Source organism: Vipera berus, assembly GCF_964194415.1.
Source record: "Vipera berus genome assembly, chromosome: 2".
Taxonomy (NCBI): domain Eukaryota; kingdom Metazoa; phylum Chordata; class Lepidosauria; order Squamata; family Viperidae; genus Vipera; species Vipera berus.
The window spans coordinates 183,517,286-183,661,464 of NC_138203.1; the positions used below are offsets into that span (position 1 = coordinate 183,517,286).

Sequence of the window (144,179 nt, forward strand, 5' to 3'; positions counted from 1 at the left end):
GCTAGGCATGAAACCATAACATGGCTGGACATGTGACAATCACCTTGGTTACATTGATAAGATTACTATGCAGCTGGCAGAGAAACAGAGTGAGACGTGCGGAGCTGACAAACACTTAAAAAAACGCAGTGACATCCCCTTCTTTTGTTAGTAACGCAGATCTCAGATAAGGCACATCTTGTTGCGCAGATACTCGTGCTGAGCGGTAGGAAGTGGTTTGTTCAGCATATCAGCAATCTGATCATGTGTAGGCACATACTGCAATTTAACAAAACTCTGTTTAACAGCTTGTCTTATATTTTGGTGACGGATGTCAATGTGTCTAGACCTTGAACCTGTAAAGCGATTCTCAGATATATAAACCACAGATTTGTTGTCTTCCAACACAGTGATCGGTCGAATCGGGTGTGTCCAGATATCTGTGACTAAAGCATCAAACCACATTAGAGAATTACATGTATCTGAAACACAAGCATATTCAGCTTCAGTAGAAGAACAAGAAACAAAATTCTGTTTACGCACATGCCAGTAAACAGGACATCCATTTAAAAACATCATGTAACCTGAAGTGCTTTTATGTGATTTCTTATCACTCGCCCAATCAGAATCTGCATAACAACATAACTCTGCATAGTCAGTATGTGTGGGTTCAGCTTCCTACTGCTACTACACCTGTGTCAAGATCGCTGTTTGATTGGCAACTCTGCCTGCTGAGGGAAAGGCTCAGATGGGAGGGAAAGAAGGTAGCACAGGTGCCTGCAATTGTGCCAAGCACCTGCTCTTCCACATTTCCCCTTCCTTTTCCATCCTGCCTTCTCACTTCATTTTATGTCTCTTTCTGGTAATGTCTTCATTCATTTTCTTTTTCTGTTTTTCCCCTATTTTATGCTTTCCTTCTTTTTTAGAACTGGAAAACAGTTGGACGTGCAGAGGTTGAGTACTTTCTTGTGTGGATGGAAAAAAAACTTAGAATCAATTGTGCCGTTCAAAACTTCTTTCTGTTCTGGTGGTCTAGATGCCTTTTCTGTTTTGAAATACTTTGTAAATAGAGGGAGTGAAAGGGAATGAGCGGGAAAACAACTTTCATATGCCATTTCTGAAGAATACTGGCTGATGTACCAAGGGCGGTTTCTGTCTCTTAGAGCTATCCCTTAAATCTACCACCAGGGCTGCAAAATAGGAAAGATCAGTACAGGGGATTCAAACTGCCAGCCCGCAGGCCAGATGCATCATGCTGAAACCTTGCCCACCCCCATTGCTGGCAATGGGAAAAAAGTCGCGATACATTGCGAGTTTGACACCCCTGGATCAGTAGATGGCAGCAAAGAAATATCAAGAATTCCAATTATTTGCTGCCATCTAGTGATCACCTGGAGTGTTGTCTGCTGCTTTAAATTCAACATTGCCCTAATGTTCTTTGTCTGGCTGTCTCAAATATGGATCAGCTACCATTCTCAATCTGAAGGTATTGAACATACATGCCCAAATATATCCTATATCCTATATATCCTAATAAGCAGGGGTCTCCAACCACCAGGATTGGGCTGCACAGTTGTAGGTGAGTGGTGGGTGAGACAGCGAAACTGAAATCATTCCTTCCCAGTTTGTGGAAAAATGGTCTTCCACAAAACTGGTCCCTAGTGCCAAAAAGGTTGGGAACCGCTGCTGTAAAGCAGAATATATTCCACAATCAGTTTTGGAATAGATATTGTAGGACAAACTATTGGCCATGTAATCCAGGCAGGTCTTAGCATGAATTCTCATATGTAAATCCAAAAGGGAAAAGTTAGATTGATATTTAATGTCCCACCATTTTTCCCTGGAGTAAAAAAGAGATTTTTAAAATTATATGCTGTTGTTTGTAATTTAATAGAAAGTAGGTTTAATTATAATATGTAATGCTGGTTGGCTTTATAGCCCACCAGATGGTAGTGTCAGTTGTTTAAAGCATAAGATTCCCACCCACTGCTTTTAATGTTCTCATAGGTCTCATAACCTGGTCTGGCATTACTTAAGACTGGTTTTTTTTAGTCCCCAGATGTTCAGCAGTATATAAAATACTTAAGACCAAATCTTGCTGATGAGACAACAGGTGGCAGAGCTGGGAATATGTAACCTGTGGTTTTTAAACATAGCTGCACTACAATTACCAGCATCTTTCCCATTGACCATAATAAATAGCATTGCTGCAAAATGGTATATCAACAATCATCTGGAGAGTCACAAGTTTCTAATCCAAATCTTGCCCTACATTAAGAAGATTTTCCAGGGTTGTAACATCCAGTTCCTTTAATAAATTTAATATTTATTTCATATTGATGAAGAAAATAGACAGTATTAAAGACTAGTCATGCCAAATGGGTTTTACAATAAAAGACTGGTTTTATGTTACAGGATGAAATGTTAGATTTAAACTGGTGGCAGAGATCAGTGCTTTGGCTGATCTCAGAAAAAACTAGACACAGTCAGACCTGATTAGTACCTTGATGGGAGACTTCAAGAAAATCATAGTACCATGGACTAGACTGGGAAGTCAAAGCATTCCAAGAGACGACAGTGGCACATCTTGCCACAACATTACACAAACATGTCCATATAGTCATCAGGAATCAAGCTTGACTGAAAAGGAAATCTTTCAAAGGAAGCACTTCCCTGTCCTTTGCTGTAGACCAGACCATTAAATAGACACCATGTCTGCCTAAAACTACTTTTATAGAGATAGCCTATAGTAACAGGATCTTACAAAGCCATTAGGGGGAATCCTTGCTCATTTTCATCACCCTCCTCCATTATCTGGGCTTCTGCCATGTTTGCTAAGTCAATGCCTTTCCTCTTTCTGTCCCCATCAAGATAATGTTCTTTATTCTCTGTAACAATGATCTCAAGAAAAATTCAGCAGAGTCATGTCGGATTAGTATTGGATGGCTTAGTAATATAGGCTAGTCTGGGAAAGAAAGAAAAAGTGCAAACATCCTAATTTACAGGAATCCACCTCAGCATTGTTGCAAGAAAAGTCCATGGATCTGCCTATGAAGTCACCAGGAGTTGAATCCAATTTGAGAGTTTTAACTTTTTGGATTATTGTTAAATGTTATCATGGAAATAAGACCCCCAAAACTTGTGGAACTTCTTGTCAAAGGCAAGTGTAGAAGCTATTATGTTATTGTATAAGCATTATGGGTTATACTAATAACTGTTTCTTATTTTTCTGTGGTTATAACCCATTAATCTCCCATTTCTTTGACACTATTACTTCTTTTTCACTAGATTCAATATTTGTCATTCTTTCTTTGATATTCATTAGCATGAGAGTAAATTCACCTGAGATGCATGATTGGCTGTAATTTAATATTATGCTTAATCTTTCTTAATGTGATAATCCCTTTTTCTAAAAAAAAAGATAAGTAGATTCCTTTTGGTTTATTCTTAAGCCATGGTAGTTAGCAGATATACACTTACATAATTTTCATATGGAGAGAAAAGAAAGAAAAGCAATATGGAATATGCACCAATTATTTATTTGTATTTTGTGATGTGACATTTAATTTGGAAATCTGATTTTATATGGAGCTCAGACACTTTTGCCAATCCTTGCGCATGTTATTTGTTTCCTATCCTAGTTTATTTTTCCATATGATTAAATTTCAAATGATAAATAATTCTGGGCTTCTATTCAAGTTGACATTACTCTGTGTCACATGTTAGGACTCTGGGAACCAGACAAAAATCCAATTTTGATTTAATTGTGAATCAAACTTATTTCAAAATGATCCAGTTTAGATTTCATATCAGGAAAGAAAGTGATAGGCCAGAGTTTGATGTTTTTCTTATGAGGAAATCCATCCAATTTTCCTTACATTAGAGTCAGTCACCTTGTGTACCTACCTACAGTTCTGTGAAAAAGTATTTATTCTTTTTGAATTTTCTGGATTTCTGCATATCTGTGCCACCAAGCTACAAATGATGAATAAGGGAAGTCCCACCAGAGTTTGATGCTTGTTTCATTTATTTCATAAACAAAGGTATCCAACAGGTAATATGCCAATGTGAAAAAAAAAACTAATGGTTTTTCATATCAGATTCTTTCCGTGGTTGTTCTATTTTCATTCTAATTTCTTTCACTTCTTTCTGCTCCATGTCCATTCCCTTCCCTCCAAGATCCACTATTAAAAAAACATATGGCTCATATTCAAAAACTTTCATCATCCTTCTTTTCTACACGGATTGTGTCTTTCTTCATATGGAACCAAATCAATCATACTTTTAGATTTATATTCATCCCTTTAGCATATGCATTTATGAATACACATGTTTGAGTACATATTTAAAACAGATCTTTGTGTAAGCACATACCATCACCAGTCTCATTTACTCCAGGGTTTCCAAATGGCCCAGTTCTTACGTTTATATTCACTCATCTCATTCCTTTCCACCTCTTCGTCTTGCAGAATATTTTTTCCATGGGTCACATTCATTCAAAATGTGCATTTTTCTCAAAAATAATTTCTATTTTTTCCATTATCATTCTGGCAGTAACCTATGGAATTCTGCTTTCATACTCACCCATATGTCATGGTCATCATGATCTCATGGCCATAGAGACATTTATCTGCTCCTCCTCATGGCTTTGGTCAGTTAAGGTTTTCACATAACACTTTTTATAACACAGAGAAGATACACAGCAAGTTACCACTTTTAGTCATGCCACATGCAGCAGTCCTTACTCATGATAAGGACTATCAATCAGTTTGGGTACATTTGCACCACTTTGCCATAAGGGCAGCCAAAATCTTTTCAAGCATGCCTACACAATTCTACACAAACCAGACTCTCTCCTGTTATCCTTAAATGTATATGCATGGGTAAAATCTTCATGAAAGCTGCATTGCATGACATTGCATATACAGAAGAGAATTGACAAATGTACTATTTTGGCCTTTTACTTGTGTGGGAAAAAAAATAAAAAAAGCAAGTTCTTCCCCCCCAAAAACAGACCCAACCCTCCACTTTCGATTTTGCAGCAATAGAGTGATTTTTCCCCCCTAGCCGTCATGTAAAGATTATATCTTATAAATATAAATAATAATAAAAATAAATAGATTCTTTTATATTTCCTTTATTTATATTTTTTTAGTTTAAGAATTACACACTAGCCAACATTATTATATATTTACATGCTGAAACTGGCTGTAGTAAGTTTAGTTTCAAGAAAATATCTCTTATGTGCTATTCAATTTACAATAATCATTTGACTACCTCTATTATTCCAGAGGTTAGCAGTCCTTCTGAGAAAAACATGAAAATCTGATGCAATGTTATCCACTAATATTTTGCATTTTCTAGCCATTGGAAAATGTGCATTATGTGCATATTAGAAAGGCTATAAGGTCATTAGTAAGTCTCATGGTTACTACATTATGGAGTAAATAGTACTAGGTTAAAAAAAAGAGGAGGAGAAGGATGCAAAGACAGTACTAACAGAATCATTTAAACACCCATGCAAATTAAAATTGTGAAATCTCAAAACATGGTAAACTATGATAGAGTTCTTAGATGTCTTAAATGCTTGCATGAACTAAAACTATATGGTGGATCTTAAATGTATTCCCTGGTGAATGTTTCAATGGCACTATCAATGCAAACATATATAAGGCTGCTAAATTTGAATTAGAGAACTTTGGTGATGAGCAAAACATTTAGAAGAAATTGAATTTAACTGTAGGTAAATTGGAGTTAAGACTTAAAATAATAACCTTAATATAGATTCATTAGCAAAATACTTAAATAATTTGACACATAAAATGTGTTGCATATAACCTGCAAAGTTAATCTACTCCACTTTATCATGAATTAATTAACTTGGATTATAAATACCATTGGTAAAAGCTATAACATGGTAAGTACTTACTAACATTTTATTCATTTCTCAAAGATTCTCTTGAACATTTCCTAGTGCATTTTTGTTAAACTTTACCTTTGGTGTTAAGCAATATCTTGATAGAGTTCCCTTTAAATATATTTCTTAAGTAATGATTCTTTGGCACTGGGTGGATTGGGTTGGGCTGGAAAGGAACAGAATGCTAAACAATGACAGACAAATCTCTTTGTACCAGACAGTCTCTAAAAGACAAGGAATGTGCATGATGTCTTTCTGAGAATAATATTACACTTATGAGAAAACCATAGTTCCTTTAACTCCTTAAATCTATATTATTATCCCTTTCACTTCCTGGAAGAGGAAATCATCAGTATTATTACTGTGTCTGGATAAAAGGCTGCCACTGTGGCCCAAACTATAGAAAATTTCTTTGTTTCTCAACCTAAACAACTTTTAAGATGGGGGCTTTCAGCTTCCAGAATTTCCCAGCCAGCATGGGTGGCTGAGGAATTCTGGAAGTTAAAGTCACGTATCTTAAAAGGTGCTGAGGCTAAGTAGCAATATTTTATTAAGGACTCATGGTACACAAGACAGACTACTCTCTAATTAGAAGTATGGTCTCTTTAAGTCACTTGATAACTTTCTCCAGGAGTTCCTTTAGGTCACATTCCCTAGTTAATGGCAATTCTGAAGTCGTTTCAGAATTGCAGATTTAGTATTAATGGAAATCAAAATAGGCTCATGAAAAACCAGGCCCACAATTCTGAAGCTGCATGTAGCTCCAATTTTCCCAAGAAGCTCTGCAGAATTAGCAATTGCTTTATTCATTTCAATATCAGACACCCTCCCCAACAAAAACATGGAGTTGACTCCCTCTAACTTGCAGTGCTTCAGAGATGCTAGTGTAAAAAGCACACCTGCACATCTATTCTGAAGTATCCACATGTTCCTGAATCTCCATGTGCACCAGAGCCAATGAATAATGGCACTCATTAAGGATTTTTTATTGATTCTTTCTCCTCCCCACTTAGAGATGAAATGGTTACATTGATACTGATTGAATAATATGCCAATCTTATTAAGTATTTGTATATTTTGATATTGTCCTCTGAAATCCAAGTCTTATGCAAAAGGGTGTTTAAATTGTTCTGCTAGAAAACTGCAATTACTGTACTTAGTTTTTAAAAAAAATCACTGAACAATTACTCTTTCTATTGACATTTCATTTACAGCTTATTTAAATATTTACATTTTAGGACACTAACCTAAACCATAAATAGAATCAACTTTTTGCCTTACATTAAAGTACAAATTAGAAGTTAAAAATGTTAAGAAATCTGATAATATTTACAGTTTTGTTTTTTTTTAAATTACGATTGCTCACATTGTATATGACCTGTGTACAGATAGCAAAATGTTATGATCACTATTTTTAATCTATTGTACCTGAACCCTCTTGTCTTTTTTCTCCCCAGAGAAATATGTCATAGTTTTGCTTTTTCTATCTAGGTGTTAGGACTTTTTAAAAAATTAGTAGAGATGTTTTCATTGAAAAATAAAAGAAACAGACAAACAATGTGAGAGTTAGTCTCTGCTGAGATGGTAGAAGATACAGTACTATCGCAATATCCAGTGTGAAATGCTTCATAAGAATTATATGCATTGATCTGCTGATATAGAAATGCCCAGTTACCCTGTATAGTAAGATTTTAAGTACATTAATAGTTTGTTCTCAAAAAATATTCACATATTGGTTGACTATAGAAACAAATCTGTTATTAGCTTATTCCTTTTGAAATACCAATTGAAGATTCTAGCTCAAACCCAAACAATTATGAGCAGTGCAGAGGCTGCAGGTCTGCAATGCTAATTAAAAAGGAAGTTGGACTGGACAGGATGGCAATGTCTCTAGCTCAGCCCTGATCTTTCACTCAGGAGGATAAAATAGAGGCCATTTCTCTAACAACCCAGTCCTTATGTCTTTTCCTTTCCTTTCATCTGCTGGTGGCATCTGAAATTACCTCTCATCTTTCAAGTGTGGTCATCCTGTTAAGAATGGGCAAGGGGGACCTTCAGTCATATACTGCTTCTTTAAAATCCCTCCATAGCACCAAAAAGATGTAACAGAAAATGTGAATGTGGTCCTGTAGTTTTATTGTGACTGCAAACACTTGCAGGAAATTAGAATTTGAAATGTCCCATCAACATAAAAGAGACACCAGTGTCAGAAGCTGCAAATATTGGGACAATCTTCTCCCCCATCTTACTCAGCAACCTGCCCACCTGGTTTACAATGTGCTCATATCCATTTCTATGCACAAACTGGTTTCATTAGATTAAGACTGTAAAAATGCATATATATGTGTGTGCATGTCTATGCATGTGTAGTTACACACGCATAAGATATAAACACATATGTGTACATATTCAAGAATATATATAAACATGTGGAAATATGTCTTTATTTGTATCATATATGTAGATAATGGTCTGAGTTTGGCTTACTTAAATTAATTTCACTAAGTGGGAAATTGAAATCTAAGCTTAATTTTTTTTAAAAAGAAAATGAATATTTTACCTAGCAGGATCATTTTCCTAGATATATTTAGCTGGCTAGCAATATGTATTTGCTTTCATGTTATCTATGCATTGTGCTTTTGTCTGGCTAATTTTATATATTAGAATGTAAAATTTCCCAGGTGTGTCTTTCAATACTATTATTCAAACTTTGCTGAAAGTATTCAGAATGAAATTACTTGGTTCTTTCTTTCTAGTCATTTAAACTACCATGTCTATAAAAACATAGCTTTCCTTAGACAAACATAAATATGGCACATGAGTTTTAGTTGGAAAATGCATATTAAACTTAGTAGCAGTCATATACAGAACATATTTACAGAGCATTAATCTGAAAGATATGGTTAAAACTGTGCCATATTATATTGTTGTAATTTTGCGGTGAACTTAATATATGAAGAAAAAACACCTTAATTGCTGGCTAGTATGCATCCAAAACCTGAAAAAAAGTAATAATTAAAGGAATAATTATTAGGCAAAACATGGCTCTAAACAAAACAAAATCAGAGTATATTTCAGATAAATACAATGGTAATAGCTTATTTCAGTGTCCTTTGTGAAGTAAACTGTATAATGTTTTTTTTGTCTCTACCACATGTTGGTATTGAAGGAGATAAATCTTTTTTGTGTTATCTTAGATCTCCATTTGCCAACCTCACTTTAAACCTCATTTTAATAAGTTCCTCATATGTCTGAGTTAATTTATTCAGAAATGTGATTTCTCATTTACTCCTGAAAGCATCTTCTACTTAATAACATAAATGACCTCATGGAGGTGAATATGCACTTTCTTTGTTAGCCCCCAGGGTAAAATTCACCCTCTCCTTGGAAAGGTTAGAAAATATTATGGCTTGTACTATAAACTTCCAGCTATGGTAAAGTGCAGTTTTAGGAGCTGATTCAGTAGTTTTTCTAAGGCTGGCCTGTTGAACCAATCTGAGAAGGAAAAAAAAGGATAGAAGGGATTCTCTTTTTTAATGTCTAAAAATCCCCAGGTTGATAGTTTTTTACATTTTGGTTTTTATAAAATTAATGGGCAATTTCAGCAAAAGAAAAAAAAATAACATAACATATGAATGTAGCAAAACCCATCTTATTTGTTCCAAAAGATGCTTTAGAAGGGGTCTTCTGAAACATTGTCCATCTGATGGGGAAAAAAAACATGACAAAAATAAGTGTGCTCAGTGCTGTTGTGCCTGAGTCACAAGACCAGCCTTTTCACAAACTGTGAAGTTCATAATTCAACCAAGTATGCTTGCAGAGAGCCTAGGAAGCTTGATTTTAAAGTATATTACAGAGAAATGAAGAGTCCTTTGTGCTACTGAAACCATTAGCTGGAGGAAATATAAACATACATACAAAAAAGAAACATGATAAAAAGAATATGGAACATCTCTAGTTCCAAAGGATACTCATCCCCAACTATGATAATGCATTTATTTCCTGAAACAGGTGGATCTTCTGTTCCAGGAGGACACAGCTACCTATATGAATTTCATGTAAATTCTACTGAATTGATTGGACAATATACATGAACAAAGAGAGCCATATAATTGTAAAATAATTATATGAGGGGAAAAAAGGTGGAGAAGTATTTCTTGAACTGATGATGAAAATCATTCAGTCCCTTCAGCTGGAAAATACATGAGTAGCTCTCTCCCATTCATTGTCTTCTCTTTAAAAAAATTCTAAAACTGAATGGAAAGTATTGAGTGAAGAAGATAATCCAGTTCCTTACAATAAGCTTACTCTTTTGAGGTCTCTGTGTGCATATCTAAATAAATATCTGAACTATAAAATGTATGTTCTACTCAATTGCTTTCAAATAAGAAATACAACCCAAAATTATAACTTAGGAAATATTTTGTTGATCAAGATTTGTAATTTGCATGATATTTGATCTTGTGTTTGACAACATTTGGCACGGCTTTCTCTGTTCCAGAAGAAAGTACAAAGCACTGAGAAAAAAACTACCTATTAAGTAATTGCCAGCCCACTCTCATTTGGCATTTATACATAGAAGGCTCCTAGATATTATATTTAATGGTGTACTGTTGGACATATTGGCCATCTCCAAAATAGCTCTATGGTTCACACAATGGTAATCAATATGGTGACTTTACAATATCTCAGTTAAACACTTCCCAATTATGTGTAATTTGCTTTCATATTTTCCAAAAAGAATTCTTAATTCAGTCAACAGCTTGATACATGACTTCATAGTATGATGACAGGCATTATGACTCACTGTAGCTTCAAATTAAAATAAAAAGGTAAAATATGAACATGATGTTGATTTTGATATAATATGACCGTACTCTTTTCATTCAAATAATGCTCTTTAACTCAGATGAGCCTAGAAGAAGAAGTTCAAATCTAACTTTTTAGCTTCCCCTTTCAGTATCATCCAAAAATGAAGAGACCACATTTCAGGTCTGCCTCCAAACATCAAATGCAATTATATCTTTAAAAGCCAGATTGTATACACTTGTACTGTAACTTGATAGGCTTCACAGTTGTGCAAAATAAATCCAAATATTACTGAACAGGTTATAGAGTGGGCCAGCAAATAAGGTGTTTTAAAATAACTTGTCCTGAATAGATTTTGTTCTCCCGAAGTCCCACATTTGGCTGTACAATCAATTTTGAAGAGAAATCCAGTTCTTGATATTTGTGTGAATTTCTTTGTTTTTAGTTCACATAGTAAAGCCAATAGACAATATTGAAGAAAGAAAAAACAACTGGGAAGAATATGCGTGACCATCGATCTATGGCATTTACATCAGTCAAGTCAGGGATAGTAATTTTCAACTGAGAAGCACGTCTCCTTAACCGGCTTTTCTTTTGGGCCACGTGCCGTTCCAGAGCATTACGGCCAAAGCTGTGTCTTGGTAAGCCAGCCTTCCGATACTGGATACTTGAGGTATCATAGGCCAACATCGTGCTTCTAGGGTCCCCGAGCCCTATAACAGCTTCAGAGGCAGCCATCTCATTTTTAATTTCAAGTGTGCTCAACAAAATGTTCTCATGTGGGTCCATCTGGAAAACAGAAAAAATTGTCTTAATGTGTGAAATCAGCTACCAAACTCCACCAATTAATAAAAGACTGGATCTAAGCCATCAAACAGTGCTGATTAAAAAGAGAAGCATATATAGCAGGGCTATGCGGTGCTTCAGATTTGAAGTCCACTAATGGACTTCGAGCTCTCTGGCCCAGGCTGAGAATTTTAATTTTAGTTGGGGTTTTACTTATGCAGGGACGAATATAATTTTTTAAATCTGTTTTTAACTTTTTGTATCTTTGTTTTTTAATCACCCTGTAAACCGCCCTGAGTCCTTCGGGAAAGGGCAGTATATAAATGTAATAAATAATAATAATAATAATGCTTTGGCGCATAAAACATTCACTTTCTATTTTCTTAAAATAGCTACATCCTTTCTTGAGACAGCAGAATTGCCATGCAATTCCAGGAAAAGATGTGCTCCATTTAAGAGGTTTTAGAGAAGACAAAATGTGTGTCTCATAGTTTCCAAAGTCCCTTTTGCTTTCAAATCAGAAGCACTGCATAGTCCAAATGCGAACACAGGCTGGTAAATTATTATTTTTTGATAGCTCAGGCAAATAGATTATATGACACATTTCAGTACCTTTATCTGGTTACTGAATCTCAGAAATTTATAGTTTTGCTACTTTTAGCTAAATTTAGTTCTGAACATCTTAACAGTATTTTTAATGAGCTAAGGAATAATGTAGCATGACATAGTGCAGGTATTCACCTAATTTCCTCAAGACATTTGTTATATTTATTCTGTTGTTTGGATGCAGGGCTAACTCTATTGAAAATAATTTTGAAACATGCATTTGGGTGGATGTGGGCTTACAATGCTCACTTTGGTATAAAAGACCATTAATTTTTCATTGTCAGAGAAACTCTTTTTTTGTTTAGACTGGTACCATCAAGTTATATTACTGTGGATATCATCTGGAAAACAGAAAAAATTGTCTTAATGTGTGAAATCAGCTACCAAACTCCACCAATTAATAAAAGACTGGATCTAAGCCATCAAACAGTGCTGATTAAAAAGAGAAGCATATATAGCAGGGCTATGCGGTGCTTCAGATTTGAAGTCCACTAATGGACTTCGAGCTCTCTGGCCCAGGCTGAGAATTTTAATTTTAGTTGGGGTTTTACTTATGCAGGGACGAATATAATTTTTTAAATCTGTTTTTAACTTTTTGTATCTTTGTTTTTTAATCACCCTGTAAACCGCCCTGAGTCCTTCGGGAAAGGGCAGTATATAAATGTAATAAATAATAATAATAATAATGCTTTGGCGCATAAAACATTCACTTTCTATTTTCTTAAAATAGCTACATCCTTTCTTGAGACAGCAGAATTGCCATGCAATTCCAGGAAAAGATGTGCTCCATTTAAGAGGTTTTAGAGAAGACAAAATGTGTGTCTCATAGTTTCCAAAGTCCCTTTTGCTTTCAAATCAGAAGCACTGCATAGTCCAAATGCGAACACAGGCTGGTAAATTATTATTTTTTGATAGCTCAGGCAAATAGATTATATGACACATTTCAGTACCTTTATCTGGTTACTGAATCTCAGAAATTTATAGTTTTGCTACTTTTAGCTAAATTTAGTTCTGAACATCTTAACAGTATTTTTAATGAGCTAAGGAATAATGTAGCATGACATAGTGCAGGTATTCACCTAATTTCCTCAAGACATTTGTTATATTTATTCTGTTGTTTGGATGCAGGGCTAACTCTATTGAAAATAATTTTGAAACATGCATTTGGGTGGATGTGGGCTTACAATGCTCACTTTGGTATAAAAGACCATTAATTTTTCATTGTCAGAGAAACTCTTTTTTTGTTTAGACTGGTACCATCAAGTTATATTACTGTGGATATCATTGGGAAGAAAATAGAAAAAATCAATCCTGGATCATCTTATCTGACCAGGCATAGCATTTAGCTGTAATTCAAAAACCAAAATAACCAGGCATTTATTTTATAGTAAAATCATATTAAAATTTAATATTGCTTTTTTAAGTATTTTTAATTAAGAGACAAGCTAATCTGATGTAATGGTTAAGGCATCAGGCTAGAAATTAGGAGATCATGAGTTCTGGTCCTGGCTTACACAAATGCCAGCTGGGTGACCAGTCACTTTCCTTCAGCCCTAGGATAGAGGCAATGGCAAACCACTTCTGAAAAACCTTACCAAGAAAACTGCAGAGACTTGTCCAGGCAGTCTCTGAGAATCAGATACGATTAATGGGGGGGGGGGAGAGTGAGGACAGGATTATCAATGTTTCAAATGTCATGTTTCTTGCAAATGCTACTCTCAGCTATTCAGAACAAAATACAGGTTATGCAGGTTATACTCTCACTGTCTGTGAGTTATTGCTTAAAATAGCATTAATCTTTATCCATGTTAGGAAAAATTGTATTCTTAGCATATAATCATTTGATTTCCAGTTATCTGAGCTTTACATGTATTTTTTGAGTTAGGTTTATATTAAATTTAATGTTGATATGCTGTGTATCAGTTTAGGATATTATTTATGTTGTATTTGAAAAAAAAGAACTTTAGAAAGATTTTTATAATATTTGCAAGTCAACTTAACAGCTATCAAGCTGACTTATGTGGTATGCAACATTCTGGTTAGAGTGGAACAGTTCAATGCAATTTTCTCAAAACTACTGAATTTATTGCCTTTTAATAGGCTTGCTTTTTTTAAATACCCCAAGATTTAGAAAGAAAATGAAAATAGTTAAATTTTTTGAAGTACTGCCTTTTTCCAATGATTTTTTGCCAATAAAATCAACTCAGGCAGAAGTGGTACGCTCCAAGTCCTGTCTTTCAGCTAATGTCATTTTGTGGGACTCTGGAAACATGCCTTTTCTGTCATTTGATTTGCCCCTGGAAGATGCATATCCCCCCTCCCCCCCATACCCTTTGGCAACTCTCACTGTTGACCTTTCAGGAAAAACGTAAGGTTGTTTTCCCATGCATGGGGGAGGAGGGAGATCAGGAGATTTGACAAATCCATGATGTGCTGATTGACTGGTTTCCTTGTTTGTCATTTTAAGTTTTCAGTATTTATTTGTTATCTTGATATTATTTTGTATTATTTTAAGTTGTAAAAAAAACAACAGGCCCAGAGTTACATTCATGAGATGGGAAGTCATATAAATCAATTAAAATCAATAATCACATAAATTGTAGACAAAACACTGCTACTCTAGTAATTGGCTCTAGCAGCCCTGGTGACCCAACTGTGCTGAGTGGATCCACATATCTAAAAACAGTCACACACATCTCAATCAGTTATGCATCACAATGACAATGCTGTGCATCACCAGTGCTTTGTTTTTTAAAAGGAAGTACGTTGGGAAGACACATGGATGAAGGGACGTATGCTTGAAAAAAATATATATTCTGATCCATATTCCTGGCAAATTTGTAAACCATTTTTCAGAGTGCAACCTGAAAACTTGAGATCTGCAGTCGGTTTGGTAATAGATGAGTGTGTCAACCTGCCTACTGCCGTAGGAGACAGTGGCATAATTGCTTTATATCAGGGTCCACAAAACACATAAACATTGCACCAGTCTCTCAGAAATATTCAAACAAACAGTACTATGTATTGTGAATTTTACAGACATTGTTTCATGCATTTGCAGAGAATGTGTACATTGTTATTGCATTAAATATGACATAGTCAATCATAGTCAACCCTGACTGCTCTTTAGAAGGCCAGATCCTGAAGCTAAAACTCAAATACTTTGGCCACCTAATGAGAAGGAAGGACTCACTGGAGAAGAGCCTAATGCTGGGAAAGATTGAGGGCAATAGAAGAAGGGGACGACAGAGAATGAGGTGGCTGGATGGAGTCACTGAAGCAGTAGGTGTGAGCTTAAATGGACTCCAGAAGATGGTAGAGGACAGGAAGGCCTGGAGGAACATTGTCCATAGGGTCGCGATGGGTCGAACACGACTTCGCAACTAACAACAACAAGTCAATTATTAAATTGAATTTGATAGTTCTGGTCAGAATGTCTGGGGCTGTTCCTTTATCATTTCCTATGAAACAAACATATTGATAACCAAGCATATCATGTCTGCATTCCCTTGAGAAATGTATATGGATAAGCATAGCCAAGTCATTTTTCAAGATATTACCACTTCATCCTTGAAACCAAAAGTCAGCTAGCCACTCCCCAAAAGAGGTAAATGGGTAGGGATGATAATATTTTCACAGTACAGACAAATGTGCCCAGTATTTCCATGTGCATTTCATGGAACTAAACACTGAAGAATTCACCATTTGCCAAATGGTAAATTATTTAAAGTTTAAGTCATTATATTGAAACAGTTTAAAAGGAAGAAAGTTAACTCTGGGATACAGTTGTGAAACAAAAAACATATTCATTGATATCATAAATCATAAAAGAGGAGCATTGGTTAATTCGGGGAAGAGTGGTTAGGTTGTATGGAGTGAATCATACAAGCAGGGTGGGCAAGCTTTCTAAAAGTTTATTTTTTATTTTTTAATTTCCAGTCAGCGTCCAAACCCTTTAACCAATCTTCAGCCTTCTTTAAATCTCATAGTTAATACAGTATGAATAATAAGCTGACATATATATTTAAATAATTTAGAAGACAAAGAAAATTGTTTTCAGAATATGTCATTTTGTATGATTCATATTTTATTCTTGTAATCAATTTTTTTTTGGTAATCAGACATTTGTCAGAAGACACTATTATTTGAGAAGGCTGGAGGTATCTGCTTCTTTTCTAAAAACACACTGGAAATCATTTACTAGCAGAAAATTAGTAATGGATGAGCCTCCACAGGGAGATAGAGATTTTGTATTTCTCTTTATAAACATTAAACAGATATCAGTTTTCTAAAATAAGAAGTAAATTCAGTTGATGAAAAGCAAATTGAACTAATTTTTGAAGTTGATCTGTGTTTTTGATTAGGAAAGAAATGCTGAGTTTCGGAACAACAGAATAGGTTCACCCATTTCTAATGAAAATATATGCTTGTAACAAAAGAAAAGCTTACAATACAACAGTGAAACACATTTATTCTGCAGGCGCTTTTCATCCAGAAGGATCCCAAAGCGTTTTACAGACTTTAGAAAGCAACATCACTTCACCAAGTGCAGTCATCTGAGGCAAAAATGTGGGAGCTATATAACATTGCCAAACAATACAGTGTAGTTCAATATAGGAAATGAAGAATGCATTGTCAGTTAGAACTAGGTAGTGATTGGGTAAATGATGTGGAGATGATTCAAAAGAATGAACACCCTTTGCTATTCAACCAAAGTTGGACAAGATTTTGGTATGAAGATGCCAGGTCACAAACAATGTGCCATTGGTCTGCAATGAGTTCAAGCCCTCAGTTTTACATCCCTAAGGATAAAACCATTAAGAAAGCAATAAAATATACCTTTGTTGAATACATTTCTGGACAATGATATGTGCCAATTATTCTTCTGTCCTGTAAGTTAATAAAATCAAAACCAGTTTCCTTAGAAAAAAATCAGCTGTTAGTTTTCATTAAAAATTAATGCACTATAGGCTATTATTGTAAACTATGCACACTAATTAAAAGCACAGGGCAGTGTGAGCCAACAAGCAGCAGAAGTACTGTAGGTCCTTATTTTAGAAATGCTGTTGTTGTCTTAGCCCTGACACTGTGGACAACATGTATTTGTAATGGAAATAAATATAAGTGAGCATATATATGCATGTATACACATGCACACATATATATCCAAACTGGTAGGCATCGAAACTACCCCAGCCCTCTCCCGTCAACATATGAATTGAAATGATGTGAAAATAACATTAAGAAGGGGCTTAAGGATTATACAGCAATAAGACACAGACTTTAGATGTAGCATAGGATAATTCCATAGGAAGAAAGCTGAAAAGATAAACATGGATGAATGGGAAAAACAAAATATAAAATGAATACTGCATTAATACTCAAATTAGTAATCATGGAAGCACCTTATAATTACCTTAAATCATTATATGGCAAATAGCACAATGGAATTTGTGGATAGACCAAAAATCAACTTGTAAAATTGTACAATACCCTGAGATACTGCTGATATTTTTCTTTAAATACTTACTTGGAAAGGCAATTCCAATGAGTTCCTAGAAACTCCAAAATGATGGCTATCTAAAGGAGTTGCATGTAACATTTTAATATATCAATGAGATGAGATCTAATATCCGAAACTATGTTCATTGATAACAAAGGGAAGTAATTACTTTTCTCTGGGAGTAATTTTACATAGACTATTATTTCCTGCCTGGCTGAAATTTCTGCACTGTTCACTTTCTTCTTTAATATCAAATATGCATTATATAACTAGCATGCTAAGATATGTGAGTTGTGCATTTTTGTTGCTTGCAAAGCATAGGCTGAAAAGTCAAACCATTCACAAAAGTTCATCCTGATTTTTATATTAAACGGAACAATAAAACATTTGTGTGGGAGATGGATGTAATATTTAAATTGTCTATCCTCTAATTCTGAGGTCCCCAACCTTTTGGGCACCAGTTACGTGGAGAGAGATTTTTTCTGCAAACCGGAGAGGGCATGGTTTTGTATGTTCCCTGCATCCCACAGATGGGGCTTTGTTTGTTTGTGCGGCCCGGTTGCTGGCATGCCGCAGCCTGGTACCAGGCCATAGACTGGGCATTGGGGGACCTCTGCTCTAATTCAAAGTAATAGAGGCCTTAACTCCCAAGTTGTTATAGAGTATAACTGAAGGTGCTAGTTAGTTGTAAAGTACTATGTAGCTCAAGGTGTCAGTATCTATAATGTTATCTATTACAGGGAATGCAAGCTAAGGATCTCTAGTCACTGAAAAATATAGCCAAAGGACCCCTACATTCTCTGTAGGAGTTCTCCTTCTGTGTAATATCTTGCCCTTCTAGCCTTGCAGAAGCTGTCTGCTCTAGAAGGCCTGGGGACCTGAATTACTATCACTAAATGTGGTAATAAGTTTTAGCATAATCTTATATAATACAAAAATTTTAATTATTATATTTACCGGTATATGTATTCTATCATTTGAATTATTTCTTGCTGTTGCCTTTCTACCTTAAAAAACCCCCAAACCTTCCTGCATGCTTTCTTTTCTTTCCTTTTTTTAAAGATTCTAAACTCATTTACTAAAGACTATTTTGTTTCTCCTGGTTTTCTGAACAATTCTAGAACTGGCAGCTAGAGACCATTAGAATCAAAACAATTTTTGTATTCCTTTTTTTTTTTACATCAGCTCAGCCATTACTGTCACATAATTTATTGCAATATCCTTTTATGCATTACTTTACAGATTTTTGCCCTATCTTTTACATAATGTAAGTACATTTTGAAATAAAACTTAAACATTTAAAGTCCAATTGTATCCCCAAATTTGCATTCATAGATGTATTATCTAATTACCCTTTATTATTTGTAAAAAGATAGCTGAAAAATAAAGCTAGTTTTGATAAATAAGGCAGAGTGAATTAGCCCTGTCTGAATGTCTATCTTTTCCTTTTGATTGTTGAGCAGATGCAGATATAATGAATCATGTCAAAACCTCTATTTTGTTGGATTTCAGAACTATTTTACAATATCTTCCCTTTCCTTTTTGTCTTCTTCTCCCCTTTCCTTACCTTTCTTTCCTTATTATCAAAAATGTAGCAATCTATTTATCACAGGAGATAGAAGGATTGTGATAAACACAATAGGCATCTACTTTAAACCAAAATAATGAAACAAAATGTATCCCATCAGCATAATGCAAGCCCTGGCTGTTTGTACTTGTGTCCTCACTTCAGAAACAAGTATAAAAGTCACAGGGCGTGTGTTGAAATGTATTGCCACCTCTTTCCCACATGTCTTATGCACTACTTACTAACATCATACACAACGCTGCCTCTTTCATAGTATCCTTTCTACTTATATAATATTCTGTTAGGGTAGCTCTTTATTTGATTTATTAAAACTGCTCAACTCAAAAACAATTTGGGCAGCTTACAATGTGTCCAATATGTATGCTAAAACTCTATTAAAAACACATGACTGTTGAAACTAAAATAGCACTCCCTAACATGTAAAAAAGGACTTGACAGGGATTCTAGAGATCCTAAGCCTAGGTCTGGGAACTGAATCAAGTCTCAAGAGACTTGTGGAGAGTGGGATCTGTGTATATCTCCAGACAGATGCTATTCCAGAGGGTAGGACAATTTTTAGAATCATTCCCATTGGAAATATATTTATGTTCTTTCTAAAAGGCATAATCAAAACAGCTTGGAGTGCAGCCAAGCAAACCGAATGACTATTCTATTCTCCTAACATTTGAATTGCTGTTCATGTATAATTGTATATGACTTGGCTTTGCAATAACAACTAAATTGATCACAGTTTCATAAGAGAAGGAGCTACACACACACACACACACACACACACACACACAAATGTGCATGCATGAACATACAGACACTGAAAGGTTTGTGCAAAAAACATTCTGGATGACACTGGATAAATTGGGTCCTATAGGCTGTCTTTCAGAAAGGCAATTGTATCTTATGATTCATTTCAAAGATCCTTCTGTAGATCACTTATGCCACAATTCTACTAGAACAAATGCTAGAGGTGATCAAGTGCAGAAAGAGTTAAACAGGTACTTAGATATGGGTCCTGAAATTTGACCTTAGCCAAGAGATAGAAGATATTATTGACCTTATTTCCAAAGAGCCTGAAGCTCTAAATAGAACTTTACTATGTTTCCTGAACTTTTGAATTAGGAATACTTTTAAAATCAAATTATTTTGAATTTGAAACATGTTTTCAGCATGCACCCCTCTCTTACTTTAAGTATTTGGAGGGTGTAAAATTCTCAGAATAGCAACATTTTACACTTGAAGCAGCTGTTTCCCACTCAAAACAGGCTGTTTTGAACTCAATGTTTTGATCCAAAACATTTGTATTTTGTACGTAAATGTAGGCTCCAAAAAAAATAAAATCCTCAGAGATAAAATATGTTGCCTGAGAAGAGTGCTGCCATGGCAAGAAGTATTTTATTTTTCAAATGTACTGGAAGATAAACTTTTTGATTATGTAAAAGGACTGTTATAACCTTAGATACTGTATGTGAATATCCTAGAACAGTGTTTCTCAACCTTAGCAACTTTAAGAGAAGTGAACTTCAGCTCCCAGAATTTCCCAGCCAGCCATACAGGCTGAGGAATTCTGGGAGTTGAAGTTCACCCCTCTTAACAGTTTCTGAGGTTGAGAAACAATGTCTTAGGATGAAGTGAAAATGGAATTCTGGGATCATTCTGATTCATAAAGAGTCTTGCACAGCTAATTTGACTTTTTGGGTGATGTCACCAGGATTACTGTTGCAGAAATACAGTGAAATTACCATCTACATTTTCTGGAACAGTCTACAGGTTGCTACTGTATCCATCACCCTATATATAGTTTTACCACATTCTTACATAAGGCTAAGGGGGAAAAAGCAAACAATGCTATTCAGGAAACTGATGCTTCAGAGCAAATTCTTACATAACAGTGATATGTAATGATCAATAATATTTTTAGGTTGATTTTTTGCATTATTAAGATTGCAAATTCAGTGTCAGTAGCATGGAATAAATAAAATTCACTTATTGAATAATATTTTTACTTCTACAACCAATCTTAACTTCTGTGTTATTGTTTTGAACCACGTAGATCTGGGGTCTTCAAACTTGGCCCTTTTATGACTTGTGGACTTCAACTCCCAGAATTCCTCAGCCAGCATGAAGTTGAAGTCCCCAAGTCATAAAAGGGCCAAGTTTGAAGACCCATGACCTAGATCAATTTCTACCTGATGAAAAATTAAATTTTTTCTTGGGAATTTATCTTTTTTTTTGGAGAATTGTTAAAAACAGAAGGAATTCTGTTCTGGATAAGAAACAAATGCCATTTGGTTTTAGACTCAGTTGAATGTGTGTTATTCTGATGCTGTATGAGAGAACCAATGAAATGCAGTTCAACACAATGCAAGTATTGGATTAGAACTCCATAATATCATGGTTTATTTCCACCCTAAGCTAGATAAAGTACTGAACTATTGGGGATAATTGATATTTTTTAGTCTAACCTACCTCATATTTTTTATGAAGAAAAGTGTGAGGAAGGTGTGCTGTGTACATTCTCTTAAGTTGCCACAGGTAAGATAGACCAGAAACAATCTACTGTTTTTATCAATTGAAATAATAGCTAAGTAACAGATTGCCCAAGAAAAAAAAATATTAATAAGGCTTTTGTGTATATTGCTCTGTGAAGTCTGCTCCTTTTCCTGCATTAAAATTCTCAATTGTTGAGGAGCTTCTCTTCTTTAAAATGCTCAGAACAAGCAGTTGCAATTGAAATCACAGGAGGAAAAAGCATTTCCTTAATGGGATTTCCCCTTTGTATACTTTCTAATCCAAAGGAATTTTGGACAAAAAAAGAAGAAGAAAAATAGTCTTCAGACACTGTCAATTTTTCTGAAAGCTGGATAAGTCTTCCAAACCAGAATAAGATGAGGCTAAATTCGGTGTAGTAGTGGAAGCAAACAAAAGGAAAACTTGAATTGGAAAGTGGGCTGAATTTAGCTGCAGAGGAAAAAAAAACACCATATTTTTCATAATACAGTACAACATTATTGGAAATACAATTTCACAGCAGCTCAGAATTCAGTTGACTATTCCATTCTTAAATCCAGTTGCCTCCTAAAAAAGCACCCTTGGGACAACCATGACCTGGATGACTGAGAATCTCCATTGACATTTAGCTATGCACTTTGGGATGAACACCCTTCGAATGGTGCGGGATTATGAATGGACTTTCAGACAACATTATAGAGTACAAGAACAGGGCAGAAAACATCCTGCAGCCAGAAGGCTCCACATACATTTGCACTACTCAGAAGAAGAAACCTCTGAATGGCCCCAACAACTCTTTTGTTGTCTGCAAGGAGTATATAAATCCTTCCATTCCCCACCATCTGGTCAGAGTTGAAGAAGCTTCTTGGATAAGAAGCGAAATGCCTTCAAAGATAAACAAGAAAGTCCAGTTGCCTCCTAAAAAAAGCACTTTGGAACAACCATGACCTGGATGACTGAGAATCTCCACAGTCATTCCTGTTGTGATTCAGCGTCAGCCTGTGGTTTCGGCAGCTGAGTCGGACAATTCTGAAGAGGAGGAGGAGGAGGGGTTTGGAGAGCCTTTGGTTGCAGAGGAAAGTTCTAATGCACCGCAGAGCTCTCAGCCAGGCCCCTCCCATCTTGTTCCTCCTCAGACCCAGCTGTGTGAGCCTGAAAGATTGGAAGAAGACGATCCACAGCTGGCTCTGTTAAGGGACGCTTGAAGCAGGAGGCAGACTAGCAGAAGTGAACAAAGAAAAACAATGAGGCATCTCGGGAGAAGGCAAAGAGAAGCCACGCCTTGAGACTGCTGTTTAAAAGGGGAATGTGTGGGAGGTGCTGGTTGCTGAAGGCAACCATTTGAAGAGCTTCTGATATAGTCTCGGTCTGTATTTGTTTAACTCTGTTTTGAACTGTTTCGTTTAGTTTTTGCAAATAAATTTGGTTGGCTTAATTCCAGCCTATTGAATATAAAAAAGGGGTTGTCCCTGACATTCCAACAGGGCTGGTCATAGGCTGGAACAGAACAATTCCATTCTTAACCACTCTGCCCTCCCTTCCTGGAAGTATTAACTTCTATTAAGGCTTTTCCTTCCTTATTATCCTTTCCGAATTGATGAAATACTGAAAAGAAATTATGTAAAGGCAACTAAGATACTATCTGTCGGTATGTCCACCAGCATAATAATCCTCTAAAAATGAAGAGAACTGGACCAAATTTGGCATATAGGAAAAACAAGATCAAGCTTTAAAATGGTCCTACTCTGGTGGGGGACTATCACCCTTGTGAGGGAGTCCAAACAATAAACACGCCCAGAAGAATTAGCTCTACTTTTATTGTAAGGTTACATTAAAATAATTTTGCAAGTATATTTCTCCCTCATTGTCTTTATAGCCAAGGGAGAAAGGAAAGTCCCTTCTGTGATATTTGCCATGTCTACATTCCTGTTGTGGGCTAAGCTATTGTTTATCTGACCATGGTCCTGATGTGGATCTTCCCCTTGTCTCCCAAGGTCATTTCCACAAACTGTTACATTGGGTGTGGGAATTTTTTTTAAAGAAATATATTTTCATTTTCATTTTATTAAATTTATATGCTGCCCTTCTCCCTGAGGACTATTCCCCACTGCATCCCTAAGGTAGAGGCTGTTGGGCATTGACTCAGAATATTGCTGATTCCTCTGTTTGAAGTCCCATGCCTTCTTTCTTGCTGGTCACATAATCCTGGCCTGTTCTTAAGAAGTGGGAAAGAATCCCATGATTCTTTTTATGAAAGATGTTCATAAAATGCTTTCCTTATTTTATTTATTTATACACATCTTTGTGTTCTAAACATAAACAGTAAAACAAGATTAAACATATTATTTGGCCTCCTATCTAAAAGTAATCCTTCCCAGGTACTATGGTTTTTAATTATGTTGCACCCCTTGTCCCAAAAGTTTGGAAAAGTCAGTCTTACTGTTTTTTAAAATGATTACAGGAACATGGCTGTCCTAATGTTAGTTGAGAGAGCAGGCTATTCCAAGTAATTTTCATCCATACCTCTATTCTGAGTGGCCATTGGTCTTATTTTATAAAGAGGAGTCCCCTAATTTGAATTCCAATTAAATGTAATATTTAAGCTTATGACAAAATAAGGAAAGAACAAAATACTTGAATTTGCCCATCAATATAATACCTAAACAGCACACTCAGCAGAACATGAGTCTATGGTCATACTCTCTATAACATGGGTGTCAAACTTGATCATTTCACGTGAAATATTGTGATTTATCATGACGTTTTTTGCCTTTAAGGAGCTGGGGTGGGCATGGCCTGTGCGTGATGCATCTGTCCCATGGGCTGCCAGTTTGACACCCCTGCTCTATAATGAGTTACATTGCATGCTTATTTCACTCAGAGATTGTTTGTTTCTATATCTGCACAAATGTTATGGGGATCTTTGCATCCCACCTTATCTTTCTATTTCTTGATAGAGTTACCCAAAATCATGTCTTCTTACTCTACTTTCTCTAAATCTTTTGGTGAATCTATTTGTTTCCCAGTGCATTCACAAAATCAAAATGGGCAGTTATGTATTATATCTAAAATAATTGTAAAATGATTTAGATAAAATGTCTTTATCTCTAAACCAGGGCTTTTCAACCTTTTTACTCATTGTACCACTTTTAGGATATGGCAATATCCAAGTACCACCAGTCGCCTAGCAGGTGTCAAAAACTTGATGACCAAAAAACAAAAAAGGAAGAAAGTGATGAAGTACAGGTAGTCTTCAACTTACAACAGTTCACTTAGTGACTGTTCAAAGTTACAATGGCACTGAAAAAAGTGCCCCCCAAGCGACAGCCGAGCAGACACCTGCCTGCCCGCCCGGTGGCACTGTTCCTCCTGTCCGAGGTTTTCACTGTTGTGAGCATTTCTGTTGAGGATTGGCAGCAGGTGGGGTGGGTGTGGGTGTTTGGTTTTTATCCCCCCCCCCGTCTGCTGGGTGGTTGCAGCAGGTTTTGGTCACTTCACATGACCCTGGGACACTGTGACCATCATAAATATGAATCAGTTGCCAAGCATCTGAATGTAAATCACAAGACCCTGGAGATGCTGCAACATTCCAGCTGATCGGCACTTCTTCTAGGCTTAGCAGAAGTACCAGGATCAGTGCTGCTTTCCAGCTGACTGGTGCTTCTTCGGGGCTCAGCAGAAGCACCAGGATCAGTGCCGAGCTCCAGCTGGAGTCTGGTGCTGATCTTGGCGCTTCCACTGAGCCCTGACAGCCCCGAAGTGCCGATCAGCTGGAAAGCGGCACTGATCCTGGTGCTTCCGCTGAGCCCTGACAGCCCTGCAGCTCCAGCCATCTCTCGCTTGGGTTTGTGCAGTGCTGCCACCGTTTCAGCTCATTCCCCTCCCCTGCTACCACTTTTCTAGGATGGTTGCGTACCAACTGCCAGGTGCCAATGTACCACAGGTGGTACCTGCACCACTGGTTGAAAAGCCCTGCTCTAAACTATATAGCAGATAATAGATAAAAGAGAGGGGAGTTATAAATGAGTCTGGCTCACAAGTGAACCAATTTAAAATTGTTTCAGGTAACAAGTTAAACAATGTTTGCTTTCATATGATGAAATTTTGCAGCTCCTATGTATATCTGATAATCAAATCTAGTAGAAAAAATGAACACTATCTGGCCACAGATTTCTATAGTGTTTTCATCTATTATTGCTTAATAAATTCTTTCATTAGCATATGTGTATTGTTTTTTCCTAGTCTATTACATATTTGATCATTATGACTGCAAATATGCTAGTAGCAGATTATGGCAGATTTACTAAATTATTTAGAGCAATATTAAGGAAAAATTGTTGGTGCTCCCAAAACAGAAAATGAGGTGAATTTGTGCATGTCTCAGAGGCCACAAAGAAACTATCCATGAAAAAAGCAAAGCTAAGACATTATTGTTATAGAATTATACACCCTATATGGAGAATGAAGAGAAAAAAGTTCACTGAAGACAGCAGAGTTAAATGTAATCTGAAGCAAAGCAAATCTAAGATGGGAGGTATAAGAATATGAATTAAGATTACATGAACATTTTAAGTATAAATACATTAAAAGTGTAAAAAAACTCACAGTATCAGTAGGAATGGGTGAACAAAGCTAAAACTTAGTATGGTGGGAAATAGGTTATACTAAACAATTACTTTAAAAACACACATACATAAACACACACAAAAAATATGACTTAAATTTAAGACAAACATAAATACACCTCTAAAAGGGACTTTTCAATCATCTATACTTGATGACAAAAACAGAGTTTAAATGAAGACATTTTTCCTGAAAGATTGAAATAAGATCATTCTGACTCTATTCTACAACCTTAGTTAACTCTTCTGTAATTATTAAACAAAAGAAGGCTATAGTTGATATAGAAAAATAGCACAAAAGGCTAAATCAACATGGCTTTAAAATGTATTCGGCTGAATCAGTTAATAAACTTTGGCATAGCAATATGTAATTTGTTAATTATTCTTTGGTTGTAAAAGTTACAATATAATACATAATGAAAATGTAATGGATACTTTATCTGGGTTTTAGTAAAGCATGCCATAGAGTACTATACAATATCTTATGGTTAGAAGGCCAACATAAGATGTCTTGGACAGTTAATACAATCAAATGGATCAAAAACTGGCTATCTAACCGTTTTAAGAGGGTAATCGTAAGTGGCAGTCCATCTAGTTGGGGAGAGATTTCCAGTGGGATCCAGGGATCGCAATTCGGTCCCATTTTGTTTTATATCTTTATAAAAGATCTGGAAGACAAAGTAGAGAATACGCTAAATAAATTTTTTAGATTTGACTACTTAGGGAATGGTGAGCAAAACTAGAACTAACAGTAGTGTAAATCATTTAATTCTATATGTCTCTGAAATTGGATGATAGATTTTACATTCCATTATTTCTAAACATAGAGACAGAAGAAGGTAACAGAACATAAGAAGCTTAACAGAAGGAAAAAGAAGGCGACTTTGCTACATAGATATGTTCCCTCCATCAAATATCTTTATGCTAATAGTACAGATCACATGACAAAATAGAAGAGGCTACACAATCTCACATGAAGCTTGATTATAGGTACTAAATATATAAATAACTTGGGAAAAATGAAAACAAAGAACAGGAGAGTCAAGCACAGGAGATTCAAAGCCAAATGTGGAGGAATAAGTTCCATTAAAGCCAATGGTAAAACATGCTGAAATATTGAAGTGGCAATTCTTAACATAAAAAACCCTCTCTGAGAAATACTCAGTATAATAGTCTTCAGACTATGTTTCCAAGTTATTTCAGTGCAGGGTTAGCGAAGAAAAATGGCATACTTAGAACAAAACAAAATGGAAATTCATAAAAAAAATGGAAGGAGATTTTCCACATGAAGACACTGAAAATTCAAAGTGTAAATTATAATTTAATTCAGCAGATCAATGCATGCATTTATTTGGTAAATTTATCTTGTTTTCAGAACTGAATTAAGAGGAGAGTTTTAATTGAAACAAACACAAAAACTGCATACTATTACACTGAAATTGTACAACATATAAGAGCAGAATGTGAGGTAAAATAAAACTCTGCTGTACTTGCCATCATTTACTATGTTGTATTATTGATTTTATAGTAATTTATTTGATTGTTGTGAGACATCCAGAATTATTTTAATTTTATTTGGCATTCTTGGACTGTTTCCCAGTATTTCCCTTTTCTCGATATAGTTCTTTTAATATCAACAGATTTGATATCACTAATTTTAAAAGAGAATTTCTTGTTAGAAATCCATCATGTGTTCAAGACTCCAAGATTACTTTGCCATTCTTACATTTTAGGACTGAAAACAAAGTTTGTTAAATTGTGTGATTCTGCTCCTTAAATGTCATGAATTAACAAATGTTCCCTTTGTGCAAGTCAATGCTTAATATGCTTAGGGACCACCAAGAATTTCACAATTCAACCCTGAGCTACAGATATTGCCTTCTATTGAAAGATCTGCTAGTTTTAGGAGTTCCTGATAGGTGCTAGATGTATGCCCATGCACACTGCGAAACACTTTTTCCGCTGTAAAACTGAAATACTACATAGCCCTTCTACTAATCTTCAACCACTAGGCTACTTCAGTTTATTAGATCTTTGCTTATGTCATACATCTTAGCAGACACTTCAGTAACATATATGCTGTTTTTAATGGTTTTCCTTTCATTCAAATGGTAGCATTCTCCCAACTGTCCAATCAAAAGAAAATAAAACAAAGGAAACTGTATTCTATACAGAGCACCACCATGTTGATGGAATGGAGACCAGCTCTCGAGATTAAGTTTGAAAATATCTTTCCTTTGGTAAAAGTCTGCTGCAATCACCATATAGTGTTGATGTTCTCAGTGTTTGCACATTCAGCTGAAAATTCTGGTTTGGATGTTTAAACTTGGGGTATTGTAGATACCAGATATGGCCAATGTATGAATACCAAGTCAATTAGGTTGCCTTAGAAGACTTTTGTGGCTTGCTGAGATGAGATTTTCCTCCAAAGTAATTTTAAAGAAGTTTAAATTATTGTAAGACTGAGACTTTCAGAACTACTGAGCAGTTTGGAAAAGCATGGATCTTCTGAAAGCTTTTCCTTTGTTGAGATTTTGTTACACCACTGCATACCTGGATGGGGTGATGAGATTGGGGGCAGTAATGGAATGACTAAAATTTAGGGCTGTGCATGATCTGGAAATGCATCAGATCTCATGTGAGATCAGATACTAAATCCCCCAAAATGCTACTTTTTAAGAGTCTCATTAATCTCTACAAAGGAAGATTTTGGAAGATATTTGCAAATCAAAATATTTACCATTTACCATTTACCACTGTTAAACATCCCTAGAACACATATTTACTTATCAAGTAAAACTTCTGAATCTACCTTTGTGAAATTTGACATGACATGATAGGTAATGTGAAGGATAACAATAGCCACCTCAACAACAGAGGCATCTCAGTCTCCAGTGCCATGGGAGTCCCAGGCCTGATAACATAACCTGTCTTTGAGGGCCTTTTGGACTGTCAAAATGTATGAACATAATCTAATTTTGAGATGACGGATATTTCTTAAGGCAGGTGCCATTTAGAGAAGGCACATTTTCTAGGAACCACCAAAGGTAGGTTCCAAGTTGATGGGACCCACAACGTGCCCTCTCCCCTAGATATAATGGGGATGAGCTAATAAGAGTGGGGAGAGGCGGTCCCTCAGATATATACTTTCTTTTGATACTTCTTTTAATAGAAGTATTACTAGTTGTGATATTGAATAATAATTGTACAGCCTCAGTAATTATCTTTTTATTCATAAATCATTTTTCTAAAAAATATAACTTTGTTTTAGGTAAAATAAAAAGATTATAAGAAAACTAAATAATAATAATAAAATAAGCACAGACTACTGCTTATATATTTTTTAAAACAAGAAAATGAATATCTATCTACATTTGTAGACCTCTATATGCTGTATCATTGTTAAACAAAATTAAAATTGTATTTTAGCTAATTTAGAAAATGTTCTACAAGTAGTCCTCAACTTATGATCAAACATAGTTACAATGGCCTCAGAAAGGATGCTTTATGGACTTTAAAGCACTTTTAAAGCACTGCTGTAAAATGTCACACTGCCCCTCTGTAGTCATGTGACTACATTTCAAGTGCTTAACAGTTGGCTTGCATTTATGACCAGTTGCAGCATCCTACGGTTACATGACTGTGATTTGCGATCACAGGTGGAGAGAATTAAACGATCTGTTTAATGCCATGTGATTTGCATAACGACTGCCATGAAAATGGTTGAAAAATCAAGTCTAATCACATGAGTTACTGATGAGCAACTTATGGCTGAAATTTTGGTGTCAGTTATGATTGTAAGTCGAGGACTGACTGTATTCCATAAAATCCCAAGCATAAATCTAATAGAAATAAGACCTGATGTAAATGGAACACTGCAATTAATTTTTTAAAAGATGCATTCATTTTTAAGTTTGTAAAGGAGCCAAGTTCCCAAATAAAAGAATGTTATTCTTTTAAAGTTAGGCAGTTTTCATTCCGTTCTTTTTATACTTCCTTCTTCATTGTTTTATTTCAGAATTTACATACTATTTTTCCACCCTGAGACCCTCACATTATATTGTTTTGTAAGAATGTTGTATAGAAGGCATCTCTGGGTAATTTCTCAACTTAGTGGCTTACATATTGCAGAACACTATTTTTGCCCTTTCTGCTGCATAACTCCTCTTTTCCAACTTCCACTGAGAAAAATAATGACCAAGCCAGCCACAATTTTAAAATGTTAATTAGGGCAGAAGACTATTGTCTCTCCAGCAATTGCCCCCCCCACTTGCTGTAAAACACTAGACAAAAAAACACACAACTATAACTCAAACTCATTTGCGAGAACATATGGCACTCTGAACATCCATAGTAATAAAAAATTAGATGTGAACTGTAATTAGGATTTTAATTTTTATGTGTATTTTTGGGAGTCTGACTCACTGGAAGAAATAGAATTTTCCTCAGAGTTAATATTTGTAGCATATGCTGAATATTGTGGAAAATATTTTTCAGTAGGTTCAGTATTGTTACTGAAATACATGAAATGAGCTAGATATCCAAAGAGATACAGATATAGATCTATCCATAAGTTATTTAAAGTTGCATTAATTTCAGTTTAATTCAATTTAAGGGTACCAACTTAAATCAGATCAACAGATCATCCCAAACTCCATGAAACTTAGCTTTTTAAGTAAACATGATTATGTTGTGTAGTATATCTTAATTAATGTAATTTATCAATGTTTTCTATTTTCTTTTCTTGTGAAATGCCACTAATGAAAGCAATATATCACCTATACTGAAAATTGATGAATAGCAGCATATCTTTCTCTTCCCTGCCTCTCTATACTGCATAATTTATTTTAATAAAACTATAGAAGCTAGATAAGGCTAGCCAGCTATTATGCAGATTACCTTGGTCTGCTTGCAACTTATAAATAAAATGATCACAGCACTACTATTATAATACTGGGGCTGGGGAAAAAAGGAATTTAAAAATATCTGGAATTATACAATCTTCAGTTATATTTCTGATCTCCTTTCCTTAATTTTCATGCAAATATACTGATAAACAGTTTGGATTTAAAACATTGTTTATAAATTCTAGTTTTATATACACACAATTTTACAAAAATGTATATTATCTGGATTTATTCTTTACTTCAGTGGAACTAGATTTTCACTGATATCTTTGTTGTAAAAATATATTGTTAACATGCTAGCCTGTAAAATAAATAAATGAAAACACACACACACACACACACGCATGCAAACATTGTTTGTTTTTCTCATAAGATTTCATGCAGCTCTTTAGCAGTTTTAGCCATCATTTTGGATTGTAAAAGTCCTTAAACATCACCCTGAAATATGATAAAAAATTGAATGTGCAATGTATATAGATCTTGCAAATCAACCTTGAGAAAAAAAGTTCCATTAAAATGACAATGTAGGCTCCTAATGCATTAAAAGATGATTTTTCGAGATGATTACTTATTTTGTCATCAGAATAAAGACACTTTCTTACAATACTACTTTTTTGCCTAACATAATGGAACTCTTGAACATTTCTGATTCAGAGTACTAACTAGAATCTTGTGAATTGAATGGTTCCATTAAGAAGCAAAACTATCAGGAGCACTTCCAAGAAATAAATTTATTCTTATTATAAATTGCTTATGTGTGTATGTGTGTGTGTGTATCTTATTTACCTACTGCAAATGGTTTTTTATGTTACTTTTGCTATTGGTTATTATCTGTACTGTGTCTCTATCTTGTAAACCACCTAAAGAACAATGTAATTAGATAACATAAAAACGGTAAACAATTTAAAATCTATATATATTCATATGCAAAAGTTGAGCACATCAGAAGTGTGAAAAAAGGGAAAAAAACAATTCTAACTAAATTGTTTGCCTTGCTTTAAAAAAAAAGAATAAACTTCAGCATGTCTTATTCATTTTAATGCTTTGAAATGGGCTTATTTGACCTCTCTGTAATGAAAAGCTGTAGATCAGTTTTCATTTATATTTTCATTAGACTAGATAATTCTCCAGCTGTAAATAAGGGTAAATTTTCATTGCATTGGAGCTTCTGATCATCTGGAAAACCCTATCTTAAAAGCCAAGCCGTTACTCTCTTATTCCTATGTGACTTGTTTGGCAGAGGGTATCGTTTCTGAAAGGCCTGTTAGGAAGAAATGAATTATCTAATACTGCAACTGGGAGAGGGTACTCTATAAACTTCCCATTTCAATTTACCTTATTGACATCCATTCGTAATTTCTCATTGTTAGCACTGGCAGCTTTCTCTGCTGCTTTCTTCTGGCGCTGTGGTCCCCGGCCAAAAAAGATGTAGTTCACCAAGGCATATTCCAGGAGAGCCATGAACACAAAGACAAAGCAGCCCATCAGATACATGTCGATGGCTTTCACATAGGGAATTTTGGGTAGTGTTTCTCGTAGATGGGTATTAATGGTTGTCATCGTCAGCACCGTGGTAATCCCTGTAAAAATCACAAAACTCCAATTTAGTATGCATTTATGTTTCCTCTGTTTTTCTGTGTGTATGCATGCATGTGTGTGTGTGTTCTTCTTGTCAATGCGCAAAGGTCATTGTGGTATAGGGTGCAATATGGGGTACATCTAGAAAATGAGAGAGGGGTAAAAAGAAAGTACATCCCTACATTTTATTACTGCTTTCCTTGCTGTTGGTTTTATTCTGGCGGTGCTGAGAAAATTTTGAGTATTATTAATTATGCAAACCAACATCAAGGAAATGCAGTAAAAATTTTGGTTTAGTGGTTCAGTTACAATGAATGAATTTACTGCCATTTAATAGACTAATGGTTGGTAAACTTAGGGTGTGTCAATTAAATTGAAGTTTTACTGCAAATGACAGCATTTATATCAATTATGCACACAAATGATGCAAATTTGGGTTTAATTGACTTCTGTTAAAGTGCAAGGAAATTTTCCTCTCCTGATGATTTGTTAAACAGAGATGTTACCACAAGCAGGATGGAAGCGGATGTTTTTCTACTCCATGTTCTTTATAGTTAAGATGTTTTTATGTGTTGCTTTCTGATTTGAAACATTTGGTTTGGTTGTCAGAAAAAAATATCTTGCTTAGAGTTCAGGAGCTTGAAATGGAGCTCATGGATTCTTACATTGAGGGAACAGTCAACAGTACATTTAACACATATTACATTATAATAATATTTCTTCTTATAAGCTATTTAAACATACACAATTGGTGGATTTGTATCTTTGATGCACTGGAAAATGCATAACAAAAGCCAATTCTAATTAAAATTAAAGGGTTCATTACAAAATAAACTGACAAATTTACATATAGTACTTTCTAACTACAAAACTGCAACATATATTAAAGCTGTGTAAGAAATCAGAACTTTCTTTAAAAAGTTTTGTTGGAAAGAGTTCACTCTAATGTCTGATTTGTGTGCAGAGATATGACTGCAATGGTTAGATTAGGATCTGGGAAATACAACTCAGGACAAAGCACAGTGTTGATTTCAGGAAGTTTGCTATCTCTTAAAATATTATGAACTGAAATTGAAGGATGAGTACTGTGTGCACCATCTCATGATCTTGAAATAGAAATGGAATCAATAAATAACAAATATTTTTATTTATTTTTTAATTTTTAAATGGTACCTTAACCCCAAAGAACCTCAAGGTTACATATTAAGTATAGTAAAATACTCTAAAATTGAAATGCAGATCAAGTGAAACAAAAAACAAATAATATTAAATACAATTAGATTTAAAATATCTGGGCAAATAAGTAGCTGAAAAAAAATAAAAAATCCCTATAAAACAAAACTTCGTCTATTCTGATCTGAGATACAGTATAATCTAGCTACATTTTTATGTCTCTAGAAAATAGTAGAGAGCATTAAATCTATGAACAGAGGAAAAAGTCCTAGGTCAGACAATTATTTATTTACTGGTAAAGGTAAAAGGTAAAGGTTCCCCCGCACATGCGTGCTACTCATTTCCGACTCTAGGGTCCGGTGCTCATCTCCGTTTCAAAGCCGAAGAGCCAGCGCTTATCCGAGGACGTCTCCATGGTCATGTGGCCGGCATGACTAGATGTCAAAGGCGCACAGAACGCTGTTACCTTCCCAACGTAGTGGTCCCTATTTTTCTACTTGCATTTTTACATGCTTTCGAACTGCTAGGTTGGCAGAAGCTGGGACGAGTAACAGGCACTCACTCTGTTATGCGGCACTCAGGATTCAACCCGCCAAATTGCCGACCTTCTGATTGACAAGCTCAGCATCCTAACCCACTGAGGCACCGCGTCCCTTATTTACTGGTATAAGATATAAATTCCCAACTCATCCCTATGGGTGGTATGTGTTTTCCTCAATCTCAGATCTTCTACTAGAGACCAACCCAACAATTAGTTTCAGATATTTATTTATTTATTATTGGGACTTATATGCCGCCCTATCTCCCGAAGGACTCAGGGCGGCTAACAACAATAACATATAATAAATACAGAAGTTAAGATAAAATTAAAATTAAAGGCCTCTGTACAATAAATTAAAATTAAAATTGAAATAAATTAAAAATTAGAGTTAAAAATTAAAAACATAATTAAAATCCCTGTCAGTCCTGGTCAGCCAGGTGGAAAAGGAGTGTTTTGAGGCCACGGCGAAAGGACTGGAGATCTTGGGTCATCCAAAGCTCATGGGGGAGCTGGTTCCACAGGGCTGGCGCTCCCACAGAGAAGGCCCTCCCCCTGGGGGTCGCCAGCCGACATTGTCTAGCTGACGGTACCCTGAGGAGGCCTTCTCTGTGTGAGCGTACTGGGCGATGGGAATTTGTTCCTGGCAGCAGATGGTCCTGCAAGTATCCCGGTCCTAAGCCATGTAGGGCTTTAAAGGTAAGTACCAGCATCTTAAATCTCACCCGGAGGGCAACTGGTAACCAATGCAGCTCACGCAGGAGGGGTGTAATATGGGAGTATCGGGGTGCTCCCATCACTACCCGTGCAGCCGCATTCTGCACCAGCTGAAGCCTCCGGGTGGTCTTTAAGGGCAGCCCCATGTAGAGAGCATTGCAGTAATCTATACGGGAGGTAACGAGTGCATGGGTGACTGTGCGTAGGGCATCTCAGTCCAGAAAGGGCCGTAACTGGCGTACCAGACGAATCTGGGCAAATGCCCCCTTAGCCACAACTCCAATATGATCTTCAAAACTGAGTCGTGAATCCAGGAGGACGCCCAGATTGCGTGCTCTATCAACGGGAGGTAACATCTCTCCTCCTATAACCAAGGATGGAACCTCTTGGACTAAATGAGATGCCGGTACGTAAAGCCACTCAGTCTTGGCCGGGTTGAGCCGGAGCCTGTTCTTTCCCATCCAAATCTGTACCACTTCCAGGCAACGGGACATCACATCGAGGGCATCACTGGGTTGGTTCGGGGTGGAGATGAAAAGCTGGGTATCATCAGCATATTGATGATACCTCACCCCGAAGCCACGGATGATCTCTCCCAGCAGTTTCATATAGATGTTGAACAGGAGAGGCGAGAGTACCGACCCCTGAGGCACCCCACAACTAAGGGGCCTAGGGGTTGACCTCTGCCCCCCTGCCAACACCGTCTGCGAACGGCCTGAGAGGTAGGAGGAGAACCACCGCAGAACGGTGCCTCCCACTCCCAACCCCTCAAGACGACGCAGCAAGATACCGTGGTCGATGGTATCAAAAGCCGCTGAGAGGTCTAATAGGACCAGGACAGAGGAATAACCCCTATCTCGGGCCCGCCAGAGATCATTCACCAGCGCGACCAATGCCGTCTCCGTGCTATACCCGGGCCTGAAACCCGATTGGTACGGATCCAGATACTCAGTTTCCTCCAGAACCAAAGGGAGCTGCCGTGCCACCACGCTCTCAACGACCTTCGCAAGAAAGCGAAGGTTGGAGACAGGACGGAAGTTATTTAAAATAGCTGGGTCCAATGCAGGTTTCTTAAGGAGGGGCCTTACCACCGCCTCTTTCAAGATATTATGGACAATGCATCCTGCAGTCTATATTAAATATAGTTGCCCTCAGTCCTGACCGATTCAAAATAACAGGAAGAATCTGTGAGTTTCCTTGCCTGTGTAACAAGTTGTTATTCATAGGTAACAAACCTGAAATTGCAGCAGGACAATAATACATAACTGTATAACTCCTGGCAACTACTTTTTATAGCATTATTTTGGGCAAATTTCCTAACTTGTAGAATTTGAAACTAGCTAATTTGAAATTAGCAGAAGACAACTTAATCCTACTAGGTAAAGCAGGGGTCTTCAAACTTGGCCCTTTTATGACTTGTGGACTTCAACTCCCAGAATTCCTCAGCCAGTGTGCCTGGCTGAGGAATTCTGGGAGTTGAAGTCCACAAGTCATAAAAGGGCCAGGTTTGAAGACTCCCAAGGTAGAGTATTGTCTTATGCTCATCTGATAATTAAAGTAAGAGAAGGACAATTGAATCTTATAATATTCTTGGGTAAGAAATTCTAGAAACTGCCTTCTATTGAATCAGAATCCACCTTCTATTGAAACAGCATATAGGTCTAATTCAGTATTATTTATCCTGATGAGCACCAGCACCTCAGGGTTTTAGGTGGGTGGGAAGGAATATTTATTATATCTGCAACTCAAATTATCTTTAACTCTCACACCATTCACAGCAGTTTTAAGGTGAGGAGAGGCTGCCTTCAGATATATAGCAAATAGACAAGACACACAAAGGTTGAGGGATGGAAGGAAAAGGAAGGGCAGATAGACCAATTCTTTAAGGAGGTATTTTATGTCCAATTCAAACCTGCTGATTTTGCTTGGCAATTGGTGGTTTCTCTAACAATAATTCTTGTTCTTTTGTCCCATAGCTGGCAGTTGAATTTGAATAGGAGTTTTTCCCAGCCTTATTAATGGCATTAGTCAGGTACTGAATCTAGACCTTTTTATCTGAAAGTGATGTTTCCCTCCCTGAAATATGCAAATTTCCTTTGCAATTTAAGTGGTAAAATCACATGAGGAATCCGATAATTTTTTTTCACATTATCAGTAACATAAAGCGATACTGTAAAAGTCATTCGGTGATCAGGATTAGAACAAAAAGTTTAATTTTGTTTAAACATGTTTAATTTTTCAGCTGAAATATAATTAGTCAAACATGGAATCTTAGACTGGAGTGGCAATGAGACTACGTAATAATGCTGCATCACACCAGAACATATTTCATATAGTCCAGATGAGTTCACATTTCAGTTAACTTAACTACTTTAGATAACATGGAACGAATTACTTAAGTACAAATGCCGGCCAATAGAAAATGTTCCACTCATACAATCATGCGATCTAAATATATATGTTTGTATAGGTAACATTCATTGTGAAGAAATTAAAAAAAAATACCTACCTAAAGCCACCCTTGCAGCTGATGCATCATAATTAATCCAGAAAGATACCCAAGACAGAATAGTAATCAGAATGGAAGGCATATAAGTCTGCAGAATGAAATAGCCAATGTTTCTCTTAAGTTTAAAACTTAGGGACAACCTGGGATAGGAACCTAGAACAAAAACAAAAAAAAGTTTTCAAATACTGTTTAAGAACAAGTATCATATAAACAGACAATTCCAGACTATTATGGCTATTAAGATGAAAATTCCATTAACTTAACAAAGGAACAAAGAACTTACACATCTTAACTTATACCCAAAGAAAGTTTTCAAAAGGCAATGAACAGATACAGCGGATTTGCATCTTGAGTGTGTGTCAGTACACTGCCAGCTTATCCAAATGGGTGAGATATGGCAACAGTATATAGTCATAGCTTTCATAGAACACTTTTCAGTAATATAGAAAAAGTGAAGACTACTATCTGTGTTACCTGTAGCATTACTTATTTGATCACATGTGTAATAATCAACACCCAGTTTTATCCCAGCATGCTTATGTTCTTTTTACAGGCTAAGATCCTTAATCTAGAACTACCTTGGTAACTGAAAGCCTTGACTGTCCAAAGCCAAGAAGTGTATCAGAGGTCAATCTCTATGGGTTCATCTGTTGATGACTATAAAATATGGAAAATAATGACTTGAAATGTGAAGGAAGTGAATGGGAAAGAGCTTGAATTTACAAATGAAAGGAAGAAAAATTTAAGTTGTATATTTGTAAAACTAAAAGAATGTGGAAGGATTAGAAAATCTGAAAGAAATGGTGCCATGCCATAGACTAGATTAGATGCATACATGTGGTAAAGTGAAGGTGTGGGCTTAATTATGAATAAAAAGTTAGAATATATATGTTAGAAAATATTTTGACATCCAAATTGTTACAAAATGTTTATGAGGAATAGGAATCCATAGATTGGTGATACTGCAGTGAATAATTATAATGGAAGAAGGAGGATGATCACTGAAATTTAATTAAATTTAATGAAAGTTTGATAGAACTGATGAATGGTACTGGTGGTACTTACTCAATGGGGGAAAGACTATTTTTTGGTAAATTTATTGAGAAAAAAAATGGACATTTAAAGAAGAAAGAATCTTTCATGCAAGTAGAATGACTGCAGGAAAAGAAAATACAAGTCCTGTTGGAAATTAAATTAAATTTCCTAACAGAATGGATATGAGGTAGAAGTGATGAAAATGGATATGGGCGCTACTTGGAACAGACTAAAAAGAATTATGTTGCCTAATGGCATAGAAATGTGTGTGGAGATATGCTAATGAGAAAAGTTATGCTAAAAAGAAGAATGACTGGTAAAATGATGAAATGCTGTAAATGAAAAAAAAAGTAAGATTGTTACTAAAATGAAAACAACACAAAGAAATTGAGGAGCTGCCACAAAGAAGAGGGGGTCAAATTATTCACCAAAGCACCAGAGGGAAGGACAAGAAACAATGATTGGAAACTGATCAAAGAGAGAAGCAACCTGGGATTAAGGAGAAACTTCCTGACAGTGAGGACAGTTAACCACTGGAACAGCTTGCCTCCAGAAATCATGGGCACTCCATCACTGGAGATTTTTAAGAAGAGACTAGACAGTCACTTGTCTGGGATGCTACAGGTTCTCCTGCTTGAGCAGGGGGCTGGACTAGAAGACCTAAAAGGTCCCTTCCAGCTCTATTCTATTCTAAATTATATAATATCTGCATAGAGAAAAAAAGAAATTTATAAGAAACATAAAGACTAAAAGAGGCAGAGAAAATACAGATAATAACGGAGATGGCCAGGTTGAACCCAAGGGGGGGGGGTCAAACTCATCATCTCCTACAGGTAAATTTTGACGAACAAAATTGTGTGTGTGGGGGGATGATTCTTTTTCTTTGGTGGGTCAGTGAAAAAGGCTACATAAGATAAGTAAATATCAGAGTGAATAGAATCAAAAATTAAAGTAATGAAATTACTTGAGATAAAACTATGATGATGGAAACTTATACAGAAAGGTAATTGCAGCTGAGTACAGAACTGAAAATGCTTTCACAAGGCTTAAGGTTTAAATAATGTAACTAAAAATTATTAAAATACAAATGTGGTTAGTTTACTGAGTGGTTATGACTTCTTTAACATAAATGTGAAGATTATGTATATGCCTGACAATTGTAAAAAAAACACACCCTCTTGCTGCTCCTATATAACGGTGCTCTAGTGGTCCAGTGGTTAGAATGAAATACTGCAGGTTAACTATGCCCACAGTCTGGAGTTTGATCATGATGGGTTGAAAGTTGACTCAGACTGCCATTCTTCCAAGGTTGGTAAAATAAGGACCCAGATTACTGGGAGCAATATATTGCCATTGTAAACTGCCCAGAGAGTGCTGTATAAGTCTCAGTGCTATTGCTATTACTATTTCTACACTAATGTAAAAATTGAAAATGAATACAAAAAAATATAGGGTGCTTTGTGTAACAAGGGCATTTGGGGATAGGTTTAATAGTTTTCTAATCAAAAGAGTACAAAAACTAAAATCAAACCTTTGAAAGAATAATGTGTTTGTATGCTGGGCAATGAGTTTTCAGATCTCTTCAACAATCACACACACATACACATGCACACACGTATATGTATATCTTATATGTATATGTATATCTTTTAACTCTTTCCTCTGGCTCTGCCAGTCCTTCTCCTACAAAACTGAAGTTTATTTTATACTACACAACCTATGATTGGCTGGGTTATCCTTTCAGAGATATTTCCTTATTTAAACAGAGAAACAGAATGATCCTGGCTGAGCAAAAAAGCAGCAGGAGTAGGAATGACTTCTAACTTCCTGCTGGCTTCTCCATTGATTTTCCTCATGGGAAGGTTGCAGGGAGGGTGGGAAGCATGTGAAATCTCCCTCCCTTCCACCCTTCCAATGGATGTACACTTCTGTATGCAGGTGATGCCATGTCATTGGTTGTAACCCCCAATGATTTGCAGCAAGTATAATTTAGAGTGTATAAAACAACAAGGAATACAGTTCTGAAAACGAAGTCAAAAATCTAGGGCTGTTGAATGAATGTAGACAGAAAACGAAAGAGAATAAAGGACAAAAAAATACACTGAGATGGTTTGATCACATAAAAGAGTGAATGACAATCTATTTGCAGAACAGATCCAGTATATGAAGCAAAAGTGAATGGTTAAGAGAAAAGGGAAGATGAAGGAAGTTGTGGCTGTATGAAGCTAGGGGAGACCTTAAAAATGTGAAATTTGAAGAGACAATAAATGAATCAGAATATGGACATAGTGGAAATCAGGACATTTTGCCAGGATGGGAAAATATGGAAAGATATTATGAAAACTATGCATAAATCAGATTTATTTACTTTCTTATTCTTAACTCATGGCTTTAATTTCTTTGGTTTATTATTTTAATTCTCTTTCTGCACTTCACTTAACAGTACTTAACTTGAAAGGGAGTAGCATGATGCATTTGTCTATGTCACATACAAATATGCATGCAAACACACAAGCACACACTGCTAGCACATGAATAACATGTGCAACAGCCATGGTTCAACACAGGTGCAGGAACGATATGGCAGAAATATGTCATGTTCACATCCCTATGTGCTCTGGAGTATTTTTCAGTATCAAATCTAAAGCACTGCACAGTTATAATTAATAGATTCTGCATAGTCATATGAAAAAGTAAAGAAATCTGTAGGAAAACGTAGAAAGGCATGGCAAGTGAAAACATCTTGAAGTATCTCATAAATTGTCTGGATCTAAACTTTCTTCAAGAGTTCAACTCAGGTCTCAAATGGAGATTCTAATCCTGCCACTTCCAAAGATTTGTGCTCTGTTTTAAGAACAAACCAAAGCTGTATTCTACAGATTTGCAATATATAAAAAATAATAATTATGATTTGGTTTGATTGGCAATCTGGAAAGGTATTTCTCAACCAAATATTACATAAAGTAATTTCTTGCTCTGCCAAGGACTGCTTGCCAAAATAAAAAAAAATAACCCAACTCAACTAGATTTAGATGTTTGAATAATAGAATAGAGGGCAGCTAATGACTACTCTATAGGGAGCCATTAAAGATTGGAAAGAGATAGTATATTTTTCAATAATGAAAATGACTGGATAAAGTTGATGGTTTTTTTTACTTAGCTTTGAGAGGAGAGTACCTCCAGAAGACAGAAAATAATTTCTTAGCTTTGGTTGTTAACTGTTCTTTAGAAAGTGCTGAATAAGGCATATAAAGTTATCTAATTTCAAGAAACTCTTCACAACTCTAAGAGATGTGAACCAAGCATAATTCACAACATTTTAAAGCAACTGCATCTTTTGTCTCAGCTGCATGGTTGCTGTATATAGCTGCTGCATTGTCCCGGAAAAAGACACAGTTGCTTTAAAGAGTTGCCAACAAATACTAGATCCTTGCCCTGGCACATCTTTATATAACTATTGAATAACTTCAAGATTTATTATTTACACAAGCCAACCCTATTAATGTTTACTCAGAAATAAATCTGTTGTATTCAGTAAAATTAATCCCTGGGTAAACTTGCAGAGAATTGCAACTTCAATCTGCTTACCACCTCATAGTTATATTCAGAGAACAACTGCTATTGTTCATATTGGATAGAAGTGATGGAAGTTTCAATCTATAACTATTGGATGTAATGCAACAATCCACTAAATTAACCTGTTGAAAGTTTATTGAAAGCCCAAATTATTTTGTAAACTATACCATTGTGTGATATTAAAACAGTTTAAACAGTTTTATATTGGAGAAGCATTCTCTTTCTCAAATTTCCTCACAAACCTGTTGAGAAAACAACTTTCCTGGTGATAAGTTTGTAATCCACTATAGAGAACTGTGGCAGTTCAATCTTTGTCACTCCTGTAACCGCATTATCACCCCCGCGCCAGTAAAATTCAATATCATCAGTTGTGTAGCCATCTGTTTAAAAAAGAAAAATAACAATGAGCAAAGATTTAGGATATACTTCTTTCACATTACTATAACTGTAATAAGAATAATGTGAACATTTTATTTGGAACCTTGTAAATATTTACAAAACAAAACCCTGTATTGCACATATCCTACATATTTTTCAGTCATGTTTAATTTAAATATCAGGCAACTGTAAGGTAGAATCCAATTAGAAATATAAATCAGAAGCAAGCTGGTAGAAACAAGGAAGCATGCCTCCTCTGTTGTGGCAGGAAAGATCCATAAATCCTTGCCTTGCGATAACTATCTACTCTCAGGACTGGTTTTTTTTTTCTTGAGGTATGAGAGCCAGGGATCCTATTTTACAAAGCACAAAGTAGGCTCCCTGTATGATGGCATCCTGTATCTCAAGGATTTCTTAGTTCAAGTCAGTATATATCAAAGGTAAAGAACCATAAGGAGGAAAAACACCAGCTGAGGCCTTGAATGGTTGAATAGGCAGTATTATTACTGAGCCCTGGCGTGCAGTAGTTAGAATGCAATATTGCAGGCTGACTCTGCCCACAGCCCAGAGTTTGATCCTGATGGGCTCTAGATTGACTCAGTCTTTCATCCTTCTGAGGTCAGTAAAATGAATACCCAGGTTGTTGGGGGCAATATACTGCTAAGTTTGTAAGCCACCCTGAGTCTTCGGAGAAGGGCGGGATATAAATGGAATTAAAATAAAAAAATAAAAAAATATGACTATGTAAACCATCCACAGAGTGCTGTAAAGCACTATAGGGCAGTATATATATAGGGCAGTATATAGTCTAAGTGCTATTGCTATTGCTATGCCCAGGTACTGATTAATCAGCAGCTATTTCCTTAAATTGTCCCCCACTCAGCCTTAAAGCACATTCATATTTTGCCTTATTCTTTTTACTGGGAATGCAGTTTTTCCACATCATCTTTTGCAGCTTTTATTGTCTTTTCACTTGCTTTATCATTCATTCATTAGGAACATAGAGCTGAGAATATGAATACAAAAATGAGTTAAAATTCTGAACTAAATAAATACCTAGACTCAAATACCAATTTACCATCTGTAATGATTATCTAGAAAGTGGGCCAATCTGCCTGAGAAAAAAAAAAGAAGACAAGATAAAAGAAAAGCTAATGTGATGAGGAGCAGCCTGGGAATGCAAAGTGGAGTGGTTGAAAGCAACCACCACTAGCTGCATATTGCTAAATGAGTATTTTGTACTAGGCCACGTCCACTGGGGTAACTCTTTTATGAGGGTACCTGTACTTTATGGCTTAATCTCCTTTTTATTTTTTGTTTGGCAAATTATTACAGTTTGAAAAACCAAGGCCATGTTGCCCCTCATGTTGCTGTGGCAACATGGGATAGTGCTTTAGGTCAGCTAGCCATGAATGCTTGTCATCCTTCCCCAAACTGATACATTAGTTTCTAGCCAGAATGAATATTGGTAATGTTGTTTGGTGGATGATAGGAAGGCACCACATTGGCAGGAAGATCATACTTTTAAATTTAGGATTACATTTTCAATCAGAACAAATTTTCCCCTCAAAAAAGTTAGGAAGAATCTCATAAAACAACTATGGATGTTGAGAAATGTTTATGACAGGTCTGCGGCACTGAAAATGAGATATTTCCTTTAGCTTTTCCATTAATGAGAACTGACATTTACCTCTTGAAGTCTTTTTTCTTCCCAGAATGTGCCACATTCTTATTACTGCTTTAGATATGATCATTACTAGGGATAATACAATACTTCACTCAATTAGACCAAGTTATCCCTATGCTTTACTGCATTTGATTCTTCTGGTGAATGAAAGGACTTCAGCTTCTGAAAAGGAGGTTCTCTCTCATACACTTTGGTTGGTACACCATCAAAAATACAGTGAATAAGCTGAGAACATGGTAAGTGACAATCAAGATTTTGTGAACATCTAATGCATTATGGCAAGAGAATATCATTCTCTAGTTAGGAAACACACAGGAGATATGAGTCATGCATTCAGCAGCTGTCAGCCCCAAAGGAAAGTGTTTAAATTGAAGTATTTAATTACACAAACATATTATTTAATCTCCCATAAATTCTAAAATAATCTTAAAAAGTAATAATAAGCACACATGATTCTTAAGATCTGTGTTATGTAGGTAAACAAAGCAACAAAAACAGAGCATTATGTTCTGTATCAATAGCTGTTTAGCAGTAATTTTATGCTATTGAACTAGCTTTAATTCTCTCTTAACTATTATTGGCTTAATTCTATACTGAAGATTCTTTAGTTCAGTTTTTTATATTTAATGATTGTTTTCAATCTTGATCATATGTTAGTCTTTGGACATTTTTTAAAAATATTGAAATAGTTATTTAATGAAGAAGTGGTTCTTCAAGTGGTTCTTTATCATCTTTGGATTTTGTTTCTGATGAATTCTTTAACCTGGATTGACCTTGATTTAGACTCTTGCTCTTCCAGGCACAAATCTGCCTTAGTCCGCAATCTCCAAACACACAGATAGAACTAAGATCGCTTTTAAAAGTTAATATATAAATGAATATGTGCATGTATTTAAAAATTCTGTGGCTGTCCACCTTATATAGCACAACCTCCGGCAGCTCACAAAAAAGCAATGAAAACATAACAAACAATCAACCATTATCAGAAACTTCTGGTATCTCTGCCTCTTACATAAGGGTGATAGACAAAGCCAGCTTCATCCAGTCCATTCTCCTAAAGTGGAAAAAACAAAGGTACCCACTGGTCCAATTCTTATTTTGGTTGACAGTAGCCATGACGGAATCCATACCTATAAGCCCTGGGATCTCTATTAAAGATCTAGTGTCAGCCTATCCAAGTGTCTAATCCCAGGAAGAAGATAGCGGAAACTGCCAAGATGGTTGCTGCATCATATGGGTGGCCAGGCAGCAGCCACAGGAGACCTGCTGGTTCTCCCACAACACTCCTGCTTTGTTTCTTCTCTTACTGCCATCACCTACCTAGGCATAAGTGTCCTCTGTTCCACTAAGGACTCCAGTTCTCATGATTTAGCCACTGCCACCTTGCCATGCCAAGCCAGCTCAATTAGAGGCCATTTTGTCTCTACTGCTGTCCATAAAATGGGTGAAAACAGAACCATTGCTCTCCGGCCATTCTTCTAGGAAGCCACTGGAAGAGGTGCTCTTGGGCTGGGTTGTTTTCTTGCAGACATTTCATTACCCAAGCTAGGTAATATCATCAGCACCATCATCAGCACAACATCAGCAACCAAGCTCAGAAAGCACTCTGAGCTACAAATGTTCTTCTTTATTGGAAGCCACTGGATTTCAGGTGCTGTTTGTCAGCTGAGCTACAAGCAGCTGATGCTGAACTCCAATAACCCTCGATTGTGCTCTGCTTCCTGAAATAAAAAGCCTCAACCTGCTACCACTCTACTTGTTTGCCACCTGGATAAATTCAAGCGTGGTTCTGCTCTTCACCACTGTTTCCTCTATCTCTCCCACTGGCTCAAACTGTTTCCCAAAAATTGCTGGCAGCCTGCCACCACGGCAGTGACCATATCTGACACAACATCCATAAAATACTCATTCTTTCAAAACCAATGAATATAGCATATTCATCCCAGCACAACAAAAATAGAAACCAGGTGAGTAGAAACAGCAATAGCACTTGAACCACCCCACAGTGTTTTACAGCACTCTCTGAGCAGTTTACAGTATCAGCCTATTGTCCCCAACAATCTGGGTCCTCATTTTACCAACCTCAGGAGAATGGAAAACTGAGTCAACGTTGAGCCAGTCAGGACTGAAATCCTAGCAGTAGGCAGAGTTAATCTGCAATACTGCATTCTAACCATTGTGCCACCATTGCTCCTATGAGTTCTAGTACTACCATACTTATGCATGAAAGCCAACTTTCTCACAGTCCAAGCCACTTTTACAGGATTGTCATTGTGGGAAAAACTACCTTACTTATTTATATATCAAACTTCTTAACCACCCATCTCCCTCACAGAGTGGCTCTACCTCTAAAGTTTTTAGTCAGCAAATAAATAAATGGCTATGTGATTTACTGTGACATTTTAGTGGATTTTGCCATTTCGGTTAGAAATAAATCACTGGCAATTTTCTTTCATATTACAACTTGTTTCCTTTATGTATCCTAATTCTCCCTCACTTCTATGCTTATTTTAAATAAGAACAATAACAGAAAATAATTTAAAACGATCCTTCCCTTCTTCCTATCCATTGTTGGTAATTGAACTTTATTTTGACATTTCTTTATGTTGATTATTTTCAGTTCCTAATAATTTAGAAAATCTGCCATAAATGTGGGGAAAATGGCTGGCTGCCCACTATATAAAACTTATGAGTAACACCTTTTGCATTTAATTGATTTCATTTCTTCTCAGGGGAAACAAGGGTGATTTAAGAAGGGGAAAAACCAAGATTTCCAGACTAAGGACTGAATCCTATCATTTAGTTGCTATTTTCTTTTCTCCTGGATCTTTAAGATTTGTCAACAGCATATTCAGACCACAACATTGCAGCTCCTGAACCAATCTTCCTTCCTTCCCTCCCATCCATTGCCAGTAAGAGAACCTTATGTTGATGATATTTCTTAGGAAGACAGCCAGATTGGCATAGTGATTAAAATATTATACCAGAAACCAGGAGACTGTCAGTTCTAGTCCTGTCTCAGCTGTGTGACTGTGCCAGTCTCTCTCAGCCCAAGGAAAGATGCAATGGTAGATCACTTCTTAAAATTTTGAAGAAAAAAAACCCCTATAGGGAGTACTCCATGTAGTCACCAGACATCAACGGCAATTTAAAGACACACACATATAAATTCCCAGGAACAGCCATTATATTTGAGCTAGAAGAATATATATGAATTACTAATTTAATTGACAAGCTTATCCTCCAAAGTTCAAATATCACTATACACAGTTGGATTTTATATTTCAAAGGAAAACAAATATTCACAATATTTTTATAAAGTTAGATAAAGTTAATTGCTCTTATATCCAGTGGATGTTTATTGCATCCAGGCTGAGTTAAAAAAACAAAAGGAAACCAGCCTTCTACTGTCATAGCTACTTAGTAAACAATAAAAAGACTGCAATGTATTGCAGTCCCATGTTTTTCTGATTAGAGCATTCCATATGTTGTTTGCTGCCACTGTAATTGGGCATTATACTAGTAAATTGGGCTGACTAGATTTTTCTGTCTTTTTTTCTCCATCTGCACATCTGGCTGTTATATAGTAATTCATTCTTCTGCAAAATACGAACATTGTGCAAAGTAAAACATGTGATGCAATAGGGCCAAAGGAAAATATAAATAATTTCCATGACCTAGTTTGGACTATAACAACAGGAGAAATGTAGAGATGTTTGTAGTTGCTTCTTAAGGTACCCTTTGAACTTTTATTTTTACCATTCTCAACACATTCTCTCATAGTATTGTTTTTTGTGATTAAAATGTAAGGTCCCTAATCCAGATTTGTAGCAGAAATACGATCTTCAGCCAGAAACTACAACATTTTTCATTACACATCAACTTCACAATTTGGAATATAAAAATTGAAATGTTTTTCCTTATAGACCTCATAAAAGGTTCAAAACTCTTTATATAACCAGAAGGGTTCAATATAAAAATGTTAGGAATCATTATTCATTGCATTCTCCAAAAGGACTTCCTCATTTGACCTCACTATGGCAAATGTAGTTTAGGACTGCAGCAATTTCTGAATATGTAATGATTTTTGCAATGTGAGAACTTGAATATGTAACTACATCAAAATCAATCCAGGCAAACAGTATTTCTTTCTTCTATTAGTACATTTATATATAGCACACATAATAAATACAAAGAAATTATTTTACACCTATTTTACTCACTGGGCTATTTGCATAAACAACACTTTAGTTTTGTGTGGTAACAAAGGGACATGGGGGAAGGAGATTTAATTTTCCCTTTTCCCATACATGATAGTCTTATTCAAGAGAGCTTTGAGCCAGTCTTGACTTCTGCCAACAAGTCCCTGAAGTTTTCTTGGCAAGATTTATGGAAGTGGCTCGTCCTTGTCTTTTTCCTAGTGGTGAGAGAGAGGAACTGGCCCAAAGTCACTCTACTTGATTAATACCTAATGCAGAACTAGAATTCATGCTCTCCTAGTTTCAGTCTGGTACCTTAAACCACTATATCAATTATGCCAATCTAGTTCTTATTCTGCCAGTATAAAGAAAAGCTTAAAATTCTGCAGCTGTTGTTATTAATGAATTAGAATGTGAAAGAACAACTGTTAAACTATCTACAAAGAATATTAAAGTTATCAGGTAGCCATCCCTCCAAAAGTATCTGGTATTTTGGATGAGAAAATTAGGTAAAGAAATCACCAACATCAATCCGTATTCTTTTTTTAAACCTGTTTTCTTCAAATCAGGTAACAACACATGCTGTAGCCTAATGCAGGTTCTCAAAGTTTGTAAGTGAGGAAGGCAAATTTTCCAGCCATACCATCTGGAAAGCCTGAAGCAAAAATGTAATTATGTCACACTGAGTATTCTGATAAAGCTCTGCGAACATAGGAGCATAGGCTTGCCAGGATGCATAATTGCGTGGAGCTCTGTTAGTATCCAGCTGAAGAACTACATTTCTACTTTGAACATAGGCAATAAGGATGGGGCTCCAGATTATGTTCTCATTATGGTTCAGTTTTTAAAAGTCTGAAGATGGCTTGTACATATACCAAAACTTCTGGCTGCTTAATTTTCCTTATGAACATTTATCACATGCTACACATGCTATCACATGCTATATTCTGTTTCATATAGCTCATTCCATATGGAAAATTATTATAGTCTTGGCCACATGTTAAATACTGGGACAACTGTGCTGAAGACAACTGAAATTAACTCCCCATCCCTCTTTGTACAAAATAAATTCCAAAGCAAAACTCTCTGGCTGAAAAAATAATAATGAATGGGAATAAAATAGCTGTAATTCATTGTGCCAAAGAACTGCACTAAAATATTACAATGAAATACACAAATTCCAAACTATTTTTTTCAAAAAAAAAATAGTGCAGCATATAATAGAGAATGTAACCAGATATATTTTCGAGAGCCAGTTTGGTGTAATGATAAAGGCACAGGCAAGATCGGCAGTTCCAATCCCACCTTAGGCACAAAATCAGGTGAGGGACCTTGGGCCAGACACATATTCTCAGTCCAGGAAGGAGGCAATGGCAAACCACTTTTGAAAAACCTTGACAAGAAAACTGCTGGATTTCATTCAGGCAGTTGCCAGGAGTCAAGACTGACTTGAAGGCCCACACATAGAAAAAACAAAACAATAACAAAACCCAACAACACCTCCCCCAACCCTTACTAATTCAAGTTTTAAGGCTCAAAATGAACTAAGGCTTGCGACCAAAGTCAAAAATAACAAAAAAAGCTTCTTTCAACATATAAGAAACAAGAAAAAAGTTAAGGAAATGATTGGTCCATTAGTGGGGGAAAGTGGCAAGAAGGTGACAAGCAACAGGGAGAAAGCAAAACTATTTAACTCGTTTTTTGCATCTGTCTTTACACAAAGGGAAAAAAACAGTCCAACCTACCAAAACCAGTGCCATAAAAAACAGAATAGAAACGCAAGTTAAGATAGGCAAGAAAATGGTAGACAAGTTCTAGCCTAGACAAGTTCAAATCGCTAGGACCAGATGGATTACACCCCAAGGTTCTCAAGGAACTGGCAGACGTGATCTCAGAACCACTGAACTATATTTTTCAAAGATCCTGGAGCACTGGGGAACTACCAGAGGACTGGAAGAGAGCTGATGTAGTTCCCATCTTCAAAAAAGGGAAAAAATAGATCCAGGAAACTATAGACCTATCAGCTTGACCTCAATACCTGGGAAGATTCTGGAAAAGATAATCAAACAACAAATCAGCGAACACCTTGATGCGAACAAAGTTATCACTAAAAGTCAACATGGGTTTGTCAAAAACAGATCATGCCAGACAAATCTTATTCCATTCTTTGACCAAGTGACAAAACTAGTGGACCAGAGGAATGCTGTAGATATAATTTACTTGGATTTCAGTAAGGCATTTGATAAAGTAGATCACAACCTACTACTTGATAAGATAGAAAAATGTGGGTTAGATAGCATCACCACCAGATGGATTCGTAGCTGGCTGACAGGCCGTACTCAGCGTGTGGTCCTCAATGGAACTGCATCTACATGGAAGGAAGTGTATAGTGGGGTGCCCCAGGGCTCTGTTCTGGGCCCAGTGCTCTTCAACATCTTCATCAACGATTTGGATGAGGGGATAGATGGGGAACTCATTAAATTTGCAGACGACACCAAGCTGGCAGGAATAGCCAATACTCCAGAAGATAGGCTTAAGATACAGGAGGATCTGGACAGACTTGAACAGTGGGCACTATCTAACAAAATGAAATTAAATTGTGAAAAAAGTAAGGTTCTACATTTAGGCAGGAAAAATCAAATGCACAGGTATAGTATAGGTGGTACCTTGCTCAATAGTAGTAACTGTGAGAGAGATCTTGGAGTCCTAGTGGACAATCACTTAAATATGAGCCAGCAGTGTGCTGCAGCTGCCAAAAAAGCCAACACAGTGCTAGGCTGCATTAACAGAGGGATAGAATCAAGATCATGTGAAGTACTAATACCACTTTACAATGCCTTGGTAAGGCCACAGCTGGAATACTGCATCCAGTTTTGGTCACCACGATGTAAAAAAGATGTTGAGACTCTAGAAAGAGTACAGAGAAGAGCAACAAAGATGATTAGAGGTCTGGAGACTAAAACATATAAGGAACGGCTGTTGGAATTGGGTATGTGTAGTTTAATGAAGAGAAGGATGAGGGGGTGACATGATAGCAGTGTTCCAATATCTCAGGGGCTGCCACAAAGAAGAGGGAGCAAAGCTATTCTCCAAAGCACCTGAAAGCAGGACAAGAAGCAACGGATGGAAACTAGTCAAGGAGAGAAGCAACCTAGAACTAAGGAGAAACTTCCTGACAGTTAGAATAACTAACCAGTGGAACAACCTGCCTCCAGAAGTGGTGAATGCTCCAACACTGGAGGTTTTTAAGAAGAGACTGGCCAGCCATTTGTCTGAAATGGTATAGGGTTTCCTGCCTGAGCAGGGGGTTGGACTAGATGACCTCCAAGATCCCTTCCAACTACTACTCTTCTTCTTCTTCTTCTTCTTCTTCTTCTTCTTCTTCTTCTTCTTCTTCTTCTTCTTCTTCTTCTTCTTCTTCTTCTTCTTCTTCTTCTTATTATTATTATTATTATTATTATTATTATACATTTTTTTCCAATTCCTTCCTCCCTCTTTGCTTTTATATTTGGATTTTAAAGGTAGGACTGAGAGCACATATCTGGACCCATTTCCACATTTAATTCCCCAAATGGTCTAAATCATATTATTAAAACTTTGAAAATAGCTAAATTTGAAGTGTGAGTTTAAGCAATATTTTGAACAGCAGGATGAGGAAGGTTTAGGATAGATATAGGAGCAGATTTGCTTGTTTTGAAAAGAAGTCTGGAATGCTGGGCTGACAATTACCTACCCTGAAATTGTGAGTATGAGGCATACATAAGCCAATAAACCAAAATAATTTTCTCATATAATCATTTCCTTGCCTCCGATGTTCTGCCCTGCCCAACGAATCTCTGCATTATTATATAAGAGTATGTTGCTATGGTGCACAGGCCCTTTGTTCTGATGACCAAATATTTTGCCAGACACCTCTATTTGCCTATTATAGCTCATCAAAGTCTCAGTGTGACAAAACAAGAGGCAAAGGTACCTCTTGATCTTGTGTGAAGGAGCTGTATTTTGTAAGGAGGTGTTTAACTCCCTTAGATCAATATATTATATATATTTTTCTCAATTGTACGTGAATAAGTATAACATAACATGACCTCTTATAATGGAAAAAGAGATCTCTATTCAAACATTCATTTAAAGAACTCATATAGTACCTTTGTATTCCTTCATGCAAAAAAAGAAATTCAAAAGAATAAATCATTCTATATTAATGCAAAGAACACTATACTGATTTATACAGGGGTATGAGATCAAGGCTGCAACAATCTAGAGGACTGATAGATAGAAGCAAGATGTTATAAAAAATATTAACTCTACGTCTATGCTTATATACTTCCAGAGTTTTGCAGCCCAGATCTGGTACTGGTAAATCTGTTAAGCAGAACAAAGGAAAAAGAACAGCACGAAGGAGTTCAAAATTAGGGGTTATTTATTATGTCCTGATCTAAAAACTCTTGAGAGCAGAAACATGTGGAGTGTGTACCACTTTGATTCACACTAAGAACATCTGGATGGCTGTCTATGTTCTGTAGATAATTATTTTTTCTTCCACCTTCATATCAAACCATCCTATGTAGCAGATTAATGATTCAAATTTCTTGATCTCTTTGATCTCTGAATTATCTTCTATGGGCAAAAGGTACAATGGTATAGATTTTCAACTAACGGGTATTTAAATCCTACATAGCCTTTTATTGTTAGATATAGCATTGCTGCTGGGACTTACTGTATTATAAAAGAAGACACATTACGGAGAGACAGTACCACATTTACTTAAGACTTGGAAGTGTTTTCCAAATAATGGGAATGTGTAAGGACATATGATATCTTCCTCCTTTTTTGCAGTTTGATTGATTGGCCATCTATTTTTTCTTGCTTCTTTTCCTTTATTAAATACTGTATTGCATCATGTGATGTTTCCATGTCTTTATCCCCTCCTGCCTCTTTCCTTCTGTTGTCTTTGTTTTTGAATTATGATTTAACTCAGATTGTTAGGACACCAGTTATGCCTACTACTTTCTTAACACACATTTTCCAATACAGTATATTTTGTGTTTTTAAATCCCAAGATTGTTGGAGAATTGGGTCTGTTAGCAGGAGACCTGGTTTTAGGCCCAGCTTACAAGTGTTAATCATGGTGAAGGAAGCATACTGACAGACGCATATAGGCAGACCTGAAGACACAAGAAAAAAAGATGAGGACAGAAAAGTCAAATCAATAAATAATATTGTCATTGCTCTGACTTACAAATGGTTTTCATCATCAGTCATCATTTTGAACTTATCAATGTGCTTTCTTTAAGCTGTATTCTCAAAAAAACAGCAGTTTCAACTCATAAGAGAGCCTTTGGGGATAATTTGTGCTTTAAAAATGCCACATGTCTATGTATTGAAGACAATTTCCTTCCAGCTGTTTGCACACCTACAGCAATTGGACATTCTAGATGAACTCTCACTCAGCAAATTAAACTAATTATCTGCTCTCCCCAAATCCCTAAACTCTTGAATAATGGAACAATAAAATTCTTTTTCTTGTCAGTTACCATCAGTAACTTACCTGTTTCTGTAAAAGCACTCATTTAATTGTTTAGAACATTAGTTGTTTTCATGTTAAATTGCTAAAAGATTTAGCTCATTTTACTTTCCAGCACAGAGGTGGAAATACTGTTTTGGAGAATTATTATTTGGAATATGTAAGAATATTGGATGCACGTTCAGTAGAAATATGGCTAAATCCTGAATCCAAAGTAGACTTGGCTAATTTTGAAAATCTATGGATTCCTGATTCTTTTCAGTATTCAGCAACCCAGAGATGCTTTGATGAGATGGGCAGCATATAAATTTAATAAATAGATAAATTTTCTTGAACATGTGCAAAGAGAATAGCAGTACACATGCAGTCCAACCCTCACCTGTCCCCAGCCTCCATATATTCAGGATGGAAGCCTAAACAGCTAATTTAATATAAAGACAGCTCTCCATGTGTATTTATTTAAATGATTTATATGGATACCCATCTCATAATATTGCTTCTGGGCAAAATACAAGGATTAAAACAACAGCTACAAGCAGTGACTCTTGAGGTAAATAATACATCCAATAAGAAAAACTCTATCAGTACCACAACTTGCCTATCTTCCTGGCTAAACAGCTGGGGAAACAGCTCAGTCTTCAAAATCTTCCAAAAGGTGAACCATGTCACAGCTATCCAGATCTCTAAGGTGGTGCTATTCTACACAGCAGGTCCCAGAACCCGGCTTTATTTAGATTCCAGATCAGAAAAGAGCTGTACTTATATTCAGTTCAGCCCTCGTATAGGGCTGTGTCCATGGCCTGATTCTGTACCCTTCACAGATTCACAAATGACTGGGCAGGCATTGAGTCCATCCCTGTAATAGTGTTGAAACTAAATCTTCAAAAGCTTTGTAAACAATTTAGCTTTTTGGAGGGCTGCAAAGGGGCAGATAAGATATCTACAGAAATTAACAGGTTTGCTTCTGACTTTCCTTATACGGAAGATTGGAGAGAGAAGTGTAAGTGGCTGAAAAATTACAGAGAATGATTCACCAAGAGGTCTAAAGGATGCTGAGTCTTATATAACAACGTGTTCATACGCGTTTTAAAGCCTTTGATAGTCCAATTGCATCTGAGAAGTATATTTGAAGAATTTTGGAATCAGAGAGATCAGAGGTCTGCTTATGTGTCACTTTATATACTTAATTTTTTTATATCTCCAATGCTAGCCTTTCCTTTTCTATATGTTCGTTTACATCAGGACTGTGCAATAGTTTGCAGCCTGCTACACTCAGTTTTTTGTGCTTTCTTTGGGCTGCCCTTGCACATCTATCTTTGGAAGAGGTAGTTGAAAACTGATTTATGAACCTGGTGGTTTTCAGATGGTTGCTGTCAGTCTGTGGTAATCTTAGGACATCTGTTTTGTCCCCTAAAGTCCTCTAGGTTTACAAAAAGAGCATCATTGACCCTGTCAACTCCATGGGTACTCCAGACACTTCAAAAAGTTACTGGAGGGAGCTTAAGTGCCACAGAACTAGAGAAGTTAAGTTTCATTTACTGTATCTACTGTATAATGCCCTCTTGTTATGGATGAATAGTACTTCTCCAGTTCATTTTACCAAATTCTGATAAATTCTACAATTCCTTTTTAAAAGTCAGTGGTAATTTATTTATTATATATATGGGCAGTTCCAACCTACACCACTGCTCTATTCTTAGATATTTTGTGCAATTTGACTTTTACACAATATGCATACATGTGAATAGCTGATCACCATTTGGCCCATGTACAAAAAAGCTAGCTACCATGTTTCATTTAGTTCATTGTTCCGATATGAGTGTCTTCACTTTCTATAATTTGTTCAGTGTTCATTTAATTTACAGTCAGTTTATCTCCAAATTGAGTTGTTACTCAGCTTTCCAGAATGACTGAATGAATTCTAGGCCCAGCGTTTGTTTTGTTAAAAAAAGGCATACTTTGTACATATAGTCAGTATGAAAGCAATTAATGTGGAAAGCAACATATGAAAAGTCTTGGGGACTGGGGAGGACAGAGATAAGTTTCACTCTACAGAGAGATCTCCTCTGTTTCTAAGTAGAGCTGTCCATAGTAATTGCTTTCATACTGACTATAAAAATAATGTATAAAGTATCCTTTTTTAACAAAACAAACTCTTGCCACAGAATTCATTCATTCATTCTGCATAGTTTAGTAACAACTCAATTTGGAGATAAACTGACTGTAAATTAAATGAACACTAAACACATTACCTGTCAGAAACTGAAGACAGCAGATCAGAACAATTTTCACCTAGTTCTGAAGTGGATGCCTGCAGAAGCCCCTCCATCGCTTCTTCAAAGATGGCTCCTTGTAGAAGAGGCTGCAGGTCCCCTCATGGGAATTCTAATTTCAGTGTTTGAGAAGCAGGGCATTTTGCCAGGCACTGAAAATTCTGAATAACTCAGAATAGGAAAGGAATTCACTACAGCAGCTCTGCTGGAGAAAATTGCAGCAATCTTCCATTGGCAAGAAAAAACAGAGGTACCCTTTTGCCTGGAAATGCTCCTTTTGATACCCCTACTCATATGGTAATAGAATAACTAATTTATACTTTAGACATTGGCTCTGAGCACATTCTTCATTTGAATGTTAGTAGGTTTACTTTACTGGAGCTACCCAGTGTCCTGTTTTGACACTGTTTTCTTAGCTCTCTTCAATTTCTGACCAGGGCCCAAAGTGCCAATTCCAAACTGGCTTAAGAACCATGCTGAATTCTATTCAGAGGATTGCCAGTCCTTGACCCAGAATACCAAAGACATTTTTGTTTCCATTTTTGTGCCTATGCAGAGAAAGGGAGAAGCAGGAAAGATACCTAGATATACACATTTTCAGTTTGTACTAAAAAATAGGAATATCTATTATCCTAATAAATTAACAAATATAGTAGTTTGGGGGAAACATGTTACATAAACCTCTCCATGAAGATATAATAGAATCAGCTTATATTTTAAGCTTCCATATGCCATCAGAGTACATGCTAAACTTGAATAAAAATTACATCACCATCTTCACAGAGGATTTCAATGGTTTAAACTGATTCATTCCTTTGTCCATCCCCTCCAAGCACTTTTTTCTGACATTTCGTTAAAACGTAACATTCTAAGGAATGACAGTTGACATCCTTTCCAAAGCTACTTCTAGCACACCTCAGCATATGCTACTAAACAAGAGATGCCTTCTAAATTTAGGTTTTTAGTTAGAAACAAGTGGAAATGCTGTGAGACAGTAACTGATGGATTCACCAATTGAATAATTATAGCCTATATTAAGAAAGCATTATTCAGTCTCTGTTCGGAAGTCATTCTGATCTCTTTGTATCATGTTGTTCTTACCGCCCACTGTATAAACTTCATATCATAGCTATTATTATTTATTAACCACCAGGCAGGATGAAGGCAAAGACAACCTACTTCTGTACTGGTTTCAAGAAAATTACATGGGTGCCTCTGTATAATCATCATAAGATGAGCTTGTCCTGAAGGCTTCTATTTTTTAAACAACAAGCACTTAAAACAGTTTTTACACTCCAGCTTTTATATTCACAAAGTATGGTTTTAATCTACCATAGTAAAAATTATGATGAAAAGTACAGGTTCCAATATTTTCTCATCTCATTTGTGTGTGTGTGTGAGAGACAGAGTGTGTGTGTGTGTACATATACATTACATATATGTATACATTCTAAGTAGTAGTAATCAGCGCTTTGGTCCTGAAAATGTACTCTGTAATCTGGCATTTTTCCTACCTAAATCCTCAGGAGAGCAAATACATTTAAACTAATTTTAAATGCTTGGTACAATATGTGTAAACCTAGCAAACAACATAAATAAATGGGGCAAAAAGAATCAGCTATAAACACAGACAAAACAATATTTTCACACAAGAAATTCCCAGTACCAATGGAAAATTCATTGCTAAGACAAATGACAGTTTCAAAGAAGCAATTTTTGGCAGGACCACAGTGGACTGCTTTTTCCTAAAACAATGTTTTCATTTATACTTGTCCCTAATATACCTATATTCAGTTCTAATTTACAGATGAAGAATGTGAAAAGTAAGAGAGTGGAGATACAGAAAGTAATCCAGCATATTAAAATCTTGTTGTTTAATTGTTTGATCTGGAAGTCATGGTATTTGATTTTTTCAATTCCAGCTAGAATCTCTCTAATGAGTTTTTTTTAAAATACCTTTTAGCTACAAAGCTTCCTGCAAATGAACTGTATTTCTGGAAGAAAATATAAGGATTTAAATGTATACTATTGACTGTGTTCAGCCAAGTAGGTCTTTAAGAAGCTATTTACTAAAAGTTAGAATTGGGTTAACATTAGTTTTCAAGGAAGGTACACGCTGGAATTTAAAGTAAAACAATAAATTCATTAAAGACAACTGTCAGGACCTACCCCAATCCACGTCTTAGGAAAACAAAAACTCTTGGAGTCAGTTCTAGTCCAAAAGGAATCTTTACTAGGACATGCTTGGTTGTGGGAATACAAGACAGGACTTAGTATTGTTTTACAAATTGAAATTTTATAAAGGGTACCTGGTTCAACCCCCCTTCCCTCAACCCCATTTGGTCAGCCCCCATCCTTCTACTTCGTGTCATCCCTTTCATGGGGAAAAAAGGAACTTTGAATCTTTATGGTTATTGCCTTCTTCCTCTTCAGAATTAAAAGAAGACACAAGCCAGATGCCTTCTTCTCTAACCCTCCCTTTTGTTCAAAAGGTTCCCTTAGCCTTTGAAATAACCTAAGGCAGGCTGAATCCACATATGCTCCTCCTTCCTCGGGAGATGGCAAAATCCATAGGGGGGGGGATAATGTTTTAAACATACATTTATGAATGTGATATAAATGGATTCTGACAACAACATTGCTGCCCAACCCAAATTTAGTTTCTGGTTACTTAATATCTCAACCAATATATAGGTAAAGGTAAAGGTTCCCCCGCACGTGTGTGTAGTTATCCTAGACTCCCAAAAGACCTTTTTGCCTTCTGCATTCCTGTCTCCAGTGATAAACCTTTGTCTCCTGCTTCATTTACAATTGTATATAACAAGACTTGTCTTTTGTAATTTTTCTTGCTTCAAGTTATGCCTTTCAAGTTATGCCTTCCTGTGATACAAGTTATGCCTTCCTGTGATACAAGTTATGCCTTCCTGTGATAATGTCTCTTGTAATTGTCCTTGCTTCAAGTTATGCCTTTCAAGTTATGCCTTCCTGTGATACAAGTTATGCCTTCCTGTGATAATGTCTCTTGTAATTGTCCTTGCTTCAAGTTATGCCTTTCAAGTTATGCCTTCCTGTAATAACCCTTGTCTTCTCTGTTAGCATTTGTATACGATAAGCTATGCTTTATTGTTTCCTGTGATGACCTTTGCCCTCTTCATTAGCAGTTGTATGCAATGAGCTATGTTCTATGACCTTCTATATGTTGCTCCCTCATGAGTGTACTTCCCCCTCCCTAATGAAACTGCTCAATAAAAGAGTGCTGTGCAAAGCTGTTCGGGGGCAACACCATCCAACCCGGGCACTCTGTGCTCTCTCACCTTGAACAAACTTGTGTTGGTGCCTCAGTTTGTCCTAGGATTCTGTTCCTGCGCTATCGCAGTTCCCAAGTGTGACCGTTGGAACGTCCGGCACACTGGGTCGGTGGCAAAGGGCAAAATCCTTCCATATTCAAGGTGTTCACCCTTGCGAGGGTCCCTCTAAATTCTCACCCCTGTTACGGGGCTCTAAGAGTTGAGGCCGGAACCCTGATCGGTCGCTCAACGCGACACGTGTGTGCTAGTCGTTTCCGACTCTAGGGGCCGGTGCTCATCTCCGTTTCAAAGCCGAAGAGCCAGCGCTTGTCCGAGGACGTCTCCATGGTCATGTGGCCGGCATGACTAGACGCCAAAGGCGCACGGAACACTGTTACCTTCCCACTGTAGTGGTCCCTATTTTTCTACTTGCATTTTGACGTGCTTTCGAACTGCTAGGTTGGCAGAAGCTGGGACGAGTAACAGGCGCTCACTCTGCTACACGGCACTCGGGATTCGACCCGCCAAACTGCCGACCTTCTGATCGACAAGCTCAGCGTCCTAACCCACTGAGCCACCGCATCCCTTTGAACCAATATATAGAGCCCCTTAAAATCAGTGACTTGGGACTTGGCCATAAATCTATTTGCTTGGTCAGATAATGGTTTATCAGATCTACTAATCTGAATACTTCTGGAGGAAGAGCAATGCAAAACTAACATTATTATTATTATCAATGACAGTAATAATAATAAATACTATTGAATTTATAAATGTATAAAGACTTAATTGAGGATTAGGCTGGCTTTGGGCAGAGAAACTACATTTTTACTATATTGGTCTCCTTGTGAGATGTAAAACCAGCAGGAAATTATCTTGCACATTTTCTTGATCTATCTGTAGCTTTTAATGTCTTCAACAGTAATATCCTTGACAGAGGCTGTCTTAGTTAGATGAGAAAAAGAATAATTTTATCTGGGTGGCTGTCTACAGAAGGTTTTCCTCACCAAATGGTATTTGGTAGGTTGCTACTGACTTTTATTTTATTCATTCATTCAATTTATACGGCAACCCAATTCAAAGCAACTCTGGATGACTTACAACAAATTCAAAATCAAGATTCATGATGCTGTTTAACAGCTTTCTGAAAACATAGTAAGATAATTCAAAGATTAAGGGTGAAGTACAATCAGTATGGTTATAATATAAAGCTCTGCTTCTCCTTTTCATTAGGTCTAGGTGAGGCAGTAAAAGTACTTAATCTACATATAACTCTATTCATACACCAGATGAAAGTTAATAAATTGAAACTCAAGCCAGATGAGATAAATGTTCTATTATTTGCTGTGGAAATGTTTTCACTCCCTATAGAGTCACATTTACAATTTGTGGGTGCATCTAAATTCATCTTTGTTGTAAAAGAGGGCAGAAACATTATTTGATCAGAAGGTTGGCAGTTTGGCAGGTCGAATCCCGAGTGCCGCGTAACAGAGTGAGCGCCTGTTACGTGTCCCAGCTTCTGCCAACCTAGCAGTTCGAAAGCACGTAAAAATGCAAGTAGAAAAATAGGGACCACTCCGGTGGGAAGGTAACAGCGCTCCGTGCGCCTTTGGCGTCTAGTCATGCCGGCCACATGACCACGGAGACATCCTTGGACAAGCGCTGGCTCTTCGGCTTTGAAACAGAGATGAGCACCGGCCCCTAGAGTCGGAAACGACTAGCACACATGTGCGGGGGAACCTTTACCTTTACCTATGCTATGCTTCAGAAATGAAAGGAGAAATATGATTTGTAGTATGCGGGGAAATACATGTACCACAGCTTGAAATATATTAAAGCAGTAGAATCTTTTCTGGTCTCATATGAGTGACATCCACAACTACCCTGTGATCCCAGGAAACCATGTGCTTGTTTAAGGTCTTTCCAACAGGTGCTGTATGCTATTCACATCTGAACCCTCCTCCTCCTCTTCCTCCTCCTCCTCCTCCTCCTCCTCAATTCATTGCATAGTTCTTACTTATAGCATTATTACTGTTATTATTTTAGTCTGCCAAGTTGGTGCTACAGCTAAAGTACTATAGAGACTGGCTCTGTCATTTAGTAATCCATATCTTTATGATCTCCTTTTTATTTTAATGTTTTATATCAGTCTGCATTTGAAGACGATCTGGAACCTAAAGTTATTGCAAAATATTACTTTTAGGATATAGATCTGGGGATTATGAATATTTTACAACCTTTCTATTGATTTCTAGTTTATTCCTGATCTAATTTATTTCTGATGTGAGTTACTGATTTTATTTTTAATGAACTTCTTTATCACAGTTATCTGGAGGAATGGATTTTGCTGTCTGTTTATAGTAGATTTTTTAGACTATCCTATGATACCACAGTCCAAATGCCCCCTGTGTGAATTGTGGATTCCTGGCTCTGGAAAACCTTCCCCCATGAGATATATAGGTTTTTTTAATTCAGGTGAAAAAACTCTTACAGGGCCTAAAACAATAAAATGTTTAAATCTGTATCGCAGCAGAGCTTTTAAAGTTACTTGTTTTTCTATTTTTTATTTATACGTTATATAGTTTGGTAGCTTTTAGTGTTTATTTAAATTTTAAATTTTTGGAGTGTCCTAAACCAGTATGGGATAGCCCTGTTTTCAAGAAGGCCTTGACAAAGCCAATACTTTGAAAGCATAACTATTTTATGTATAATATTCTAGAATTCAATATACTATAGGAGATCCTAGATAGGAGAGGGACTACTCAGAATCAATGACCTGGATATGACACTTAGTATTTCATGCTTTAGGTATCCAGAGAGCACTTAAGCAGGATATGGCAGGAAAACCTATTGTTAAGATGTTCTGCTAAATGAATATGTACACTTAATGTGTCTTAGGTTTGAGAAGCTGATAGAAATATGGTCTCTGTGGTGGGAGAATGGTACACTTTGATTTGCCTGTTGCAGGTACAGTAAAAATTTGATCATCTAGCTAAAGAAAAATGTTATGGTTGTACAAGAAAAGGACAAAATATTATAATGTTTTTTTAAAAAATTGAATGGATTATATACCATTTCAGAATAATAAACTGAATTGTATGTTTTATACATTTGATATGGTCAAATGACTTGATAAAGATTCTATTCTATTCTATTCTATTCTATTCTATTCTATTCTATTCTATTCTATTCTATTCTATTCCATTCCATTCCATTCCATTCCATTCCATTCCATTCCATTCCATTCCATTCTATTTAATAAGCAATGGATTTGTGTGACTTTTTTGTTCGCTTTATTCCAACATTTTGTTAGTAATGTTTGATTTCTAATATTTCAGCTATATAAAATAGTTATTTCCCCTTTCAGAACAACCATCCTCCATGTTTAAGGCAAAACAATGGAGAAGTGAATATATATCTAATATTATTAATTCAGATATCAAATTGAGGAATAATCATTTTGCTATGATTACTTGAAATTGTAAAGAGTTTGTGGTTAAAAAGGACATATCATTTAGATTTAGTAATTCCAAACAACAGACTTGCCTATTTACAACATAGGGAAGTTGTAGTTACAGCATTGACAACAATATTAGGTTTTCTCTTCAATGTGACTGCCCTTTAGAAAGCTGAGCCAGAGTGAAGCCATATACAGTTGCTTCATGACCACTCAAAGTTACAGTGGCCATGAAGTAGGTGCTCTATGTCCTGTAAAGCACCCTTGCCATATCACATGTTTGACAGCTCAGCTTTATGACCAATTGTAGTGTTTCATGGTCATATGACTGCAATTTGTGATGTTTTCAAATAAATAGGTTCACTTAATGACCATAGTGTTTACTTAACAGCTGCTGCAAAATAGGCTAGAAAATTACTTCTGGTCATGTGGGTGCCATGACCTATGGCCATAATAACTTGATAGGATTTCCAGTCCCAATTAAACTACTAAGTCAAGGACTACTTAAATTCTCCTCCTGCATATAAATCCTATTTGAATTTGTAAATAAGCCACAACTATCTCAATGCATTTTGCAAATACCCTGTGGCATCTAGGTAACCTTAAGAAAAGAACTTTGAATTGAAAAGCTTATTTTCTCAACCAAAATCTCAGGGAAAAGGGGATGATTACAATGGTAGCCCTTTTGGTCTATTATAGTGAACCAATCCTTGTTGCTTTTCAGGAAGAGGGAAGATATTTTAGCATGGTAACATTCTGAAATTCCAGGGACAAACATATTTCTGAGTGCCTGGCAATGGGGCAGACTCTTTTGTTACATTTTAGAAAAAATGGGAAGTGAAGCTCTGCTCTGACTGTGTATGAGATACTGTTCTATGGCTCCTTTTTGTAATAATGAGTTTATCTCATCTTAGGGAGGTAATGGTTTGAAGCAGCATCAATTACAGATTGTTAGTCTGCAGCATAACCTGATTTTATAATGTTTAGAATCCAAAAGTGTTTCCATGGTAACATAAAATATTACCAAACATGGATCTTGCAATACTGGCCAAGAAAGGTATATAATTTCTAGGCATCTCAAATTTTTTTTCTTAGGCTGGTCGATGCCAAATTTATGATTCTGCCTTTAACAACATTGACATGGGAGATAGAGCTACTGAGTCATATCGTTGGGAATTAATGGCCTGAAAGATGTATGTCCTTGATTGTGTCAATTATTTGTTGAATCTGTAAGACTTCTGAACAAGCAATAATGAATAATTACTTGGAATAGCAGTTGCTATTTTCTAATCTCTTTTTCTGAGAGTAAGTTTGAAGATTTTTCAGATTCAGGTGTCCATTTACTTTCCCAGGACCAGAGAATTGAATCATGGATTGTTCTCCACTTCCCTGGTGTTGAAAGATTTGAAGGGCAGAGATTTGTGTAAAAGAACTGAGTTGGGCCAGGAATTTTGTTTTGCTATAATGGGAACCCGACAAGAGTCAATGGGCTTGCTTTAGCATACATGATGGCTGTACAAATAATAATAAATTGTCACTCAATTTAGAGAAAAGGAAGGAAGGAAGACGAAGGAGAAAGGGAAGGGAAAGGTCTCAGTTAAGTGGGTTTACAAAATCTTGATAATAAACCTGCTGTGGCAGTAGAAAAGGAACTAAGAGGAATCAAGAGCTGTGTCTCATGACATGCATAGATATATTGCCAAAAGTCCTAGCTATGATATATTCCAGTAGGCCTGCACAAATGCAAACTCCTAAGTATGACATCATAAAGACTATGATGAAAAATAGATATGTTTATCAGAAGTTCAACAAGCTCTTTTCATGCAGAAAGAAAATCCATGATGGTTAATATACACGGCTTGGGAAAAGCTTTTGAGATGTAAGAATTATAACTATTAAAAGACAATTGAAATAAATAAATTTAACTTTTTTTAAAAAGCTTTCATGGTTTTCTGGTGTAATTTATAGCTCCTGTACTATGTTTTTACATGTAAATTATGTTATTTAAAAACCAGAATATTGTAGGCATGCATTAAAGTTTTTGCCTGCTCCAGTTTCTACTTTTAATAAGAAGATTCAGTATTTTGTGAACTGTGAGGGGAAAGAAGCTTGACTTTCCAACCTGTATCTAATAGGTTAAATTGGAAACTGAAAATAGGGATAATGAGAAAATAATAGGTTCTTAATGAGCAAAATATAGGGTATTGCCATTGTTTGTACCAAAGTTTTTCAGACAATAATTTAAAGAATTTGAACTACATGCATTAAAATAAAAGTTGGGGAAGACATAGGCAGAAATGTTGGGGAACATTTATAGGTCTTAGATGGAAAGCAAAACGGCAAGAAGTGGTTCAACAGAAGTGGATCTGATTTTGGTAGTGATTCCCAGGTTCTGAACTGCATGCAAGCCATGTGATTTTGGATTGCAAGCTCACATACATTAAGTGAAATTCTGAGAAGACATGCATCCAATTGCACTAAACCATTAACATTAAGGACTTCAAAGCAAAACTACATGTTCATATAATCTTGTATTGTTCTTTTTAAAAATGCTTCCCAATGGTCTAAAAATCTGTTTTTCTTTAATTGTACAATTTCTATTTTACTTTTTTGTTTCACTAGGTTTATAATGTTACCCTCACTCTATTGGCCACCCACCTCACCCCCTTCCCATTTTTTGAAATTTTGAACAAACGTGAATATCCAGATGTCATGCTAGACATAAAAAATAGTGGTATTCTCTAAATATAATGTTCCTTGAATTCCCTGTTTCATTTTCATATATTTATTTTATTGAAACACTAAGAAAAATTTTAATATTTTTGCTTTGCCCTTTAAGTAGAGTTTTATTACAGAAGGCATTTTCAGAGCTTCTTTATGACCTAATTTATCTGTTTGGGAAGGTATTGCATTTCCTTTGCTCAGTGATACTTAGTACTGAGCTAAATGAAATCTAAGATATTCCATCCCGCTGATACTCTATAAAAAAAACACACAGCTGGCAATATACTTTGTAGATTGTACTAATGCTTTCTCAGGCAAGTGTAAGTAAATTGAAAACTCTTTTTTCTTAAAAAGGTCATGTTACTCTTTTTAATTCTAGGTCATTATGGCTTATTTGATGCACCTATAGAATTTAAAACAATCAAGAGTCCCCCTCTCTGAGGGAGAAGGGCCCTTAAGAAATATGAAATATAAATAAATAAGTTAATCTAGAACTAATACTATTCCATAGATTATTTTATTACTCTTTCATCTTTTTAATAGTCATGTTCCCTCCCAAATTAATTATGCATAAAACATTGGATGAAATTCAGATTTACTGCCATGTACACCAGATTCCTTAGGAGGCACAATGGCTCAGCGGTTGAAGATGCTGAGCTTGTCAGCTGAAAAGCTGACAGCCTGGGTTTGAGACCTGAATGCCATGCAATGGTGTGAGCTCCTGTTCCTTGCTCCAACTCCTGCCCAGCTAGCAATTTGAAAACATGCAAATGCAAACAGATTAATAGGTATAAATTCAGTGGGAAGGTAACAACATTCCATGTGCCTTTGGTGTATATAGCCATGCTGGCCACATGGCCATGGCAATATTGTTCCCTTGGCCAACAGAAAGAGATGAACACCATGCCCTAGAGTTGGACATGACTGGATAGCAGATAACTTTACCTTACTCTAGGTTCAGTGAATTCACTGCCAATTGAAAAAGAGAATATTGATGTATATGGGGTAGACCTCTGACATAGTATAAGTAGCTTCCTAATTTTATAGAAATAAAATGATCTTATTTCCTATCCACTTATAACATGGAAGAAAACAGAGAAAGAAAGTGGGTTACAATGTACACTTAATAAGACTACCGATGATGCAGCACAATCTCTTTTGCTGTTTTGGAATTCATCATTTAAAAAAAAAATATTACAGTGCCTCCAGATTGGGACAGCCTATCCAAAAGAACACCATGCACTACTGAGAATTATTGCATGCTGCAGCACCTTTAGTTGATAGGCTCAATTTAAGCAAGCATTTGTGTTGGAAAAGAGGGTGCCATTGGGGTCTTAGATTTGAACTTGTAGAAAATAAAAAGTTTATTTCTATTGCTGCTCTTGCGTTCATTTTACCCCATTCTTCTGGATTAAAATTAGTAAAGATGGCATCGCTTACCCATTCCAGGGACATGACAGGGCATTATAGGTACTGAGAAGACCTTAAGAGGACAGGACTTTCTTTCCACCATCTTTTGGAACTTAGCAGACTCCCAATATATTAGAACCAGATATGCTAGGATTCCTAAGTACCATACTGGGAATTCTGAATTCAGAAGGCACCATTTTATTTTAAGAATAATTTAAAGATGAAAAAAGCTAATGACTAAAATACAGACCTGTCTCAGATAACACAAACAGGATAGTTAAGTAGAAAACACAAAATTTCTCATGTCTCAAGAAATATATAAATTGTATTTTTTGAATTTTTTCACACTACTGTTTTAATTTTGAGAATATTTTCATATAAATTTGCAACATTGTTTGGCTATCATGATATTATGTTGGTATTCCCTTCTAAATCAAAAGGTTTCAGCAATTTTATACCATGTCATGTCCCTTGAACTGATGACATTTTTTACTAAACTTCATCCAGAAGGGACAAGATGGAATTACAGTGGGAATGGAAATCAAATTCTGATTTTGCAAAGGTTGAATAAGACACTCAAGTCTGAGGCCTTATTGGCACACTCTCTTCTTGCACAAATGCTTGCATAAATTGAATCCATCAACTAAAATGCTATAGCACACAATAGTTGACAATATTTTATTACCTATTATAGAAAGACAGAATTAATTATACATGCAATAGAAAGGAATCAAGTACAATGAATCTGTATAGTGAACCAGGAAATAATTATTTAAAAAGCACAGAAAATACCACATATTTCTATGATGCAAATTAATTACCAGATGACAAACATCACTGGATTCAAGAATAAATATAAAGTGTTTATTAAAAAAATAAAGCAAATATCAAATATTATAGTCCTGGGTGACTTCAACCTGCCATCACTGGGAGGGTCGTCGGAGTTAGCTCGGGAGTTCATGGCCTCCATGACAGCCATGGGCCTGACCCAGGTTATTGAGGGCCCGACTCATGAGGGGGATCATACTCTCGACCTGGTGTTCCTGTCTGGACAGTGGTTGGATGATCTGGGAGGGGGCTCCCCGTCCATCACCCCTCTGTCATGGACAGATCATCACCTCCTGAGGCTGGTTTTCCGTCATGCCACCCCCCGCCGCTGGGCGGCAGAACCGACCAGGTGGTTCCGCCCCAGGCGCCTAATGGACCCGGATCGGTTCCAGAGGGCGCTTGGGCCTATACCTATCACCCTTACCCACAGCCCAGTCGATGCTCTGGTGGAGGCCTGGGAAACGGCTGCCACCAGGGCACTCAACTGCGTTGTACCCATGCGACCTCTGACCTGTCGCAGATCCCGCTGGGCCCCATGGTTCTCTGTGGAGCTCCGGGAGATGAAGCGTCGGAGACGAGGTCTAGAGAGCGGTTGGAGATCCAGCCGATCCGAATCCGACCGATTGCAGTTAAGAACCTTTATAAGGTCTTATCTTGCGGCGATAAGGACGGCGAAGTCTAACTACTTTGCCGCCCTTATCGCGTCCGCAGATAATCGCCCGGCCGCCCTGTTTAGGGTGACTCGCTCCCCCCTTAACCAGGAGGTGAGGGAGGATCCCTTGCAGGGACGAGCCGAGGAGTTTAGTCATCATCTGGCGGACAAAATCGCTCGGATCCGGACCGGCTTGGACTCTGACTGGGCAGAGTCTGAGGTGGAGGAATCAGGCGGTCTTGAGCACGTTATCTGGACTGAGTTCGACCCTGTTTCCCCTGATGATGTGGACAGGATCATGGGGAGACTGAGCACCACCACCTGTTTGTTGGATCCGTGCCCCTCCTGGCTAGCTTATGCGGCTCGGGAGGGAACACGAGGCTGGTTCCATGCAGTAATAACTGCTTCCTTGAAGGAGGGTGTCTTTCCTGCCGCCTTGAAGGAGGCGGTGGTGAGACCCCTTCTCAAGAAGCCTGCTTTGGACCCGGCTGTTTTAAACAACTATCGTCCAGTCTCCAACCTTCGCTTTCTGGCGAAGGTTGTTGAGAGTGTGGTGGCGCATCAGCTCCCTCTGTTCCTGGAGGAAACTGATTATCTGGACCCGTACCAATCGGGCTTCAGGCCCGGACACAGCACGGAGACGGCATTGGTCGCGCTGGTGAATGATCTCTGGAGGGCTAGGGACAGGGGTTGTTCCTCTGTCCTGGTCCTATTAGATCTCTCAGCGGCGTTCGATACCATCGACCATGGTATCTTGCTGCGGCGTCTCAGGGGGCTGGGAGTGGGAGGCACCGTTTTACGGTGGTTCTCCTCCTACCTCCAGGGCCGCTCGCAGTCGGTGTTGACAGGAGGGCAGAGATCCGCCCCGAGGTCTCTCATTTGTGGAGTTCCTCAGGGGTCGGTTCTCTCGCCCCTCCTGTTCAACATCTATATGAAGCCGCTGGGCGAGATCATTCGTGGTTTTGGGGTGGGGTATCACCAGTACCCTGATGATACCCAACTTTTTCTTTCCACCCCGAACCAACCCAGTGATGCCCTCTCCGTGATGTCCCGGTGCCTGGAGGCGGTTCAGGTCTGGATGGGGAGAAACAGGCTTCGTCTCAATCCCGCCAAGACTGAGTGGCTGTGCATATCGGCATCTCGGGTTAACCAAGTTATTCCATCCTTAATGATGGGGGGTGAGGTGTTACCCCCCGTTGATAGGGTTCGCAACCTGGGCGTCCTCCTGGATTCACGGCTCAATTTTGAAGACCATATAGGAGCCGTGACCAGGGGGGCTTTTGCACAGGTTCACCTGGTGCGCCAGTTGCGTCCCTATCTGGACCGAGACGCCCTACGCACAGTTACTCATGCGCTTGTGACCTCCCGTTTGGACTACTGTAACGCTCTCTACATGGGGCTGCCCTTGAAGACCACACGGAGGCTTCAACTGGTGCAGAATGCGGCCGCGCGAGTTGTAATGGGGGTCTCCCGATACTCCCATGTAACACCTCTACTCCGCGAGCTGCATTGGCTTCCGGTTGCCCTCCGGGTGAAATTCAAGGTGCTGGTTATTACCTATAAAGCCCTACATGGCCTGGGTCCGGGTTATTTGAGGGAACACCTGCTGCCGGCATCAAATGCCCTTCGCCCAGTGCGCTCCCACAGGGAGGGTCTGCTCAGGGTTCCGCCGGTGAGAGATTGCCGGCGGGTGACACCCAGGGATAGGGCCTTCTCTTTGGGAGCGCCTGCCCTCTGGAACCAGCTGCCGGTGGAGCTGAGAACTGCCCCCGACCTCCGATCATTCCGCCGGGGCCTGAAGACCTGGCTCTTTGAGCTCTCGGGCCCAGGCTGAGGAAAAATTTTTAATTGGGGTTTTAATTGTGTACAGGGTCAATTTAATATTTTTTAATTTGGTTTTAACTTTTGTATGTTGGATTTTTTAATTCCCTGTAAACCGCCCTGAGTCCTCAGGGAAAGGGCGGTATATAAATGTAACTAAATAAATAAACTAAATAAGATCGGTAGCATAAAAATGAATTGATATTAATCTGCACACTCCTCTCATTAATGTGAAAAAAATGAGTGAGCTTTTACTTCATCAAGTAAACCAAACAAAAGCTCTTAATCCTTATGGCAGAAACATTAGTCCATCCAAAATATATTATATCTATAATATATCTATGTAGACATACAGTAGATGCAACTAAATTAATAGAATGTGTAAGAGAAAAGTGTTAACCCAGCTGAATTGAGCAAACAATTGTAATGGAAATCAAGGTGCTGATTATCTCCCATAAAGTCCTTCATGGCATAAGATCTGATTATTTGAGGAATCACCTGTCTCCTATAGTAGCTCCATGTCCCATACAGTGTAATAGTATTGGCATGCTTTGGGTGCCATCAGTTAAATAATGTGATCTGGTTGGAACCTGTTCTGATGCCTATCCACTGGAACGCCTTCCACCTGAGATTCATATGGTTCCTCCCCTGTCCCAGTCCCTGGATTAAAATGGGTGGTAGATCCCTAGTGAATGTTTTGGTTGTTTAATTGACTATTGTTTTTCTCCCGACTTTCTTTTGGATTACTGTATTTATTCTGTATTTCTATTATTTTTAAATGGTTGTATCCTGTAGGTCATCTGAGTAATATGGATTACCACTGACAATTAAACAACCAAAAATAGCATTTACAAAAATACTTACAGCTTTCTATCTCTAATGTGCAGTTTTGTTCATCTAAGGGATATCTTCGTAGATCCATCATGCATGCAGCTGTTGTTGTAATTCTAGAAAAGACAGGGATGAAAACATTTTTTTATTTGTTCAATCTGGTTAAAATCTAGATAAAAGACTGGAAAATTGATGCATCTATTCCATGTCACTTAAGATTAGAGAAAGATATGTATGCTTTCAAGAAAGCCATGTACTGGTTTTGTTTGACTTTAGTTGTACATTAGTTTTGTACTTTTTATTTCACATTAACTTCATATTTTCTGGGCAGATAGACTAATAACAAGGGGAAAACATGAAACAGCCCAAATCATAGAATTCAGTCTATCAGGATCTATAGAAAACATAGTGATAAGATCATATTGGTTTGGCTGATTCCAATAAACACATTCCTGAAGGTAATTTGGTACCAAGCCATAGACTATGTACTACTACAGGGTATTCAACTGTCTTCAGTTGCATTTCTGCTTTATTTCCATCATTGTGTCTATATATTCATTTCATTTTCTGCAGCTCCTCAGTAAACTAAGGACCCTGTTGGGATCTGTGAAAGAAAGGAAAGCTGCTTTGGGGCAATCTCTATTTCCTTTACCATCTTATAGTTCTAAAAGGTAAAGGTAAAGGTTCCCCCGCACATGCGTGCTAGTCGTTTCCAACTCTAGGGGCCGGTGCTCATCTCCGTTTCAAAGCTGAAGAGCCAGCGCTTGTCCGAGGATGTCTCCATGGTCATGTGGCCGGCATGACTAGACACCAAAGGCACACGGAACGCTGTTACCTTCCCACTGTAGTGGTCCCTATTTTTCTACTTGCATTTTTATGTGCTTTCGAACTGCTAGGTTGGCAGAAGCTGGGACGAGTAACAGGCGCTCACTCTGCTACGCGGCACTCGGGATTTGACCCGCCAAACTGCTGACCTTCTGATCAACAAGCTCAGCATCCTAACCCACTGAGCCATGACAAAAACCCATGGTGATTAACTCACAAACCTCTCTCACAGAAAGACATTGTAATTTAGCAAGTTCCTGTGTTTTTAGGTCAACATATTGGAGTTAGAGAGGAAATAATTGTTTAAGTAAGAGGTTTGCCAAGTTTGTATGAATCATTTTTCAATTGTATTAATGTCAATGATTAATTTGTGCTAGTTTGTATAGCATCTCTCAGGAGCATTATACCTCTACCTCCAATAATTGGAAAATGTAGTATTGTCCCTTATTTATAATAACTGTTTTAGTATTCTCTCTCAGAGATATGGAAAAGCAGTGAAAGCAAGTAATTATTCTGTGAAAACCAATGTGCAGTTTTGGAACTCTTAGAGCAGTACTTTTCAAACTTGGAAACTTTAAAATGTGTGGACTTCAACTCCCAGAATTCTCCAATCAGCATACAGCATGGAAATATCTTAATCAAATAACTTAATACCAGCATTAGCAGGACATTTGTTTCTTTGCTTGTGCAGCTGGCCTGCAGTTTAATTTAAAAAGAACATTGTTATGATTGTTTTTTTTTCTTCAAAAAGATTGCAATTCATTTACCAAATTTCAGAAGATCAAAAAAAAATATGGAAACATAGTAAAAACAATGTCCCCTTAAGGTCAGGTTCAGTCCTCTATGATTCCATAGAAATGTCTATGTAATTATTTTAGCAACAATAGGGAGATGATTTCACATTGCCTTTCAGTTGGGTAGAATCCCATAATACCCTGGAGATTTCTAATAATGTGCTGGGACTATTTCCCTTCTTTCTGCCAGGTTCTAGGCAGACTGCGTTACCAAAATGAAGATTCAAGTTTTCTTTAACAAGATTTATTAACAGGGAAAGGGATCAAATTACAGATACTTCAACAAATAAATTTCTTTCATTTTTGAACCTAACTTATTTTTCAGCTCATTAGGGCAGTCATTTCTTCAAATTCTTTCTAATCCGTTTTTGAACTGGTTGACTGGCTAGCTGATGGTTATATATTTGCACTTGACTGCATTTGACCAAAAGACTTTTATTAGAATCATTATCAGCAATCATCAATGCATAAAGACTGAGTATAGTGATTTTCCTATCTAAAACAATTAAGAAAACTGCACTTGTAGCTCTGCCCAGCATTCTGCTTCTTGGAAACAATTCTCTTTTTAACAGTTGCATGGGTTGGCAGCAGTCCCAATTATAATATGTGGAAATTTGAGGACAAAATTGTCTTGTTGATTATTTTCTCTCGTGCATGGAGAGATCAGCTTTGAATAAAAATGTTTTATCTTTTTTCTATTGTCTTTAATTTGCTGAAAGTTGGAAAAAATAGTATGTCTGTCTCACAGCCCCTTGTGAAAAATATAAGAAAACTTTTTTTTCATCATTTGCAACAATCACCTAAGTAGTTTACAAAATCCCAGAATTGTATTATTTCAATTTATATTATTTTGGGGTCATCTCACAGCAACTGCTTTTCATCTCATTCTCTGCCTTAGAAGAGTAGACAAAAACGACACATCTTTTATGTGAGGCTTTTTACTTTCAATTAATTTTACAATTTATTTGTGATTTTTACCTTTTCATTTTGTGTTCTGCATAAAGGTTGTTAGTCTCCTGTGAACTCTTTGACAATATCCTCATTTGAAGTGAACAAAGAAATCAAAATATTTAAAGCAACAAAGACAATTAACACTATTTGTTAAAGTCATTTGTGTGATTGGACAGGCAGGCCTCTGAAATTATGGAAACATTTTAAAAGGGGACATTTCTTGCTAAACAGTGCCAGCCTAGGGTTTGGGGCTTTTTGGTTTTTGTCAGAATAAAATAGGTATTTTCAAATTATCTTTTGGGGGGATGGAGTAATAATAATGTGTTAGCAAGCTTATATTTTATCTGGTTAGTAGCTAACCAGTCTATTCATTTGTAGCTTATTCATTGTTGTTGTGAAACGTTTCTAGAGCTATTTTGTCACTTAAACCAGATGGGCCAAACATAATGCCCCACAATAGGTGTCATGGTAAAGCTATAATTTCATCTTTATCTATCCATTTCAGTTGTCCTTTACTTAATACTTGATAGCTGTTCTCCAGTTCAGGGACTAGTACAGAATCTAAAATCAAACATTTCTTCAATATTAATGTGGTAAGAATGAAGCCAGATTTTAGCAGAATATATTTATGCCTGGCAAAATACATAAGTACACAGATCTATTGCTGGATAATCAGTCAAAGTTGGCCTCATAGCTCTTGGACCATCTGGTTTAAGTGACAAAATAGTTTATTGGCTCAGCTATACCACATTGGAGGTGATAAGCCAGGAGGGGAAGCCAGAAGGAGGTTGCTGTATAACCTAGATAATAGAGCTGGGCACATGTTCAGGTTAAAGATCCACATAGAATAAAATGAAACAAATGAACAAATAAAAGACCTTGTTTGAATTGACTATGTCAAGCTGTAGAATGTACTTAGAAAAAAGTGGGAATTCCATCTTGATGACCTCTTGAGGAAATTATATATAGATCATGAAGCCACATTATGCAAAGAACATGGGTGAATCAGATGAGCTACAAGCTGGCAAAGAAGTGAGACAAGACTGTATACTCTGCATTTATTCAACCTATATGCTGAATATATATTAAGAGAAGTTGGATTGGAAGATCAGTGCAGTTTAAAACTGGAAGAATATAGCCCAAAATGCAAAGGATCTGCAAACTGTAGTAATAAAAGACAAGGAGCATAATAAAACAATGGAATTCAAATTAAATATAAAGAAAACCAAATTATTGATATCAAGCACAATAACCAGCTTTAGAATTGACAATAAAGATATCAAAGTGGTAAATAACTTCTGCCTTTTAGGATCAGCCATCAACAATAAAGGAATAAGTATTCAAAACATACACCATTGATTAGCACTTGGTGGAGCTGCAATTAAGGCCTTGAAAATATATTTAAATGCTATGATTTGTTTTTACCTACAAAAATCAGAATCATTCAAGCATGGTATTCCCTGTGACACCCTATGAAAGCACATATTGGACTTTGAAGAAGCAGGATAGGAAGAGTATTGCTGCTTTAGGACTTTGGTGTTGGAAACAAATAGACAGCCAAGAAAACAAAAAATGGATAATTCAACAAAGTCACACACAGGACCAGACTCAAATTATCCTACTTATCCTACTTCAGTCACTTTATGTGAAGATCTAACTTTCTAGTGACGGTTCTAATTCAAGGAAACGTGGAGGAAAACAGTAGAAGAGTATGACCAGGAGCAAAGTGGATGGACCCAATTACAGTGGGATGACTGCACCATTCAAAGATGGTCATGGAGAAAAATCTATCTATTTCAAAAGAAAGAAAGAAAGAAAGAAAGAAAGAAAGAAAGAAAGAAAGAAAGAAAGAAAGAAAGAAAGAAAGAGAGAGAGAGAGAAAGAAAGAAAGAAAGAAAGAAAGAAAGAAAGAAAGAAAGAAAGAAAGAAAGAAAGATCAGAGCGTTGCATAAAAATACATTTCTATTCAAACTTAGAAACTTTCAATTTAATTATATAAATTAGTATTTTTGGTATTATCCTAGCTCATTTATTCTTGGTCCAACTCTTCTTCAAACAGTTTCCATAACAAACTTCTTTAATATTCCTCTAGCATCAGAAATATGCTATGCAAAATGTTTAGGACATGTTTTTCTTGCTAACATTCCATCTTTATTAGTCTAATAATCTTCTAATTTTACTTTACATTCCTTTTCTTCACAGCTCAATTCATCAGTATCACCACGCCAATGAAAGCAGTGAAAACTATGGCTAATAGCTTCCCACTACTGTCAGTATAGAATAGTTCAGGTTTTGAAACAGCAGTGAAGTTGTTCAAAATATTATACATGTTATGGTTCTCTTCCATTTTTTAATAGCCACTGCAGCGCAGCTCGTACTTTTTCATTTTATTTCCAACTGCGCTTACTGAAACTTCCTCTCCAATTAGAAATATGCATCTAAAGCTTAGGATCTTAATTCATACATCTAATACAGATTGCAGTTCAGAAAAAAATGAATGCTGAAATGAATGTGTTAATCTTTAAAGTGCTACAGGACTGTTGCTTTTCCATCTTTCTTACCCCTGAAATACAGAATGTTGTTGTAGTCCTGATAAAGGTAAGATCTGAACTGCACAAAATCAGATGAATTAAGATGAAAGAAAATTAAGTGAAAAGATACAGGCCAGGAATGGGTAAATGACATCTTTATTTGCCTTTCTCTCCTTGCAAATGATATTGCTTTGAAAAAATACAAATAAATAATTTGCATAACTTTGAAAAAACTTTTTTGAAAAGGTAAAATTATTCCCTTTATTTCCTCATTATTAGGTGGAATAATGGGACAAAAATGAAGGGACAGAGGGGAACAAGGGAAGAGAGAATCTGCAGCAAATTCTAGATTTCCACTCTTTTCAAACTACATGTGATCCAGAGAAATATGAAACAGATTCTCTTCTAAATGATATTTAAAGTAGAAGGAAGAAGCAGAATATTTATGCACTCATTTAGAAATCTATTCATTGGTTAGTATTCATACGAATATCTCAGAATATTTTGAATTTTCAATGTAATAAAATTATGTATGCCAAGCTTATCCAAGAAGCTCATCAATATTTAGGACTATTCATTCATTAGGTTTCATCAAGTCATTTTCAACTCTTAGTGACCATGTAGATTTTCTCTTATGTAAATAGGACTACAGGTAATCCTCAAGTTATGACTGTTCATTTAGTGACAGTTTGTAGATATGACATAACCCCCTCCCCCTAGTACTTATGACACAGTCCCAAAGTTACAAATGTTGCAGCAGCATGGCAGTCATTCACCCTTATGAATGACTGGAACATTCGCCCTGCCTATTTCCCCACTCACCCCCACCGGGTCTCCACAGGCACTGGGCCTTGGATACTGACCTTGTGAAGATTTCGTGAGCCTAGTTTGGTGCTTCAGGCCTTTGGTGCATTCACAGACAATGGAGGCTTAAAGTATCATGAGACCACATGTAATCTCATGATACTTTAGGCCTCTGTTCTAAGCAAATCAAGGCTTCGCAAAATGGATGGAAGGCCTGAAGCACCAAAGCCTTCCCTCTGTTTGCAAAGCCTTTTGCCATTTTTGCAAAAAGGTTTTGTGGCCGAGAACAGAGGCAAAGGACTTTCCTTCTGGCCTCCCTTCTTGGGAGCAAATGCTTTTTGCAAAGATGACTGCAGCCTAGAGGGACACAATCTTTCATTCCTGCAGGCCTTTTGCTCAAGGCAAAACTGTGGCAGAGAAGCTGGAAAGGAGATAGCTCCCTTGATCATTGAGATCTACGTAAAGTAAGTGACCCGGTTGGGCAGGATGGGAGGTAGGTGGAAGCATGAGATATCTCAGTGGGTCAGGGGAGGCCTTGAGTGGTTGGAAGCACTAGGTCCCCCATGGAGTTCCCTACGCTGAGATACCTCATGCATTGTATGACCCATGCAGTTGATTAGCGAATGCGTGGGTAAAAGCAGCAAGTGATCATGTTCAAGTAACATGATTCACTCCTACAAATCCTCGGGTTACAAATGTAATTAACAGGCTCCATTACATTCATAACTTGAGTATTACCTATTCATTAAATTAAACTAATTGTTTACTTAATTTAGTATTATTTATTCTGGCAGTCAGAGTTCTGTGGTCTTTCAAAGAGATGTCTTTCACTTCATTGGTTACCTGATTTTGGTTATCAGGATTAGGATCTGAGATCTGCATGTAAAACATGTACTCTGTTATTGAATTTTCTCAATATTCCCTAGATTTGAATGTGCAATTTATGATTAATAGGAAACTTTCAAAACTGATTAGAAGAATGCTTATTATAAAGTTTCATCTCTGAACATTACTTAGTGCTCAAAATATAGATATGAGAAAGCTTGATGTTGAAATATATAGTCATAGGTTAAAAAGGCAATGAAGAATTTATCCATGAAACTTTACAGGTATTCATTATTCTGAACATTGTCTGTTTTATACATCACATCAATCAGTTCAAAATTAAAAATTAATCAAGTAAAATTCAAATACAGGTGAATAAGGAATATAAAAGGGTAAAATTGAAGCATCCAAGGCTTCTATAACTTACGGAAACTACTTCAGTTCAGTGATCAATGGCTAACACTAATCTCACATATTCAACTCATATAATGATACATAAAATTTACATTTTTAATCTCTTAACAAATTTCTGCATGAACAAAAGTTGGTACAAACTCTACAAATTTAAACATGACATCTTCCTGCAAACTTGAATGGCTGCTTACTATTTATGCAGTATTATGTAATATGTCCTATGTTGTACAGTTAATATGTCAGGTGTGGATTTTGAAAACCTTTCCAATTGATTTAGTGATATTTCCTTTCTCCTTTCTTTTCTTTACTTCTGTAAAGTTGTTGCAAGACCCCAGAATTTGATGGATTTGACAATTAATCTGATGAAAGCATTTATAGGTGAACAAATACTCTCTCATCCTTGAAAATTGTGGTGATTGTTCTATCGATTTTCAACAAACATGGGTTCCTCTAAGCAGTTGACTGAGCATTTCAAAATTAAGATAATCACTTGCCTTCATTCATGAAGATAATCAATTCTTACATAACCAGTGTATACATGCATGCATGCATGCATGCATGCATACATACATACATACATACATACATACATGCATACATTATTATATATATTATGTGGTGTGGGCCAACAGTTCATTTTTGTTTCTTCAATCACTCTTTGTATATGTGGAGAAAAAAAGGGTGACTCATTTGAAGGAAATAACATGTTGCTAATCACTAGTGTAGGGTGGTTTTAGTATTTCTGGGCTATTTAGCAGGTAGAAAGTGGAAAGAAATATGGATTCTACTAAATATCAAATATCTTAAAAACTAATGTCCCACTAATGTCAGTAAAAAATTTCTTGATTAAAGGGTTATATAATCTAGCATGAATTATCAATCTGAAATATTTCAAAATCAACCAAGAATTACAGGTAAGAAAGATTTTATTTGGGATTTCATTCACTATATGTAGATGTGGATAGTTCTAAAAATCAGTGGAGAGATATAAAATTTGTGGTATGTGGAAGATGGAAGAATAGTTTCAGCTAAAAGAATTCTACAAGAAAGGTGGAAAAAATAAAACAAAAATAGAAAGACTTTTAGCAAACTACAAAAAATATTTCTACCAAATGAGATTTTCCAAATTACTGACAGGGTGTCCAAGCTTCTGTAATTGCCATATTCTTCATTTTGTTATTTGAGTTTGTAAGCAACTGCACATAAATGGTAAAATACGCTCAAATTTGAAGAAAGATGTGCCATGTAAATATTTTATTTGTCTACAAGTTCACTGAAGCATATTGCACAATTCACTTAGGGATTCATCCAAACATATTGTATAATTTGACCTGAGGTGCTTCAACATTTGCATGTAACCTGATATGCAAACATGGCAGATAAGGAGATAACAGAATATGTAAGAGGAATAAATAATTAGGGAAACAACCCTGGGCAGTTCCCCACCCCCTTAATTATTTCCCTATATATTTTTATTTCCTCATATTTTGTCCTAACTTAGTATGCTAAAAAAATTGAGGTGTTTAACATAAAAATATGTTACATGCAGAATTCCATTTGACATACTGAATTGCCAAATATTTTCCAAGGTTTATTACATTTAATTTAATAGCATATTTACAGGCAGGTAGATTCATATTCATATTCATATTCATATTCTCTTATAATTTTCATCATAATCATCAACACATATAGCTACAATCTATGGACAAAAGAATACTAGGAAATTTCCAAATATTTACATCCTTAAAATAATCTCTAGAGAATACTTTGTCTGCGTTATATAACGAATAGCCTATTGCTATTGCATTCATAAATAAACATTAATGACCTAAACTATCATACATTTATGAACAAATGTTTTCATAGCTAGGTACCAAGTTTCATCCTTGGAAAATTGGGTAACTGTCAGTTCCATAGGAAGAAGAAGAGGTTTTAGAAAAGAATTCATTTCTTAGTTTGAATACTTCAAAGCAACTTCAGTTTTACCCACTGCAATTTCTTTTGCCTTCCTTTGAGCAACTTTAAAACAAGGTTATTTAAATATCCAAAAATATGGCCATTAGAAGAAGTAAGACTGAGCAATCTTTGAATGATTATTCCACTTTATATTTTAGAACTGTGCTTTAAACATTCTAAAACAGCAAATATCACTGGATACAAGGCCTGAAAGTTCTATTTCCTGTCTTTGATTTTCCTACATTTGCATTTATAAAACCACTTTGAAATCCATACACATAAGAAGATAGATGGATTATTTGAGACCCTAGAGAGATAATGATGAGATGGTGAATGAGATGAAAAGCTTATCAAAAAGAGTTCTGTAATCCTACAGACTATAGTATTATTATTTTTTTCTGAACTGGCTTTGTGAGACTGTTTAGTGACATTGCTTACATGGCTTCCCACGTTTTAACAAAACAAAACCTAATGCTCAGTCTAATTCCTATGTTATTTACAAAGAGGAAAAACAATTTACCATAAAAACACATATATCAATAGAACATTTTCTTGTAATAAAAGTATTGTAGCATCTTAAAGACTATAAATCTGTTTTTACATAAGCATACACATTTATGAAAGTAGACATAAATCATAGAATCTTATGTAAAATTAATTTCCAGGTAATACTTGCTTTTTTGTTGATTGATTTTGTATTTTATGTTAGACTTTTATCTTTTCATATTTAGAAGTTGTCCAGCAATATTTCCTACTACAGTGAAAAGAAACATTTGAGAGTACTTCCAGATATATGGTTATAGAACTATCAATCAAATATATATTTGCAGTTGGTAGATTTTCTGGCAGATTTTCTGAGTAAGAAAAATATATAGTAGAAGTAGGAAATTATGTAGCAATTACAAATATAATTCCAGCGATAATTCATGGAGAACTAGTCATTCCTGAAGGAGCTGGGACAACATAATGGCAGAGATAGGTGGCCAGACAGAGAATTTTGGCAATGCAGTCTCTGCAGAAAAAGAAGAGATCATGAGATTGTCCACAGGTAATCCAAACATCTGCTCCTCATGAACAGACTGCAGGAACTGAGGTTTTTGTGCTTAGCTTGTGAGTTGAGCGGCTGAGAGTTGAAGGATGTCAATCAAGCTTACAGCCGTAATGCATATGGATGTAAGGTTCACCTGAGTCCATTTCTTAAATAATTTTAACTAGCTAATTTACAAGTAAAGATAGAGTAGTAGGATAAGAAAATTCCACTTGGTGAATCAACATTCTTTCAGGATTACAAAGGGAAAAAAGGTTTTAAAGATTTAAAAACTTTTGGCACTCCCCCCCCACCTTAATTAGAAGAAGGTATAAAAAGTTTTAAATGGATACAGGCGATAGTTATTTTTAAGAATTACTTTTTGTTGAAAGTTCTTTTGAACAGATTGGAATTAAAATAGAGAAATGAACTGGACTTTGTAGAAATTTCTTTTGGTTTACCATTAAGGAGTGCAGAGAACTGATGAATGTTACAAAACAAAAACATAAAGGTACTATTAGCCAGAGTGTGATGCTGGGCGTAAATATAGAGATGGTGACTCTGTATTTACAGAGTGCTATTTGATACAAAAGAATTAAGGATACAGAAAGACAAAGTAGGAAAAAAGGAAGCTTGTTTGAGAAACATTTATTTTGGGATAATATTATAATGGTAACCACCAGAAAAGCTGTAAAATTAGTAGGAGGTAGGGATATATAGAGCAACATGCAGAGAGAAGAATTACGCCATATTTCATTCAGAAAATATTTGAGCAACTGAACAGTAAGTTAACTGAATCACTTGATACTAAACTGACAGCTTTTGAAGGAGAGTGGATGAAGGATGAAAGAGGAGATGAAACAGGAATTTAAGAAGATGAAAAGGTCTGTGAAACAACTTTCTGGAGATGTAAAACAAATTGGTGGAAATTCTGGAGAGTAAGACAGTTAGAGAGCTGGGAAGAGAACTAAATAATTTTGCTCTATTGGAATTGAGAGAGAAGGTATTTTGTTTGAGGTTTAGAGCAATTTCAGAAGATTCTGATAAAGATATTTGAAAAAAGTTTACTAAAGCTTTTACAATTTTTGGGGGACTGGGATGACAAGGCTACAAAAAAAAATTGATAAACTCTATAGAATAAATACAAGATTTGTGAGGATAGGAAACGTCCCAAGGGATGTTTTGGTACCCTTTAAAAAGAAGATCAAGAGATCAAATTTTGTAGCTGACTGCAAAATTATCAAGACCGAAGATTGATAATACAAATGTAATTGTTCTTGCACGAGAGAAAAAAATATTCTTTTTTGACTGAGAGATTAAAGCAGAAGATTCAATTTCAATGGGGCAAATTCAAAGGTGTGATTTTTACTTTTAAAGAGCAGAGATTTTCATTGATTTTAAAGAGGAATTGGAGGAGATTCAAATAGAGGTGTCAGATGAGACTTTACAAAAATTACTACACAAAAATTCCAACAACTGCAACAGAAAACTGAAAGGGATGATATTGATATAGGCGTTATAGGTATAGGTTTTTCTAAAAAAATTTGGCTTCATTATGGAGTACAAATGCTTAATGTAAATTATAAATGCAGCTAATGTTCCTCCAAAGAGAAAAGAGATAATTATTTGAAAAGAAAATTAAACAAGATATAATTTCCTGCAAATATATTAGGAAAAATAATATAAAATATTTGATTTATAAACATTTGGGTAAATAATTTGCACAGACTGATGGACATAGTAAACCTGTTGGGGAGGAAATTAATTAGCGTGGGAGTAAGATTACTGGGAATTTATGCCCTAAATGAGGATAAAGTAATGTTCTGTAAAGAGCTTTTGGAGAGATTAATATGTTTCTCTTATGAAAATTATGTCTGATAGGAACTGGAACTCTGTCACAGTGGGACAGAGTTTCTGATATTAAAATCAAGACAAATTACCAAAAGTTTTCTTAGATTTGATGGACAATTTAGGGCTGGTTGATCTATGGAGACAGAAAAATGGCAATTCAAGAAAGCACATCTATCTTTCTGAAAGTCATGGATCCTTTTCAAATACAGACATAAGTTTGATTTCAAAGAACATTGCTACTAAGGTTTCTAAAGTAGAGATATTACACAGACTGAACAATGGGTAAATATGTGGTTGAAAGAATTTAAATTTACACTATGTTATAATCTTAAACATAATTTTTATAAAATGATGTGCTGTTGGTATATGTCACCAGAGAAATTGTCTAGAATGTATAAAGTCACTTCAATTTTATACTGCAAATGTGAACCACAAGAAAGAATATTTTATCATATTTGATGAACTTGAAAAAAAAGATAGAAAATTCTGGATTCACACAAACTGATTCAGACGATTTTAAATATTAATATACAATTGAGACCAGATGTTTTTCTTTGGAGATTGCTGGACAAACAAACATGAAAAATTAGGCACTTGATGATGATGGAACTTGCAGAGATAATTAAATTGACTTCTTGGATCAGAGAAAAGATAATGTCTACATTTATTGCTGATTGGAACTCTTCTTCTGAGCCAGCTATAAAACTGTCAATAATCCAAAGCAACTAGCCATAAAGTTTAAAATATTAATAATAAAGAGAAGTAAAAGCTCCAAAGTCGAGTGGACTGGAGATAGATGATGTAGTATCCCTCCCCCTCTGTTGAGAGAGCTCTGTTCAATTTTGAAAATCATCATCTATCTCCAGTCTACAACATAGTCCTTTCAGTGGTTCCAAGAAGGCTTCACACCCATTTGCACTACTCAGGTGATCCTGACAACACAGATAAACCTCCATATGGCGTCAGTGACTTTCTAAAAGAATTAAAATGACCAGCTCTCTGCAAGGAGTATAAATCCTTCCATTCCCCACCATCCAGTCAGAGATGAAGAAGCTTCTTGGATGAGAAGCAAAATGTCTTCAAAGAAAAAAGAAAGTCCAGTTGCCTTGTGAAAAAGCTCCTTTGGGAGAGCTATGACCTGGATGACTGAGAATTTCCATAGACATAGATAGGAAATAATAGATTTTCATTAACAGAGAGATAATACTAGGAATTTTCTTTTTTTCAGTAAGGGAACCTTTGATCCTGGCTAAATATCTATAGAATCTAGCTACTAAAAAAATATTATAGGGCTTTTACCCTAGAGGGTCCAGAATATTTTAACATACTGTGTTCAACTGTGCTGGAACAAAGTTACCACTATGTTCATTTTTCAGACAGTCTTGTTCCTGATACTCAGGAGACAATGGCTCTCTTGACCCCATGTTGTTGTAATGATTTTATGATGAAATTTTATGATGAAATTATATTGAACCCTGCTTTTAGCACACTATAATAATGCTATCACTATGAACAGTTGCCAGATTATGTTTCAAGAGCTTGTACCACTAGGACACAGATAGTGAAACATGACAATACTGATGAGAAACAAATCATGAAATTTGACAATTCTATTTGAAGCTTTATGTTATTTTATAATAGGTTTATTATAATTACTCTTCTAAAACAGCATTTTTCTTTTATGTATATGGCAAAATTGTTTTATAATTTAGTTAGTTTTGGATATTTAATCTTTCAGCACTATTCCTTATATTTTATTGCTACATTTAATTTTTCCCTAACTTAATCAGTAATTTTATGTATTTTCATCTGAGCTCTGTAAATCCCACTACAAATTATGTAACTGTGCTTAGTGATCATAATAACAAAGATGTACTATTCTGAATACTAACTTTAGAGTAACTACTAAAGAATTAAATAAAAATGATATCTAAGTATGTGTGAGGGTATAACTATATTTTTAAATAAAAAAATTGTGAAAGAGAAAGTGATTAGTATAAATAGTTGTTTTTTTCTTAACTAAAATATTAATTTACTCATAAATGAGGTCATGTTGCTGTTTACAAATGCTAATAAAAACATGTCCTCATTCTTACAGTTTATAGTATTAATATGTATGGAGGTTGTTGACTCAAATCTTAACTCACTCACTATTTGAATAGCATTGGGCAGGCCACTTAATCTCAGTTTAAGTTACTGAAAGAAGTAAAAAAAAATCAGGTATCTTAAATTGTTTTGAATCAATTAAAAAATCATCCAGAAATATAAAGAGTTATTTATTTATTTATTTGTTTATCAAATTTATATTGCTGCCATCTCAAGAAAAATGACTCTGGATGGCATATAATATGATTAAAACAATATATAATAACAATTACTAAAAAAATAAAAACTGAGCAGAGAGAGAACAGCATATATTAATAACAACAGAACCACCTCAATATCGCACTGGTTCCTTCAATTTATTCCTCTCAAATATGAATCGGATTTCAGATTCTTTCTAAAAAAAATCAGATTTCTTTCTGGAAAAAAATTGTATTCAAACATTTATTCTCACAAAGCAAATAAAAGCTGAAAGGAACATGCTATTTTTATTACACATTCCAAGACACTTTGCTTAAAAAAACAAACATTAATGTAGTAATCAGTGTGATCTTTCAATATCTCCAGTATATTTTTATATAATGGTAAAAGAAAAAAAGAGAAAAGGCTGCATGTTGTTCCTTTCCCTGTGGTTTGAATTTTGACATCTCCCTCTGGTCCTGTAATATACTTCCCATCTGTTCATACATCTGGCAGATTAAAAGGAAGTGATGTCCTGACGTTCTAATACATTATATGAGATTTGCACAGATGTGTGGCAGTATACAGGGCACTGGAAGTCACTCAGACATTTGGGTGGAAAGTAAAGAAGAAACATATATGTCTGAATTTAACTACAGTACACTGCTATATAATTGTATTCCCATTCTTTTCCTCCTAATTGTATACCACGACCAACACCAAAACATGATTGCAAAAATATTTTATTGCAATGGTTTTAATTGATTATTCTTAAAGCAGACTGGAAATGCCCCTTGCCATGGATAGCATTCATTTTCCACATCAAAGCTCTAGCTGAATTCTGAAAAGGGGTTTTAAAAAAGTGTTTAGGGAAGAAAAAGCTATCTAAATACTAAATGAAGAAAACCTGATTCCAAACTCCTTTTGATATAAATCATGCTGTTTTCAACAATACTTACCTATGCAATAATATTGGAATCTTGAATGTTATCGTCTTTAAATATAAGACTGATATTACAAGGAAGTGCTTTGACATTGGACTTAGTTTGTATTGTGTGTGCCTTCAAGTCAGTATTGAGTTCTGTGACTAGTCCCTGCAGTTTTATTGGCAAGTGATTTGCAACTGTTTCCTACCTAAGGCTGACCGAGAGTGACTGGCCCAAGATCGCCCAGTTGGTTTCATCTAATCCTAAAGCAAGTCTAAAATTTATAGTCTCCTGGTATCAAGCCTGATGCCTGAACCACTACAACTGGTTCTCTAACTTAGCTTAAGGAGACCAACTTGGTCACATAAATCAGCAGTCACTTCTTTGATGCCAGTGCTTCTGAGAGTTAAATCAACCGTCCCCAATATGGTGTCCTTCAGATGTGTCAGGCTTCCAAAATTCCCAGAGGAAATGCATTTATGGCTCCTGAAATCTAACACATCAGGACAACAATCTGATGGGAGGAGGTTTAGAGAAGGCTAAGTTTTTAATCTGCCTTGTTAACACATTTTTTTCTGATTAGATTAGATGGATTAGAAAATAGGTTTCTTTTTTTCTCTTTTGCCCAGCTTTCGTAAACCCGTTAAAGTTCATGTATGTCAAATGCTAAATCACTGCATGAAGAAGTTACTACACACAAAAACCCCAAGTTTTCTCTTTTCTGATGGTTCTTCCTATATATATAAGTTTACTTTTCTATTTTTACAAGTCAATGTATATAGGTGGATTCATGTAAGGATTTTACATTGAGTTATTTTGTGACTCACTGAAATGTTCTATGACAAACACAGGTCTGATAATCCACACAACTCCTGGCTGTAAAATGGTGTGTGTTTGTTTGTTTGTGTGTATGTTTTTGTGTGTGTGTTTAAATTTAGAGACAAGATGGGTCAAGAAATGCTAAACACATTTTGGCTTTTATACAAACTTCAATTTCAAATTATTCCCAGGTGCATTTTTCACACCATGTTGGAAAGTACAAATGTAGGGAACATTTCTCGACAAATGAAAAGGCAAAGGAATGAGTTAAAAATATTTTCTTGACACTTTATATATAAAAAACCTCCCAAAGGTGAATATATATATATATTACTGTTTTGTAACAACAAAGCATCTTTGCTGCAGAATTCTTATCTTGAAATTTACAGACATCAAACCATTCTCACTATTCTGCCACAGTATAATTCTGATAGGGACGTGGTGGCTCAGTGGGTTAGGATGCTGAGCTTGTTGATCAGATGGTCGGCAGTTTGGTGGGTCGAATCCCGAGTGCCACGTAACAGAATGAGCGCCTGTTACTCGTCCCAGCTTCTGCCAACCTAGCAGTCCGAAAGCACGTAAAAAATGCAAGTAGAAAAATAAGGACCACTACAGTGGGAAGGTAACAGCGTTCCATGTGCCTTTGGCATCTAGTCATGCCGGCCACATGACCATGGAGACATCCTCGGACAAGCGCTGGCTCTTCAGCTTTGAAACGGAGATGAGCACCGGCCCCTAGAGTTGGAAACGACTAGCACGCATGTGCGGGGGAAACTGCACCTGTACCTGTACCTGTATAATTCTGATATCTATTTTTAGCTGTTACATATACATTTTGGTTTGCTGCTGCTGTTTTGCAATTTCTTATTGTGTGACAAGAACCATTTAAAGGAAAAAGAAGTATCATCTTCCAATCCATTTTTATTCCCTTTTAGACATTACTTATATACTAGCACAGAAAAGCTAATATTTTGGAAGCAAGCGGCAATAATATAGGTAAAAAATAAAGATGAGACGTAGTATTCTTTCTCCCCCTGAATCATTAAGCAAAGATCTTTATATGGAATTGTACATGTCTGTAAGATGTTTCTTCACTAAAATGACTTGCATTGTAAGTAATAAAGCCATTTAGTTTTGTTACAAGCAGTGCTTTTTTTGTGAAAGAAAAAGGGGCCGGAACTCACACATGTCATACAACCCGCCTTGCCTCCCCTACAAGGTTCTATTCAAAAAAGGTGTTGGAACTCCGTTCTGAGCGTTCTATGACAAAAAAAGGCCTACTGTATATTAGCCTTCCTCAATCTAGTGCTCTCCTAAAGAGTTGGATTGCAAATGCCATAATGACCTTCAGATTATGGGGCTTTAGTGCCAACCGTTTTGAAGAGCACAAAGTTGAGGGAAGCTGGCAAAATTATACACAACCTACATGAAAAAAGAAAACTAGAGAAAGAAAAAGGGAATTAGTCTTTTGGTTTATATACAACATGCCACCGTTCAAAATGTTTAATGCTGACCTGAGACCATAGAGAACTGTCCCATCTGGATGTAAACGAATCATTCTGTTCTTCACAGTGACACCATGTACAAATGACTTCTTATCATTCAGGAAGTAGGTATCAGGAACCCAAAGCTGATCTGCTACTCTATTGTCCAGTGTAAGATTTAAAGGTATTACATTATACGAAAGCCTCTTATCCCTCCATGCTTGTTGAAAGTACATGGTCAAAGTATAGTCCTGAAATGATAGAAGAGAGAGGGAAAATAGGTTGAAAATTTTATTTTTTATTTTGCTACTTGAAATAACCAAACCAAACCAAAGGGTACTTCTTCAACTGACCACCATTGTCTGTAAAATTACTGTTTGAAAAAAATAAATGCTGTGTTATCCTCCAAAATAGAAAATATAAAAATATTTGGCACCAGACTCTATCAATACTAGAATAATATTATCTCATATTTTTAAAAACACTTTCTTTAATTAAAACAGAAAGCATGGAATAATGGCCACAGAGTACCATATAAGCAATTATCCATAAGCATTATTTTTCTCTTTAAGAATCAACAATATTTGATTGAAGTTTGGGAATGTAATTTTCTGGTTATTAATAATAATATTTTATGTTATCTATCTATTCCCACATATCTAATACAAAATTGCACTTAGCTCAATCAAGTAAACAAATTATTATTGAAAAGGTTGTCTCTATAAAAAATATCTTCAGGCTTCTGACAGAAACAAAGATTTCTTGTCAAAGAATTCAAAAAGATACATTGCATAACTAGAGATTATGTGAATTACAGTTCAACACATCTAAAAAGCACCACATTAGAAAAGGCTTAATTAGACCAAAAGAGCAGCTCTTTCTGACATTCCCTGAAGTCGGGAGATGCAGTTATCTTTGTAAATTAAATCTCTTCTTCTGTGAACATCTATTTAGTCCACCAAGGATGCTGGGAAGAGTAAGACACAGTATCCTATGGTTAGTCCTCTAGACATCAGTACGTTCAGATGTGGCCTGTCCCACATTAGCACAATACTGATTGCTTTATCTCTCATATTTCATGATACTCAATTGACTATACTAACCCGAACCAGTTAAAATGTTATAGTCTTAATACAGAAGAAAGGCTTAATCAACCAAATGATTGAAATCATTTGCCTAGGTAGTTTATAATCCATAGGCTTGGGATCCCGAAATAATCTAAGGGATATTTCAGGCAACACAGAGGGCAATTTTGTTAAGGCCTTGTTTCAGTGTGGCATTGAAAAAGACCACTGGCACTATTGCTCCTGACTGCCCTCAATAGCTAAGGGAAGCTTGAAAAATTGTCTGGCGTTATGAGTGGCCCCAGACAATAAGGAGAAGTGGCAACTGTCTAGAGTGAATCCAAAATAAACTTGCAGAAAAATAGCCAAGCAAAAAAAGACTACATAACTATGTCTGTTTGTAGTAAGGATGGGTCAAAGTGGGTTTATTTCTCTACCTTTATTACATTTTATCCTAATAGACCTTTTGCAGACTTTGGGCAGACAGCTCAAAGCTATCCCAGAAATGAACTCAGCTGACTACTCAGCAAACTGCTGCAATAAATTTGCAAAGAACACTGAAAGTGTATTGCTTTGCATCCACTTCAGATTAGACCTTGCAGTTATGCTGAGGTTATGGGAGCATCTTGATCATACATAAACAATTTTGGGGAGGCTGAGGAAATTGGCAACATTTTCAAAATTTATCATCTGGTACAGATCTTCAGTGAGGGTAATCAAGGTTGTTTCATATTAAGAGGCATGGCAGATTTATACCCACTGGCCTCTCTCGAAGAGATCCTTAATGAACCATCTGATTTTAGATAGCTATCACTCTTTGCAAATTTGTCTTTATTAGGAACAGTAATAGAGGGGATACTACCCATCCAACTCTAAATGGATGTGGGGAAAATTGGATTATCTAGATGAAGCTGGGTCTGCTTCAGGATTGGATATGGTACTAAAATGATCTTGGTTACTCTGACTGAGAGAGTAACCAATTTGACATGGGGCTTAAGGCCTCAGGGTACAAATTGGGAAATCACAAATTCTAGTCCTCCCTTGGGCATGAAGCTATTTTGAGTCAGTCATTCTTTCTTAGATCTAAGAAGAAGGTAAGTCAAAACTCTGCTGAAAATGTTGCCACAAAAAATTGCAGGGACTTGTCCAGTAGTCACTAGGAATGAATACTGACCTGAAGGTACAAATCAAACAAAGCAAAGCAAAACACTGACTGAAGCTCTTTACCAGAGGACAAAGATGGAGAATATCACTATATTGATCTTATTAGTATTCTGAAGAAATGTTGACACTATTGATCACTGGTTATACCGGTAGCTGGAACAATTCGGTTGGGAACTGAGGAAAAAAATCCGGAGTTCCGTTGGCAGTTGATTCCATAGGGCAGGCGCGCCCACAGAGAACGCCCTCCCCCTGTGGATCGCCCGTCGGCAATCCTTGACTGGTGGTACCCTGAGGAGGCCCTCCCTGTGGGAGCGCACAGGATGGGAAATTGACGCTGGCAGCAGGTGCTCCCTTAGATAATCCATCTGAACATCTGAGCTATGATTTTTTTTCTCTGAACTTCTATGTCTTTGATCTTTAACTGTTTATTTTAATAAACTTTTAATCTTTCTTTGCTACCTCCTTGCACTTTTTTATTGTGCAACAAGAAGGTTTCTATTTTTTAATATCTCTTACATATTTGATTTATATATTCCCCCTTTTTCATATTTTTTTTTACAAAGCAACCCCAAGTAACATGAGTTGGGCTGAGGAAAAATGATTCGTCCAGGTCACTGAATGTCTTTTATTTTTAAAACAGCATTTAATTGCTGCTATTGTTTTAACTGATTTGGTTTCATTTTTCTTCTGTTTTTTTCATTAAAAGAAATTCCAAAGCAAGATTTTACATTAGCCTTCTCCATCCAACATACTTTTTTTCAGGCAAGTTGGATAATTCCAGCATACTGGATGACTATCTGGAAAAATGTTTTATGGAAACTGAGACTAATTTAGCTGAAGGGCCCCAAGATATGTATTTTTTTTACTTTCTGAAGTACGAAATTAAATTTTAACTTGAACCTCTGCTTCTGAATGTGCTCTTTGCAAATTTCATTCCAAATGGATCTACAAAAACCACAATCTTGAACATATACTTTTAGGCCATATTATATATGTACTGTGTGATTTCATGCAGAGATATCATTTGTAGAGGAAACCTGCGCTCACAGTGCAATAAATTCATACTTCTGCTATTCTGAACCAACATGTAGGTTTCCTAGGCAAGATTCTTAATACTAAAGAGAATAAAATAGGATTGAATGGAGTGTGTGACTTTTGAAGTTAATGCTGTGGATGTTGTCTGATGCTTGGTTTACAACTAAGTTTATAATTTTACCTTTGACAGGGGTGACTGAAGTCCCCTTTGCTTTCTTTTTCTTTGTTCCCATCTAGTTTTGTCATTTTGGTCATTGTTAGTCTTTTTGTTATTGATGTTGTTTCCTTGCTTTTAAATGTTTTTAACAATTTGCCAACTATCCAGGTTTGCGCAGAGTTATAATTTATGTTCTTCTTTTAAACTGGGAATTGCTACTTAATACATAGTACCTTGTAGGCCATTCCTACCTCTGTTCCCTAGATAAATACAAATGAGTCAGGTACTTTTGCAATATTTTACAACACCCAATTTTAAATATATAAAGTGTAAACTGTTACAATGACAAACAAAACATGAATTTGTGTGCACATGCCATACTGCGAATCCAACATTGTTCTCTGAGAGAGAGAAATACCGCATAAGGGAGAAAGGAAAAAAGAAAAATGTATAGCCTCAATTAACTACTAATGAACTGCATGGCTATATCAACTTCAATCTCCCTAACATTTCCCTTAGGAAATCATCATTCTACATTACAGCTCACTAGATTATTTTGCAATGTTTATATGGCTCTTTTCTCTCTTTGGATATCCTGTACTCTGAGATAATACACACAATATTAAACTATCTGCCTGCACTGGAAATATGACTTTTAAAAGTTGCCAATATTTCAAAGGAACATCTAAGTTGGAAATACTAAACCGTCCTATCACATAGTTTGCTTCCTTCCTGGGGCTGAGAGAAAGTGACTGGTTCAAGGTCACTGAGCTGGCTTTGTGCTTAAGGCAGGACTACAACTTATGGTCTCTGTGTTTCTAGGCTGATGCCTTAACCACTACATCAACTGGCTCTCTATTAACATTTACAATATGGGAAACAAGCAATATGAACTTAAACTCCAAACAAGGTAACTTGGTGAGAAGTCTCTGATGATTGATAGCAACTGAATGATACTACTTATTCAAAAGCAACCAAACAATAGAAAGGAGGTAATTATGTTGTACACAATAGGATAACATATAAAGCACATGAAAGGAAGCAGACCATCAAGGAAGAGTTCAAAGAGCCAGCCTGGAATTGCAGAAAAGGTGCCAAAAAGCCTAAAGAGAGGTTCTTCAGATACCTTTGAAATAAAAGGAAAATAATGGATATACCAGCTGTGAAATGGTATAATGTTAAACAAGAAAAGATTGAACAATTCAAGTTTTGTTTTGATAAGTCTTCTAAGATAAGTATGTCCAGTTTAATGAAAAGAAAGACTAGGGATGATACGATAGCAGTGTTCCAATATCTTGGGGGTTTCCACAAAGAAGAGGAAGTCAAGCTATTCTCCAAAGCACCTGAAGGCAGGACAAGAAGCAACAGATGGAAACTAAAAAGGAGAGAACGAACCTAGAACTCAGGAGAAATTTTCTGACAGTGAGATGAATTAATCAATGGAACAACTTGCCTGCAAAAGTTGTGGGTGCTCCAACATGGGAGGTTTTTAAGAAGAGATTGGATAACTGTTTGTCTGAAATGGTACAGATCTCCTGCTTGAGCAAGGGATTGGACTAGAAGACCTCCAAGGTCCCTTCCAAATAATTGTGAACAGCAGGATTGAAATTTGGGATTGATAGCAATATAGTCAATCTGTTTGTTTGTTTGTTTGTTTACAGTTCAGATCTCTGGGATCAGGTCAATTCCATCTGACACCAATGGAATTTCCATCTGGCTGTACTTCTATCTCTTGTCTAGAGAAAGGCTCAAATGCCAGTTAACTGCAGGTAGACAAATACTATATCCCATTGTCAAAAAGGTGGAAATTGCAGAAAAGCACAGACCATTTAACCTGATGTCAATAATTGGGAACCTTCTAGAGCAGATACAACCATTTTGGAACTATGCAGAAATGGTCAAAAATCTATAAAGTTTTGTTGACAAGTTCTGACAAGCCAACCCTTTATTTTCTTTTTAAAAAATCAGATAAGTTCATAATTTGTAGATATGATAAACTTTGATTTTAGCAAGGCAGTTGACAAAGTACCCCATGGCATTCTGATTAGGAAATTACTTCAAGTGTGAGCTGGCTGGCATCGCAGTTAAGTGGATATGTAACCGCTGAAAATTCATATTTGAACAATCTTCATTTCTTGAGGGATTTGAGTGGAATACCTTGGGCCTTAGGTCTTGGGTCCTATATTATTTAGCATTATTTTATCAACTGATGATATGCCGGAAACATTTTATCAGGGCTGCAGATGACACAAAACTGGGCTAGGAGAGTTGATGCCCCTGGCACATGAACATATATATATACTTTTGCCCTGTTAGAGATTGCAAATGTAATGATTGAAAAGCCAAGGATTATTTTTCTATTTCTTCAATCAAACAATTCAAAGTTATTAATGAAACACACTTATGCCTCAGTGTAAGTCACTAGTTATTGCAAAACAAGTATTATATTATCCTATTTAATTGAATATAACTTAAGAGTTACCAGTTCTCCTCAGAAAAGAAAAGTGGCATAAGAGGGAGTATAAATGCAAATTTTAGACATAAAAACTAATTATCATATTCTAATTGATTCAAAAGGACAATAAATCCTGAAACCTATCACACAGTACTCAAGATGCAATGCATTATCATTTTCTTTTACCTTTATTCTGAATTTTAACTGGAGGAAAGATGAAAGGATACAGGGGGTGGGGGCAAATAAAGAAAATAAGAGAACTGCAAAGCCAGAAAACAATGTGCTCCTTAAAGATATAGAACAAAGAAGTATAAATATTCACTTGTATTTAAAAATTATTACATGGAAAAAACAGATAAACATGATTATGTGTTTTAAAAAAGTAATAGTTCCTGGTAGCTCTTAAATAAAGAAAGTTCAATCTTTAAATTGAATTGTAAAGGTATATTATTAGGTTAGTGAATAATGAAGTCAAGAAGAGATAAGTGTGCATTTTTTTTCTTTTAGAAAAAATAAATCAAGTTGAATGGAGAGTCCTTGGCTTGACATTGGTAGAAGTAAAATTATCCCAATACTGAGATTGATATAAACTGAATATGAGTAAGTATGAAAATAACAATGTAAAAAGAACAAATATATTTATTCTGTGGTGGTAAGACCTTACTTTAAATTCATTATCCAGTTTGGAGCATGGTACTCCTTATTTCAATTAACTGAAGTGCCCCTTTCAGAGAAAGACAGGAAAAAAATATTATTAAAAAAACTGATGTATATGGGGGAAAACTATGTGGATATATTTCAGTTTAAGAAGATCCAAGCTAAATTAGGGGTTCTCTCTGCAGACAGTAGAACTAAATGCATCATGCTTGCAAAAAGCCATTGTCATCTGAATGATCTTATAAAAGACTCACATGGTGAACACACTGAATAAGACTTAAATGTACACAGTAAGACTCGAATGTGCATCAACTGGAGTTTTTAGGCATCCAGACAGTTAACCCGCAAGAGATAAAACAACATCTCTACTATGTTCCACAATGCAACACAAACTGGTATTAAGTTACAGCAAGACATTCTGGTTGAACGTCTAAAAAAAGCTAGAAAAGAAAACCTAAAAAAAGTAGTTCAAAACCAAAATCCAGATAGAAGATATATTCTACATCTCTCAAGATGTTCAAGAAAATGTTGAATGGCCATCTGTGGCTAAATGCCTTAATTCAGATTACTGGCATAAGAAGGGGACTGTATTCTATAGCCTTAAAAACCCTTCCAACTTTACGATTGTCTGCCAGAATGAATTTCCTTTATCAATTCATAGACATCAGCCTTATCTCCACAAAATAGCATTCCAATTTATTAGTCTCCAATGAAATAAGAGGGATATTAATTAGCTGATTCAATCTGGTTTACATGAATCAACTATTCTTTTTAAACTTGATAGTGCTGGATCACGACCAGCAGCCACCTGAGGTATTTTTTAGGGTTTTTATCCCACCTTTATTATTTTTATGTATAACTCAAGACAGTGAACTACCTAATATGCCTTCTTCCTCCTTTTTTCCCCCACAATAACAACCCTGTGATATGGGTTGGGCTGAAAGAGTGACTGGCCCAAGATCACCCAGCTGACTTTCATGCCTAAAGTAGGATTAAAACTGTTTCGGGTTTCTAGACTGGTGCGTTAACCTTTAGATCAAACTGGCTCTTTAATCACATGATAGCTATGTCACATCTGCATGACTTACAGCCACCTCATCCCTCAAATACCCTAAGCCCTCATCCCTAAAGAAGAGTGAGTGAACCATAGTGGTCCCATTTCCACCACCTCCAATTCTGGTCTTGGGAAGCCATTCATTGCCATGGGAGACCCTAGTTCAGTTGAGGGAAGGAAAGGACTCAGTTATAAGAAAAATAGGTTTTTACACTGATTCTGTTGCTAGGCAGATTAGATGACTGTTTCGATGAGGAAAAAGAAGGTAAATTCATGATAACCAATGTATTGAAACTCCTTTCAGGGATTTTTGCTCAACCACCAGCCAGGAGAAATTTAGCATGCCATGGGAATCAAGTTATTGTCTGCACGAATATAACACATTAAACTTAGCTTTAGCTGGATTGACCTCATTTCTTAGTACACACAATACACTAATAATCAAACCTGGCTGGCTCCTTGTAACACATTAAGCAACATAAAAGCTAATCCAAGTTAAAAACTAATTTGATTACTAATGGAGTTTGGCAATTTAAAGCCAAAATAGTTCCTAACCACCCTTTCTGGACACTGTGGTGCAAATCAAATCTCAAGCTGATCTCCTCTCCATAAAGAAGGTTTTTTTAAAATTTAAATAACAACCCAGTCCAAAACTATGCTTGAATTGTTCCAGAATTCTTGAACAGCAGCAGCATGACAGAGGTGGGATTTTTTTTACACTTTTTAAAGTGCACAGACATGTCCATGTTTACACTATTTGTGTTTCTTGGGTAGACAGTGATGCATTGACTACCTTAGCGTAAAGAGTAGGAATGTATTCATGAGAAAAAACGAACTAAAATTACTTTCAACATTACTTACATGAATTCTTCCCTTGAACTTGCAGTTTTGTATTTATTTTTATGATTACAATGCAAAGCATTTCAGTACACATAAAACTACTGTAAAAGAATATTGCTTATTTAAAAGGTCATGATAAACTAGAAGCTATGATTTTTCTCTGCATTAAGACTATGTGATAAAAACTGGTCAAAAAGCAGAGAATTTAAGTGCATTACCACCTCAGAGTGTTTCTATCTGCAGATCCATAGAGATGAGATAATCATATTGATTGGAAAATCCTCTAACTGCATTGTAACCTATATGACACATAAAACCAAGGGTTAAATAGTGCATTTTACTTCAAATGTTAACATTGCACTGTATCTAATGCCACACTTAATGATATACTTCCCTTCATGCCTATAGGCAGGAATTAACTCTTCATTTTAATATAGTAGATTAACTTGCAATGGTGCCGACTAGGAGTGTCCTAAAATTAAAACCATCCACTCTTAGTAATCATAAAAGCCCCCCAAATTAAGTCTGCTTGTAGATAAGCCTTTTCAGCTGTGTTTCTAAAATTTAGTTTCCAATAACATATGTGGGAGAAAACCAGTGTTTCAAGAGTCCTGGGTAGTAGGATGGTGGTTAGGAACCATCATGAGGGAGAGGCAGAAAATATCAAGATTCTTCCTGCAGTCAGTTTTTCCCTCCTTTTTGCAGACTAGTTTGAGGAGAGATAGAATTATAGAGTATTGACAGGAAGCATTCAGAGTGGTTACACTTTTTCAAACATGCTGAAAACCTTAAGCTGTATTGACCTAAGTTGAGGGTGTTCATCTCTAATTTAACAGCGTCTATTGCACTCCAAAGAGGACACAAACACTTGGCTGAATTCATGTTTCAGAATGTAGCATTTGTTTTTTCATGGGATTATAATGGCCATATGATAACAAATGTCCCTGAAATTTATGGGAAAAACATAGACCAAACAAAACAAAGACCCAATAAAATCATCAAACCATTTCATAATAAGGTAGATTTAATTTAAATCATTAGCCAAAGACCTTCAATGTAGTATTTAAATCTCAATTTAAATGTGTGGAAGATATCATAATCAGTATTTCTTTTAAATTTTTTCTGTTTAATATAATAGTATTCTTCAATCCTTAAAGAGAAATACAGAATTCAGAATTAGAAAGCATATATCATATAAAGCAATTAATTAAACAGATCTTGTTCAGATTAATTTTCTTCAAAATGAAATGGTCTTCATTACAAGTAATCAGAGACATACTGATGACATCATTAGAAACTGAGACCATTCGAGTTAATGAATTATTGATAGATTGAAAGATGTTTTTGCCATGGCACCCCAGGAGAATCATCTTTTTAAAAAATCTGGATAGCTTTTTCCAACAAAGAATAGAGCGCAAAGTAAAAAACAACAACACACAAGCAAAATTATTTTGAGTGTATTACTTTATTAATAAACTTTTGTAAAAAGTAATTTCAGCTAAATTATAAAAACTTCAAATATTGGCAGAATAGTTCAGTTTTATTTTCTTTATTCAAAATCTGGGGGAGGGGATCAAGCTTTTTTCCCAGGCCTCAATTATTTTGAAATAATTACTCCAAAGGAAGAACACTCTTTTAAAAAAATCACCAGAAAGTACTGCTGAAAGTATTTCAGCAATGTTTAAGAGATTTCCATCATATCATCACTATAATTTTCTTGAAAACATCATCAACAAATGTTTATCTTGAGATTTATCATAATTGGTATTGTAGAAAGATAATTGTTTACATCATTAGCAATTCTTCCTGTCAGCAGTTATAATCAACCTTGTTATAACTACTGAGAATAATGTAAAGAAAAAGTTGGAGGCGTTGCTTTTCTGTTTATTATTTTCACCCCCATAATTTAACTTTCTCATTGTTTATTTCCTTTTTTCAGATTACACCCAGTTTCTTCCAAACTTCAACAATATTAGAAATAAAAGTTGCTTCCCCTTATTGAAGATTGCAGAGTAGGTTTTAGGACAGGTATCAAATAGTCATTTTTTCTTTTTAGCTCCATACTGAGAACTTTGGTCCTGATAATTTCTGTCTGTTCCTTCAGCATCTTGTTTAAAAATGCCATCAATAGTGGAATTCTTGATGCAGCACTTCAAACCATCATGTTCCATTAAGAATCTTGTGGGAAAGTTATTAGTTCTGCCTGCTTTATTTGGAGCAACTACTACAAAGTGAAATAACCAATGAAGAAAGCTGTTCTGCCTTAGGTTGCAGATAAACACACAGAGATACTGTTGCTAAGAAGTTATTTACTACAGCTAAGCAGATAACAGTAGGCAAGGTAAAAAAAAACAAGGTCTGTGCAAAGAGTACTTCCCTGAATAAATAAATCTGTTTGAAGTTCAAACAGCAATAGTCTGGTCCAAATTCATTCCAGGAATCAAGAGCTGAGTTGGATAGTCAGCTGGCCCAATAGTCAAAGGTTTAAGAATACACAGCAGCAAGAATCACAAGCTGGAATGCCAAATGGTTCATTTCAACAAAGGCTGAAGGCAAAGCAGTTACATAACATTGTCTGCAGGAAGCTAGCTGCAGTTATTTGCTTTGTGAGGAGTTTCATAGAGTGGAGCTGTTCTGCTTGCCATTGCATGCATCAAGACTTGAGGCTTGGTGGTTGTGCCTCATCATCCAGTTACTCCAGCTGATCACAAGATGCCTATGATTGATCAGTGTCCTCAGATCATCATGGTTTGAAGATTCCCAAGTCTGACAATCCATAGACATGTTATCAGAATAGGAGTCAGAGTCTAGCCCTAAACCTAAACCTAACCCTATTTATGTTTCTTCCTTAATATTTCTAATGTTGACATTCCAATATCCAATCTTGGTAGTGCATCTTGGTTTCAAGTTCTGTCACTTTCAGATAAAATTTTATAGTAATATCACTCATCAATTTCATCAATGATTGGAGCATTAACTTGGATAATTTTAACATTAAAGTCCATGAAAATCTAACTAATTCTATTTTCACTTTGGTTGCATCTACCAAAATACAATCCTTGCTATGAAAACAACAGTTTCTTTTTTCTTTTTGTATCGTGGGTAGCATACAGCATTATTTTTTTATGATTTTTCCCCATATTAATGCTTCCTTGTGGCTTCAAATTTTTTTCCAGCATGTCAACATCAGTAAATAAACATCTGCAAGGTTTTGAACTAGCTAGCTGTATTATAAGCACTATTAGTTAAAGATCTGCAACTGTCAGTCTTCAGTAGCATGTCGAATACTATCCAACCTGAGTACTCCTCATCCAGCATTATATCATTAATTTATATTGTCTATCCATGTGGTTTTCTTATTAAATACAGGAATTATTCTCATTGTCTTCTCCCAGGCAGTATGAAATGATATCATTATCATTGTAACTAAATGTGTTCATTCAGGCCCAACATCTTTTTATATCATTTTATATCATTGCTACCCCCTGTAGATGCCTGTTTGCTATAGTGGGCAGAGGGATGGCCTCACATGCTGGGTGACCCTGGTGGTAATATATGGTAGTCTTGGCATACACTCTCAAGGTTCTTTGCTGTTTCGCCAACACAAATCAAAATTAAATATGAAATTCATTTTTATAACGTGAAAGACATCTTTGAAGCAAATATGAATCTTGTTCAAAAATATATGACAGGCCTTCACTTTTGATGAAAGAAAAGCAGTTTGAAAATACAATATGCCAATTTTAAATTATCCTAAAGGTGCTCATATGATCCAGGATATCTGAGCACATGTGAATATAATTTCAACTAAGAAAATCCTATTTACAGAAAGAAACAGGCAAGCAAAGTGAGCATATGTATCAGTTATAGGTATATTCTATCAGGACCTTAGCAAGTTATTATTTACCATTTCTAAACTATATATGATATAGTTAACAACAACAACAATAATAGAGGTGGAAGGGACCTTGGAGGTCTTCTAGTCCAATACCTTACTCAGGCAGGAAAACCTATACCATTTCAGACAAATGGCTGTCCAGTCTCTTCTTAAAAATTTCCAGTGTTGGAGCATTCACAACTTCTGGAGGCAGGTTGTTCCACTGATTAATTGTTCTAACTGTCAGGAAATTTCTCCTTAGTTCTAGGTTGCTTCTCTCTTTGATTAGTTGCCATCCACTGCTTCTTGTCCTGCCTGCAGGTGCTTTGGAGAATAGTTCGACTCCATCTTCTTTGTAGCAACCCCTGAAATATTGGAATACTGCTATCACGTCCCCCCAGTCCTTCTCTTCATTAAACTAGACATATCCAATTCCAGCAACCATACTTTATATATTTTAGCCTCCAGCTCCCTCATCATCTTTGTTGCTCTTCTCTGTACCCTTTCTAGAGTCTCAACATCTTTTTATGCATATTACCATGATGATATAATATTACCAGTATATTATCATCAAAGGTGGCTTTTTCTGACCCATTGAGACAAACATGAATGTTTTAGAAAACACATTTTGCAACCCTCTCACATTTGGTTTTAACTGTAACAAATGTAATTGATATTTTCTACATGAATATTATAGATTAAACCCAACTGAACAATTGACTGAATTTGGTATCTTCTGGGAATGACTAGATATTTAAAAACAAACAAAAAGTAAATAAATTTAAAAGTTCATTTTTCCCATTAATTTTCTTATTCTTACATCTTTTCTTAAATATGTTATAAGTACATTTTGTGATGCTAAGGGACCCCTATAATTCTTCCCTATTTAATTGCACCAGAACTTACCTTTAAGAACAGAAGCCAAAAGCCAGGATAAAATGTACTTTTTCTTATTTATCTGTTATTGCTGTAATACTTTCAGTGAAAAATTAACAAAATGGGGCTGATGGAAATGGGAATTACAGTCCAAATTGTCCACTCTAGGTGATATAGAAGTTATTTAAGATATCATTCTGGTCTCCTTTGAAAAAATTACAGATTTACACAATATCTATTCATCACTGATTTTATATGTAGTTGGTCAATTTAGGATTAAATTTTAATCACTTGGTAAAAACTGATGAGAACATACATATTTCCATGTACTCTAGTTCCAAAAGTTGATACACTTCCAGAGAAATTTAGAAGTCAGGTTTTAAGTACATCTGAAAAGATGCTTTGATTTCCACATAAAATCACCTGCTAGTCCTAAACATTTTGGAAAATGCAAGGTGAACACTGCAAAAGAAGCAGTCTTCTTTATAGCTACTGTAGATGTCCATTCCAATTACAAAGTCATGTTACTATTAGTGCTGTACAGAGGTCAGATCTGAAGGGTAAAATGTGAAATGGAGAATTTGTGAGTGGCCATATAACCCTTGTCGGGAATATCTTAAATTAAATGTGTCTGGCTCATAGGATCATATATCAGGAACAGAGAGTAACAAAACAAGCCCATAAAAAGAAGCAGCTGCTTTAAACATTCCCAACAGGGACTCAAACTTTAGTTTTTATTAAAAAATGCTAGTCCCTGCTTTTTCTGGGATTTTTTTTTAAGAAATAGAGCTAAAAGATAATCATACTAGTCATTCTATACCACTAAATAGATGCCTCCTTGCCAAAATGTCAAGTGTGGATATATTCTGTTCTCAAAAGTCAATCTTAATAAGAGGTTCATCAACATGAAATGTTGCACTTCAGTTTTTTTGTGTGTCACATGGAAAAACCTTTACTGAAATTTTTATTTTTAATTTGCTTATTGCATATTTATATATGCTAAATGACAGATTAAGTGCTGAATTTCATAACCGAGCCTTCATCCATATGTCTTGAAGAACATATTTCAGCATAATGACATTGAAGTATGACTAGTATCTCATGGCAAAACAAATCTGTGAAGCAATCTACAAATAGCAGGGGATGGGGGAGAGGAGGCCATCTAAAGATAACTGAATACAATGTTTATTCTTCATTTCAAAATGTTTTTACATTCAAAAGTTTACCTTAAAAGCAATACAGAATTGTGTTTTGAATAAGCAAATGTACTAGAGATATAAGCAATTGTGACTTAGGTTGTCACTTTGGCTGGCTCAGACCTGGCAGAATTTACCCAACTGCTCAAACTGAGACAGCTAGTAACTATATCATGCATCAGAATGAGGTCACAAGTCACTTGGTTCTCCTCTGCAGTAATTAGGATGAAGTCCCATCTTCTACCCTCCAAAGTTTAAATCCGGTGTTTCTTTTTCCCACCTTTTCCACATTTAAGTGGAAACTTGCTCTGTGTATCTTGTGTCTACTGCCATGTAGCAGTTAATTAATGGCATAGCTTTGGAAAGTTTAGCTCTCAATATATTTCTCACACAGTGGGGAAGATGCCTTTGCCTGCCCCACCACATACAAAGACACCCTGCACAGTCCATTTTTCTTTTTTCTTTTGGTTTTAACATCCTACCAAATTCCTTCTCACTTCTCAGATTGATGAACAGGAAGAGGAAGTCTGACTCTTTAAGTCAGGTCCTTAAACCTCTCCACAGGTGAAGGTTGTGCCTATCTAAGCCCTGTTTCACCTTTTGTGTTCTCACAATGCTGTGGGACAACCATGCAGCTTGGGAAGCCAAACTCCTTAAGGCCATTGCGTGACACTTTTGCAGCATTTCTCCTGGGGCTACAGGCAAGAACCTATCCCTGATGCTGTCCCCAAAATAATCAGATTCTACCCTTTTGCCAGGGGAAAGGCACACTTTGGTATATAATTCTCCCATAGGTAAAGGTAAAGGTTCCCCCGCACATGCGTGCTAGTCGTTTCCGACTCTAGGGGCCGGTGCTCATCTCCGTTTCATAGCCGAAGAGCCAGCGTTTGTCCGAGGACGTCTCCGTGGTCATGTGGCCGGCATGACTAGACGCCAAAGGCGCACGGAACGCTGTTACCTTCCCACCGTATTCTCCCATAGTTCCATTTAAAAAAATCGCTTTGCTGCAAGCTCGCATTGTGATGGTTGTTTAAAAAATATGTTTTGTTCCTTGTCCTAAAAGGAAGCTAGCTGCGAGAAGAAAAAGTGAAGGTAAGGAGCAGGGTGTTGACTAATTGCTGTTTTAGCTTCTCTGCCATTGGTGACCTCAAAGAAAAGCATGGTGAGGATAACAGCATGGAGATGCTGCTTACAATTACCAGTAAATGTGAGGAAGAGTCCCCTGACATGCATTTATATACAGTACATGTGGCATGAGTCCAGACTCTGCAGTTTGTAAAATATTCGATCTATGTAACTAATGGCATTAGTGATTTCTCTTCAATTATATTTTCCCCATCTGGTTTATTCCCAAATCTATATTCCTCATTATTAGCAATTGAAAAAGTTGTATACTTTTTCCTTGCTAACCTTTTTTTTCTTTCTTCCATTAATTGGTTTCCATGTTTTTTGTTTATACTATATCTCAGTTCATTAGGGACCTGTGCTTCCCCTTCTCTGTTAAGTAGTATGTACACAGATACACTAATACAGACAATAAAAACAACAAACAAAAAACCTCTAATGTAACGAAGCTTTTAATTGAGTCCCCGCATCGGTAAAAAAAACTGGCATTGCTTTTGGTAGATCTTTCTTCCTTCAGTCACATGCTAAACTTCTAATCTATATTAAAGTATTTTAATGCATAGCAGCAATGAGATACATAAATCAGAACAACTTGAAGGAAAAGCCTATTTAATATAGTATATTCTCTTTATTGCCTGTCATAGATCAGATGTCAAAATAGAAGTGAAATGTTATCTAGGTTTCTTTCATGCTTCTTTTAAAATGTGAAACGACTGACAGATTTTAAAAAACCTTGTTATTCCAGTTGAAATAAATTTCAACTGTTTCATACTGAAGCAACAGTATGTATATATGTATGTATGTATTGTATATCAGTTAAAATATCCTAGAGGAAGAAAAAAACCAGGAAGGATTGTAAAAATAATACATTGGCCATGCCAGCTTGAAGCATTTGGAGAAGTTTTCATATTTGATGATTCATTGCAAAAATATTAAGATATATTTCTCTTTTTTCCCCAAATGATAAAATAGAAGTGGGAAAATTTAAACTGATGTGAGTTTCAAAGATGGATGTAGTGAAGGCACAGTCCATAGAAGACAGAAAGATTCTTATGATTAACCATTGGGAGAAAGATATTTGTGTACAGGATCATATTATTTTGGAAGGATTTCATCTGCAGAAACTTTTCCTAACTTTGACAGCTGTGTAGTACTGGTTAGAAAAGGCTTTCCTAGCCTCAATAATTCATGTTTTAGTCATTTCCTCTTTAGGTAACTGAAATCTGCTTCACCTTATGCTGTCCTTGAAAGGGGTTTACAAGCCATGCCTGTATAAATACTGTATCAAAATTGCTTTCAAGTATGAGTTTTCCAGAAAATGTTATATATCAAACCTACATGAACTCTATTAGCTTTCATTCTGCATTCTATTGCAGCAGAAGTGTTTAATCGAAAAGGCTTTACCAATTTGGAAGTCAGGTTATCCAAAAGTTATCTTTACCCATGCAAGTTGTCCTGTAATTTATAGTTTTCTCTAATTGTTCGGTTTTATTTTTTAAAATGTCAAGGCAGTTTAGATTAGTATGTATAGCAGAGAAGTGCCTCCTTTGTAGTGAGATCCCAACTATGAAATTACCTTTATTGCAAAATGAAATACTTTTCTTCCTTTTAGTTTTCTATGGTAATTAATTTCTGCTTTGGGGGGGGAGTTGTTAATTATAATTCTGCTATCAAGTTGACTTATTGAATTTATTTTATTTTTTTCTTCATCATCACCACATGGCCTAGCTTGGGTTGAATGGTAATTTAAATAGACCACTTACAAAATTAGCAATGAGCTTTCAATAACCAGCAAAAAATTAATTATCTAAAAATCTAATTATATATTACTAATTTGGGAAAGGATGTTAATATATCACTCTGAAAATTACTTGGCTAAACCAGAATATCAAGAAGAAGATGACTCTTCTTCTGGGAATTTTTCATACTTTTCCTAAAATTATCCAACTGTCCACTTACCCTGTAGGGAGGGTAGACTCTATTAATGCTCAAAATTACACAATATTCATTCTGTTTTCAATGTTAATACAAGACACAAGGTTATTTAACACAGGTCTCCTAGGAAATGGACCATAGTAACAAACACTGAACATAGGTGTGAGAATTCTCATTCCATGTGAAGAATCTGACCGGTATGCCTTGCAACAATAATCTACCCATTTCTGCTTCTCCCATTGCTTTTCAGAAGATGTGCCAAGAACATCTAATTATAAATGAGGTAGCACGAACCTGTTCATAATCCAAAACCAATTATTTTCTTGCCAGAGTAGTTTAGCACACCATAATCCTTAGTTAAAACGTTGTCTTATCAGATTCAAGGATATTTTACAAGTGGTCTTGATAGCTAATTTAAACCATCGACAGAAGCAAAAAATTTAAAAGAGCCTGTAGAATGTTATTTTCAGTGAGGTTTGATCCCCAAAACTGACTTACCATAACATTAACTTGTGTTTAAATCTAATACTATGTTGTGGGAACATGGATGTTATGGCAGTTCCAATCATATGTTGAGGAGTGTAAGGAGTTTTCCCAACTTGTACTTGTCAAATACATTAAACCAACTCCTAATATTCCCAGTGAGCATAGGCATTAGAATTTCAAAAGTTGAAGTCCAATAAGGAAACAAGTTGTGGAAGACTTTTCTACAAGAACCTGAAATCAAGTTGTTGTTAGCTGCGAAGTCATGTCCGACCCATCGCGACCCTATGGACAACATTCCTCCAGGCCTTCCTGTCCTCTACCATCTTCTGGAGTCCATTTAAGCTCGCGCCTACTGCTTCAGTGACTCCATCCAGCCACCTCATTCTCTGTCGTCCCCTTCTTCTATTGCCCTCGATCTTTCCCAGCATTAGGCTCTTCTCCAGTGAGTCCTTCCTTCTCATTAGGTGGCCAAAGTACTTGAGTTTTAGCTTCAGAATCTGGCCTTCTAAAGAGCAGTCAGGATTGATCTCCTCTAGGACTGACCGGTTTGATCGCCTTGCAGTCCAAGGGACTCGCAGGAGTCTTCTCCAGCACTTGAAATCAAGTACCTCACCTAAAAGATTAGCCAGAACAATCTGATGGCCCTATTAAGTGCTGTAAACATTATCTGGTTTGGAGCGTCATAGTGCAATTTAGATTATGCCAATGGGATTATGTTGTATATGCAACACATATCCAAAAAAGGATTTATGCGCTGTTTGCCCTCAATGTACTAAAATGAAGGAGTTCCGAATAAAGGGATAGTGAATATTACTACATTCAGTATCAATTACAGCTAATTTCATTGAAGAATATTTGCTTTCATTTAACTGCATTTCTCCCTTTCCCCCTTTTATCATGATGCATGCAAAATCAATCTTAAAATTTAATCCAAATTATTTGCTGCGACCTTCAAAGCATAGGTATGCATTGTTTGAAGAAAGTGTGGGCATTGTTTATTACTATAGTTTCCTATTTTGTCTCACTACAATCTTAGAAATACATTGAAAGACAGCAGAATGTTTTGGAGAACCTATTTTCAAGCAATTGCTATACATGCTGAGCTCTTTTCTTTCCCAGAAAGATACAGCACAAAACTGATGTATGTTATACAACAGGAAGGTACATCTGTACACATAAACATTACTGATGCCTGCACCTCAAGTGTCATTTCATTTTCCTGCCTCAATATATTATTACAACTGAAGTGTGAGAATGAGAGAACAGAAAAGCAGAATTTACAAGCAGGTTTGTATAGAAATTCCTAAATTAAAGTATGCATATATATACACATATACATATACATCCATACACACACACACACACACACACACACATATATATATATACACACATATACATACACACACACACACACACACACACACACATATATATATATATATATATATATATATATATATATATATATATATATATATATATATATATATATATATATATATAACCTTATTTGTAGACTTTGCCTATGTTTGCTATAATCTATAGTAGCTCTTTACACTTCATGCTATGAAGTCTTAGACATGGATCGCAACATGTATCCCCACCCTCGATCGTAATTCAATGTAAATGATACCCTTGTATTTACTATGCTTCCATCGTATCTTCTCAGAATTAGGACAATTCATCAGCAATATCTGGTTTTGAAATTGAACTAAAATTAATTGTGGTGCCTCCAGCCTGACCTTCAAGATTCTAATTCTGAATAATCTACCCCAGTGGTTCTCAACCTGTGGTCCACGGACACCTTGGGGGGCCATGATGTCATCACAGGGGGTCCGCAGAGGCTTGAAGAAATAGCAATAGCCATAGCACTTAGACTTATATACCGTTTCACAGTGCTTTGCAGCCCTCTTTAAGCAGTTTACAGAATCAGCATGCCCCCAACAATCTGGGTCCTCACTTTACCGAGCTCGGAAGGATGGAGGGCTGAGTCAACCTTGAGGCTCTCAGAATCGAACTCCTGGAGTGAGCAGTGAGTTAGCCTGCAATACTGCATTCTAACCACTGCGCCACCACAACACCATCATGGTGTTATGATTTAAATCTTGAGTTGAGGGTCTTGAGGGTCCGTGTGGCCACAAAAGGTATTTAAAGGGGGTCTTTGGTAAAACAAAGTTGAGAACGACTGATCTATCTGGTTCTTTTTCCATTTTCCCCCAGCTATAATTATGAAAGCATGGAGCCCTGCCCTCTCTTTAAAAACCAAACAGAAGGTTTATATTAGTGAGAATGTTCATATTGCTAATGATAAAAGGTTGGCCATTAAAAAAATAAAACCCATTAATAGCAGGAAACAGGCTACAAAAAAAATTGAATTACTAGATAGAAAAGAGAGGCAATATGACTAATGCAAAGCTAAATGGATTCTCTGTGCCTATTTTTACTGCAAAAGATGTAGCACAAATTCCTGTGCTTGAACTGACATTTCCAAAAAAATCTAAGCAATGAAGACAAACGATGGCAAACAAAAAAAGTGCAAACTTCTAAATTCTTCTTAATGTAATGACAGGAAAGTTTCACTGAAGATTAAAGAGCATAAATTATGAACAGTTATCCCAGTGCAGTAATGTAATCATTGGAATCCCTCAATGAGCTGTGTGGTGCATGGCATTTTTTAATTTGCTGCTAATTTAATGCAGCACTATGCAATAGCCAGATTTACTGATAACATCAAGTTGTCAAGTGCTTATAAGTAATTACAAGGAACTGCAAAATAATTCAAACAGTTGAAACGAACATTAAAATATGACCCAATGGGGGAAAAAAGAAGAGTGTGAGACAATGCACATTAGATTTCACGTTCTTTGCGCTAATAGGTTTAAACTGGAAATGACAGTTCAAAAAAGAAAAACAGAGATTATACTGAACAGCTCAATGAAATCAATGACCCAGTATGGGACTGCTCTGAAAAAAAAATATGATCAAGGTTCCTGGTACCACTATATTTTGAAAGAACAATGGAAAGGGGAATCCAAACAATAAAAGATTTGAGCAGTGTCTCCAGCTGGAAGGTTTTGGACTTTTTAAAGTAACCAGGTAGGAAATATGATGGAAGCATATAAAATTATATTAAGGATAGGAAAAGAGACCCCTCAGAAATATCTGTATCTATTTTAGCTATTGATAAAGGTGAAAGTTGCAACATTCAGAACACAGAAAGGAAAACAGTTTATCCAGTTTGATAGTAGGTTGACTGTCATAATATAAGCTGGCGACCAGGCACCTAGATGGTTTTGAAAGGAAACCAAATAAAGGAATGAATGATCAGAGTACCAATAGCTAATAGCCATGATGGATATTTATTCTGTCCGGTAGAAGAAATAACTTATCTCTGTGTACTGTATCAGTTCCACTTATCATGACCTGTCAGGGCTTTTCCTATCATAAACAGGAATGCTTTCCTTTTGCATCGTCCCTCTTCCACTATTGTGACAGTATTGGATACAGATAATCCCTGACTTACAACCTTTCATTTAATGACCATTTAAAGTTACAACGGTGCTGAAAAATGTGATTTACAACCAGTCCTTGGACTTATGACCATTGCAGCATCCTCCACGGTCACGTGTGATGGTCATTTGTGACCTTTCCACAAGCAAAGTCAATGGGGGAAGCTGGATTCATTTAATGACCATGGAGATTTGCTTAACGACAGAAACAAAAAGGTTATAAAATTGGATGCAACTGACTTAATGACGACACTGCTTGGCAACAGAAGATCTAAGCCCAGTTGGGGTTATAATAGTATAATGGTATGCCACAGTACAAACATAAGAAGAGAGGTATTTAGAATAACCTTAGGCAGAATGTGGTCCTTTGGATGGCTTTGCCTAAAGGAAGAGGAAGAAGGGAATGCTGTTGTTGTTGATGATGTTTTTAAGAACACTCCTTTTCCTTTGCCTCTGCTGAATGAAGAGGACGTTGGGGAAGTTAATAATTAAGCAGGAGGAAATCACCTCCAACTCAGATTTATCCTATATTAAATTCTCAGAACCAGTTCTGGTCTGACCTGGACAAAAAATAATAAGTTTCTGGGGTGAGGAGGCAATTAAAACATAGCTTCATACCTGATGCTATCACAGACAGAAGAATTTAACCAGCATCTATGGGTCTCATGGTTTTATTGTAAACATTCCTGCTAAGGTCCTGAGAACAAAGGCCACTAAGAAATCAAGGCTTCCTCCTAGAGATATCAACATATGGGTCTGCATCTTCAAAAAGAACTTCAGTAACTTGTGGAAGCAAGTTAAAACTGTTTTTTTTTCCCCAGAGAGGTCCTTGATATAGTGTTTATATTCAATGTTTATATTCAATTTTTGTTTCCTGATCTTTCTCAAGGTGTTTTTGAAGAGAGTTTTGAGAAAAGTTTGCAGTTTCAATTATTCTGAAACAGATAGAATTCAGTTTTTAAATTGTTGTAGTTACTGTTTTGTCATATTGCACTGTGCACCCACATGAAGCCTACAAGGTGGGAATTACATTTTTAAAATAGCAGAAATAAAATGAAACATCACATAGTTTTCAAAGCAAGTTGGAATAGATTCACCAAGTTTTCCAATTTTACTGGACTCAGTGGAAAATTAAATAGTCTATTTTTCTAAGGTTAATTATATACCTTTTCTAAAGCACATCATGTTCTAATTCCTAAAGTGGAAAAGGTCTGGTAAACTAACAGAAGTTAGAACCTAAGGAATGTCCTTTGACTCATCTTGTCTTGCAGTCTCTTCTCTCAGTGGCCAAACAACTAGACAAGAAAGTGCACTAATCTCCCAGCAGATAGTTTTCAAAGGCAGTTATGCTGTCCTCCAGACTATAGACATTAATCCTCATGATTTTCATAAATTGGTCCAACACTTTTTTGAAGCCAGCCTAATCCTGCAGAAATAGACATGATTGAATTGAATAAAAAGAACTTGTAAGGTTCGCATCCCACCAGGCTCAAGGTTGACTCAGCCTTCCATCCTTCCGAGGCAGGTAAAATGAGGACCCAGATTGTTGGGGGCAATTAAGCTGACTTTGTAATAATGCCGCTTGGGGTGTGTGTGAAAGCCCTAATAAGCAGGCATATACATAGAATGAAGGCTACTGCTAAGCTTGTAAGCCGCCCTGAGTCTTCGGAGAAGGGCGGGATATAAATGGGATTAAAATAAATAAATAAATAAATAAATATAAATGGAATTAAAATAAAAAATAAAATAAAATAAATAAGGTTAACAGAATCTTGCAAGTCTGAAAGCATTTCTCCCCTTCCTTGTTTTTATCTTCCAGATAATTGCAGAGGTCCCTTCTGAGACACTTCCTCAATCCTTTGTTGGATTGGGATTATCTCTTGTCTAACCATTGCCCTGACTGTGGCTCCTCTTCCTCTCTCCCAAGGTTATTCTCACAGTCCATCTTAGCTACAGTAAAAAGTTTCAAATTCAACACAGCTCTTCATTTCACCTGGACTGGAAAAATTTGCAACCAGAAAAAAATGTTATCTAGTTATCTACCTGAAGTCATGGATTTATTAACAGATATGGTTTACATGGCCACCTGCCTCACACACATGACTGGGCAGTGATCACCATCTGAGGAGGATAAATGAAACTACATGCGTTGGAAAAAGTCATTTATATTTGAGCATATGAAATCAAGATCCAGCTGTGAGAACAAAAAGGAGAGAATTGAAATGCTATATGAAAATGAAGGATTTTGTGAAGTTCTACGTATTTCAGACCAAATTTCTTTCCAGTGGCTCTTATTTCTCCAAACTGGTCCATACTATCTGTATAAAAAAAATGAGCAAGTACAGTCCTTTAAAATTGCTTAAATCCTACTAAATAGTAGTATGAAAGCCTCTTTGCTTTGTATTGTATATCAACTGATTGACAGAAGCCCAGACAGAAATGTCTGGCTGACATTTCTCCACTCACCAATTAAAGTGCAGAATGGGACAACTCCCCATTAAAGTGAGCGTTCCAATCTCCCCTGGCATCTCAGGAATTTGAAGAGGAACTGGGACAGAAGAATTTGCAGATTCCAGCCAATGAGTTTCACACAACCCAGATTAAGCCACCTGCAAGAATATTTCATAATCTATTCTGGCATTATTCATTGTTGGGGTTCCTTCGCTGAATAGTTCTAATTTATGTTTCATAACAAACCTGCCCACAAATAATGTTGGATAATCATGCTATCAAAGTAACAATGTAAAAACATAGCTTCCACTTTTCAAGTAATAATACACTTCCAGGAAGCCAACCAAGTTAAGTTAATAGGAAGTAAGTTGCTGCCTATGGATTCGTTTAAAATAAGCCCATTAGTCTCTATATTGACACAGGAGAATTCGTAATCCTATTAACTACTCAGCTGTTTTATAATATATGATAGTGTATGAAATTATATACTATAGTTCTAACCAAATGCCACATTATTCTAGCATTAAACATTCTGATTCAATTACTTTTCAGAAACAACATTGAAGCAAAATATGCAGTGAGTCCCATTCCATCAATAATAAGATCTTTCTCTTTCCACATTTAAACTCACTCCTCTCTCTCTCTTTCATCACAACATCAGCTTTGGTAGACCACATTCACTAAACCTGACTCTTTAAGTGTTGTCATACATAATACTCAAGAATGGCTTTGTCAATACTTATAGTTTATAAAATCATGATGATTGCTTTCAAATCAATTTTGTTTTCACTCCTGGTGACTCCCTGGACTAGTCTCTGCAGTTTACTTGTTAAGATTTCAGAAGCAGTGTGCCATTGCTTTCTTCTGAGGGTTGACAGGAAGAGATTGGTCCAAGGTCAACCAGCTGGTTTAGTGCCTAAGATAGGACTAAGGCAGGACTAGAACTCACTGTACCTTAACCATTACATGAAACTGACTCTGGGAGTTAATTATCAGTGTGTATATTTCAAATCTAACTTCACTGTTTATGTTCTATTCACACACACATAAATGCACAGATTTCTGTTGCAAGATTGACTTGCCTTCATGCACTATGTATCATAAAATATGTGCAATTTTTCTAAGGGGCTCTTAGGATCCTTTGTTGATTTCTTTGAAGATAAATATCCCCAAATACAGGTATTTTGTTGTAGATAACATTTAGTCCTGATAATAATGATGGGATTTGTGATTGTTAATAAATGACAATTGATAACTCTGAGTCCTCACAATAACTCTCATTCCATGATGACCCTGGGTCTGTGTCCACAATAGATATGTTTTACCTTGTTTATTTCAAAAAATGCTCTGTAAAGATGGAAAAATCTGAAATCATCAAGCTATATTATGCTAAGTGGGATAAAAGCAAAGTTGACCTTGAATATACCATTATTCCTATTTAATGCTTAGAGGAAACTTAAATTTCAAGGTATTTCCTCTTCCAGTTATTTGAAAACAAGAAGGCAGGTTTATCTTTGATGGAAAAAAGCTGGGGGGAGGGTTAAAAAAAATAGAGGGGGGAAAATGAGGACACATGAAAGGAGCTTTTTATTCTCTGTCTGCTGATACTATGAACTAGTAGAACAATAGTGATTTTTCCGCCCAGAAGCAATTATTTTATTCATTTCATTTGATGTATCTCATGTTTTGTTTTGCAGTTCATAGCTGGTGAAAGCAACACCTAGAAGGCTTTGTATGACCAAATCTCAAGGACTCATATAAAAGAGACCAGGTGAGAAAGTCAACTCATTCTTAATATAGTTAGCTTTAAATCTGTATCTCATAAAAATAAAACTAATTTGCACCACATATTTATTATAAAACAGATGAATTACTATGAGCTGAACTGGAATAAAAATACATTTATTAAGCTAATGGATGTATTTGTATATATCTGGCAAAATACTATCTCAATGTCTTTTTATGAATAAATTGGTATCAATAAATTGGTAGAAGCTGGATTTAAAGTTAAAACTTCCCATTTTTAAAATCTGGTCAAAGGTAAATAAAATGTAACAATTGCATTTAATAATTAACACAATATATTTTTTATAGTTTGGTCATCATGTGATATGCCCAAATACCATAAAATAAAGAAATATTCAGTGGAATGGAACTGTAACCTTAAAAGAAAATATACAATAATTAGAGTAAAAAAACCCTAGTCTCTCACGAAACCAAGCAAGGCTATTTTGGCATATTATTGGCATTTGAAGTAGAAGCTGAAAATAGTTGCAACAATCAGTTGGGCCACCAATTCCTCATTTTAAGTACCGTACATGAGAATTATTTCAGACAATACAAATCCTCTTTTTGTGCAGTGAAATGCCACCTCCACAAAATTAATAGAGAAGGAATTATTTTGCATACAATGCAACTTAACCCAATGTTTTCTTAAACTTCGAAGATGGATTTGCATGCATAATAGAGAAGAACATGTAGCCTCTTAAAAAAATCTACATTTAGAAAGAAGAGAGAAAAGATAATGAAGAATTCTTGAATACGAAAGACATTCTTTTTTCTTCTTTTTCAAAATCTCAGCAATTTAATGATACAATAGTAATATTTTAAAATAGCATACCAATAAGTGAAAATATAGCACAGCAAAGGGTCAGGAATGGCTCTAAATTGCTCTGTCTATATCTAGACTATTTCAGCCTCCCTTGTATTCAGTGATTAAGTCCATTTGGCCACAGTTCTATGTAATTCTCTCTCCCCCCCCCCCTTTTCCTAAACTACGGTAGTCAAAAAAGCCTGCATTTCTAAGTATTACTTCTCTGAATATATGAACTTGCTAAGAAATTTCTGAGATAAGATATATTTTCAGGAAGATTCCATCAGACATTGTAAATTATGAGCTTCATTCTGGTTTCATGGTCACACTATTTTATTCCAAAGGAGACCTGTAAAAAATGTCTCAGATATCTCTTGCAAAATGCACAACCTCAATCTAAAATACACATATTAAAATAGGTCCCCTATGGGAGAATGGAAAAACAGATTTGATTATTGTCCCAAGTTGTTTTTTTAAGATCATACATTTTTACATAGAAAAAGGTTTATTCCAGGGGGGAAAATACTCTTGGGAAAAAAACAAAACATGTGGGTTGTTAGCAAAAAATAACATAAAAAATAAAAACCTTAAATTAATGTAGTTAATTTACACTTGTTGAAATTCTTGTTGATACTGAATGTTATCAATGTTAAAATATTGCAACTGCTAAAGATATTATAATTGCTTTTGACAATTGTATTTAGGAGAAATGACTATTTGTTGTACTAAATTACTTATATGCTACTTCAAATGTATCTTCAACACATTCTTGTATATAATCGCTAAATGCCCTTGACAATCAATATAACTTGAGATAGAAAGTATATTTATGTTTCTGCATGAACACAGATGCTCAAATATATATGAGAAGCATCTTCTTAACTTCTTTGAGCAAGACTATGTAAACAGTAAATTAATGCCAACATTAAATGATAATAAATAACCTTTATAGCTGTGGTTGGCAATTGACTATGGACAGAAAGGTGCCTCTAGAATATTATCTTGCATATGCTTGTCAAGGTCCTCTAAAAAGGATTTAGGTGTGACCCAGAAGGAATCAGTCATTAAGAATGTGTGAGTTTGGATCAATAGGTTTAGATTATAATGTATTTATGATTTTATATACTAACCGTGTAGGCATGTAGTGATATTTTTTTGTACATTTCAAGGGAAAATGATTTAGGAGTAATCTTCCCATGTGAAGAGAATTTGGTTGGACAAATTGAATTTAGAACTTGGAGATCTGATGAAATTAGCTTTTCACCTACACTGATTCTTTAGCTAGAGTAGAATACTGTGGAATCAAATGAGATCTACATTCTAGTATGCCTTTCTTAGAAATTTTACTGCATCTTTTTTAGTAAAAAAGATTTAATAGAAAATATGTGATTGCTCATATCTGTGGCAGCCATTTTTTTAAACAAAACAAAACCTGAAATGTGCCCATAACTTAAAGGTTGAAGACTACGGTGTTATCTAAGAGGTTTGGGCTGGTGATGGAAGAGATTAATCATTATTATAAACTTATAAACAATGGTTTTTTTCTTAAGAAAGGGGGGATCAGGTAAAGATGTCGATTGCTTTATATGGTGTTGTCAGAAACAACCATAGATTTATATTAACTCCTCTACATTTATACAAAACAAAATAAGAATGTATTCATTTACTGGTGAGTAAGTATATTGGTCAAAGTGATGCTGACTTTTAAGTAAATATTCCTAGAGGTAACTTCCAAAATTTCCAAACATCTATTTTGTCATATAGGCTAAGGTTCACTGATATCAACCAATAAGAAGGCAATCTATATCTGAAATGGTATAGGGTTTCCTGCCTGAGCAGGGGTTAGATTAGAAGACCTCCAAGGTCCCTTCCAACATCATCATCATCATTATTATTATTATTATTATATTATTATTATTATTATTATTATTATTATTATTATTATTATTATTATTATTATTATTATTATTATTTGTTGTTGTTTTGTTGTTGTTATTCCTTATAAAGTTTAACATTCTATTATAGCACTGCCAAGGTTTAGGAACATACTATCATTACTGCGAAGGAAATATACTGTAAGTGAAATGTGAATCAAGCAGATCACCAACTATTATTCTTGCTCCTGAAAAAAAAAGTTTGATACAAGAACACCACTCTTATATTAAGCAAGCCTCTGTATGACCTCTTAGATTCGCATAAATTCACTATAGCCAATATAGTCTATACCCAATAGGTTCTCCCTGAATTTTGTCCTTAGCCATGGTAAGAAATTAAGGGTAATTAATGTAAAAATATGATTTTTCTCCTCAGTCCTTTCCTCACATAAGCACAAGTTCTTTACATTGAATTTATATTACACTTTAGAATTCATTAGCATTCGTGTTTAAGCTTACCTAAGAGCTGAAAGTAGCTTTGAATCTGAATTAACAGCAACTTCAATTTAACTATGATACATGTGGGTGTAACTATAACCTTTAACTATGGATAAAGTCAGTAGAGAAAAGTTCAGCATGGCAAAAGAGTTGTTTGTGAAGAAAGGATTTAATGATCCATAGATTGTGCCAAATCTGAAATTAGTGTAAGGAATCTTTTTTTTTTGCACACAGACATATTTCAACTCTAAATGACTTTACGAAAGAAATGAATCTAGTAGAGATGAAATAATTTGGAACATCAAAGACCTTGCATGAATAAAATTTAACATTAGCACAAGGATTTAGAGATGCATTTGATAATGTATCTTTTATACAATCTGTACTATAAAGACTTATTAATAAGTGGCTGTATATTTTTTGTAAAAAAATTGTTCTTCCACTCTTTAGAATACAGCACAGTAGTTACTGAATGTGTTTATTAATGTCAAGTCAGTATTCTAAATAAATATTAGAAACATAGATATTTTGAAAAATACAAATTGAGCATTTTGTGTTAACTTTGATTTAGCTTTCACAAAAGTTCATGTTATTTTAATTTGCTTGAGATTAGACTTTGCCTTCTTGCCAGTATGTAGGCTTGCATGTTTCACAGTTCCTTAGTCATTGCCAAATTGCTTATTTTTTGAAAAATCTGGTAATTGAAAAGCTTTGTAAAAAGATTTATGCTGTCTTCACTATATCAGCAAGAATATTAACTTCTCAATAATTTTTGTTTCAGAAAATTAACATCCTACTGGTAACCAAAATTATGTTTAAATGGCTTGTGTAAAAACAAAGCACTATGTCTCTGCTAGAACATGCTACAAAAATCACTCTTATTTTTTTACAGTCTTTACAAATTGCTTTGTCACCATAAAAACTGGAATTTCCAATAAAAGCTTGACTCCGCAAGCAAGCTGAATTTTATTCCAAAATGCACAAACACCCATTCTTCCACTTCTATATCTAATGGTAATCCTGTATACTTCAAAACTAGCAACACATATATAAAATATTGAAACAGTCAACTCTAATCTCATTTTCCCCTCAACAACATTCTAAAATAATCACATACATGATTTCAAAGAGTGAACAAAAATGTTACAGAAATACAAGATGCAGTGCACAGTTGTGTCAGCAGGGGGCAATCCTGCATGAGCAAAAAGTGGCCAGAATTGTTCCCTTAGGACTCTCTTTAACTGTTATGTCTGAAATGGTATCTGCTAAATATTACAACTGTCAATACATCTGACCAGCTTTTTACTCTATAAATCATAATAGTTAAACAATCCCAATATAATAAAATGGCAAACATTCATTTGAAAAAAAAGAATGCATTTCAAATGCCCTTGTGAAGCCTCTCAAATTCATTTACTCTCGGTTTGCGTGTGAATATGTGTATGTATGTGTCTATTCAATATTATTTGAAATGCAAAATGTAGCCAAAGATATTGTTATTCCTTAAAATCCACTGGTCACAGTTTTCATATTCAGGAATCACAGGTAGCCCTAAATCAATGCACTGAGTCATACGAGAGGCAGAAAGAGAGAGGCAGAAAGAGAGAGAGAGAGAGAGAGAGAGAGAGAGAGAGAGAGAGAGAGAGAGAGAGAGAGAGAGAGAGAGAGAGAGAGAGAGAGAGAGAGAGAGAGAGAGAGAGAGAGAGAGAGAGAGAGAGAGAGACGCACCAGATACTGGGGAGGGGGTAGAAAAGGGATGGCCTAAAACATTGCTTCCAATGTAAATAAAAGGTGCAAAAAATACAGAACTTTCATTGGTTCCCCTTCCCTGTAACAGGATGTAATATATTCCAGACCTTAATAAAATGTAGAAGGTGGAGATGGGTGAGAGTGAGCTGAAGTACTCACCATATTGACTTCTGACACCATGTCTATGCTGGCAATGTCTATGTTCATGCCAACCGCCACAGGAGGACCTGCAACATAAGACGGTCTGCACTGTGATCTTTAGCCATTTAACTCATTTCAGGGAAGATTAGCTCAGACTCAAGAAGGGGTGGGGCACAAGGACTTCTCAGTCTTAGTTACCCCCTTCCAGGGTCTCTCTCAGTAGCAGGAAGGCTTTATGTAACTAGCACACATGCTTATATCTTCCGCCCTGTAGGTGTGCTACATTAATAACAGGGTGAAGGGTCTTTTCAGTTGGCCAGACAGAAGGAGACCCAACCAACTAGAGGAAATTAGGAGGACTTTAAAGCAAGTAGGGCTTTGATTCCTGCTTGCCGCGTGGACTCATCCTGGTGAACAGTCTTGCAAAGCGTAAAGTCAACCCATCCTAAATTCCAAACTATTCTCTTAACTAAATGTTCTCTTGGTGTGTATTCCAAGGGACTCTAATTTAAATTTAGGTTTAAAACATTGCAGACACATGCACATGGAAAGATGTTTCTGAAAGTCCATGGTTGGTTGAGTGACAAGTACATTCACTTTGCAGGATATTTGCACTTTAAAATACTCATTGTATTTGCACTTTAAAATACTCATTGTAACCACAGGCATAGATAGTTTCATGAATGAGCACTGGATAAACTTAGGACATTAACATCTCAATAAACCTAATTAAAGTTTAAATTACAGAGAGCAATGTACACTGCCTGCCAACACATATTCCTACAATGAGGCCAATTACACACACACACGCACACACGGCATTGTATGTTAAAGAAAATTGGAGAACATTGACTTAACTTGGAGAAACCTTCAGAAATCACAATTCCCGTACATTAGAGAGAGGCAGCTCCCTGACAATGTTTGAAACAGGCACTCACAACCCAGAGCATGGCAGCCTGGGTGTGCAGCAAGATTCTTCCACAAAAGCAATCGAATTACCTCCAAAATCTGGCCTCAGTCGAATGTCGTAGCCTTTCAGCAATCTATCCACAGTCTCTTTTACTAGGGACATATTGCTAGGATCATTAGCACTAAAGAGAGACAGAGAAAAATACATCAATACAGAGACATTTTCTGTTTTGTCTCTCTCTCCCCCTCAAAATGCATTTTGCACCTCCAGTTTAACGGAAGCATACAATACATTTCAAAGTGAAGGACTGGGGGGGGGGGGAAACATAGAAGAGAATCTTTAATCACTTACCTCTGTGCACAAACCACTGTTATTATAAAGGGCAACGACCAAATCCCAAAGCAACCTTTTTTCCGAACTCTCAGCATCCCTTTAGCTTTTGATAGGATTTTAGGGTTTCAGTAGAAGAGAAGAAGAGATCCAACTTATTCTAGCCAGTGCAGTAATTCTAATGTGGAACGCATGCGCACGGTGTACCACAACATCAAAAGGAGCAGTGGTTGATGCTGGAGATGGTGCAAATTTCCTTGCCAAAAGAGAAAGAGGGAAGGAAGGAAGGAAGAAAGGAAAAAAAAATTAAAGGGGAAGAAAGAAATGCATCATTTAAAAGAGAGTAAGGCACAAGAGGCTAAACGGCATTTTGTTCCCCTTCTGAGTTTTACAATGTATGGGTTGCACTATAGCAACCCCAGAAGTTTCAAGAGTTGCAGGCTACAGTAGTTTTGCAACCTAATTTAAAAGAAAGAAACGTGCAACATCAAATTAGGACTTAAGAGGGAAAAGGGTTAAATGGGAATCAAGGCATACACGTGTATGTGTGTGTATGTGTGTATGTGTGTGTGGGGGGAGGGGGAGCTAGACTTTTTGTTCCTTGAGAATAGCAAATGGTGTGTGAAACCAGGGAGGGAGGGGGTCCGAGTTTGCAGTCGGTGGCTAGAAAGGATTCAGCCTATAGCATTTGGGGGAGGGGGCAATGCCAGATGATGACGAGTTTCTTGGAAGGGGCTAGATGGCTGTCTGCTCTTCCGGGGAGAAAAAAGAAAGAAAGGCGGTGGGGGGGGGGGGGACAGAAATGAAAGACTGGAGATCGTAGGTGGCGTTAGGCATGCTACGGTCTTAAAGATTCTTTACATCAGAGTAAAAAAAGTACCAAAGTCAGATCTTGTCCAGTTTTTACATCAAGCAAAGGGTCTGATTTCAAAGGCCATCTCCGGCTCTCGCTTTAATAGCGCTTCCTCACGGGCAAGTGGGGAGGGAGATTCGCGCCTAAATACACTACCTGTATCTGGAAAAAAAGGGGATGGAAAGAGAAGATGGGGTGGCGTGTGGCAGGGCAAAAAGGAGAAGTTATCCTCCCGGTGACCATGCTGCCGCCGCCGCCGCGCATTTTGCGCTTGCAGTCTCCTTACCTTTGTCGGATAATAAGCCGCAGAAATGCAATATTCGGGGCTCAAATCAGCGCTTCGGAGAAAACCGGAGAGGAGCCGTAAGCTGATCTGGGGATGCTTTGAATGACATTTAAATCCCCAGTAGCAGAGCGAGACCCTAAATGCTTCCTTGCAAATATGCCTGCTGCCGTTGCTGATGCTGCCAGCTCCTTCCCTCCACCGCCACTTCCTCCTCCTCCTCCTCCACCACCACCACCACCACCACCACCTCCTCCTCTTCCTTCTTCTTCTTCTCCTCGTCCTGCAAAATCCCACTTGGAACGGCCGGGGATCTGTGCTGCTTCATTGAACGGTTACGGGGCCGGAGTGCCTTCGCCTTTGCCTGGGATGGGCACGGGGAAAGGGGGTGGGGTGGGGAAAATAAGCGGAAACAGTTGGGATTCTTCAATTACGTCTCGAAACACTTAAAATTTGCTGCAGGAGAGACTAAGAAGCGGGCGGGGGGAGCGTGGCACACCGCGGGAGGCGGAGGGGCAGCGGCGCGCGCAAGAAAGATGTGAACTTGTGCGCGGAGAGGAGACGCCGAGAAGCCTCCACGGCTCCTCAGTCGACGTTTAGTCATTCCTCTCACACAGACCGTGACAGCTACCCAGCCCCCACCGCCCGCTGTCGGTCGCCTCGGCTCGGCTTCGGAAGAGGGCTGGAAGCAGCTCCCGCGATCGGCCAATCCCACCGTTCTCCCACTCGCGTCGCTCTCGCCCCTCGCCGTAACCCAGAGGCGCGCCGTCAAAGCCGGCGCGAAAGAAAAAGGCCTTTCTCAGAGAGCGCGGCCGCCTTTCTCGGCAGCCCGCGCAAAACCGAGGACTGGGCGCCTAGATACATATATATATATATATATGTTCCGCAGTTAGGTTCCGCAGAGGCCGCCGGAACAGAAGCTCCGAGAGCTAGCTTGGGGGGGAAAAAACGGGCGGCGGCCTGCACGCAGCCGCTTCGCTTGACGCGGAGCCTCCAAACTGAGCTCGGGAGCTACAAGCCAGGAAGCGTCCTCAGGGCGCGCCACTCCTTCCTTCTCGCTCTTAGCGGGTCTTCAGCGAAGAGCCAGCCTCGGGCCCCGAAGAGCGGGTGTGAGAGAAAGCGGGGGCGGGGATATACATTAAAATGTCGGGGACAACTCTTCGCTGGTCTCGAGAGGGGAAAAGGTGCTCTGCTACCGGCAAGGCTTCCCACACGCGTACATAACATGGCACAATTAAGTCTCAGCCACCTTTTGTCGTTCTGTGCCGTCTTTTATCTGTCCCAGTTTTCCAGTGGTGTTTTCCTTCTGATTAAAGAAATGTTACCATGGATACAGGCTAACATGCTTTGCCAACTCTTTGTTTTGGGGATGTGGTTAGGTGAACTCCCAGGAATTGGGACTCAGCTCAGCTCTTATAGGACATTTTAAGAGGATGAAGGGATGCCCTGCTTTTTAGTGCCTGCACTGACCTGCAGGAACATCATAGGCTGGGCAGTAAAAGAAGCTGGTTCTTTCACACTAGCCTCTCCCTCCTTTCCTGTCAGATCTGAGCCAATTCCTATTTTCAAGACACTAGCTCACCAGCAATTGCTATATAAGGCTACATAACAGAACAACCTGGTAGTTTCATAGCCCAATCCCCTTACATCTATTCTCATGGTTATTTTTGAACACAAGTTTAATAGTGTTCTATGTAAGCTCTAGAACCATGTCTAAAAGGAGACTCATGGTAGCTGATATCAGCTATTGGTTGGGCTCCCCTTGAATACATTTGTACGAACACTTGCACAAATGAAAGTGAATTTTAACAGATGGTGAAACCCACTGCTTTAGCCATCTGTCAAAACACACCTCATTCTTCTCTCACATTGAGAGTAATTGGTGGATATTTTACCACCATCTAGTGCAGTTTCATGGGAGGAGAGGGAAGCAAAACAGTCCCTATACTTAAGATGACTTGTTCATTATATATCAGGACAATACTAGGGTAGGAATCACCTATGGAAGCAGCACATTTTACGCAGCTATAGGTTTTCAGGCAGATAGCTCATTCTCTCAGCTCTGAGCAAGAGCCAAACTGACATAGTTTAAATTGGGTTGGCAACAGCAGCTCACATCAGAAAAGAGATAATACACAGTGGGGGCGAGGAAAAGGCCACAGAGCAAGAAATACAGCATCCACAATGCATTGTCAGTATAGAAAGTGTCCCCTATTAGGAGCCAGCAAGTGGCTGAGGAAGTATGTCAAGAGGGGTGAACAACATTTGAAATTGCTGTTCCTAATTTGATCCTCAGCTCTTTCTCTGATGGTTCAAGCAACTGGCTCTTGGAGTAAGTTTATCTGGGGAATTGACCCAGTTACTCAAGTAATGACAGCTGATCTGGCAGCTATGCTCTGGAGTCCATGGCATCTGTAATGAGCAATAAAGCAGTAAAAAAATCTCCATTGAACTGAACTTGATTCCTGGTGATTTCATGGATACATACATCAGACTTTTCATCAACTGTAGAAAACTATTTTTTAAACTTCCTAGAGGAAAGGGGAGAGGAATTAATGAATAAATGAAATGATAAGCATGGCAGCAAAACATAAACATGCCCTTACTTCTTCCCTGAATTAAGCAATGGTCTACTTATTCTCTCTCTACCTTGTTTGAAGTTTGAAAATAAGTTAGAATCAAAAACAGAACTGAGGAAATATTGTGATAGGTACATACATAGGGCACATGGTATGGGGAAATGGCTAGAGAGCAGAAGGTTTATTCCTACATCTAAATAGTCTCCAAACACATTTTTGATCATACTCACTACAATACTGACTATCTGAAATGATCCTCAATGTAATGTATGGAAAAGCAAAACAAAATAATAAATGCTTTGAGTCTGTCTGTCAGTAAAAGATGGAATAAGATGGACTTAACAACAATGACTTAATCTCACACATGGGTGGAACCAAATGAGGCCAATACAATGGGACCAAAGGATATGAGTGTTGTAAGAGTGTAATTGTAAAGCACAGGTGGGAATCTACCTTTAGTCCTCTTAAATGTATTGCTTCCCAGTGGAATAAGCTTCCATTCAAGGTCTTTCCTCCCTTGGACTTAACCATGTCACAAAAGTGCCTCAATAAGTCTTTTAAGGGCCATGGCCTCATGATGTTGCCTTCATCTCATCTTCAGCCCATTACTAGCTATTCCAGTGTCAAAAAGGGACTTTTCCCTTATTCCAAAATAGCATTGTAATCTGTCCATGAGCATGTCCTCTGGGCCATTTGTGTGTGTGTGTGTGGGGGGGGGCAATGGTAAAGTCAAGTTCTTTCAGTCTAGTGTCTCTCTCTACCTGCCAAGTCTCTAAGCTGACAGGTTTAGGGAGAGGGTGCACAAGATTCTCTGCTGATTTATCACGAACCTCTTCCATGGCCAGTCAGCTGTTATTTGGATTCCTTTTGAACAATGGTTTAGCACTTTTCTAGAAGACAGATAACCCAATGCTTAGAAACTAAATAAAAGCTGAGAAGCATAGAAGGGACAGTGCACTGTCAGAGAGGTAGAACTCTCTTCTACCATACAACATCCCATGTGTGTCTGTTGTTAATCACATTTTTTTCTTATAGCTGAGCCCTGAAGAAGGCAAAGGAGAGCTATCCCATGGAGCTTTCAAAACTGCAAGATCTCCAACCCAATGATTATATCTGGCAGGCCTGTAGGTTAGTGAACCTGGTAGGATAAAGAGTTACATTTGCTGCTGTCTAGTAGAGTCAGAATTTGAGGGATGAGGGGCTGATGCTGGGTTTCCAGTTTTGTGCATTATTACTTTTACTAGAGGAGTGTACAGAGTAATTTGAATCTTGTGGGACCTAGAACTATCTTTTCTTGTTGTAACTGTGACCAATACATTTGATAGCCAATCCTTTCCTCTTCTATTATGTTATTAGGAAGGAAATATTCCATTTGAGTATCTCCTCAGTAACTTCTTCACGTTGTAGAATGTGACACCATTCAGAGACAGAACCTTGGCCACAAATAGATCTCACCCACAAAATCTCTTTAAACCTTATACAGAGCTGATTTAGTACTTTGGGAGGAATGTGAGAAGTTACTTGGCTTTTTGTTATCTGTCCAAAAACAATATAATAAGTGCCAAGAGTTAAGATGTAGTTTGGGGAGCAAAGTTATTGTTTCTTTTTCTTGGTTTCCATCTGTCCTCCAGGCGACTGTGGAATGAGAGAACATGTCAGGAGTGAATCAGCTTCTGCCTCAGCTTTTTAGAAGATTGATAGGATGGTTGGAAGGAGTACAAACTTTATAGCTGGTTACCATTCAGAAAAGGGAGTCCCTCTGGTTCTTTTGAACCTGCTCCAAACTGAAATATTATACATTTTCCACCTGAATTGCCACCTTAAGGACAGCCAGGATAGAACAAGTTGGATCTATGCCCATCTCAGCATAATGCTTGGCTGACAGAGAGATTTGTTATTCAGGTTACCTCCCGTTGGCCAAATTTGCTTGTGGCAGTATTAAGATGTCTTATATTAACGTATAAGCATACTTTATACTTTTATTTTAATGTTACCTAGATATTTATTAAAAGTCATTTATTCTTGTAAGCGGGGGACTAAAACAGGAAGAGAAAAATAAATCAAAGATGGGGAGTGAGTCTATGTCTAATGTATTTGTTTCACTATCCATGGCTAATTACAAAATGCAATCTTTTATCCTTTCCGGTTTTAATCACCCCTGTTCTTTAGATTTCCTATCCTGATCAAAATTAAGATCCTCATTAGTGAGTTACGGTATTTCCTAGCACTACCCATTCACTATTGGGTTGAGATAACAGCAAGGGGGACAGCTTTTGTAGGTCTCAGTGATGTCTAGGTGATCATAGAAGGTGCTATAAGTTGATATTGGACAAACAGCCTGAGGCTGTGTTCTTATGACATGCTCTATCAACTGCAAACCAGCCAACTACAATTTAGCCTAATATGTTGAATGAATCCAATCAGCATAGGTAATTTATCATTCAATGTGTCATACAAGTCCAGAAAATTGGAATAATAGAAATTAATTTAAATGTGTATATATGCTGTACAAACAGAACCTAAATGTATTAGTTGAGAACACATGATCTATCATATCACTAACACTTGAACTTTCCTGTTCTAACAAATTCTGAATCATTTTTGTTTGTAATGTGTTTATCATGTGTATACTTTTGTGCATAAATGTTCATTTAAAATAGTGTCTTTAGCTTTAAATGTTTCAGTTATTTCTGATTTGACAAATAATGATTCTGTATTTCATAGATGATTGATGTATGTATCCATCATATGCACCTCATACTTCTTATGAATTCCTCTTGTTTAGATGACCATTTATACTTGGGAAGTTGCACAATTCTGATTGCATTTCATGGAATCTCTACCCAAGAAAATGGATTGTATGTTTGCATACTCATCAATGGAGGAAATGCAGTAAGAATATAGAAACTTGTGTATTGAGTTTTGGCTACATCTAGAATGTATACAAACAGCAACAGATATTCAAAGTTTTTATGTAATATAGTTGATTCAAATGATCAAGCTGTCAAATCTATATATTTTTTCATTATCCTGACTGATATCTAATATCTATTATACAGTTCTGTTCATTTGGATTGAAAGTCCATGAAATACAATCAAAATGGATGAAAATTATTCTTCAGGAATTGCTTGATAGATTGTTTCAGAGGGGTTTTTTGCCCTCCTTGGAAACATTTTAAAGTGTGCAACAATAATTCATTAATCACTTTTGGGGGTTTGCTATTTATTATATTTTTTCAATGCAAGCTTTGATTTTCTGGGCAAGTAAAACCTGTCACCTTTCTGATGCTGAGCAGGAACCACTTAATTTCAAAGCTGATGGCTTTCTTCCCATTTAAAATACGACCTTTGGCATTGTTTTTGTCAATTTCTCTTCCAGTGAAATTTTCTTAACAATATTATACTCAAGTAACCTGTTCAAGCACTGTGTTGGCTAAATCAAAGCTGACCTGTTATAATGCAATTCAGCTTATTCTTGAGTTAATTGCTATTAAACATGTCCACTTTCTCTGATAAACTGAGCCAATATTACTCATGATTAAATAGTCAGGTTTGGCCATTTTAACCACATTTATAGGCCAAACTCCATTTTAATGGATTGCCATTTTATTGTCACCTAGGCAATAACTGAGTTGAATAGACACAGAAGAAATTCCATGGCGATATTTACTCAATACATTGAGCTATGCATAGTTCTAACCAAGGTTAGAACACTAATTTGCTCAGATTAATCAAGTCAATTATCCCATTGATGGGCTTTGGCTCCTCTGTTGCTGTGATTAGCAATATTTGCATTTATAAATATTATTTTTTGCATTGTTCTTTTAGGAAAGGATCGACAGTAGAAGGTTAATTTCCCAGACCATAAAAACAAGATTTTCTAAATGGTAGGCTTATTCCCTCTAGGAATGTCCATGGATTATCAATTATCTAACAGATTTGTTCATTCCCAAAGAATTCAGAAGTGAATTAATAATAATCTTGTTTGCTGTTTCAAGTGAAAATAAATATGATGTAATTATGTACAGTATTACTATTTCAGCTTACCTATTTACTGTTTGTTTGTTTGTTTATTCAATGTGTATATCCACCCAGCTAGTGATTGTAACTTACAGCAGTTAAAACAACACTCCAATAAAAACAAGTTAAAAAACCAGTCGGCAGTATATAAACATATGGTGCTGTTCAGTAAAAGGGCTCACAGCATTTGTGCCTGATATGGTGTTGAAATCTTTGGCAGCCCCTAGGGCAGGGGTAGGCAACCTCGGCTCTTTTATGACTCATGGACTTCAACTCCCAGAATTCCTGTGTCAGCTGACTCAGGAATTCTGGGAGTTGAAGTCCATGAGTCATAAAAGAGCCGAGGTTGCCTACCCCTGCCCTAGGGATACATCCACCTCAAAGACAATTCTAGCAGATTTGAATTTCTGACATCAGAAATGTCTAGTTCCTTTGGCTAGTTAATCCTCAATGAATGCCAATAGGGGACAGATGAGGAGTTTAAAGATAGAAGCATAAAAACCAGTGGGAGCAGTATCCAACTTCAACCAAACTATTTCACTGGTTTTCTCTAACTGCCCCACTTCCACCCATTTGAACTCTTCCAGGCCTGAAGCTCTCTATATTATATAATTAATTCTAAAGCAATAATATTTACATAATTTCTTTCCTCTTGTAATTGTCGACTCTTCTCACTTAATTGTTTAACTGCTGTTAGAACTACCTCCATATTCATCAGCTGGAGCTATAAACCAGAGCACTAAATGCTGTATTAACTAGGATCATTTATGTGCAGTTTGAGAAGGAAGCTATGATTCTAAGGATATTTGAAGTATTGATGTTTTTTTTTTAGATTTCATGGTTACACTATTTCACACAAATATTAATTCAGGTGAACAACTAATTGAAAGAAAGGACATGATTGCCATATATCTATTGAGCAGTGTCACTATTAAATGAAAGCTGCTTCAATGGAATAACAAGGGCATTGGCTTAGCAGAGCTGGCTATGGAATCAAAATTTCATGCCTCCTTGAAATACCAGGTTAGTCCTGTGTAGCTTCTATGGCACATTTGACTTCCATGGCTTTCCATGACCTTTAATTAGACTTATAATTATATTACTGAAATAAAGAAGACTCAAATGTTGTAGTTGTGGCTGAATTATATTGTGGATTTGAGTAACAGTTTGGCTTTACCTTCTGCTTTATAGTTGGCTCATTTTTGGGGTGACAAAAAACAAAAATCTTGTAGTAATATTAAAGCCTTGCACATTTATTATACTGTAGGGAAAAAAAACCTTGCCATAATACATTTTAGACTTTATGGCTTTTGGTTGTTTTTGCTCTAACGTATTACAGTTGTCTGGAGGTAATAAGGCAATTTATTAATTCCATTATTAGAAAAAGATGGTGTAATGCATTCATTATTCTTTTGGAACTATATTCTTTGCTTTAGGGCCATTGAAAATATATAGAGAAGTAATGGCAATGGCAATTCTGAAATTAATTTCTATTCTGTACCAGAACAGAATATAAAGGTTCCTATGGGACAATCACTATGTTTAGCTAGATAGGATGATTACTGTTAGATATGCAGTATTCTCAAATATAAAGTCTGCTACTCCTTTGGATCAGCATTAACTTCTGTGGAAACCAGAGCAAGACTTACACTTAGGAAAAGAGCATTTACTCAACTGGAGGCAATGTAAAATAAGGAACACCTGCAATGATACTGTCTTTGAAGATCTGAAGTGTGATAGGAATGTAAGTTATAACTTAAAGAGGTTTTCAAGACACTTCATAACGCCTTTTAAATTCCATGATTTGGTTGGATAATTGTACCCCAGCAAATAATTATTTCATCATTAAGTTGGGCACAAATATTAAGCTGTACACTGTCTTCTACTCTTATGATGCATTCCCAAACATAGAGTGCTGCCACATTACCCACTCATTGGATTTACAAGTTGTTTCCAATGGAAAGTAAATCTAACCTACTTTTCCTTCAGCAGTATTTTGCAATCCATTTTCAGAAATGCACTCCTTCTTAGAAGCAGAAATCCCTCAGAGGCAGAGTGGGGTCAAGAATCAATCTCTACTCCAGAAGAGCAGGAAGCAGGCACTCAAATGCCTAGTCTTCCTAATGGGAAGATGTAGGAAAAAAGACATTTTCCAGTGTTTGCAGACCACTTAAACATGCTCAGCTTCTGGTATGTAGGACAGAATTATATGAATACAATTTCCATTGAGATCAAGGCTGTTCAAAAATTTATTCACAATTATATGTTTCTGTATCCTCAGAAAGTGATAGCACATGGCCAAATAGGTTCAGAATCTAAGCTTGGTAAGTACTTAATAGGAAATGTCCAAGAATTCTAGCATCAAGAAGGTGTTTTATAACAACAATACAAACAATCAGAAGACAATGTCAACAACTTCTATATTAATGTTAAAAGAAATTGCATGGATGTATCTTTGTAATCTCTAGAAGTTGAACTCAATTCAAGGATATCAGTTCTTTTGGAGAACAAAGTCAAGAATCATAAAACTAAGGAAACTGGCCTTGGGTTTACTAGGTTCATTTTGGGATATACAATTATGATAAAGCAACATTGATTCTATAAATATCTGAATAGTGGAATTCTTGTTCAGGAAACAGAATAAACAGCTCAACTTCTGGAGATTACAAAGATAAATCCATGCAATTTCCTTCGACAGTAATATAAAACTTGTTTGAATAAAATATCAGAGTAGAGCAAATATGGTTTGCAAGTAAGGATTGAGAACAGGGTACACAACTTTTACGAGGCTGACAGCCTCACATAGTCTGTGAGTTGTATAATAAAGGGGGAAGCTGGTATTTCATCATCATCATCATAATTATCATCATCATCTAGCCAAACAAAACCAAAAAGTGCTTTATTGAAAATTGCTGTATATTAAATTTAAATATGGCTACCACGATTATTTTCCTGTCATATTTAATGTTTCCCAGTTCTCTTATTTTAAAAATTATAAGATTGTAACAACTAGGAGGTTTTGGGAGGGGGATCCTTCAAGGTTTGGGAAGGCTGAGAGAAGAATCTCAGTCTATATATTGCTGAAACCAAATAAAATGAGTGTAAATTCCTTGGGGCAGACTGCTTGTGTAATAAATGGACTGAGTTTGTTTGACAGAACAAATCACAGTGACCAAGCCCATTTCAGCCTAACATTTTACAGAAATGTTGCTAGTTTATGGTTCACTGTCATGCAAAACCTAGAATATTGGGTTAATGGAACATTTTATGATCAAATTAAGCACGGACAGCATAGTATGAACAACTTCACTCAAGTTGTCAGCAAGGTAAGAAAAGGACAAGTAGTCCTGAAATAACTGTAGGCAACTAGTCTATATATAGATTACATATAGTCTGTAACTAAGAATTTCAAGGTGTTGTCAGGATACTATAGTCTTAATTTAGTGACTGCCTTGTTTAGCAACTGTTTGCAGTTATGATGGTGACAGAAAAGTAGCTTTACAAGCAGCTCTATCATTTATGACCTTTGCAGATCTGTTAAGCAAAGGAACGCTGAAGTAAGATCATAAGCACAATTGCAGTTTTACTTAATGACTTCTTCACTTAACAATTGAGTTGCCAATCTCAGTTGTGGTCACTACATAAGGACTACCTGTAATTCAGAAGAACAATGAAAAATGGTGTATCCTGATACCAAAAACAGCTCAAGGAGGAGTTACTGATATTTTAAAGTAAAAGACTTAGTGGTAGTGATGAGAACATTGGATCCTGGTATTTTGTTGTTAGTTGCGAAGTCGTGTCCAACCCATCGCGACCCTCCAGGCCTTCCTGTCCTCTACCATCTTCTGGAGTCCTTTTAAGCTCACGCCTACTCCTTCAGTGACTCCATCCAGTCACCTCATTCTCTGTCGTCCCTTTCTTCTCTTGCCCTCAACCTTTCCCAGCATTAGGCTCTTCTCCAGTGAGTCCTTCCTCCTCATTAGGTGGCCAAAGTATTTGAGTTTCAACTTCAGGATCTGACCTTCTAAAGAGCAGTGAGGGTTGATCTCTAGGACTGACCAGTTTGATCACCTTGCAGTCCAAGGGACTCGCAAGATTCTTCTCCAGCACCATAGTTCAAAGGTTTCAATTCTTTGGTGCTCAGCCTTTCTTATGGTCCAACTTTCACAGCCATACATTGCAACTGGGAAAACCATAGCCTTGACTATATGCACTTTTGTTGACAGGGTGATGTCTCTGCTTTTTAGTGTGCTGTCTAGATTTGCCATGGCTTTCCTCCCCAGGAGCAAGGATCTTTTAATTTCTTGGCTGCAGTCCCCATCTGCAGTGAACTTGGAACCCAGGAAAATAAAACCTGTCACTACCTCCATTTCTTCCCTATCTATTTGCCAGGAATTAAGATGGCCGGATGCCATGATCTTGGTTTTCTTAATGTTTAGTTTCAACCCAAGTTTTGCACTCTCCTTCTTCACTCGCAACAAGAGGTTCTTTAGTTCCTCTTCACTTTCTGCCATTAGAGTGGTATCATCTGCATATCTTAGGTTGTTGATATTTCTCCCGGCAATCTTAATTCCAACTTTTGATTCATCTAGCCCTGCCTTTCTCATGATGTGCTCTGCTTATAAGTTAAACAGGCAGGGTGTCAGTATACAGCCTTGCCAGACTCCTTTCGCAATTTTGAACCAATCAGTGGTTCCGTGTCCAGTTCTCACTGTTGCTTCTTTACCTGCATATACAGTAGGTTTCTCAAGAGACAAATAAGATGGTCTGGTACTCCCATCTCTTTAAGAACTTGCCACAGTTTGTTGTGATCCACACAATCAAATGCTTTAGCATAGTCATTGAAACAGAAATAGATGTTTTTCTGGAACTCCCTAGCTTTCTCCATGATCCAGCGTATGTTGGGAATTTGATCTCTAGTTCCTCAACCTCTTCAAAATCCTGCCTGTACTTCTGGTATTTCTCGATCCACATACTGCTGGACTCTAGCTTGTAGGATTTTAAGCATAACTTTACTAGCATGTGAAATGAGTGCAATGGTGCGATAGGTTGAACATTCTTTGGCACTGCCTTTCTTTGGAATTGGAATGTAAACTGATCTTTTCCAATCCTGTGGCCACTGTTGAGTTTTCCAAATTTGCTGGCAAATTGAGTGTAGGACTTTTACTGCATCATCTTTTAAGATTTTGAATAGCTCAGCTGGAATACTGTCTCCTTCACTAGCTTTGTTGTTGCTCAGCTTTCCTAAGGCCCATTTCACTTCACATTCTAGGATGTCTGGCTTGAGGTCAGTGACCACCTCATTGTTCTTTATCAGGGACATTAAGCTCATTCTTGTATAGTTCTTCCATGCAATTTTGCCACCTTTTCTTAATCTCTTCTGCCTCTATTAGGTCCCTGCCATTTTGGTCCTTTATCATGCCCATTTTTGCATGAAATGTTCCCTTCTTCTCTCCACTTTTCTTGACGAGATCTCTGGTCCTCCCTATTCTATTGTTTTCTTCTATTTCTTTGCACTGTTCATTTAAGAAGGCATTCTTATCTCTTCTAGCTATTCTCTGGAATTCTGCATTCAGTTGGGTGTATCTTTCTTTTTCTCCCTTGCCTTTTGTTTCCCTCCTTTCCTCAGCTATTTGCAAAGCTTCCTCAGACAGCCATTTTGCTTTCTTGCATTTCTTTTTTTTGGGGGGATGGTTTTAGCTGCTACTTCTTGTACAATGTTGCGAACCTCCATCCATAGTTCTTCAGGCACTCTGTCTATCAGATCTAATTCCCTAAATCTATTTGTCACCTCTACTGTATATTCATCAGGGATATGATTTAGTTCATACCTGAGTGGCCTAGTGCTTTTCCCTATTTCTTCAGTTTAAGCCTAAACTTTGCAATGAGAAGCTCATGGTCTGAGCCACAGTCAGATCCTGGTCTTGTTTTTACTGACTGTATAGAGCTTCTCCATCTTTGGCTGCAGAGCATGTAGTCAATCTGATTTCTGTGTTGACTGTCTGGTGATGTCCATGTGTAAAGCTGTCTCTTGGGTTGTTGGAAAAGAGTGTTTGCTATGACCATCATATTCTCTTGACAAAATTCTATCAGCCTGTGCCCTGCTTCATTTTGTACTCCAAGGCCAAACTTGCCTTTTATTCCGGTTATCTTTTGGCTTCCTACTTTAGCATTCCAATCCCCCATGATGATAAGGACATCATTTTTTGGTGTTAGTTCTATAAGGTGCTGTAGGGCTTCACGCTCAATTTCATCCTCTTCAGCACCAGTGATTGGTGCATAGACTTGGACTACTGTGATATTGAATGTTTTGCCTTGGATTCAAACTGAGATCATTCTGTCATTTGGTGGATTGTATCCCAGTATTGCTTTTCTTACTCTTTTATTGACTATGAAGGCTACTCCATTTCTTCTGAGGGATTCTTGCTCGCAGTAGTATACCTGATGTTCATCTGAATTAAATTCACCCATTTCTGTCCATTTTAGTTCGCTGATTCCTAAGATGTCGATGTTCAATCTTGTCATCTCTTGTTTGACCACGTCCAGCTTTCCTTGATTCATGGATCTTACATTCCAGGTTCCTATGGAGAAAAAGTCTTTACAGCATCGGACTTTCCTTTCACCACCAGATACATCCACAGCTGAGCATCCTTTCGGCTTTGGCCCAGTTGCTTCATTCTTTCTGGCGCTACTAGTACTAGCCCTCTGCTATTCCTCAGTAGCATATTGGACGCCTTCTGACCTGAGGGGCTCATCTTCCAGCGTCATATCATTTTGCCTTTTGGTACTGTCCATAGGGTTTTCATGGCAAAGATACTGGAGTGGTTTGCCATTTCCTTCTCCAGTGGATCACATTTTGTCAGAACTCTCTGCTATGACCTGTCACTCTTGGGTGGCCCTGCACGGTATAGCTCATAGCTTCATTGAATTATGCAAGCCCCTTCACCACAACAAGGCAGTAATCTATGAAGGGGGGATCCTGGTATATGATACTGTTATTAATATATCTGGACTAGACTTTTCCACCCACTTGCTTCTGGACTGAGAAATTTAAAAGTATCACTCATAGATTTACTGGCAGGATGGTAGTTTTAAGTAGATAAGCACAGCTTTACTGGGAAATCATTGTGGGAATTTCTGCTCAATCTAATTAGAAGAAGGCACAAGCCTCTTAATTCGATCAATGATGAAAGTATATGACAACAGTTCCACTAACATCCTAGTTGGCTGCCTTTTCTAGAAAAAAAAATTGAAACTTTGATCCAAGGCCTCTAATCACTAAGAGAAAAACAAGGTACCTAACTGTTATAATGGTGAGCCTGTATATGGAATCTTGAATGTTTGCAAAGTCTCACAGATATAAAATTACTGAACTGAGGAAATGGATAATTTGATAAATTCTTTCCCTGGATTTGTACATCCTGATAGTTTGCCTTTACATAAAAAGTTCAGGTTATGATATCAATTTTCCCAGGTGAAACACTGTTCAGATAACTTACAATTCTAGGTGGATCTACAACACATTGTATCCAAAGAAGACGAGTTGACCTCTGGCTTCATATTGTACACACTGTCTTAGAAAAGTTGTACAGCACTACTAACCATCCAAGTAATTTTTTTCCAGAGTTTATGTGGCAATTCATGCATGAGTCTAAAATGTGTTATTTGGCTGACAGTAAGTTAATGAACTTGCTGCTTACTTATGTAACATATGTCTTACTGCATAGACACAGTGTCAGCTTCTCCAGTGATCTGTCAAAACTAAGTAGCACATACTTCAATATATGTGACAGCATATACACAAAAATCTATTCAAAGTGTGTCTTGTAAATTCAATAAGCTTAAAGACTGCAACAGCTATGAGTATGTATTGCTAACATACTCATTTGACAACAAAGAAACATGATCCCTGTGGTAATGGTGGCTTAATGGGTGGCATTTCTGCTGGTGTCCTTTAGTCCATTAATTAGCCCTAGCCAAAGTTTTAAGTTATTGTGATTATTTCTAAAATGACTACTTATTTTTAAAAGGAAATTCTTATGTATATTATCTAGGGATCTTCTAAAACAGGGGTGTCAAATGCCGGCCTGCAGGCCAGATATGTCATGCTGAAACCGCGCCCACCCCATTGCTGGCAATCGGAAAAAAGTGATATGTTGCGACACATCATATGATGTTGCGAGTTTGACACCCCTGTTTTAGAATTATCCAGTAATATCTTAAAAGTCCCTAAAAGTCCTTTCTCTGTTCTCTGAGAGTTAGTAGGAGAAATTTTGTACATACAGTGTATAATGTAGGTATTATTTAGCAATCTTATCTTTTTTTGGCTTTAGCTTAGTGTGAGCACCATCCTTCCTTCTGTCACCAAATCTAATTTGCTAGGTACCAATGGCCCTTTTTCATTTGTTTCCTGAGAACAGTTGTGTCTTTGAACCCCCACAAAATACTTGCACAAAACTGAAACAGATTTTAACCCATGGCTAAACCAGCTAGTCTAGCAAACTGTCAAGATTCATCTTCTTCCTGCCACAGTCCCACCTCATGTTAAGCACAATGATAAAGAGACGTTTTCTCATCAACTTGGTTGTGAACAATCTTACATGTGAGTTCTTGCCACGGCAGTTTATACTGACAGAGCTTCTCAGTGAGTTTTATGTTTCACTTCTTCAGAGTTATAAATAGGTGAAGAGGGTAAGATAACAATGCTGTACTTGTGCATGCCTACGGACTTAGATGTTTACACTAGATAATATATAGTTTGTACTTAAAAGTTCTCATATCAGAACTGTTTTATTGTATATAGATGACAACAACAACTATTATTATTATTATTATTATTATTATTATTATTATTATTATTATTATTATTATTATTATTATTATTATTGGAAGAGACCTTGGAGGTCAACTAGTCAAACCCCCTGCTCCGGCAGTAAACCCTATACCATTTCAGACAAATGGCTGTCCAGTCTCTTCTTTAAAGCTTCCAGTGTTGGGGCATTTACAAGTTCTGGAGGCAGGTTGTTCCACTGGTTAATTGTTCTAAATGTCAGTAAATTTCTCCTTAATTCCAGGTTGCTTCTCTCCTTGATTAGTTTCCATCCATTGCTTCTTGTCCTGCCTGCAGGTGCTTTGGAGAATAGCTTGACTCCCTCTTCTTTGTGGCAGCCCCTGAGATATTGGAACACTGCTATCATGTCACCCCAGTCCTTTTCTTCATTAAACTACACATACCCTTATCTTATCTACCATCTTTTGAATTAACCCAGAGGAAGAATGAATCTTCTTGGAACAGCCTGCCTTAATAAAGTGCTTGGACACAGGGACTCTATTCAATAAACATAAAAGCCTTAATCAATTGATGGGTTTGATTAGTCCCATAATTGAGTAACCATTGATTTGAAATGCTGATATTTAATTAGACTTTCATTAAAACAATTGTTTCAGACAGAATTTCAGCATTGTGAAGACAAGAAAGGAATATTGTATTGTAGAGATGAAGAGCTCTGAAAATAATACAGTAATTATGAAGGATGCTCTTTCTGTATAGGTATATCATACACATGTATTTAATAAAAGCAGATTGTATCAAGTATAATGTTATTTTATTTCAATAACACACTTTAATCATTGGATTAATATCAAGAGAATGCAGAAGAGCTCCTTTCCCAATCCATATAACTAAATAGTTAACAAGCATTTAATATATATATATATATATATATATATATATATATATATATATATATATATGTGCAAATTATTCAAATTGCTAATAAAGAATTTGGGAGGCTAAGATGATCATTTCGAACTCATTTATGTTAGAGTTATGAAAGAGTTAATTAGCAAGGTCCATTCAAAAAGCCTTGACAAATACTTAAACATATATATATATATATATATATATATATATATATATATATATATATGTGTGTGTGTGTGTGTGTGTGTGTGTGTGTGTGTGTAAATATATTTTTTGGATTGCTAACAAAGAATTAAAGCAATCCAAAAAAAAATATTACACAAATAATGAGTTGTCACAGTTGTGACTACAGCTTGTGGATGGCCTTACGTTAGGCTGATACAGGCAATAAGGTATTTACCTATTATGTTGTTCCTTTTCTGTGTCAAAAGTGCAGTAAATTTAATAGGAAACAGTAGGCCACATAAATCAATAATAAACAGGAAACAACAAAATATTGTTTACATCAATATCATTGACTGTATTGCTCCATATGCTTCTACTCTTACAAATTATCCCCATTTCTGTACCATAGGTCTCCCTTTGTTTTTTAACCTACTCCCTGCAGACATCCATAATGAGGGACAAGGGAGAGTCAAGTCAGAAAATATGTGTCACAATACTGCAACAATACTTACCATTGGCACTGCCCAGTTGGGTTCCAGGTCTCCACCGATCTGAGTGGTTTTTCAATCTGATATTGCCAGAATTATTCTTAGCACCCCTTGTACAAGCAGAAACAAAGCTCAGGTTTACCCCAAGCATGCTCATTATTTTAAGCAAAGTGAGATCGCTAATCTAGAAACTACCTTGCAAGCCAGTATACTGTTGCCCACGTCCCACCAACTAGGAGGTACATGCAATGTACACACAATCAGGATGCAGCATAAAGAACCTCAGTGCTCTTACAAAAGTAGAAATTCAAAACAAGCAATTGCACAACCCTTAGAGTAAAGCCTAGGAAAAGGCAAGAGTGGGCCAAATCAAGTAATTTAACATAAACATTACACAGAAAAAAGAAGGAACTTGATATTGATTGACAACAAGTGATCAGAAACATGGCCAAGGTACTGTTCCAGGGAGGAACAGGCAAAAGTAAAACGCTGGGAAGAATTATGAAATATATTTTTATATATTTTTTTTTACTTATCCAGTCTTTTCAAGAAATCTGGAATTGCAAACCTGAATTTGCTCAGAAGTGCCTAAGTCATGACTCATGGCTCCTTTGCAGTCATAATCAATTTGGGAGGTGGAGTGTTACCTTTTCTTAAACATGATCTAATTTGTGCAGGCTAAGCAGGAGCATCAACAAAACTCACTCCTGCTTTCTCTTAGCAAGCCAGCAGCAAGTTCATAAGTAAAGCAGGGACCAAATTTCATAGCAGATTTTAAGAGATGGCTAAACCAGTAGGTCTAGCCACCCGCAAAACTATTCACTGATCACAGTAACATAGTAAATGACAAATGATGCCTTCTGCTGACTTCCAGCATGAAGAAAAGCTAAAGATGATCAAACTTCTGGTTATAAAAATAAGCCCATCACTTGCCTCAATGAAATCTTCAGCTTTATTCATTGGGGGGGGAGAGGGGGGCTGCCCAGATTCATTTATCACAATATTGGAAAACGTGAAGGATTAGCCCATTCAAAACACAGTAATTTGAAGCAAGGTAGGCAGTGGTGCAACCAATAGCCCAGTGAAGTTAATGACTAAGTATGAGAATAAACCTAAGTCACATTGATCCAGGATCAATACTCTGTTGAATCCACTACATCACATTTTTCCTAATATCTCTGATTCAGGAACTGAAGACTCCTTTCAGAAGGGCACCAGGAATAACTGAACATCAGTGAGTAAAGCAAGATGGGATGGAGACAAGGACCAAGCCATCTGCAAAGTATGATTATTTAGTTTAGTCACTAGGTGGCACTAGACTTAATTTTATTTGGATGGCATTTCCTGTTAGTACTCTGTTTTTAGTTAACAGAGAAAACACATTTTTTCTTTAACTTCATTTCCTTAGATTGGGCTGTCTTCTAAACCTTCCATTATATGACCAAACATTACTAAGACACAATCCTTCTGGTTCTGAAATAACAGAAGGAAATGGGTAGGAAATGGATGCCATCTTTTTTTTTCTTTTGTGGATACACTGGAGATAACCATACATGGGAGCAAACTCAGGCATGGTTGGTATTGTGAAATGTCAATATTATTTACAAGCAGACTTAACAAAAGATTCAGCTCCACTGCTCAAGTTGTTTTAATAGGAAAGCATTTCGACTCAAAGTATTGAAAAGCGCCATGATATTTGATCTGTCTATGGAGATTTTCAGTCAACCAGGCCATGGTTGTCTCAAAGGTGCCTTTTGAGGCAACTGGACTTTCTTTGTTGTTCCTTGAAGACATTTTGCTTCTCATCTAAGAAGCTTTTTCAGTTATGACTGAAGTTCTGACGTCCATTCTCCACCACTCAGCCAGAACTGAAAAAGCTTCTTTATCTTAAAGGAAAAACAAAGAAAGCCCCCATGCCTTTTGAAAAAAGCACTTTGGGGACATGATATTTGATTCTTCTGTATGTTATGATGTCCCCTCCCCCCTCACATTACCATTTTGACAAGCAATGTTTGTATGTGTTTTCTGAGCAATCACAATGATAGTACAATAAATTTATAATTAGTTCCAAACTTTTTCAGGATGAACATAATAGAGACATGTCATTGAAGCCATCCTCTTAAAAGAAAAAGAATCTAGCTGTCCTTTGACTGTTGCATAGGTAATTGGGACCTTCAGTAAAAAACTTGACTTCCTGTTTAAACTTAGCAATTCCTGCATTTTACTTACAACTGTCAGTAATTTGTTTTTGGGAGACTGAGATTCAAGATAACAGTTGATTTTTTTAAAAATATTGATCAATACTTTTGCCATGCATCCTAAACTATTACAATTTTATTTATTTATTTATTAAATCTCTAGGTTGCCTATCTCACTATTGAGCAACTCTGGGTGGCTTTATTTTAATTTATTTTATATCTATATCTAGTTTATTATAGTTTGTTTGAAAAGAGCAAATTCAACAGGCTAAAACATTGGGCGGCAGTTACATCTTGTTTTTATTATTTCTCCTAATTATTGCATAAAATGATATCTTCTCATCCTTTGTTCTCCTGAATAGCAACATTCCCTAAGTTCTTTCAGACCCATCATCTTCTCCATTGTTGATGCCAACGTCTCTCTGTTCTTCCAACAAGGTAAAGGAAAAAAAAAAGGCCTCAGCAGCACACTCAGTAACCAGAACAACATCATTTGGAGGTGACTCAGAATATATGCTGTGGAGGCATGATAGGAATTGAGTATAAGAAAAGTAAAATTTATGCCAATATTGTTTTGTTCTGACTCGAGAATGATTGGATAGCACTTTAATTCAGTTATGGGGAAGTATCTATTGCAGGCATGTCAAACACAAGGCCCGGGGGCCAGATCCGGCCCGCGAAGTGGTTTCATGTGGCCCGTGAAGCCATCCTGGAAACAGTGAGGGAACGGCCCCCACTGCCTTGGCCCTGGCCCAGAGACCCTCCTCCTGCCAGAGACCCTCAGATCTGTCCCACTCCTGCCCAGGCCCCCATAGGCACCCTTGATGCGAACGATGGAGAGCTGGCCACACCCACCCAGTAGGCCATACGACCTTTAGCCATGCCCACCCAGTAGGCCATGCCCACCCAGGCCATACCCACCTGGCCCCCTGAGGGCAACCAGAATGCTGATGCGGCCCTCAATGAAATTGAGTTTGACACCCCTGATCTATTGTCACATGTAATAATTAATGAGCAATCACATGTTTTGATATGAACAGTACATAACAGAATAGAATAGAATAGAACTGGAATGGACCTTAGAGGTCTTCTTTTCCAGCCCCCTGCTCAAGCACGAGAACCTATACCATCTCAGACAGGTGAATGCCTAGTTTCTTTTTAAAAATTTCCAGCAGTGGAGTGCCCACAATTTCTGGGGGTAAGCTGTTTCACTGGTTGATTGTCCTCACTGTCAGGAAGTTTCTCCTTAATTCCAGGTTGCTTCTCTCCTTGATCAGTTTCCAACCATTGTTTCTCATCCTTCCCTCTGGTGCTTTGGTGAACAACCTGAGCTCTTCTGCCTTGTGGCAGCCCCTCAGATACTGGAACACCAATATCACGTCTCCCCTATTTCTTCTTTTCTTTAGACTAGCCAAACCCAAGTCCTGTAGTCGTTCTTCGTATGTTGTAGTCTCCAGACCTTTATATAGATTAAATATCTACATGTCATACAAAGATGTAGGTTTGGGTTCAGCAAACAAAAGTTCTTTGGAATGGTTACAGTAAGATCTAGGAGATGAAAACTACTTTTGTTGTTGCCAGTAGTAGTAGACAGGAACTGGTTGAGAAAGGAAATCTTCAGCTCTATTAGTTCAGAGCTGGGGAGGATTTGGGCACCTTTTAAAGAGAAACATTTATTAGATTTTTTTTCTAAAAAAAGAGTATGGAGTAAAAATCTATAGAACACAATATGAAAGCAGTTACCCAGTACATTTATACACCTTCATTAATATCAGACTCATGTAAAACCACCTTGGTCCTATCTAAATGTCAGATCCATGTTCTTATGGTCTTCTCCCATTTGAATATCCAGCAATGTTATATTCTTATTTAGGAATTAGAAAAAAGATGAAGGAAAGGAACCGAAGGGAAATACTACATATTTTGTAGATGTTCAAAAACTGTCTCTTTCCTAGCATAAAGTCCATCTAGAAGACACTTACTTCAGACTAATGCTGCATCCAAGTTGTAATCTACTCTACAATTCTCCAAGACTCTTGAGTATTTTGCAGATCTATTGTTTGAGATGGCAGGGGCTGAAACAGGAAACTTATACAGTACATGCACAGTTTGTACCTTGCCAACAGACTATTCTTCTAACTACTGTATATTGCTCAATGCTAATACCTAATTAGAGAAAAATACATAAAATGCTGAAGAGTAAAAGCAAATAAAAGCAGCAAGGAAATGAACCATATCTATACCATTGGATGTATTATCCAAAATGTTCCTTGCACAGATGGAAAACCAGCCCAAGTAGGTGAAATGATGAACAAGGAGTGGCTGGAACATATATTTAGAATAACTCTGCAAATGAAATTGCTCAACATACCTCAGAGTTGGGAGAAGGCCGAACATGCTTCTCAGATGAGACAACCAAAAAGCATGGACTGGAAGTAATAATCACGGTGTGTGTTTGTGTGTGTGTCATTTTTGTGTTAGAAATGAGGTTCCTTGCTGATAATTCCAAAACTGTGACAAATATTTCTACTTATAAAAAATAACTAATTTTTTTTTTTTGTAATTTGTGGCACATGTAGAAAAAAAAGTTACCTAAGAAAAGTGAAAGATGAAGCTGTCCCTGTGGAACCGCATCCCTCTGAGATATTTAAAGGTAAAGGTAAAGGTTCCCCCGCACATGCGTGCTAGTCGTTTCTGACTCTAGGGGCCGGTGCTCATCTCCGTTTCAAAGCCGAAGAGCCAGCGCTTGTCCGAGGACATCTCCATGGTCATGCGGCCGGCATGACTAGACGCCAAAGGCGCACAGAACGCTGTTACCTTCCCACCTGAGTGGTCCCTATTTTTCTACTTGCGTTTTTACGTGCTTTCAAACTGTTAGGTTGGCAGAAGCTGGGACGAGTAACAGGCGCTCACTCTGTTACGCGGCACTCGGGATTCGACCTGCCAAACTGCCGACCTTCCGATCGACAAGCTCAGCATCCTAACCCACTGAGCCACCG

General features: G+C 36.6%; 1 protein-coding gene across 3 annotated transcripts; it reads right to left on the reverse strand.

Moving 5' to 3' along the window:
* Positions 1-11,146: 11,146 nt before the first annotated feature.
* GABRB2 (gamma-aminobutyric acid type A receptor subunit beta2) lies at positions 11,147-120,989 on the reverse strand (the record flags this gene model as incomplete). 3 transcript variants are annotated; one of them, XM_081317070.1, is made up of 10 exons in its annotated part: positions 11,147-11,494; positions 16,937-16,987; positions 32,555-32,799; positions 37,735-37,887; positions 42,588-42,725; positions 71,453-71,535; positions 88,943-89,163; positions 119,670-119,737; positions 120,651-120,742; positions 120,913-120,989. In XM_081317070.1, the coding sequence occupies 10 exons, from the start codon at positions 120,987-120,989 to the stop codon at positions 11,147-11,149; spliced, it is 1,476 nt and encodes a 491-aa protein (XP_081173196.1). The 3 variants fall into 3 exon arrangements, with proteins under 3 accessions (XP_081173196.1, XP_081173195.1, XP_081173197.1); XM_081317069.1 differs by lacking the exon at positions 16,937-16,987 and adding an exon at positions 26,870-26,980; XM_081317071.1 differs by lacking the exon at positions 16,937-16,987.
* Between the last annotated feature and the right edge of the window lie 23,190 nt (positions 120,990-144,179).